General features: G+C 38.8%; 1 protein-coding gene across 4 annotated transcripts; it reads right to left on the minus strand.

Moving 5' to 3' along the window:
- Positions 1-7,532: 7,532 nt before the first annotated feature.
- LOC149244636 (uncharacterized) lies at positions 7,533-117,625 on the minus strand. Of its 4 annotated transcripts, none has more exons than XR_016246756.1 (8): positions 117,252-117,624; positions 116,778-117,148; positions 116,282-116,362; positions 103,163-103,283; positions 79,096-79,395; positions 61,287-61,355; positions 8,003-8,214; positions 7,533-7,873 (listed from the first exon to the last, which is right to left on the minus strand). XR_016246756.1 is itself a non-coding variant. In XM_089374940.1 (8 exons), the coding sequence occupies exons 2-8, from the start codon at positions 116,966-116,968 to the stop codon at positions 7,856-7,858; spliced, it is 867 nt and encodes a 288-aa protein (XP_089231066.1). In that variant the 5' UTR covers positions 116,969-117,081; positions 117,252-117,625; the 3' UTR covers positions 7,533-7,855. The 4 variants fall into 4 exon arrangements, 3 of the variants coding, with proteins under 3 accessions (XP_089231066.1, XP_089231067.1, XP_089231065.1); XM_089374940.1 differs by having other exon boundaries at positions 8,128-8,214; positions 116,778-117,081; positions 117,252-117,625; XM_089374941.1 differs by having other exon boundaries at positions 7,533-7,870; positions 8,128-8,214; positions 117,252-117,625.
- Positions 117,626-144,179: the final 26,554 nt, after the last annotated feature.

The following is a 144,179-nucleotide window of genomic DNA, read 5'->3' on the forward strand; positions in this document are numbered from 1 at the left end:
AGGCCAAGAGACCAAACCGAAAGATGAAGACAAGGCAGCTAAATGGGAAAATAGGCAAGACCAAGCACATGGGTTGATAGGGATGTCTATTTCTCCAGATCTTAGATTCCATATTCCAGAACTTGATACTCCTGATGAAGCAATGAAACAGATTACTAAAGTCTTTGAAATTAAAAATGAACTTAAAGCCCATCAACATGAAAATGAATTGCTTACATTGGACCCCAATCATTTTTCTTGCATTGAAGATTTTTTGTCCAAATTCAAGACCCTTAGACTTCTCTTGGAAGGTGTTAAAGTTAAGAAAGAAGATAGTAGCCTTATCTGCTCCATTCTTACTAAGTTGGGACCAGCCTATTCTGTGTTTGTTTCCACCTTTAATTCTACAAGACAAACCTTCATTTCTCAAGGACAAAACTACAAGTCCCCTTCCTTTGATTCCTTTTGTGATTATTTAATAAGATAACAAGAAAAACTCTTACACCTTGGTCTTCTTCATCTTGGAAACTCTTCTAAGAAAGCGTTAGCCGCCTAGCAACAAACAAATCCAAAAAATCCTAAGAAGTTGTATCCTAAAAAGAATGGTCCTAAACCAAAGAAGGGTCCTAAGCAATTTCAGCCTCAAAATGAAAAATCATTTCAACAAAATGATAAGACAAATAAAAACAAAGGGAAGAAGACTAATAGACATTGCAACTTTTGTAATCGAGATGGCCACTTAGAATCCAAATGCTTTAAGAAAATGGAAGCCTTGGAAGCAGCAATGAAGAAGCATAACATCCATTTGGAGCACTCTTCAACTTCAACTTCATCTTCAGGAATGGCACTTTCTGCATGTGGTTGTCAAGCATCTCGGTCTGGCTATGCACTAAATGTATCTTCTTCTTCTCATTCTCGTGAGTGGCTCATTGATTCTGGAGCTTCTTATCACATGGCCAAAAACACAGCCATGTTTTCTTCTTTAAATGATTGTAACACCAAAAATATATATGTTGGTGATGATAGATCTCTTAGTGTTGTAGGGACTGGAACTGTTCATCTAGACAATGGTCAGTTTAATGATGTATTATGTGTTCCAACCTTATCTTGAAACCTTCTATCTGTATATCAGATAACCCATTCAGGTGAAGGTAAAATCGTTGAATTTTCACCTCACGATGTTGTAATTAAAAACCTAAGAGATCCTAGATAGATTTTAGCTACTGGCATTGCTGATGATTCTACAAGGTTGTATAAGTTTCACAACTTTGGGTCATCAAATCTTCCCTCAGTATTTGTTGCTCATAATGATGAAGTGAGCAAACTTTGGCATAAGCGATTTGGTCACTTAAACTATCGCTCTCTTCAGAATCTATGTAAAGAAAATATGGTCACAGGTCTTCCAATGGTATCTTGCAGAGATGGTGTTTGTTCCGGATGTGTACTCAGAAAACATCATCGAGACAGTTTTGAAAAACGTGCCTCTTGGCACGCCTCAGCCCCTTTACAGCTCGTGCATAGTGATTTATGTGGTCCACTTCCAGTTGCTTCATTCTCTGGCTACAAGTATTTCTTAACTTTCATTGATGATTTCTCCAGACGCACTTGGGTATACTTCTTAAAACTCAAGAGTGAAGTATTTAACATGTTCTTGGCCTTTAAGGCCTTTGTTGAAAAACAATCTGGACATCAAATTCTTAAGCTAAAATTTGATAATGGCGGAGAATATGTTAAAAACAGATTCATCAACTTTTGCACTGAGAATGGGATTCAAATGCAACATATTGTTCCATATACTCCACAACAAAATGGTATAGTTGAAAGGAAAAATCGCACCTTAAAGGAAATGGCTAATTGTATGCTTCAATCTAAAGGACTTAGTCTTAATTATTGGACAGAAGCAATTAACTGTGCAAATTATATAATAAATCGCACTCCTACTAAGGTTTTAAAGAATATCACTCCAAAAGAAGCATGGAGCTCAATCAAACCAGATGTAAGTCACTTTCGTGTTTTTGGAAGTGAAGCATGGGCCCATATTCCAGATGAGAAACATAAAGCTTTAGAACCTAAGAGTGAAAAATGTATTTTTGCCCTGCGACTCTGTGCGATCTGGGCAAATCAGAAACAGAAAGGAAGGATTTTTCTCATGCGTATGCTCTTTTCCGCTGCGCCTTAGTGTGATCTCGGAAAATCAGAAACATTGAGGAAAATATTTAGTTTCCGGCTAAAGCTAACTTCGATCCGCAAAGTTCGTTTTTAAAAATATTTAGTTTCCGGCTAAAGCTAACTTCGAGCCGCAAGGTTCGTTTTTTTGTATGTCCGTGTTGGGTTTTCTGTTTTCTGTTTTGTAGGGAAAAAGAGGTTTCTCAAAGCAAGCACGCAACCCAAAGCATTAACCCCCTCTCTCTCAAACTTTTTGTATAGCTCACTTGGTGCAAAGCTAATTTATGAGAGTAGAGGTCTTGGGTTCAAGTCTCCATTTTGTGGGGGCGGATTTTTCATTTCCGCACATTCTCGCACTTCGTCGGTGACTTCATCAAATTTTCTTCAAAAAGCCATAACTTCTTCATCCGGAAGCCGTTTTCAGAACCGTTTTTTTTTAAACAGCCTAATTTTTCGAGATATTTCCATTGAAACACTTAGTTTCAGCATCTATAGCTTCAGTTTTTTTTAAAATGGAAAGTCCATGCCAAGTTATTCTTGACAGCACCAACTACTTCCAATGGTGGTCCTACATTGTGGATTTACTTAGAAGTAAAGGTCTTTACAGAATAGCCACAGGCCAAGAGACCAAACCGAAAGATGAAGACAAGGCAGCTAAATGGGAAAATAGGCAAGACCAAGCACGTGGGTTGATAGGGATGTCTATTTCTCCATATCTTAGATTCCATATTGCAGAACTTGATACTCCTGATGAAGCAATGAAACAGATTACTAAAGTCTTTGGAATTAAAAATGAACTTAAAGCCCATCAACTTGAAAATGAATTGCTTACATTGGACCCCAATCATTTTTCTTGCATTGAAGATTTTTTGTCCAAGTTCAAGACCCTTAGACTTCTCTTGGAAGGTGTTAAGGTTAAGAAAGAAGATAGTAGCCTTATCTGCTCCATCCTTACTAAGTTGGGACCAGCCTATTCTGTGTTTGTTTCCACCTTTAATTCTACAAGAGAAACCTTCATTTCTCAAGGACAAACCTACAAGTCCCCTTCCTTTCATTCATTTTGTGATTCTTTAATAAGATAACAAGAAAAACTCTTACACCTTGGTCTTCTTCATCTTGGAAACTCTTCTAAGAAAGCGTTAGCCGCTCAGCAACAACCAAATCCAAAGAATCCTAAGAAGTTGTATCCTAAAAAGAATGGTCCTAAACCAAAGAAGGGTCCTAAGCAATTTCAGCCTCAAAATGAAAAATCATTTCAACAAAATGATAAGACAAATAAAAACAAAGGGAAGAAGACTGATAGACATTGCAACTTTTGTAATCGAGATGGCCACTTAGAATCCAAATGCTTTATGAAGATGGAAGCCTTGGAAGCAGCAATGAAGAAGCATAACATCCATTTGGAGCACTCTTCAACTTCAACTTCATCTTCAGGATGGCACTTTCTGCATGTGGTTGTCAAGCATCTCGATCTGGCTATGCACTAAATGTATCTTCTTCTTCTCATTCTCGTTAGTGGCTCATTGATTCTGGAGCTTCTTATCACATGGCCAAAAACAAAGCCATGTTTTCTTCTTTAAATGATTGTAACACCAAAAATATATATGTTGGTGATGATAGATCTCTTAGTGTTGTAGGGACTGGAACTGTTCATCTAGACAATGGTCAGTTTAATGATGTATTATGTGTTCCAACCTTATCTTGAAGCCTTCTATCTGTATATCAAATAACCCATTCAGGTGAAGGTAAAATCTTTGAATTTTCACCTCACGATGTTGTAATTAAGGACCTAAGAGATCCTAGATAGATTTTAGCTACTGGCATTGCTGATGATTCTACAAGGTTGTATAAGTTTCACAACTTTGGGTCATCAAATCTTCCCTCAGTATTTGTTGCTCATAATGATGAAGTGAGCAAACTTTGGCATGAGCGATTTGGTCACTTAAACTATCGCTCTCTTCAGAATCTATGTAAAGAAAATATGGTGACAGGTCTTCCAATGGTATCTTGCAGAGATGGTGTTTGTTCCGGATGTGTACTCAGAAAACATCATCGGGACAGTTTTGAAAAACGTGCCTCTTGGCACGCCTCAGCCCCTTTACAGCTCGTGCATAGTGATTTATGTGGTCCACTTCCAGTTGCTTCATTCTCTGGCTACAAGTATTTCTTAACTTTCATTGATGATTTCTCCAGACGCACTTGGGTATACTTCTTAAAACTCAAGAGTGAAGTATTTAACATGTTCTTGGCCTTTAAGGTCTTTGTTGAAAAACAATCTGGACATCAAATTCTTAAGCTAAAATCTGATAATGGCGGAGAATATGTTAAAAACACATTCATCAACTTTTGCACTGAGAATGGGATTCAAATGCAACATATTGTTCCATATACTCCACAACAAAATGGTATAGCTGAAAGGAAAAATCGCACCTTAAAGGAAATGGCTAATTGTATGCTTCAATCTAAAGGACTTAGTCTTAATTATGGGGCAGAAGCAATTAACTGTGCAAATTACATAATAAATCGCACTCCTACTAAGGTTTTAAAGAATATCACTCCAAAAGAAGCATGGAGCTCAATCAAACCAGATGTAAGTCACTTTCGTGTTTTTGGAAGTGAAGCATGGGCCCATATTCCAGATGAGAAACATAAAGCTTTAGAACCTAAGAGTGAAAAATGTACTTTTGTTGGATATTCTGAAGATGTCAAAGGATATAGAGTTATTCCACTCAATTCCAAAAATGTTATCATTAGAAGAGATGTAAAGTTTGCTGAAAATATATCGGCCTGCGAGCCTAGTTCGGCGGATGTGCCACCTCTCCCTATCTCTTCTACTTCTGAAAATATTTCTTCTTCAGATGATGAAAGCGAGGATGAAAATCCTCCCCCACCTTCTCAGGATCCTCCTTCAACTCCTCAGCTTCCAAAATGGGTCTGTGCTACTCGGGATGCAGCAGGTGATCTTGCCGGTGATCCTACAGATCAACGACGTACACGTTCTCAGTTCGAGAGAGCCTCTTCTTTACTGGCTCAAGCTTCAGTGAATTATGAGCCTGACACCTTTGCAGAAGCTTCAGGCCATCCATATTAGTAAGCAGTTTTGAATGAAGAATATCATTCATTATTGGCAAATGATACATGGGATCTTGTTCCTCTACCAAAGGGACGAAAACTTGTTAGATGCAAATGGGTTTACAGAACCAAGTATGGACCAGATGGGAAAGTTGATAAACATAAAGCTCGTCTTGTTGCTAAGGGTTTTTCACAAGTTGAAGGGATTGACTACACTGAAACCTTCTCCCCTGTTGCCAAAATGAACTCTATCCGCCTTGTTCTTTCCCTTGCTGCTTCTTTCAAATGGGAAGTCCATCAGATGGATGTTAAATCTGCCTTCTTGCATGGGGACTTGCATGAAGAAATCTATATGGAACAACCTATTGGCTTTATACAAACAGACTCCAGCCTTGTATGTCGGCTTAAGAAATCCCTTTATGGTCTCAAGCAAGCTCCTCAAGCTTGGTATGCCAAAATGGATAACTTTCTTTTAGAATCTGGCTTCTCTAGGTGTCATTCTGACAATACTGTCTACACCAAGAAAGTGGGCAAGTCTCTTATCATTCTTTTTTTTTATGTTGATGATCTTATCCTGACTGGTAGTGATCCCAACCTTATAAACCATGTGAAGTGCCTTAAAAGGAAGTTTGAAATGACAGACTTAGGACACTTACATTATTTTCTCGATCTTCAAGTCTTGCAATCCAAGGAAGGTATTTCCCTTTCTCAGTCCAAGTATGCATGTGATATTCTACGCCATTTTCACATGGAAGACTGTAAGTCAGCCCCTTCTCCCTTTCAGTCTGGAGTCAAACTTTCAATGACTTGTACTTCTCCTGAAGTTGATGCTACCTTATACCATCAACTTGTAGGAAAACTTTTGTATCTAACCCATACTCGTCCTGACCTTTCCTTTGATGTTGGCCTTGTTGCTCGGTTTATGCAAAACCCATGTGAAAGTCATTGGAAAGCAGCTAAAAGAATACTTCGTTATGTTCGAGGTACAGTTTAGTTTGGGATTCATTACAGTGCCGAAGCATCTCCTCTATTGGTTGGTTTCACTGATTCCGATTGGGCTGGAGACCCTGATGATCGGAAGTCTACTGCAGGTTATGTGTTCACTCTTGGTTCAGGACCTATTACATGGGCTTGCAAGAAACAAGGTGCCATTTCTCTTTCTTCAGCAGAAGCATAGTATCGTGGTGTCGTAGAAGCTAGTAAGGAAGCCTTGTGGCTTCGTTAGATCCTGTCAGAGTTTGGCTTTCAGCAGCAGCATCTGACTACACTTTGGTGTGATAATCAAAGTGTCATTCAGCTATGCAAAGATACAGTCCAACATCAGCGCAGCAAACACATTGAACTGCACATGCACTTCATCAGAAAGCTCATTCACGACCATGTTCTTGAAGTGCAATATTGTTCAACAGATGATCAAGTTGCAGACATCTTTACAAACGCTCTCACAGAGGCGAAGTTCACTAAACTTCGATTTATGGTTGGAGTTCAGGAAATTGTCACTAAGGGGGGATAGGCTCTAGTGCCTCCTTCCTTCTCCTATTATATCATATTTGTAAATCTTTCAATCCCATCCCAAGTTGTTCTTAAGGGGGGATGTTAGGATATTCTGACACATAGGAAATAGTTAAGTACAACTTGGTCTAGTATAGAGTTAGGTATAGAGTTAGGTAAAGTGTGTTTCTTTACTATGTACATTTTGTAACTTACAATCTGACGGTCACGATATGTAGTGATCCGACGGTTCATTCTCTCATCGGTATTACCGACACTTGATCCATGGCCTAACACCCGATTGGTCCATGATCTCTATTTAAAGAGCATGGAGGGTCATTTGTAGGGTAATCCGTCTATGAGATAAGCATATGTAAATTTTCATTCTTTTATTAATAAATTGTCTGAAGTGGCCGTGTTGGCTCAAGCCGTGCACTGTTTCCCTCTTTGAGGGTTTTAACCACGTCAAAACACTGGTGTATTGATCTGTGATCTGTTTGTGAGCGGTGTCCTATGGTGTTCTGTCTGAGGAACTTACCCCTGTAAATTCCTACACCAGCATGGTTAAGTGAGAAGGAGCAGGGATATGCAATGAAATCTATATATAAAACCCCAAAAGTTATCACATTGCACTCAAAATCTAGATAAATATATGAAAACTCCAATTCCTAAGCATGCTTGAAACCTGGATTTGAACATGTTTTGTTGAGATAAATAGATGCCCTTTATTTGAAGGGATCTACTCTGCTGTTTTAAATCCCAATCAATCACACCAAAAAGAAAGAGATAGTTCATTTGCTTGCCTCTAACTCTGATCATACCTCTAGAATAAGAAGTCCATCATCATTAAATCAGACATTAATATTAAATCAATCTAAATTGCCCACAATAACAGCAATTTGTTAACGGAGATATTAAGCATCGACTTTGAAACAAGCATGCACAAAAACATTCAAGGCCCAAGCATTGAATCTAAAATTTGTGAGCACAAAATTATTTACGGTACTTTATACCAGCAGATTAATATTTCCTTCATCCCATTCAGAGATTCAATTATAAAATTTTCTTATGGTTATTTATCGATTTCAGTAAATATAGGAGTTGCAGTTCTTCACTTCGGTTTAAAATGAAGCAATCCTGTACAGACTCAGTTATGTACCTGCTGCTGTATACATATTCAAGGAGACAAAACAAGCGCAATCAGATTAATTAAAATAATTCGGGATGACCTTTCCAACAAACAGAATTCAACAATACGTGAATGTTTAATTATCCATGATCATCTAGTCATTACAAAATTATGGTGTACGATCGTTTGACTATATGTGTTACAAAACAAGGCCATGAACTTCAAGTTCATGGTATGTGGCCAAGTAATGCTATAGCACAAGGCGGAAGTTCAGTGTATCAGCAAGCCACCTCTCCAGATTGATCTACTTTGCGGTGCCTTCTCTTCCTCTGCCTAGACCTCTTTTTCTCACCTGTGGCTTTCTCACCTTGAGTTTCCTGAAGTGAACAGTATAGCACAAGATTAGAATCAGTCAAAAACATCATGGCTTCAAGAAACAACTGTTACTTTAATATGGACTATGAAAACCAATCAACAAAATCTCACAAATTTTAATACATAAAAGTCAAACATGAAAGATGGACGTTACACACGTCATACATTTTGAATCTTAAACCAAAAGCCCAATTGATATCAGTCTTCGAGGATGTGATTTTGGCAATGCTCGGTACAGAATATGGAAAAATAGAGAGCCATATGCAAATCACGTAAGATGTGCAATCTTTATTTGGGCTGTATGTATGTGTCTTCGCCTGTAATCTAAAGGGATTCCACGTATGTGTCTTTGTCTGTAATCTAAAGGGATTCCACTGCAGAAAGTAACTTCAATAGGCAATTCAAATCAGGGGCTTGAATCTACAATATATTGTACACTGCAACAAAAAGATAAATTATGCAACGTCTGTAATCTAAAGGGATTCCACTGCAGAAAGTAACTTCAATGGGCAATTCAAATCAGGGGCTTGAATCTACAATATATTGTACACTGCAACAAAAAGATAAATTATGCATACCTATGGTTGCCACCGGCCCTCAATATATTAAATAATTATTTTTCTTTGAATCTAGTGGTCATACATAGAATTTATGTCACCCAGCCACAGTACCCTAAAATAATGAATCTTTCATGAAAATAATAATTCACATAAAAAATTTAATGCCTGGGATTAAATAGCCACAATAAGAACAATTTTTTACAGAAAAGACTAGGTGTTGGTGCTGTTAAATCACCAAGTTCAAGGAGTTGAATGAGATTTGATTTGGTCAAACAAGCAGACGGATGAGTCAAATTCAATGGAGCTGTTCCACACTAAATGTTTGAATTCACATTTAACAATAAGTTGCAAAATTGATCGATGAAGTTCTAGTTTGAGTTCAATGATTGATCGCAAAACCAATCAATGGAGGTCAAGTTCAAATTCAAACATCGCAGTGTTTAGGGTGGCCGGGGACGAGGAGGGTGAGAATCAGTGTTTTGTTACTATTAACAATTTTTAGCTTTTAAAACATTTGATGCACATAAATCATGAAACACAGACTTCATAAGAAACACTTACATAATTTTTTTGGTCAATATTTTGTAAACTTTCTTGTACCAGGTTGTTGCAAATACCGAAATGGGGGTGAATCAGTGTTTCACTTACAATTATTTAATTATAAAATTTAGAGCATGAACAATAGAACAGTAATTAACAACAATTCACAAGAGCAATACACAACAAATTTTTAGGTGGAAAACCTTCCAGGAGAAAAACCACCAAACGCTTTTCAAATATTTTGTGAGTACAAAAATGTTTCAGTTCCAACTAAAAAGAAAGCCACAACTCCCTAGTACTCTGGAAAAGCATTCAACTTTAACAGGGAGCTTAAAACAGTGCGACACACGCATGTGGATTTCCAAATGAATTAATTGAATGATGAGCAAGCTGAAGCTCAATAATAATACAGAGATATTTACAATAATAGAAACATCAAGTTTCTATGTAGGACATGGAAACAATCAGTTTCATCTAAGAAACTGCTAAAAGAATAAATATAACAACAGCTAAAAGAATGAGCATTAACTACTAAATAGGAATATTCTAATACCCTCCCTTAATGCTCAATCTATTTATGACACCAATAGACCCTCTGAATTTTACAAACTTATCAGGGCCAAGAGGCTTGGTGAAGATGTCTGCAGGTTGCTCTGTTGTGGGAACATATTGCAGCTGAATGGATCCGTCTTCAACAAGCTGGCGAATGTAATGGCAATGAGTTTCCACATGCTTTGTTCGTTCATGAAAGACTGGATTCTTGGCAAGTTTGAGCACTCCCTGATTATCACAAAACAAGGAAGTAGGACCTGTCTGGGAAAAATGCATATCCGCAAGCATACGTCGAAGCCAAACTGCCTCACAGGATGCCTTAACTGCTCCCCGATACTCTGCTTCTGTTGAGGAGAGAGCCACTGCCTGCTGCTTCTTACTAGTCCAGGTAACAGCACCGGATCCTAGGCTAAACACATACCCAGCTGTAGATTTACGGTCATCAACCAAACCGGCCCAGTCAAAATCTATGTAACCACTGAGTATAGGATCGAAACTTTGAGTGTATAGGAGTCCATAATCAAAAGTGCCACGCACATATCGTAGCACACCTTTGCTGCTATCCAATGATCAGCTTTAGGAGCTGTCATGAAGCGGGAAATGTAGCTCACTGCAAAACTGATGTCAGGTCTGGTGGCAGTAAGGTAGATGAGACTGCCCACTAATTGCCTGAATAAAGTTTCATCCACAAGGGGAGAGGATGACTGAGCTGAAAGTTTGAGTCCTGGTTCCATAGGAGTCGTGGCCGGTTTGCAATCCTGCATTCTGAACCTGTCCACAAGATTTTTGGCATACTTGGACTAAGAGAGAAAGATGTGGTTTTCAGTCTGCCAAACTTCAACCCCCAGACAGTAATGAAGAAGTCCCAAGTCTGTCATATCAAAGGTTCTGCATAGGTCTTGTTTGATCCCATGGATCAAATGTGCAGAGCTGCCAGTGATGATAAGGTCACCCACATAGACAACCACAAATAAGATATCATCACCAGTATGTTTGATATACAGGTTTGCATCAGATGGGCTCCGCTAAAAGTCATGATATGTCAGGTACTGATCAATTTTCATGTACCAAGCCCGAGGAGCTTGTTTCAATCCATAGAGTGCTTTAGCTAATCTACACACTTTCTGTTCTTGACCAGAAACCTTGAATCCTGGAGGCTGCGTCATGTAGACTTCTTCTTGTAGGTCACCATTTAGGAAATCACTCTTTACATCCATTTGATGAACTTTCCAATTGAACTGAGCTGCTAGGGCAAGGACAAGCCGTATGGTACTCATCTTGGCTGTAGGAGCAAAAGTTTCTTCATAGTCGATGCCTTCCTTCTGTGAGAACCCTCGAGCCACAAGACGAGCTTTATACTTGTCTATGGTTCCGTCAGCTTTGTATTTCACTTTATACACCCATTTGCCGCTGATGGGCTTTTTCCCTGCAGGAAGATCAGAAAGGGTCCATGTGTGATTCTTCTGAAGACTCTGGAATTCAGCTTCCATAGCCTGTTCCCACTCAAATGTACCCTTAGCCTCTGAATAGGTTTGAGGCTCAAAAATACTGTGTAGGTTAGCCATAAGAGCAAAATTGACTGTAGACTGTTGTTTGTTCTTATGTCTAGAAGTTCTACCTTCAAGGAGCTCATCATCCCTGAGATCACCAATGGTTTTAGCCCACCATTTAGGCCGAAGAGTAGAGGAACCAATATCAGGAGGAGGTGGAGAAGGCTCAAGAACAATAGGAGCAGCAAGAGGAGGGTTATTTTCTGGAGGAAGCTCAGATAGAGTATTATTAAACACTAATGCTGCATCATCCCTCCCATCAGGTGGACCGACCGGAAGAAGAACACTGTGAGGCTGATCCTCAGAACACTGCTCAGAAGGAGAAGACTGAAAGAATCCTTTGTCTTCATCAAATACTACATCCTGACTGAAGCTAAGACGACCAGTGGCTATATCTATCAGCCTATAGGCCTTGTGATGATCGATGTACCCTGTCATCATGAGTTTCTGGCTTTTGGAATCCAACTTAGAGCGCTTAGCATCTGGAATCCAAACATATGCAACCGAGCCAAATACTTTGAGGTGACTGATCTTAGGCTTACGGCCAGACCAAACCTCTTCGGGAGTCTTCCCCTTAACAGCCTGAGTGGGTGATCGGTTAAGAAGATAAACAGCAGTAAATACTGCTTCAGCCCAGAATTTGTTCGGAACACTCCTGTGTTGTAACATGGAACGAGCCATTTCAACAACTGTGCGATTACGGCGTTCGACAACACTATTTTGCTGAGGAGTGTAGGGTGTAGTTAACTGGCGTTTGATGCCATGAGTATCACAGAAGTTGGAAAAAGCAGAAGAACAAAATTCCTCCCCGTTATCTGTCCCAAGAGTCATGATATTACAGCCAGACTCTTTTTCAACTAAGGTTTTATACTTCTGAAAGGTACTAAATGCATCAGATTTATATTTTAGAAAATACACCCACATTTTTCTACTAAAATCATCTACAATAAGCAAAAAATATTTGCAAGCAGTGATAGAAAATGTATTCATAGGACCACAAATATCAGCATGAATTAACTGGAGTACCTTAGAAGCGCGCCAAGATTCTCCATCCTTGAATGAAGACCGATGTTGCTTGCCAGCTTGACAGGCACCGCATACGCCCAACCGCTGAGTCTGAATATCAGGTAACCCTGACACAAGTCCCTCCCGAGAGAGCTGAGAGAGATACTGCATGTTTAGATGCCCATATCGTTGATGCCACAGAGTGCTGATGGGAGAAACACGCGCTGCTAGAGCCACTTCTGGAGAATCACCAGTGTCAAGAAGCCTGTATAGACCATGATCTTCTAGGCCAACAGCAACTGTAAGTCTAGTCTCTCTGTCGATAATGGAGCACTTGTGCGCACTGAACACTACATCAAGCTGAGGAGAGTTCCTCATAATCTCGCTGACAGACAGCAAATTAATTTCCATACCAGGAACATAGTACACATTCAAGAAGATGAGTGTGCGCCCACCAGACTGGATCTGAACGGTACCTCTGCCAACCACTGTGTACTTTTCACCTCCACCAAATACCACGGAATCACTGAAAGGTGAGAAGTCAATAAACCAGTCACGCCTGTGAGAGAAATGGCGTGATGCACCAGAGTCAATGTACCAAGCGGAAGACGAAACATGATCTGACGACCTTTTAGCCATAAAGGCGTAAAAGGCAGATTCTGTCTGCTCGGAATGTTCTGCCACATTCGCTGTCTGATGGGGCCCTCCCTGTTTCTTCTGTTCAGAAGCAATCCTCTGTCAGCAATCTTTCTTCATGTGACCGAACTTGTGACAGTAATTACACTGCACACTTTTCTTCCTAGCAGGATCAAAAAGCTGAGAAGAGCCTTTCTGCTGAAAGGACTGAGAGGACTGATATTTGGCAGCAAACACACTTTCCGAGGACACTGATGAAGCACCACTACCAAACTATTGTTTCCACCGATCCTGCTGCAGGAGTTTGGTGCATAACTCTGGAAACTTCAGATCAACATTTGTGGTGGTAATGTTGAGTGTTTCTATGAAGTGTTCATAAGATTTCGGTAGACTTTTCAGAGTAATGACTACCATATCTTCTTCCTCCATGGTCCGACCAATGGCTTCGAGCTGATCTCGAATGTCTTTAATCCTGTTAAGATGTTCTTGTAATGACATATGTTCGTCCATCATGATGGAGAACAGCTGATTCTTGAGAAAGAAGGCTCTGCTCTTGTCGGATGTCTCGTGCAATTCCTTAAGATGTTGCCAAATCTCAGCAGCAGTTTTGTCGGAAGGAATCTGCGGTAACTGATCATCAGTTACAGAAAGTTTGAGAAGCATAACAGCCTCTCGATTTCGATCATCAAACTTATCTTGATTGGTACCAGCTGTACCAAGACGGAACTCTTTGGCCAAAACAAGCTGGTCAAGACGCCTATATTCAAAAATGGTCAACATTCTTTGTTTCCAGATGTTATAATTTGTGCCATTAAAGCGCTGACTGCCTTCCAACATCAGATTGGTTAACGAAGCCATCTACACGTTTCCCAAGACACAGAAAATACAAAAAATCCTGCACGGATTTCAATGCGGATGCCGGCTGATCCAGACAAAATTTGACAGATGCTGATGTAAATATGAAGTGGTGCCCAAAGGAAACTGATTTACCGTAAGAAGCACAATTTTCTTAAACAAACACTAGATAGGAACAACTTTTTAGATACATCAACAAATTGGGCCCACAGGCAGGAAACGCAAGACAGATATGAAGAAACAGTGGCACGAAATTTCTGGAAAGGTAAAACTCTGTTTGATAGAAAATCAACGCATCTCCCTTTCCTGCTTGTAAAAATCACTGACAGATTACGTAGAAAATCAAGCACCCAAACTAAGTTCTGTGCATAAAATACCCTTGATTTTCTCTCTGCTGTACGAATTAAAGTATTCCTTGAAAAAATCGATCACTGTAAAACACAAAGAACTGTTGCGTACTTACGTGCCCTCGGCTCGGAGATTTTTGTTGCTACGCGGAGAAAGAAAACGCTCGTATAGGAAGCCGTCAATACCGGAAGCGGAGCTCGTATAGGAAGCCGTCAATAAGCTGAGTAGCCGTTGCAGTCGAAGCCCAAGCAATTTCTACGACGGTGTTATCGCTGTTATTGCTGACAAATTCTCAGCGCGCAAATGGAAGCAGGGAAATGCCGCCCGCGCCTTGTTTCTCAGGATGAGTCAAAAACGCAATACTTTTGAAGATACGTCGAGGGCCAAGGAAATGTGATTATGTCAAATAACACTCAGCTCCTGACGCTCGTGGGCTACCGTGTCTCCGTTGTGAACCTTGTGAAGTCGGAGTGGTGATGCTTCCCTGCGAGAAATGAGTTTCAAATGTCCTGAACAACGAGCCCAGTGCTACGCCTGCGTTGATTTATAAGAATCGATCATGCGATGTATTCTCTGGTGCGAGCGCGGGGCGGAGAAGGCGTGAAAAAAAATTAGTCGTTCTGTGGTAGATGTCGCAGCAGTCGGGAGCTTTGAAATGCGTTTGAGCGGCTATCTCCTTGGTTGATATATAGCAGGGACTGCGAATTGAGTCCAAATATGACTAAGGAACGAGCAGGGTAATGGTGAAACCCCAAGCAGAGCCCGTCGTTGACTCAAGTTCGAACAGCGTTAACCAACTTGAAAACAAAAAACTCAGATGCAGACCCTGAGAGCAATTTCGAAATGAAATACTGAATTTTTCAAACTATGAAAAATTATTTCGAAAAAAATTCTTGTGCTCTGATACCATAAAACAGTGCGAAACACGCATGTGGATTTCCAAATGAATTAATTGAATGATGAGCAAGCTGAAGCTCAATAATAATACAGAGATATTTACAATAATAGAAACATCAAGTTTCTATGTAGGACATGGAAACAATCAGTTTCATCTAAGAAACTGCTAAAAGAATAAACATAGCAACAGCTAAAAGAATGAGCATTAACTACTAAATAGGAATATTCTAATAGAGCTCCGACCCTTGAAAGGATGCTCCTGCAGCCTAGTTTTACCAACTCCAACTAAAAGGATGCTCCAACGCCCTGGTTTTATTAGCTACAACTAATAGGTTGTTCCAACACCATGCAAGCTCCAACTTGCCCTAGCACCACCCTACCACCCTGAAGTATTTTCAGGCTTAACGTAAAGGAGCCTTCACTCTCCTGCCTTGCACCACACAACCACCCTGAATATAAAGATAAAACAGAGAAATAACTTGTGGGCTCTATTACCAGGGACAATGACCCACTTACACAAATATTCAAATGAAAACCCTTTTGTTGATGTGTGCTTCAGATATACAATGAAAACCACACTTCTTCAAAAACTGCTGCTAAATGATGTAACAATGTAACTGAGCAATAAAATCCTTTACTGTCAATCTGAACAGTTCAAGTACCTCAAGTCTCTGATGCAATGGTGCCTTCAATCTTGCTGATGCAAAGTATGTCACAGTTGGACTTGAAGATCAAATGAGTCACTCATTGTCAAGATCATGCCTGAAGATGTCTCCACTACTGCTCTGACATGTACCTTCTCTGCTCATATATATCGATACTTCTGCCCTTAATTCTCACTGTTATAGATGAAGCCTCTTCTCCAAAGATAAAATGCTTGGAAACGGGAGTGAAAGCAGGAGCGGGGAGCAATAACTTTCATAAGCTTCTGGGTCAGGAGCGAATCGAGAGCAAATTTTATATAATATATATTTTGATGCATATATGTCAACAAAAGCATGTAGAATGATGAATTAGTTATAAAAAACATACAATAATGGATTAAACCATATAACATCAATCATCTAGTAGACACGGGATCCCAGTACATAGGATAATCAACGTGAGCTACATAAACATCATCTAACTCGAAGTCCAAGGACTCCTCTGCAACCTCTGTAGTAGTAATTGAAAAAGCTTAACATGTCTAACCAATGATTTTGGTTTGAATGAAGGGTTCATCTCTTCAACCTTATAATATGGTAGAAAAAGTTTAGCATGCCTAACCAATTATTTTCCTTTAAGTGAAGGGTACATTTTAGTTAAGGCCATGGTAGAGGAGTTCAACAAGCAAAACCACCAACATCAACGAAGTTCAACAATCAATGACACCAACATCAAGGTACTTAAAGGGCTTCAAGCTCCTGATCATGTTGAAAAATGTGTAACTAGGTTTGGTCTTCATAAATATGAAATGTACTTTTGATTCTTGTAAATTGTAAAATGAAAAAAAAATTATTATTATTATTTTTGGAGCATGGGTTTCATGCTCAAGGTCTTTTATTTTATAGGTCAGGCACTCATTGAGTGCTTCTAGGGTTTGTCCTACGTCAAGAAGTCAAAAGAGTCATTGTCTTAAGTTGAAGACCCCTTCGGGTACATTGTAACTTGTAAAGAAAATTATTTGTCCTTAGAAGGGTCAAAATACCCTCCAAGATCAAGTCGGCCTGGCAACTGGCAAGTCAACCTAATTTGAGAAGCCACATCCACCTTTGAGAAGCCTATATAAAGGAGGAATCTCGACCTCCTTGGAGCACATTCATCTCTCACTCATTCAATCGAAGGAAGAAGAGGAAAAAGGTAGCAAAGAAGGAAGAGGATGAAAATGACTTGGTTTTGGGCTATTTCTCTCTCATGCATGCGAAGGAAGGCTAGGGTTTTTGCAGCAGATCTAGGCTTTTCCTCTACGAGTTCGATCTTGAAGAAGAGAAGGCAAGAAGATCAAGCAAAGGTCATAAGAAGCTATTCTCAAGCTCCAAAAGTCAGAGAAAGCCAAGCAAAGCTCTAAGGAAGTCCTGGGAGGCTAAAAGAAGCTCACACGTGTGGCAGCAACAACTGCAGGAGGGCCAAAAATTTCATGTCTGCAGTGTAGGCCAAAATTCTACAGCTGGAGGTCAAAGTTGTGCTACTAGAAGAGATTTGACTAGGTTTGACTTGGACAAGGAAAGCACAACATCCAAAAAGGTTGGACTCAAAAATTTCAGGTCTGCAGTGGAGGCCGAAATTCTACACCTGGAGGTCGAAGTTGTGCTACTTGAAGAGATTTGATTGGGTTTGACTTGGAAAAGAAAAGCACAACATTCAAAAAGGTGGACTTGGTCTAGGAGGGTTGTTGGGATGGGGTACCCTAGGCCAGTTTTGGGGTTAAAATAACCCAAGTTTTGTTTTTTGTAAATAATGTAAAGTCTCCGCGATTTGTGGATGCGGAGCACGTAGATGAATAGGAGTCAAAGGGGTTTAGCCCATGGTTTTATGTAAAGTTTGAGTCGGTTTTGAGATTCACCCATGGTCCATGGACCATGGTATTGTATGAAAAAGGCTATAAATAGGTGTGTCTTAGAGAGTCGAAAGAAAAAAAATGGGAGAATAATGGATAAGTAATGGGTAGATAGAAGTGATAGTGAAGAGAGGTGGGTAAGAAAGAAGAAAGGCTCAATAGCTGAGTGCGCACAGCGCTGGGTAGAGTCCGCAGCTAAGTGCACAAACCTCTGTAGCTGAGTGCACGGGGCAGTTTTGAGTCTGTAACCTTGGATTGAAGATCAATAAAGACAGTTTCCGAAGAATTCTTGCGTATTTCTGATTATTTATATTAATGTTATATGTTGTCGATGGATGATGTGTTGTCTAGAATATTGATTGAATGTTGCGCGATTCTCTTGAATAAGTGTTAATGATGTACGCAATGCATGTTTATGTATTTTCATGAAGACTCTAATGAATTCTTTGGTGTTTATTAATCACTTAAGCAAATCTGCGCGAACACTAATTTATGACTATTCTCTTATGTGCGTACATAGGCGATTAGGCTGTTAGAGATCCACAAGGGCTGATCATAGACCTTCACGAAGGTTTGAAGGCTGTTTTGACAAAGTTGCAATAACATGCCCTAAGATTGTATCCATTTGCGCGAAGGCAGATCTGAGGCGCTACAAGACATCACACTAGTCTCTAGATGCAGAAAATTGGTTCTTGCATCCCCCCATACTGCTTCAGGTGAGACTGCAGCCTGCGCTACGCAGGTTGTTGCCGAAAGGGTCAGTAGTGTAGGGTTTTATTGGTTGGTGCAGCTAACTCTGAACCTGGGTCAAGACCCCCTAAGCCAACAAATGGTTTCGTTGTTGAGACCAGGATCTGCTTGAAAGAGATGTGCGATGTTGCATCATTGGAATCCGACCAAGAAGGAAATTGAAAAGCGGTTGGATCGGAAGATTCACGAGTTCACGGCGCAAGAAAACAGGTATTCACGCCTGTAGAAGGAAGAATGGTTGAACATGTATCTGTATACAGAGATACATGAGATCTTCTTCTGCACTTTTCCCATTGAACTGTATGAGTGGTTAGCTAAATTAACAGACAGTCAAGGAAGGTGGAAGCTCGATAGTCATATAGTGTGTACCCAAAAATTAGTGTGATGGCTAGAAACCTCTAAAAACAAAATCGCACGAGTTGTCAATCATTGGCTCGATCGGGTTCTGGGAGGATTTGTTACAGAATTTGCAGTTGATACCTCAGTCAGCTATAGTGAAGCGAAGCGACAATTTTTCAAAGGACTGCGAGGTAAGTATTTAAGATCACTGAATACTTGGATTAAAATGTTATTATGTGAAAAACAGGTGATGCCATTACCTTGATGTTCGGAGCTACGCGAAGTGGACGACTCTTTAGAAATCGTGAAGGATCAGGACCGGAGTATAGTCCATTGATTGGACCTCCTTTAAGTGACGACGAAGGGGTGGAACGGACTCCGCCACGAAGCGTTGTTCAGCTAATCACTCAGGGGATTCCTCGAGTAAATCATCCATCCACTCCACCTCTGCCTCCACCTCCACTGCATACACCTTTACCCACACCTCCACCTCCACCACCACCATTCAACATGGCGAACGCGATGAAGTTGTCGATCTTCAAAGGCATAGGGAGTGAAGATACAAAGCAGTTTTGGTTTGTTGTGAATGTTGTGTGGACAGCGCAACAAATTACTGATGACAATATAAAGAAGGCACAGTTGGTTACCGCTTTGCAGGATCGCGCGCTAACTTGGTATATTAAGTATTGTTCTGATAATCCTCTTGCATCGCTAGCAGATACTAAGGCGGCTTTAAACAAGGAGTTTAGTAAGCCTAAGTCTGACTCACAGTCAGTAATTGGATTCAAATAAATCATGATGAGGGTTGATGAGACGCCTTGGGAATTAGATCAAAGGTTGAAGTGTCAGATTCGAGAAGCTAACATGCAGCTCACTAATAGTCAGCATCGCGAATGGTTTATAGCTTCGCTTCTGCCCTACCTGAGAATTGCTCTGTCACAACAGAAGATAGGAACCCAAGCGGAAGCCTTAGAAATCGCAATGAGGTTGCATGCAACACCTATTTAGGACGCGACCTTGGGGGTACAGCAGATCCACTCTCAGTTACAGAGCCTACACCTAGAATTACAGAGTTTGAAGAAAGACAAGGAGACTAAACCAGTGCGTGCGGAAGTCTGGTGTTTGAAGTGCAAAGGCCAAGGGCAAGATAAAGACCATTGTCCAGTATACGCGAATTATATTACAGGAGGGGAGCCAATTCCCCTAAAGCTTGAAGCCCCAGTAGGGCCGAGCGTGGGGCCTGCGCTATGGTGCGCTATTTGTCAGGTTGCTGGACAACATGCGACGGATAATTGTCATTTACTTCAAAAGTTCATCTAGACACCCTAGCAGTTGTTCTGTAACTTTTGCAAATTTGTGGGCCACGATGAGCGCCACTGTCGAAGCTATGAACTGATGATGGAAAGAACACCTACATACCGAATGCAAGCAGAAACTCGGCCACCAGAGTAGGGCGTCAGAGGTGCGCGCGAAGGTTATCAGGGACATGGACGGGGTCGAGGAGGAGGAGGACCTGGTAGAGGTCGTGGTCATATTATCTGCTACAACCGTAGACAGCCAGGGCACTACACGTGGGAGTGTCAGAATCAGATACACCCGTCATGTCAATATTGCAGCTAGTTTGACCATACAATAGAAAAATGCCCAGTACTAATAGCTAAAATGCAAGAGAAGAAAGCACATCCTCAGCAGCGTACGCAGAACTTACAGATGATGAGAGTTGAGCTCCGCAAAGAAGATCAAAGCGTGAACATAGTGTTGAGAAGTGGAATAGCAACTAGCAATGATAAAGGTAAACAACCTAAAGAGGATGGATGGGTCCGCAAAGCACCAGAGAAAGACGTCGGATTTGATCTAGAGCGCGCTAAGGAAACATTTATGGAAGCCAAGAAGAGCTTCGTTGAGGCCTCCACCTCAGGAAGCCAGGAAAAGACACAAGAGATCAGTGCGCCTACAGAGGTTGATCTCTCTGTGCTCACTACGTTTTTGGAGACCTGCATAAAACTGTTGCACAATAGCAAAGCTATGGAAGGCCTGCAGGAGTTAATAAATAAATGCACCAGCAAAGAGAAAGCCCCTGACGGACACTGCGTAGTCAGAAAAATTGGCAAACATAAGGCATGAACAGGGCGCGAGATGAGGCTCACCGCGCAGATAGGTGATTATGAGATGGACCAAGTCATTTTGGATTTGGGATCCGATGCGAACGTATTACCAAAACAAACATGGGAAAGAATGGGGAGACCTGTGCTGCAGTGGTCTCCGATTCAGCTCAGAATGGTGAACCAGTAGAAAATCATCCCCATGGGACGATTATATGGAGTAACAGTTGATATAGAAGGTGTGAGCGCGATGGTCGATTTTGAGGTTATAGAAATCGTCGATGACAATAATCCATACCTCGCGCTCCTGGGAATTTACTGGGCCATTGATATGAATGGAGTCATTAATTTGAAGAAGAGGACAATGTCGTTTGAAAGGAAATCGCTACGAGTTATAGTGCCACTGGATCCTGCAGAAGGGGCACACTATATTGAATCAGTCCGCGACTATGATGAAAGTGATGATGAGCTGGATCAGATTTACAAAATAACAGCGCAAGACCAGGACTGGATCAATTCGATAGCAGAAGGACAGATTGCATGGGACCAGGAGAGTTCCTGCACCTATGAATTAGACGAAGAATTAGAGCATTGGCAGAACCGCCTGCATGAAGTGTCTACATTGTGATGCAATATGATGACAAAGTCATTGCACTGTGTTTTGTCGAAGGTAAGGAAATTACCCTATTATGATGGTTTAACAGACGTAGATCTGTTTTTGGATGAATTTGAGCGTGAAGTCCCTGAGGATCGCCGCTTCCAAGCATTAGAGTTGGCACTGTGCGCTACGCCTACACGGTGGTGGGGTACGCATAAGGATAGTTTTGTCGGATGGATAGAGTATTGAAGACTAATGAAGTTACGATTTGGGTGTGCTAATACCAGGATGACTGAGAAATATAATGGGAGGGACGATCCGCGTGATCACTTAGAAAAATGGACTAAAACATTGGGTACAGAACCGTAGCCAGAGTGGGTCCACATATTTTGCCATACTTTGGATACAATTCCCATGAATTGGTATCTGGAAATAGAGCTTCGCCATGGCACTGCGGAGTGGGATGTATTGAAGGAAGGGTTCTTATTGACCTTCAGCTTTGAAGATGGCTTCGCAAGCATCGATGAAGCACTACAAGAAATTAAGGCGGTTATCTTCAAAACGCTGAAAGAACCTATGGAATGGGTCCAAGCAGACTGGAACACCCAGCTGCGCCATGCGTTGTAATGCTATAATGTGACCACTGAAGAGGAGGATGAAGATTCGAGAAACATTAATATTCTAGAGGCAAAAGGGCATCGCAAAGTCGAAGGCCGGCAAATAGAAAACCCAGACATCTCCGTGTCGTTGAAGACCAAGCAAGTAAACATTGGTACAGAAGCAGAACCGAAGTTCGCTAAGATTGGAGATTATTCGGACGACTCTACAGTGGATAAGGTCGTTGAGTTACTCCACAAATAGTAGGATCTCTTCCCTACTAAGTTTTCGGATTTAAAGGGCATGGTTGGCAATTTGGGTGTTATGAAGATCACTCTGAAGCCGAACGCGAAGCCTATTAAACAGAGGTTGTATCGCCTTAACCCTAAATACAAAGAAAAGGTTCGCCTGGCGCTGGACACGATGTTGGAGGCAGGCATCATACAACCGGTTGAAGAACCTGATTGGGTGAGTCCGATGGTGGTTTAGGAAAATAACAAAAAGCTGAAATAAGGATTTGCGTAGATCTGCAGAAGCTTAATGATTTGTGTGTCCACGACCCATTCCCAACGTCCTTTACAAATGAAGTGTTAGACAATGTTGGAGGGCAGGAGGCCTATTCCTTTATGGATGGGTTTTCTAAGTATCATCAGACTAAGATCTTGCCCGAGGATAGGAGCAAAACAACCTTCACGACGGAGTAGGGTTGTTTTCAATACACTATGATGCTGTTTGGGCTAAAGAATGTGCCCCATATTTTCCCCCATAGTCATAGCAACGTTCAAGGAGTTCATTCATAAGTTCTTAAAAGTATACTTTGATGACTGGACGGTGTTTGGATTAGTAAAGCGCCATGTAGGGAGCCTGCGCCTAATGTTGGATACGTGTCCTAGATATCAGATCACACTGAATTTGAAGAAATGCATATTCTGTGCTCCCTTTGGGATCTTGCTGGGTCACATGGTCTGCAAGCAAGGATTGATGGTGGACCCTGCCAAAATTGTGGTAATAGTGAATTTGGAGGCCCCTAGGAACGTCAAGCAATTGCGTGCGACGCTGGGACATACGGGATATTATAGAAAATTTATCAAAGCTTATGCTAAAATTACTGCACCCATGGAGAAACTGTTGAAGAAGGATGCAACATTTTGTTGGGACGAAGAATGTCAGCGCAGCCTACATGTATTGAAAGAAAAGATAGTCATTGTGTCGATCTTGGTATTCCCTAATTGGAAAAAGGAGTTCCACGTACATGTGGATGTCTCTTGCATTGCGTTGAGTGCAGTGTTTGTTGGAAAAAATACTGAGAGGGGGGGCGGGGGTGAATCAGTGTTAGCAAGTCAATAATTTTTCATTTCCATAATCAGATTCATATACACTACTTCAGTTGATGGAACTCGCGGGTATACGCAATTGTGTTTAAGGCAACTAGCATATATCCTGCAGGTTTATGATTCAGTTAATTCATCATATGTTGATCTTTAATCAGTGCATCGGAACCATATAAACAATAACCAGGTACAGTAAAAACAGAACAGACAATCACACATAAGAACACAAGATATAAGGTGGAAACGCAATGTGGATGGAAACCACCTGCTGCAATCATCTCTATCTTCTTTTTAAAGTAGAGTCTTCTTTTTACAATTTTGGTACTGGTGCAGTCTTATACCAGTACGCAAGCTTCTACCTGCAGAAGGCTACAACCTTCTCTCGTTCTCCAGCTTCTCCTGGAAGGGAGTTACAACCCCCTAGCTCTTGTACTAGCTGATTTGTGTACTAGTACGTAGGTGCCGACCTACAGAAGGCTACAACCTTCTCTTTTCTTCCAGGGACCACGTTTCATTAAATTTTCAGACTGGATCCATCAATAACATGAATCAAACATCAAATATATCTGCATCAACCAATCTCCTTTGCACCAATCACAATTGGATCAATCAATCACTTTTCAGCAATGTTGCACTAATCGTTATCGGGATTAATTCGGCGCAGGGAAAAAATCGGAAAAAATCAGGAAAAAATCGTAACATACAAAAATATTCAAATTTTTTTAATATCTAAAGCATCTACAACATAAAATAAATACATTGACACATAAATATGATAAAAGAACTAATATATAAGATGTTTAATATCATTTCTAGTGTCACATCACACATAACAGTGGATCATGTCCTGAATAGTAAGTCCTGACTCATGACTCCCAACTCAGCGTCAAAATATCAACAAAAAAATATAATAATGTATCTCATATCATGAGTCATAATGTCATATACAATGAAATGAACTAAATAACTAAAGTCTAATACTACTGATTTCCTTTGCCCCTCTAGATGTAGATGTTGGTGGAGTTGGCTGTAGACTCTGTTGTGCTCTAGAAGCTGAAGAACTAGGAGCTACAGGAGGTAGACCACGTCCTCTATTGGTGACACGGGTAGCTGTGGTCACCTCCTCCTCATACAAAAAAAAAAATTCCCGCAATTTTTTCATAAAATTCGCCGAAAAAAAAATTGCAATTTAATCGGCCAATAATATCGTTGATTTGAAAAAATCACGATTAGTGCAACACTGCTTTTCAGAATGTTGTAACCAGAACATAGCGAACAGAAGCAACTAAAACATATTTTATGAGTTATACGCTACTTCAATGTGTCGAACATGCGTGCATACACTCTTTTCTCAAGGCGAACCTACATACAGATCTGCAAATCAAATTTAAGATGTATACACGTTTTTATATGCAAAACCAACGTGTATACGTGCCTTTTCTAAAGTGAACCTGCGTACAGATCTGTAAATGATGATTTAAACTTTACAACAATTTCAGACTTCAGTTATACCCAGATCATCATATTTACAAACTACAACATGCGCCAGTTATTCAAATAAATGATCAAAAACCACATAAAGATACTTCACTTCAAGCCTTAAGATCATGACCCATCATTAGATCTTATCCTTCATCAAGCGCTAAGGTTCATCCTTGGTTCAGATCCAACTATGCACCATAACCCAATAACATATATGCTAGATCTTGCTCTTCATCAGATATTCAATACTTGAGTGCCTTTGCCTAATGAACTTCTCCTCCTTTTATAGTCTTAGGCCTTACTCAATACCATGGACCAAAACCACTTAGGACCAATACCTTAGACCAAATACCTGGAGTCAACACTCCGAACCAGATACCTTGGACTAATACCATGGATCAAAATACCATGGACCAAATACCACAGACCAAAACTTAGTTTTCCATCATGTACGCACCTTTCCTTCTGTGAAAGTGCGTGTGTACATTATATGCTCCTTTTGGTCTGCTAACCCGCGTGTACACGCGGCTTGGTCAATGGGGAACCTACGTATACCTTTCTTTCTTCATTTTGTGAGTCTGAACTATGATCTGTCATCGGAGTGAGTTGCCATTAAATACAACACCTGTGTCATAGTGCCAAATCTATGTCATAATGCCAACAGTGTTAACGTAGGCCGGTGAGGAGAAATGGGCCATCCTATAGCCTTCACCAGTAGGAAATTATCAAAGGCCGAGAAGAATTATTCAACAACTGAGCGCGAGGGATTGGCCATGGTGTACGCTGCAAAAACTCAGGCATTATCTATTAGGAGGGCATTTCAAGATGTACACAGATCATTCTTACTTGAAATACTTGGACAACAAGCCTGTATTGGGGGGGAAGATCTGCAGATGGTTGCTATTATTTCACGAGTATGACTTGAAGTCATTGTGAAGCCAGGAAAGTTAAATGTAGGACCTGACCATCTGTCGCGGATCGAAACAAGCGAGGAGCCTAATAATCTGGAGGAAGGGTTGCCAGATGCGCAGCTCTTTGCGGTGCGCGTAGCGGATGATCATTTTGCCGACATTATTCACTTCTTGACTACGGGGACGGCACTAGAAGGGTATTCAAGTCAGCAGAAAAAGGAATTAGCAGTGCGTGCGGCTGACTTTTCAATGATTGCGAGACATTTATATAAGATGGGTACAGATGAAATATTGCGAAGATATGTGTCAGTGTTTGAGTGGGATAGCATCCTCGCTGAAGGTCATGGGGGAGTCGTGGGAGGTCATTATGCAGGTAAGGCAACTGCATAGAAGATTTTGCGCGCAAGTCTATGGTGGCCTACTTTGCACAAGGATTCCAAGGCATATTCTAAGGCAGGCAATGCATGTCAAAGAACTAGCAAACCATCGCGAAGGGATGAGTTGCCATTACATCCTCAAGTATCTTTGTAGCCATTTAAGAAATGGGTGATTGACTTCATTGAGCCAATTCAGCCCTGGGAAAGAAAGCAAGTGTGCGCTATATCATCACCGCGACGGAATATTTAACTAGATGGGCAGAAGCACAGTCGGTTAAGGACTGTATAGAGGCTACGGCAACAAAGTTTTTGTTTATGTCTTAACCAGATTTGACTGCCCGAAATTGTTGATGAGTGATAGAGGTACGCATTTTCTGAATGAAACGATCAACGCGTTCACTGAAGAATTCCAAGTCTACCACCAGAAGAGTACACCGTATCACCCGCAGGCCAATGGGACTGTGGAAAGCCTTCAATAAGATTTTGGAGAACGCGTTGATGAAGATCTAGAACGCACAGCGGAATGATTGGGATGTGCGTGTACCTGCAGTTCTATGGGCTTATAGGACTACTTGTAGGAAGCTGACAGGGCAAACGTCGTTCAGATTAGTATATGGTATCGAAGTTGTATATTAGTATATTGTGCCTAGTTTGCGCATAGCAGCCCTGACGGATATGGCAGATCGCAAGGCCTTGGAGGAACGGCTCGTGTAGGATGACGAAGATGTGGAGGATGACAAAGATGCAATCCAGGAAGCTACGCCATGAGGGGAGGTACCACACAACGTGGCAGGAAAATGACCGTTAGGGTTACCGTTCATGATTTGACGGCTAGAAGATGGTTAAGAGGAGCAGGGTAGCGACAATTAAGCCCAAAATATTTGAAGATCTGCTGCCAAAACAACATTTATTATCAAAATTTGGGGGGAACGGTCGGATTTGAATTCAAATCCCCCTATAAATTGCGCATACCGGCCCAACAGAGAACACTTTGCGCTTTAAGACTTGTTGGTGCATTTTGTTGTCTCTCGCATATGAGCCGAGCATTTTGGGAGAAATTTGTGACTCAACCCTCGTTTGTGGACTATTTTGCAGCAGAACGCGAATTATTCATAGAGAAAATGACTTCCCCTAACCCCGCCGAAGCCCTTAGTTCGGAAGCAACTTGTTCGACGCGCTAGGACCAGAAGTTGTAAGTATGGAAACTCCGGCTCCTGTGCCTACGGCACTGAGGTTGCCTAGGCCAAAGCCTACCCCTACCAGAGAAACCCAACCAGCCAAATCAAAGCAATCCACGAAGGATAAGCAAAAGAAGTCGGTGTCGTTGTGCGCATCCCCTAGGAAGCATACCAAAACATAGAAGCAAAAGAAAGATAAGCAGTCGGAGAAAGTAGTGGCCCTAGAGGCAGAAGAAGCCCAGAAAACAGAAGATATTGACGCTGAAGGAGTGGAACCTATAACAAGGCTCCTTGAGTATATCCCTTTGATCAAGAGCTTGATCAGGGCTTCAAGCTCTTAATCATGTTGAAAAATGTGTAACTAGGTTTGGTCTTTATAAATATGAAATGTATTTTTGATTCTTGTAAATTGTAAAATGAACAAAAATTATTATTATTATTTTTGGAGCATGGGTTTCATGCTCAAGGTCTTTCATTTTATAGGTTAGGCACTCATTGAGTGCTTCTAGGGTTTGTCCTACGTCAAGAAGTCAAAAGAGTCATTGTCTTAAGTTGAAGACCCCTTCGGTTACATTGTAACTTGTAAAGAAAATTATTTGTCCTTAAAAGTGTCAAAATACCCTCCAAGATCAAGTTGGCCTGGCAACAGGCAAGTCAGCCTAATTTGAGGAGCCACGCCCACCTTTGAGAAGCCTATATAAAGGAGGAATCTTGACCTCCTTGAAGCACATTCATCTCTCACTCACAATCGAAGGAAGAAGAGGAAAAATGTAGCAAAGAAGGAAGAGGATGAAAAAGACTTGGTTTTGGGCTATTTCTCTCTCACGCGTGCGAAGGAAGGCTAGGGTTTTTGCAGCAGATCTAGGCTTTTCCTCTACAAGTTCAATATTGAAGAAGAGAAGGCAAGAAGGTCAAGCAAAGGTCATAAGAAGCTACTCTCAAGCTCCAAAAGTTAGAGAAAGCCAAGCAAAGCTCTAAGGAAGTCCTGGGACGCTAAAGGAAGCTCACACGTGTGGCAGCAACAACTGCAAGAGGGCCAAAAATTTCATGTCTACAGTGCAGGCCAAAATTCTACAGCTGGAGGTCAAAGTTGTGCTACTAGAAGAGATTTTACTAGGTTTGACTTGGACAAGGAAAGCACAACATTCGAAAAGGTTGGACTCAAAAATTTCAGGTCTGTAGTGGAGGCCAAAATTCTACACCTGGAGGTCGAAGTTGTGCTACTTGAAGAGATTTGATTGGGTTTGACTTGGACAAGGAAAGCACAACATTCAAAAAGGTTGGACTTGGTCTTGGAGGGTTGTTGGGATGGGGTACCCTAGGCCAGTTTTGGGGTTAAAATAACCCAAGTTTTGGTTTTTGTAAATAATGTAAAGTCTCCGCGATTTGTGGATGCGGAGCGCGTAGATGAATAGGAGTCAAAGGGGTTTAGCCCCTGGTTTTATGTAAAGTTTGAGTCGGTTTTGAGATTCACCCATGGTCCGTGGACCATGGTATTGTATGAAAAAGGCTATAAATGGGTGTCTTAAAGAGTCGAAAGAAAAAAAAAATGGAGAATAATGGATAAGTAATGGGTAGATAGAAGTGATAGCAAAGAGAGGTGGGTACGAAAGAAGAAAGGCTCAGCAGCTGAGTGCGCACAGGCCTAGGTAGAGTCCACAACTAAGTGCACAGACCTCTGTAGCTGAGTACACAGGGCAGTTTTGAGTCTATAACCTTGGATTGAAGATCAATAAAGACAGTTTCCGAAGAATTCTTGCGTATTTCTGATTATCTCTATTAATGTTATATGTTGTCGATGGATGATGTGTTGTCTAGAATATTGATTGAATGTTGTGCGATTCTCTTGAATAAGTGTTAATGATGTACGCAATGCATGTTTATGTATTTTCGCAAAGACTCTGATGTTTATTAATCACTTAAGAAAATATGCACGAACACTAATTTAGGACTATTCTCTAATGCGCATACATTGGCGATTAGGCTATTAGAGATCCGCAAGGGCTGACCGTAGACCTTCACGAAGGTCTGAAGGTTGTTTTGACAGAGTTGCAGCAACGTGCCCTAAGATTGTATCCATCTGCGCAAAGGCAGATCTAAGGCGCTAAAAGACATCACACTAGTCTCTGGATGCAGAAACTTGGTTCTTGCATCTCCCCATACTACTTCGGGTAAGACTGCAGCTTGCGCTACGTAGATTGTTGCCGAAAGGGCCAGTAGTGTAGGATTTTGTTGGTTGGCGCAGCAAACTCTGAACCTGGGTCAGGGCCCCCTAAGCCAACAAGGGTATTGGTCTAAGTCTAAAGGTCTTGGAATTTGTCAATTGAAAAATCTACAAGAGAAGAGATTTGTGGGTTTTACTCTCAAGTGGAGAGGTTTTGGCCCTGGCTTGTAGCCTATATATTGTGTTCTTTTTCTTCTTGTTTTTGGTAGTTGTTTGATGATACACAAACATAATAATAATAAGTGAAGCTAATAAATAAGATAAGTAAAAGACATCACAACAAGTTATCAAAGAAAGAGAAATCACTCTAATCATTGCCCTTTAGATTTCTTAATAGATCAAATGCCAATCTCACACCCTCACGCATGATAGATTCAATTGGAAACATTGCAATCCCCTAAATCTTGAAATCTCGAAAACCATTAAGTCTACTAGATTTTGAGTGATATCTAAAAATCTAGTTTCTCCATATGAAATCCAATGAGGTTGAAACCACTCTCAAACATCCTAATTCATTTCATGGTAATGTTAAAAATTTAAGGATGAAAATGAAAGATAAAGGAAATGTCACTTGCACTTTAAGAATTTAACATTACAATTGATTGCCAACATTGATAGGGTTGAAAATCTTAACCATCTGTGAAAGCTAGAAAGCGAGCGAATTTTTTTGGCAGGAGTGTTGAAAATGTAACTTGTTTTGGTCTTCATAATTGTTGTATTTATTTCAATATGTATCATATGTAACAAACAAAAGAAGAAAAGAAGAAGTTATTTTAACGCATGGGTTTCATGCTCACTATTGATGGTCTTCTAGGTAAAAGCATGTTCTTCATGCTTCTAGGGTTTGTTAGGTCTTAGGATTTATTGTCATGAGTCAAATGAGTGAACATCATGTGTATAAGACCCTTTCGGGCAAAATGTAATTGGAAAAAGAATTTATTTTGACTCTAAAAAGTTCTGGAAACTCCAAAATTACAAGTCAGCCCTAGCAGTTACAAGTTAGCCTAAAGGAGGGAATTTGGCCCCTTGGAAATAATATATAAAGAAGCAATTCAACCTCATTTAGCACTCACTCATCCACAAGTTCGATCATAGAATAAGAAGTTCAATCTTTAGCTGGGATGCAAGAGAAAAGAAAAGTGAAGGTCTAAGAGACGAAGAATCCGAGAAGGAAGCAAAATCTTTGTTTTTGGGCACTATCTCTCTCACACGTGTGAGGTTCTATGGTTTCTAGTGCTACAAAAGGAGGTCGAAATTGCAGGTCCGAGTTGCAAAAATACGAAGTGCAACATTTTGAAGTTGGAAAGAAGACTACCCTATCTTGACCTTGTTGACCTTGACAGCAGTTGTCTTAGGAAGCTGAATTAGGGTTTTTGTAGCATCTACAGGGTTGAAGTTGTAGGACGAGTTGCAGGTATTGAAGTTGGCAGGTCGAAGTTGTAGTTTGAAGCTGGTTAGTGCAAAATTAGAGAAACACTTGTTGGAGGGTTGACTTGGCACTTGGAGAAGGATTTGGTCTAGGGTTTGGATCTTCGTGTCTCAAGTGAAGCAAATTCTATAACAGGAGAAGTTTCTAGGTTTTCCCATTGGAGGGGTTTTTCCCCGGTTGAGAGCAATCAACCTGAAACACCACAAAGAAACAACAGAGCACGTAATTGAGAAACAACAATGATCTATTTACTCATAAACTCAAGAAGTCATGAGCTATCAAGTAAATTACATACAAGACATAGGAAATCATCATTGATTGTATTAATAATAAAGCAAGAGTAAAGCTTACAACCAAGTGTTGACATCACAAGCCTAATCTCTATGTCCTCTATTGTTACTATTTCGTTCTTGATATTTGTTTGATGAAAAGATCTAACTAAGAACAAAAGAAGATTTACTAAGTTCACAAGCAAATATTAAGGTTAAAAGAAAATTGAAGTAATAAGTTGCCAACTTTTGAATTTTACAACATGGTATCAGAGCTAAGGTGAACAAGAAGGCAGCTAGAAGGAGTATCTTGTGGACACAAGGGTTTTCTTGTCAAGGGAAATCATTTGTGGAAAGCAGTGGAAGACCTATTGATCTAGAAGGAGGATTTCTACATTAAAGAAGATCAAGGTTAGATCAAGCTCTCACTAAAGGAAGGCTTGAGAAGGAGACTACAAAGAAGGTTGTTGATCTCTCTTGGAAGGAGATATATTTGGAAGGCATCTTTGAAGGAAGTATCAAAAGGATCTTGGTGTCATTCATCTCTCTTGGAAGTTGTTGTTGTTGTTGGAGGCATCCTAGGAAACATCTTTCAAGGATATTATTGAAGTTTCTTCAAAAGTCTTGAGGGCATCAAGAAAGGTTGAAAACATCATCAAGGAAGAGGAGAATCTCAGTTATCAAGTAAGTATCATATTACTGCTCTATCTCTGAATCTGCAAGTCATATGGGTTCTTTTTGCAAGGAGATCAATAAGCTCGTTGGAGCATCAAATTACCTAGCATGGAAGCAGAGGATTTACCTGGCACTCACAAAACATGAAGTAAAGGATTATGTTATTGGTGAAATCATTGAACCTAGGAAAGATCAGACTCAAGATCTAGCAAAGTACAAGAAAAGGGAAGTACGGGCTCAAAGGATCATAGTTGAATCCATCAAGGATCATCTTGTTCCATTTGATGCAAATTTGAAAACTTGCAAGGCCATGTATGACATGCTAGTGAACTTGTACTTTGTGAATACATTAGGACAAAATATGTCTTTGTGAAACAAGCTATATAGAATGAAGAAATCAAAGGATGAGGACATGGCACCCCTTTTTATCAAAACCTCTCAATTAAGAGATCACTTGTAGGGACTTGGAGAGACAATTTTTTATTCGGAAATGACCATCTATGTATTAAATGCATTGCCACCAAAATGGAGAAGCTTTGCAACAAGGATCTACTCCATGAAAGGTTCAACTCCCATTGATGAGTTTGTGGGCACAATGCATTTGGAAGAATCAAGAATCAAGGTAAAAGATGACATTGGATCAGATGAGCAGTCTCAAGCCTTTTTAGCTCGAGTCAAGATGTTGAAGAAGGGAAAGTTTGAAAAGTCCAAGAAGAAAGATATGTCCAAGGTTCAATGCTTCAAGTGCAATGACTATAGACATTATAAGAGGGATTATCCTAGTTTATAGAACAACAAGAGAAAGGAAAGAAGTGAGGCTCACATAGCTAAAGAAACAGGAGAACTAGAGAAGAAGCCGAAGAAGGAAGAAACAGAGGATCTTTATTATTGAAGAAAGCACATTGGTTGTCAGGTTCTCTATGAAAATGAATTTTTCCTTTAGATTAGTATGAAATATTGTTTACTTAAGTTTAAATATAGTAGTAGCATATGTAGAGTCTACTTGGTTAAGTTGCTTTGTAGAAATCATCTAGTCTTTAAAAGTAGATAGATAGACCATTTTGCATATTGCTCATCCATGCATTATCTAACATTATGTTAGAGGTAATCATCTTGCTTAGATGGATCATCATGATCCTAGAAGAACCATCATTGTGGAAAGTTCTTAGGAAAAGCACTATGACAAGGTTAGTATACATTCCATGTAATGTGGAAACAATACTAGTAAAGGGATGAAGAAATGCAATGGGTCAGGATGCAGGCTCATTATAAGACATATAGCTAGATGATGGAATAAGAGGCATAAGGATGCACATTGGAAGTGACTCTTGGTTAAGATTCATGTGTGTAGAATCTTGTAACATGCTTAGTATGATTGTATGATGTTTAAAAGGAAGAATTTGACTTACTTAAGGATGTATAAAAGATTAAGACTTTCTCTAGAATATGTAAATAATGATTAACATCCAGTATAATCTTTGGAAGAAAAAGTTGTAACTTGGTAATCAAGTTCGATCCTTGGGCACTCTGATGCATGAAGGAAGATTCATATGGAGATGGACCATGAGGATGTTGATGGAACAAGAAGGTCATCATGAGGTAAGTCTAATTTTAATTATTGTTGGTTATCTGGTTAACATGTTATTTTGTTACCTGAAAGAATGTTGCAGGAATACATGATGACAATTGAGGCAAGTTCAACTGCATGGATGGAAATGTAGGAAGAATATTGTGGGAAGCTTAATATATAGTACCTGGCAACTATGAAGTCAAGATGTACCCATCTTGGGATTGAAAGGTAGCAATGCGAGAAGATAACCTGAAGGTCAAAGGAGATCACTTTCATGAGAAAGCTATGATCAACTTGAAGTTTGGAAAGGCTCAATATAATGCCTTCATCGATAATGAAAAAACGAAAGTGATGTGCAAGAGAGATGACCTGGATCCTATCACAAGAATGAAGAGTGTAGATGGCTCCATGATACAAGAGATGAAAAGGAAAGAGGGAGCCAGGCAACTATGAAGAACTAGTAGTTGATACTCGAATAAAGACAAGCTATAAGGTTTGTGGTGTTGACTTCCCAAATAAAAAGGAAGTCTAGAATCTCCTCTAGATTTAAGAGGGAGCAAAGGACTCTCCTTGAATAGGAGCAAGGATCTATTCCCTGGACAAAGAGGGAATAAGGTTATCCTCTCTAATTGAGAGGGAGTGATGTTGGGCATCACATGTGCATTCTCTTCTTCAGGTGATGAAGAGAGAATGGTGGAGGAATGGATATGCATTTGTGGTTTACTTGAGGATACAGAATCCAAGAGAAGAGTGGTCGAAGAGGATCGATATTCTTTGAGGACTCGGGATTGGAGATCCAAGATAAGAATAGTCCTAAAAGGACATACCTTGTGAACATTCGGATGTGGTGTGTGCCTTGTAGAGGTAGTGAGGTATCACACGTAAAGCCTCTCAGCATAGTGCTTTCGAATGAAATAAGATCTTGGCTAGTTAGGCCTCAAAGACAATGTTGGTCATAATAATGATGCTTACAATATGGCTTATCAATCTGACTCTACTTGTGAGAACTCTTCAATTTGAGAATGATGTTGTACCGGTTGTACAATTATGAATACCTCCCTAGTTAAGAGGGAGTGTTGAAAATGTAACTAGTTTCGGTCTTCATAATTGTTGTACTCATTTCAATATGTATCCTATGTAACAAACAAAAGAAGAAAAGAAAAGTTATTTTAAGGCATGGGCTTCGTGCTCATTATAGATGGTCTTCTAGGTAAAAGTATGTTCTTCATGCTTCTACGGTTTGTTAGGTCTTGGGATTTATTGTCCTGAGTCAAAGGAGTCAACATCATGTTTATAAGACCCTTCTGAGCAAAATGTAATTGGAAAAAGAATTTATTTTGAGTCTAGAAAGTCTTGGAAACTCCAAAAGTACAAGTCGTCCCTGGCAGTTACAAGTCGGCCTAAAGGAGGGAATTCAACCCCTTGGAAAGGCTATATAAAGAAGTAGTTCAACCTCATTTAGCACTCACTCATCCACAAGTTCGACCACAGAAGAAGTTCAATCTTCGTTTTGGGCACTATCTCTCTCACACGTGTGAGGTTCTAGGGTTTCTAGTGCTGCAAAAGGAGGCTAAAATTGCAAGTCCAAGTTGCAGGAAGACGAAGCTTAGTATTTTGTAGCTAGAAGACTACCCTATCTTGACCTTGTTGACCTTGAGAGGAGTTTTCTTGCTCTAGGAAGGTCTCAGGAGGAAGTTGAATTAGGGTTTCTGTAGCAGCTACAAGGCCGAAATTACAGGGTCGAAGTTGCAAGACGAGTTGCAATATTCAAGTTGGCGGGTCGAAGATTTAGTTTGAAGCTAGTTGGTGCAAAACAAGGAAAGACTTGTTGGAGGGATGACTTGGTACTTGGAGAAGGACTTGGTCTAGGGTTTGGGTCTTTGTGTCTCAATTGAAGCAGATTCTATAAGAGAAGAGTTTTCTGGGTTTTCCCCTTGGAGGGGTTTTGCCCTGGTTGAGAGCCTAATCTTTGTGTCCTCTATTGTCATTGTTTTCTTCTTCATATTTGTTTGATGAAAAAATCTAACTAAGACAAAACAAGATTAACTAAGTTCACAAGCAAATATTAAGGTTAAAGAAAAATTGAAGTAATAAGCTGTCAACTTTTGAATTTTACAACAAGGAGTGTGCTCCCAAAATTCACTCCCATTTTTGCTTCCGAGTGGAGCACGCTTTGGGAGCAGATTCAGAGGTGGGTTTGCTCCCCACAACCTTGCTCCAACGGTCCAAGCCTAATCAAGGATCTTATTGCGACAAGATATCAATCTTGAAAAACACTCTGAATTACTCCACAACTAATAAGATTTGCTTATATGTAGAATAACCAAATAAAACCCTTATGCACTAAATAAAAATTCAGAAACTTCAATGGTAATTCATGTTAGTTAAATAATGTTGCAAGAGTTGGGATAGGGTTGGAAATTGATGCCAAACAAGAATATACTACAACTTGTCATAGATCAAGTGTAATCAATAGAATGTATGACTGTTGAAACCCTTGTAACACTATGAAAATGTTTTTTGTCATCACCCCCTTTGATCCTTAGTTTACAAGAAAAATATTATATCCATACTAGAAGTACCCTTGTACTGTGGTAGAGTTTGCAATGAATAGATAACCCAAGCCACAAACTAGTGACAATCAATCCGATAAAAAAAAAAAGGCCAAGCGTAATTTGGACTTACCTCCTAACACAGTGACTAACAGTGGTCCCAAACTGCAAAAGTCATCACAGAAAGATGAGGAAGATTAGACCACTAACGAGATTTTCCAGTTATTTGGCACTGACGAGCACCATCAGGGAATCTGAGCCTTCCACTTTTGAGGAGGCTATAGGGGAGCAAGTCTGGGGAGATGCCATGATAGAGAAGTATAGCTCCATCATAAGCAATGGTGTATGGGACACCGTGTCGAGACCGAAAGGAAAGTTTATGGTCACTTCTCAATGGATCTATAAGATCAAACATGCAGTTGATGGCAGTATTGAGATGTATAAAGCGAGGTTTGTGGCGAGAGGGTTCTCCCAGGAGGAGGGAGTGGACTACGAGGAGACATTCGCACCTATCACAAAATGTGCATCTATTAGGGCAATTATGTCCATTGCTTTGGAGATGGGGTGGAGGACACATCAAATGGATGTGAAGATTGCTTCCCTCAACAGAGTAATTGAGGAGTTGTATATTGAGCAGCCTCAAGGTATTTAGGTATATGGGAGAGATTCTCATGTATGCAGGTTGAAGAAGACCCTTTATGGGTTGAAGTATGTTCTACACGCATGGTATGCCAAGATCAATGGATATCTTCTTCGTTTGGGCTTCACCATGAGTAAGGCGGATCCTAATTTGTACTTTGTACTTGTTGAGGGTGCCGGTGAACTGCTCATCTTGGTATTATATATGGAGAATCTATTTTTAACAGGATCAGAGAAGCACATAGGGATGTGCAAGGAAGACCTTGCTTCGAAGTTCTACATGAAGAACATCTTGATGCACTACTTTTTGGGATTGGAGGTATGGCAACAACCAGGAAAGATATTCCTTGGGCAGGGTAAGTATGTGGTTGACATCTTAAGGAGGTTATGAATGGAGGACTGAATGCCTATGTCTACACCTATGATCACTAACCTGAAGAAATTAAGTGAGTTTAAAGGTGAATCAATGGATCCCACACTATACAGACAACTAATAGGTTCCTTAATGTATCAGGTCAACATTAGGCCAGATATATGTTTCGCTATGAACACACTCAGCCAGTTCATGATGAAGTCAAGACACATTCAGTGGGTGGCAGCGAAGTATGTGCTAAGATACCTATGTGGCACAATAGACTTTGTACTAAGATATGTCAGCGTTGGAGGAGTGACGCTGCAGGGGTACACAAATTCTAATTGGGTAGGGAGTGTTGTGGACAAAAATTCCACATTTGGATGTTGTTTTAATTTGCGATCAACCATGATCTCATGGTTCAGTAGGAAGCAACAGTCAGTGACACTTAGCTCAGTAGCGGCAGAGTACATGGCATACTACAATGAGTATGGCGAGTTGTGAGGCAGTGTGGCTTCGTAAGATGCTTGCAGAGTTATTTGATTTGCAGATGGGGTCAACCATGATACACTATGATAAACAAAGTTGCATTAACCTCTCTGAGAATCCTGTGTTTCATGACCGGTCCAAGCATATTGAGATCAGATATCACTTCATTAGAGACAAGGTCCAGAGGGGTGTTGTCAGATGACAGTACATTTCTACAAACGAACAGGTGGCAGTTGTTCTCACTAAGCCTCTAGTGAAAGGGAAGTTTGTAAAGTACATGTTACCGCTCAAATTAGCAGGGATCCTAGAAGCGGTTCCTAGAGAGAAACTACTAGGTCAAGTGGCAACAATGGAGCAATAGCAAACTGTCACCTTAGCCAATGCTCCTTGCTAGTTTGAGCAATAACATTTTTGGTGCCATTGTCGAGGAGGAAGCAGGTCTACCTCCCTAGTGAATCATTAAGGAGTTGATTCATAAACGACAATTCAAGTATTCCTCTAGAGACTCTATTCATTGTTGAATCCCCTAGTTTGCTTGAAGACGACAACATTCCTCCTTTGACTAGGGCTACTGCAAGAAAGGGAGGATGAACTCCGTCACCCGTTAGAACTAGCCTTCTCCATGAATTTGAAGAGGTTGGCGATCCCACCCCCAAGATGGCAACAAATTCTAGCACCAACCAAAATCAAGACAAGCCCCAAGGTCCCTCGAAGTGAAAGGCATTTGGCTAGTGTCTTTGGGCCTTTGAATTTGAGTGACAATCCTGAGCTTTTGCCCAAAAAAATACAATGATTGGTTACCCAAGTTTAAAGGTGATGCCACCAGGAGTGCTCATGATCATGTTGAAGACTTTTAATGGGCAATCTCTCCTAGGTTAGTATTCAATGAAGATAGGATCATGATGTTATTTGCCTTATCTTTTGAAGGACAAGCTAGGGAATGGTACCTTAGTCTCCCTCTGGGATGCATAGAAAACTCTGACCAATATGAGGATGCTTTCATGAAAAGATGGTACCAAATAAGTAGGGTGAGGGAAGATTTAAAGTGGTTGAATATTCAAGAAAGAAAGATAAAGACCCTTCCACAACCTCAAAGGAGCCCAAAAAAAAAAAAGAGTCTCCTTTTTTGTCAAAAAAGAAAAGATGAACACTATGGATTATCCGAATTCAATCTCTCAAAAACCACTCCACAGAAACCTGCAATCCAAAAGAGTCTCCTCCTAAGCAGTCCCTTCCTAAAGAACCTCCTCCTAAAGAACCTCCTAGGAAAGATCCCCCTAAGAAAGAAAATTCTAAAAGGAATCCTCCAAAGGGAGAGCCCAAAAACAAGCCCAAGGGTAAGGAGGTTTAACTTGAAGTTGACCTAGATGCTGCTATAGGAAAAATGATTGTACAAGTTCCCTTAAAAGAGATTGTTAAACTTCCACGACAACAATGGCAAGCCAAGAAAGTCTTTGGGTTTGAAGAAGAAAAGACACACCAATAACATTACAAAACATTCACCTTTCCAATTCAAACCTGGGACATGAGCCATTCTTGCTCACCTTAGCTATCAATAACCTCCTCTTGCATAATTGTATGCTAGATTCAGGGGATTCTGTGAATATCATGCCATTAAAAGTCATGAAGCAACTAAATCTTAGCATTACCTGAAAATATAAAGTGGTCTATGGTTTCAACTCCCAACTTGTTGAAGTAGAGGGCCTCATAAAAGATCTAAAGGTTTCCTTAGCTATGAACCCCGATATATCACTACTCATGGATGTCGTAGTCATAGATATTCCTGACGTATGAGGAATGTTATTGTCAAGGAAATGGGGTGCTACTGTGGGTGGTCAACTCCAAATGGACTTATCTTATGTCACCATTCCACAGTCTAATGGAGCTCCCTTTATCCTTTATAAAGAACCTATGTACCCCACTCGTGGTAAAATTGAGGCCCATTCCTTATTACAAGATCCCAAGACCAAGAAACCATCCCTTATCCTTCCTTCTCAAGAAGTTTGTATCCCTAAAAGGCCCAATCACAAGCAAAACAAGAAATGGAAGCCCAAAAAGGAATACAAGGTTAGGGATGTGGTGTTGGTTGATAAAAACCGTATACCTATCAAGATACACAGGAAGGTTGGTGAGGATTACTATTACATTGCCAAACTTGACGACAAACTTTGGCCACAATTGGTCAAATTGAGTCGTATCACCCCTTTTCTTGATACTTGACCTTGTATCATATGCATGTTAGGGTAGGATGCATTGCATGATGAATTTTCTCATTAGAACTAACATCATATGATATTATCATGCTAGAGTAGTTGCATCTAGATTAAAATTACATTTAGAGTAAATTTTATTTCTTGTTGATTTTATGGCCTAATATTAAGCATGGGTGATCATAAGACACCACGAAAACATGTTGCCCTATGTGCTTGGTCTTTGATATGTGCAGGTAACAGGTTTGTGATCCCAAGAGATTGTTGGTGTTCTCATGACCTCCCTGTTCGAGTACGTTTGTGCACTCTTCTGAGAGATCATGTCCCAGTTGGAGCCAGATGTTACCCACCACCCATGGGTAGTATCCATAGGATAAACAATTTCTCCTAGATGGTCCTTAGTCGATAACCAGTAGCCCTTTGCAGCCACCAGATAGCTCAATGTGTCATTATCTCTGCCACCTGAGCTAGCCATATGCTCCCTCGCCCATCTGATATGATCATATGTTTGAATGTGGGCCTTCCAACCCCGAAGGTATGGCTTTTCATTGTGTAGTTGGGTATTTTTGTTTACTTATCATGAACACTTTTGTGTATGGATTAGTGGTGGGATTCAGCGGAAAGAATGGACTTGGTTTCTACTCTTGTCTCCTCTGTCCAATTTGATGGTTAACCTCGTATCCTAGTCCTGTGGGATATCTTTTATTGGCTACTAGCTTTAGGGGTGGCAATACATGGGAAACAACGATTTCGATTGTATGGTCTCGCTTCCCAACACCATACACATCACTCCCCTCCACTCATTATAACCCCATTCACCATATTTCCCACCCAGGTCAACATTTGTCCATTGGATCCACAAGGAGTTAGCCTCCCCCCTATTGAGAAATCTAGGGCATCATGAATTAGGTGATTTCTCTTAATTAGTAACTGCTTGTGAGTGCCTTTAACTTCATTAGATTAGGATCTTCCTTTTGCTTAAGTTATTAGTGTTCTTCTTCATCAAATAGCTACCAATGCATGAACATAAATAGACAAGAGACACAGGATGTAGGCTATCTGCCAGGCCCAAAACCTCTAACTCTTTGAGAGGAAAACCCACACAAATTCTTCTTATAGAGATTCCAATTGACAAATACCAAGACCAAGACCCTTGACCTATTTGCCACTCTAAGGCCAAGACACAAGTCCTCTTACACCTTCTCGTTTACTCTCTCTCGATTCCTTCTACTTCAGATTTCGCTCCACATGCGATCATTGTGGTCATGTGATGACACCGAACTGAGGTCACTATAATGATAATGAATTTTGTGGTCACTGAGTTTATCAAGGATACTGAACCTCTCCTTCAGCAGTAGCACTAAATCCTAAAGTCACGCCACTTAACCATAGTCATTGTTCTTTAAAGTAGTACCAAGACCTTCTTCAGGTAATAGCACCGAGACCTTGACCTTCTTCCTCAGGTGGCACCAAATTCTCTTTGTTGTGGTGGCACTGAATTCTCCTTTTCTGTGAGACAAAGATTACATTGAGATCCTTAGTATGATATAGCACCGAGACAGTGAGGGGATGTCACTATGGTATCGAAACCGTGTCTAATTTCTCCGCTCCAATCCACACTGTGATCTCTGCAATTACACCCTTATCCGAGCTTCTTTCTTGAATTGATATCTGAACTTGTCACTGCATTTGTCCACCTGAATTTCAGAGAGTTATCTGAACTTGTTGATTGTGGAAATGCAAAGACCATTCACACATATATATAGTGGTTGTCCTCTACAAATAAGTTGACATGTGTATATGAATAGGTGTGTCTCCATAAGGTGAAGCCGACATGAGTTCTTCACTTCATCTAGAGGCCGACTTGAAGAGGAGTGACTTGTGCTTGTCTTGGAGGGTTTCTTGACAATTGTATAGACACATATATAATTGTAACATGCCTAGGAAGGGTTCTTCATACATGACATTGACTCTTTTTTACTTTTAAGACAAATCCTAAAGGCTCTTAATGGGAACCATCTAAAAATAAAACCTCTTGCTCATGAAACCCATGAAGCAAGCATTACAAAAATAATTTTATTTTTCTTCTTTACAAAAATCACAATTACATGTCATTATGAAGACCAAACCTAGTTACACTTTTCAACACTCCCACTTAACTAGGGAGGTATTCATAATGGTACTTAGTCATTCTCAATATGAATAATTTTTCATAAGAAGAATCAGAATGGTAACCCATCTGTATAGCATCATATCAACCAGCATTGTCACATAGCAAGGCCTTGACTAATAGCTCTATCTCTCCACAAGATTTGAGCTCAATGCTAGAGAGATCAATGATTTATATGTGAAAATTCGAGAATCCCACTCAAATCACCTACTGCGGCAACTGATTAAACTTCTCCTATTTGTTAAATACTGAAACAAATTATTCATTGTTTCCTACAGCAAATATCGAAGCTAAAACACTGCAACCTTCACTTAATTAATTTGCCCTAAACAAGAACAGAACAAATAGAGAAAGATGCACAAGTGACACAGTATTTTTTGGACAAATGTCCCCAGAAAAACCCAATGCAGGAAAATCGGTGCAGCAACTCTGAGGGTTTTATATTATTAAGCAGTAGTTTCTGAATACAACTTTGGATGCCCTTCTGGCAATCCAGTTACAGAGAAATAAACTGGCAAAAAAACTTAGTGAGATTACCTCACTCTACCTGGCTGATCCAGCAGCTAAACCAACTGTCCCCGGCTATCTATGCACTGGCCCTGCATCAGCCTGAAAAGGCTTTGTGTCAACTCAATTGGGAAAAGTTTTCCCTCTGGAGCAGTTTCCATCCCTCCCGGCTCATAAATGTCAACGCCCTTAGCAAACTTGGACTTCTGCGCTGAGGACTGCACAGCTTCTGCGTAAGCCCTTCTAGCTCTTCGTCAAGCACTGTGTGGGCCCTTCTGGCCCAGCATCAAGCCCTCCTGGGTCTGTGTTGCCTCCTCCTAGTGTCTCTCTGCTTCTCTGTTGTGTATCCTGGGCTCTGGAGAAGATACTCCAACCCAACTATCCCTGCCCCTCACTGCAACAGCTCACTATCGAAATTCTCCCGGCAGCTCCTCTGCTCTGCTTTAGAAAATTGAACTTCTGAACTCTCTGTGTGTGTCCTCCAAGTGCCCATTAAGCTTCTTATAATCCTCTCATTGATCAATCAACGGCCCAGATTAGATCCTCATCAATGGCTAGGATCATATTGACTTGATCTCCGCCTTCTTATAGAAGTTTCACCCACAGTTTATATTAATATCCTTTAATTATTTTAATTTCCTAAGTTTAGACTTAGGGTCCCATTAAAAATAATTAATTATTTTAATAAAACTGTCTCCGGGTAGAATTTACCAAAACGATTTCTAGGTATTAGAGAATGCATGTGTCTAAGCCTCCCTGCAAATTTTGAGACTTAGAGCACATTCGATGCTACCAGAAATCAACACTCCCTCTTAGCGAGGAATGTGCTCTAGCAATGCCCCCCACTGAAGCATCACCCTAACTTCATAACACCATCCTCTGTGTTGCTAATGTCTAACATGTTGTCCACCAACTACTACGCTGCTACTATACTGTACTGTTGTTGACACTGCCACTGTCAACATTGCATCCACACTACAACTTCCTCTCAACTGTTACATCTGTGCTGCTACTAGCATTGCACAGCAAATGATTGCTGCAACTCCATCAACAACGGAAAAACATCCCAAATTACTGAACTAATTGTGTTTAGTATGATACCACTTGAATATTGAAGCCTGACTGCTGCTAGTCTCTGTGTTGACCCTTTGAATTTATTGCGCTACTGCTGACCTCTGCTCTGTGCAATTTGCACTGCTGCCAACTCTGCTCTGTGCAATTTGCACTGCTGCCAACTCTGCTCTGCATTGTTCAGTCTCTGGCGCTCCTACCCACTACAAATATCTCCCCAACACTCCTCGGCACCATCTGACACTAGTCCATCTTGCTACTTCTGATCTGGGCTCTTGTAGCAAGGAACTGATCCACGAGGTGGGCTCCTCAAGGATCCTGCTCATCTGTAGCTCTTTCGAACTACAACTCCAAATCAGCCCACCTCCCTCCTGTAGGTATCTCGGCTGTCATGGCGAACTCCTCTTCCTCGATCTTCGCGGGCACAGCCTTCGGATCATGTTTCTCATCCTTGTCATTCTTCCTAAGAGGACACCGTGTAGTGTAGTGACCCATCTCACCGCACCTGAAACATTTGATCTTCGAGACATCCTTCTTACGTCTCTGTTGCTCCTGTTGTCCCTTCAATGCGAGGGTTGCATTCTCCTCCTCCTCCTTGGGCTTCGACCCATTGTTGTTGCTTCCGTCAAGTTTAACCTTGACTAAGTCTCTCCTCAACTCCTCTTGTTTTAAAGTTTCCCACATCTCATTCCAATTCAGCAAAGTTGCTCTGCCCAGGATACTTTGGACAGACTTTCCACTCATCTGAGACAGAATTGAGAGCCAATCTAACCAACTCTGAATCTTGAGGAGTAAGCCCCACAACAGACAATTCATCACGGGTCTCCTGAAGCTTCGTGAGGAATGGATCCACACACTCCCCTTTCTGCATCTGAGCAAATCTCAGCTTCTGTTCAAGGTACATCTTCCGCTACTCGAAAGATCCTTGATATAACGTAGACAAAGCGTCCCACATCTCCTTAGTAGTCCCTTTGCTAGCGATGTGACAGACCACATGATCCTTCACTCCATCGAGGATCATTCTTTTCGCCTTCGCCATCTCAACCTTGTATTTCTTCAACGGATTTGCATATGCAGGGACAACCACCACGTTGTCGACGTATGTCTTGAGGGCATGCTCATCTAGAAGGAACGACATTCTTGCTTTCTGATGACGTAATTGGATGCCCCATCCAACCTGTCCTGATCCCTCGAGCCACTAGTTGCCATTTCTCTCACAAATGTTGAAAATCTCCTCTCTCCTCTACGCTATTGTTGGTCTAGCCTACGCACTCCCTACTGGAGCTAGTAAAATTGTTGTTGTTCAACTCTAGAGAATTCGAATTCCTTGGCTAGGAATTCTTTGAGGAAGAAAATCCCTCAACCGTGCTCCTTCCTTCTCCTCTAACGTCTTTCTGCCCAGCAAAACAGCCTGCAGAAGAGACTGTGTCCCACCAACTCTCCTCACGCTGAGGCTTCTGCACTGCTCCCTCTACCCCGGCAAACTTTCGAACTGGGAGACCTTCCTCTTTGTCGACTCACCCGGAGAGAGAGTACCTCAAAAATCAACCCTCCAACTAGGACTACGCAAACCCTCTGGGGTTTTGAACCGCTGCCTCCTGCAGCTTTTTTGATCTCCCACTTCTGCTCAACATTGGATTCTCTGGCACTGTTCTTCTTGCTTCACTTGCAATGCTCTGATACCATGTGAAAATTCGAGAATCCCACCTGAATCACCTACTGCAGCAATTGATTAAACTTCTCCTATCTATTAAATACTGAAACAAATTATTTATTGTTTCCTACAGCAAATATCGAAGCTAACACATTGCAGCCTTCACTTAATTAATTAATTTGCCCAAAACAAGAACAAAACAAATAGAGAAAGATGCACAAGTGACACAGTATTTTTTGGACAAATGTCCCCGGAAAAACCCAATGCGGGAAAATCGGTGCAGCAGCTCTGAGGGTTTTATATTATTAAGCAATAGTTTATGAATACAACTCTGAATGCCCTTCTAGCAATCTAGTTACAGAGAAATAAACTGGCAAAAAAACTTAGTGAGATTACCTCACTTTACCTGGCAAGTCTCGGCTGATCCGGCAACTGAACCAACTGTCCTCGGCTATCTTTGCGATGGCATTGCGTCAGCCTCAAAAGGCTTTGAGTCAACTTAACTGGGAAAGGTTTGCCCTCTAGAACAATTTCCAACCCTTTTGGCTCAGAAATGTCAACTACCTCAACAAACTCGGACTTTTGCGCTGAAGACTGCACAGCTTTTGTATGAGCCCTTTTGGCTCTTCATCAAGCACTGTGTGGGCCCTTTTGGCCGAACGTCAACCCCTCCTGGGTCTGCGCTACATACATGGCATTGACTCTTTTTTACTTTAACAAATCCTAAAGGCTCTCAATGGGATCCATCTAAAAATAAAATCTCTTGCTCATGAAACTCATGAAGCAAGCATTACAAAAATAATTTTATTTTTCTTCTTTACAAAATTCACAATTACATGTCATTATGAAGACCGAACCTAGTTACGCTTTTCAACACTCCCTCTTAACTAGGGTGGTATTCATAATGGTACTTGGTCATTCTCAATTTGAAGAATTTCTCATAAGAAGAATCGGATTGGTAACCCATCCGCATAGCATCATATCAACCAGCATTGTCACATAGCAAGGCCTTGACTAACAGCTCTATCTCTCCACAAGCTCTGAGCTCAATGCTAGCGAGACCAATGATTTATAGACACTCTCATCATTGTCTCTCACAAAACAAACCCCACTCGGGTTCTCAGGGTGTGTTCCATTAGGACTACTCTTATCTTGGATTCCCATTCCTCAAAGAATATCGATCCTCTACGACTACTCTTATATTGGATTCCCTATCTCATCCTCAAACAGCATCGGATGCCAGATGATTACCCAATCCTCCATTTTGTCTTCCCAAGTGAAGACCAGAATGAAGTGTCTATCTCTCCCTCTAAATTAGGGACGACATATATATTCCACTAAAGGAATGTACTCAATCCTACCAAAGGAATGTACTTGAGATCCCTCTTGGCTTAGGAATTTCCAAGTTTCTTCCAAGTAAGAAACTTGTTTCCAAGATCCCTCTTAATTAGGGACCTACAACAGCTCCTCAAGTGGAGTTGAATAGACAACCAGCTACTTGAAGAGTTCCTTCCTTCGATGTCATGAATTTCTTCTTCGTTATGGAGTCTTCATCTTTTGGGACTTCTTCATAGGGCACAAACCATCCATCACTTTCATTCATGAGTCATTCATGTCATCATTCTTTTCATGAGAAAGTGATCCATCAGTCTACATCTGGCCTTGCTTCATGTCATGATGCCTTCTTCATGTTATCTTCTTCAGAGGGATCTTATATCCCCTTCTACATGGTCCTCTTGGAAGACATCCACAGTTCTTCCCTTAGCAGTCTTGCATAAGGCCGTCCAGATATTTGTTCAAGAATAAGAAATGAACACTTAAATCAAAATTACCTTTGTGATGGTCTTTCATCATGACATCTTCCTGTAGACATCAGCATCATGCATACATGTTGACACATCTCCCAAAGATATATATATATTTTCAAGGGTCTCTTTCTTTTTCCGACTCCATCAGAGTCTTCAATTCTTCCATGGAGATATCCTAGTCAAATCTTCTTGATCTCGGATGTTGAATGCCTTCTTCCATGGTTGCATAGTCTATGATCTCTTCCTTTCTCTCTTCACACATGACATTCCCAAGAACTTCCAATCAAAGTTCTTCCAATTACTATCAATCACCTCATATTTCATATGAGGACATATTATGTTGATTTCATCTAGTGTGACCCGTGCCTTCTAGCATCCTTTCATAGGAGGAGATTCCTTTCCTTAGATCACGCTTCTCAAGATAAAGCAATGATCCATGTTACTTGCAACCATACAACATGACTTTATAATATCAAAGACATGCATACATATCTCATTTACCTTTGTGTCATCTAGGCTTCTTTCAGCAGCGTCCTTGATTGAAAAGAGCTTCAACCCCTTGATCTGCTAAATCTCTTATGTCATCATACCATCATCTCATGAATTCCACAAGTTGGAGTTCCTAATGAAACACCTGCTTCCTCTCTAGATTGGTGAACCTTCCGAAAAAGATTCCATCAAAGAATCTTGAGGAACTTGCATATCCCCATCCAGCAGATATTACCTTTTGATGTATGATGAGCCTTGTCCTGGATGACTTCTTCCTTTCCTCAAGTTTCCAACGAGGTTCTCAAGAGCTATATCCTTCATATTTGACTACCATATATTTTGTTCCATTTGTCCTTCATGTTTCCCTATGGTGATGTCATGAGCTCTTGCTTCTAATGCTTCTATGATGCCATGATGCATCCCATCATTTAGTATAGTCATATCATATAACAAAAGACTTAGGAATTATGAAATGAACTTCGGTGAGGAAGACTATCTCAGTGACAATAGAGATCTCTTACTTCCTCTTTCTTGGATTTCTTCTCTTCAAAGTCCTCCACTTCTTCAGTGATATGGGCTTCTTCTCTTCTTCCTTTATTGTCCTTCTTGACCTTAGGTCAATCTCTTTTGTAGTGCCCATATTCCTGCTCCCACATCGGATTTGGCCTTTAGTCTAGATTCTTCAATCTTGCATAGTGACCATAAATCCTAGAATGGTAGTAGCGTCTTTCTTCCCATAGATGCTTGAAGTAAAGTTACCCCACTCTTCCGATAGTGGATTTAGTACAATTGTAGTCATTTCTCTATCAGACATGACTTCTCCTCGATCTTGAAGTTGATCCCTGATTTCAGATATCCTCATAAGGTATGAGGCTCTTTCATCTTCTCTTGACATCTTCGGCTTGTAGAGTTCCTGCCTTAATGAGATGACTTCTCCAGTAGTGCTTACAGAATACAACTCTACCAGTAGTCACAAATTTCTTTTGAAGTTTCGAATTTAGATACATATGAGATGAGGGGATCCTTGATGGATTCTATGAGAATCCTTTGAGCCCTCACTTCCCCTTTCATGAACCTAGCAAGTGCTTGAGCATTTTCTTTTGGAGGTATGGTGATTGAGCCCTTAACATGTTCCATGACCTCATTCTCAATAAGATTCAAATCTGTCCTTTTCTTCTACACAAGAAAGTTTGAAGCCCCAACCAACTGAGGTCACTGTAATGATACCAAATTCTGTTGTCACTGAGTTTATCAAGGATACCGAACCTCTCCTTCAGTAGTAGCACCAAATCCTGAAGTCACACCACTTAACCATAGTCACTATTCTTTAAAGTAGTATCGAGACCTTTGAAAATAGCAACAAGAAATGATAAAAATAGGATCCAAAATATTCCAATTTTAATTTTTCCTTGAATTAAAATTGTGAATTAAAATCGAATTTAGTCTCACCAACTGCTTGGAAATAATTAATTAATTCATTATGGATTAATTAGTTGGAGAAATTCAAGTTAGAAGTCTTTTTGTAGTCATGCAACAGTTATCCCTTAAATTAAGGAGATTATTCCTTAATTAAGGAGATAAGATTGAGTTATATTTGAGTTGTAATTAGTTAACTCAGTTTACTGAGTTAAGTCCAGTTAAATTAGTTCCAAATTGTTTGAGGAACTAATTGTGAGTTATCAGTCAGTTGATGCATGCATGCACTCAACCAGTGTACTCCAGATAACTAAAGATTCCCTCATCAGAAACTCATGCATGTCTATTCTGAGAAAGACCCAGTTGAGCTAAATGTCAAGGACAGTGTACTATTAGTTGCATGTGTTTTCCTATAAAGGAAACTCATGCATGCAGTCAAGGAAAGGTTCCTTGAGGATTGCGTAGTTTTACAGTGTAAAAGCAATGTTCCACTCGGTGAGGTGAGAATCATCCACTAGGAATATCACAAGGAAATAGGAGCTTGGAGGGCAGAGGAGAAGGCTTGTGAGAAGCTTTGATTGCCTGTAAGCATCTATGAGGATTGTACTGAGAGCCGGCTAGCTATGAGAGCTAAGACTTTGTATAATTCGATGTACTTCCACCTTGAATGATAATACAGATAGTGGGGTTTTTAGCTGAGGCTTTCCCCAAAGTATTTTCATGTGTATTGTGCATTGATTCTTCTTCTTCTGGTTATATATGTTCAGCTTTGATTCAGCTCGATCTTTAAGCTTCCGCAAAATGATAGTAGAAGTAGGTTATAGTATTTTTCTTTGGTTATATTGCATTATCGGGTTAATCTACAGTCAGATTTTCTACATAGTCTTAGAGCGAGATTTGTCGAGAATTTGCAGAATTTCTACATGGTATCAAAGCTAGCTAATCTATAGAGAAATTTCTACATGGTATCAGAGCCAAGTTTATCAGAGCAAGGTTTATCGGAGCTATGAACAGTATACGGAGAAGAGAATTCGAAGTTTGAAGTTTGGGGTTGCAGGTGCAAAATTGAATTCTTATCATACTTCAAGGTTGGCCAATGGTGTTCTATGGCTTGAGACTCGAGTATGCCTTGGAAGGCAGCTTGAATTACAAAGCATGGAAAGATCGCATGGACATTGTATTAGAAGACAACGGCTTGAAGGATTTCATTGATCAAGAATCCCAAAGCCAGGTTCAACTAATGCACAAGAATTCGCTGAGTGGAAGAAGTGTGTGGCGAGGGCAAAACGGATCATCCTTGAGGGAGTTCGAAACCATATTGTCTCGAGTCTCCATGGGAAGGATACTCCGTATTCAATGTGGAAGACCTCTACCAGAACAGTAGCGACCAGAGGAAATTGATGCTCAAGGATAAGCTTCGAAGAATCAAGATGGAGAATGGCGATAGTATTTCCACATATCTGAACAAGCTCACCACTTGCAGAGATGAGCTTAGAATGTGGGAATAACTACTGCCAACGATAATATGGTGAGCCTCGCTCTCCTTGGCCTTCCAAAGAGCTAGAATAGCTACCAGGACTCCGTGAATGGAAAGAAGAAACTGCCGGATTGGGAATGATTGTGGTCGGATCTCATGGAGGAGGAGATCAGGAGGAGCACACGAGATGGTTCTTGATCCAAGGATGATGATGAAGAAAATCTGGCCTTAGCGAGTAAGGCGAGGAAAGGGAAGGGGAAGGATTCCCATTCCAAATCGAATTCTTCTCATGGAGGGAAGAAGGGTGACAAGTCTAAAGTGAGATGCTTTAATTGTCACGAGATGGGACATTATGCGACTAATTGCCCATTGAAGAAGTCCAAGAAGGGATCCTCGGATAGATCGGAAGGTGAGGCATTCGCCTCTCAGTTCGAAATGGACTTTACCCTCATCGCATGCATGGTGTCATCAATGATGGGTTGTGTCTGGTATCTTGACAGTGGAGCCTCATTCCACATAACCAGTGATAAAATTTTGTTCAGTTCCTTAGAGGAGAAAGACCTCAAGATGCGCATCGAGATGTGTGACGACGAAAGGTATAGTGTTTCAGAAGTAGTCACAGTTGCTTTTTAGAGGGAGCATGGAGCTCCTATCACCTTGACAGATGTGAAGTATGTATGTGCCTGGACTGAAGAAGAACTTGGTGTCGGTCGCGATGTTCAAGGACAAAGGCTACGATGTTGTCTTCAATAAAGGAAAGGCGTTCCTTAGACACATCACCACGAGACAAGTGAAACAAATCGGTTCACGAGTTAAGAACCTGTATGCTCTTGAGGTTCAAGATGCATGCAAAGCCTTGAGGAGCAAGGAAAATGTTAGAGACTTGGTGGTTGAGAGGAAGAGTAAATTACCTCTCAACATGCAGCCCCAAAAGAAGTCTCAGACAATTGTGGAGGAGCCACAATTGGAGAAGTGGGCAGAGGGATCACATGCAACCATACCTCCAAGTGTGAGGTGGGGCGATGTGAAGTGATAGTCCCAAGAAGGCTGAAATTGGGCAAGGTCCATTGAGAGGTTTTATCTCATGGATCGTACCTTGCTACGGGAGCCCAAAGTACATAGTAGCGGGAGGAATCAGTGGGATTGATGCAGTCAAAGATCAAAGTGACAGAGGCTAGAGCAGTGAGATACTGAAGAGCGCAGAGAAGGATTAACAATAGTGCAGAAAGGCAGAGTCAGCAGAAGCGCAAATTTTTCAGTTGACAGAGGCAATAGCAGTCAGAGACTTTGATGACAGATGCATCATACTGATTCAGGTTGGATGTTTTTTTGTTTCTGGAGTTGCTGGAGCAACAACACTATAGAGAAGCGTTGCATGCATAACATTCCAAAGGTTCACGATCAGGATCGAATTGAATTCCTTTCTTGTTGAGAGGGAGTGTTGAAAATAGCAACAAGAAATGATAAAAATAGAATCCAAAATATTCCAATTTTAATTTGTCCTTGAATTAAAATTGTGAATTAAAATCGAATTTAGTCTCACCAGCGGCTTCGAAATAATTGATTAATTCATTATGGATTAATTAGTTGGAGAAATTCAAGTTATAAGTCTTTATGAAGTCATGCAACAGTTATCCCTTAAATTAAAGAGATTATCCCTTAATTAAGAAGATAAGATTGAGTTATATTGGCCCACAAGGCTTTGGATTGATGGTGAATGGGTGCGCTGTTAAGGCACTCCTTGCGATAGGTCACTGGTTCAAATCCCTTGTGGGTACTTAGGTTAGTCTTAACTAGAAAAAAAAAAGATTGAGTTATATTTGAGTTGTAATTGGTTAACTCAATTTACTGAGTTAAGTCCAGTTAAATTAGTTCCAAACTGTTTGAGGAACTAATTGTGAGTTATTAGTTAGTTGATGCATGCATGCACTCAACCAGTGTACTCCAGATAACTAAAGATTCCCTCATCAGAAACTCATGCATGTCTATTCTGAGAAAGACCCAGTTGAGCTAAATGTCAAGGACAGTGTACTATCAGTTGCATGTGTTTTCCTATAAAGGAAACTCATGCATGCAGTCAAGCAAAGGTTCCTTGAGGATTGCGTACTTTTATAGTGTAAGAGCAGTGTTCCACTTGGTGAGGTAAGAATCATCCACTAGGAACAACGCAAAGAAATAGGAGCTTGGAGGGCAGAGGAGAAGGCTTGTGAGAAGCTTTGATTGCATGTGAGCATCCAGGAGGATTGTACTGAGAGCTGGCTAGCGGTGAGAGCTAAGGCTTTGTATAATTCTGATGTATTTCCACCTTGTATGATAATACAGATAGTGGAGTTTTTAGCTGAGGCTTTCCCCAAAGTATTTTCATGTGTATTGTGCATTGATTCTTCTTCTTCTGGTTATATGTGTTCAACGCTAATTCAGCTCGATCTTTAAGCTTCCGCAAATTGATAGTAGAAGTAGGTTATAGTATTTTGCTTTAGTTATATTGCATTATCGGGTTAATCTACAGTCAGATTTTCTACAGTCTTAGAGAGAGATTTGTAGAGAATTTGCAGAATTTCTACATGGTATCAAAGCTAGCTGATCTATAGAGAAATTTCTACACTTCTTCATGTAATAGCATCGAGACCTTGACCTTCTTTCTGAGGTGGCACGGAATTCTCTTTGTTTTGGTGGCACCGAATTCTTCTTTTCTAAGAGACAGAGATTACACCGAGATCCTTACTGTGATATAGCACCGAGACATTGAGGGGATGTCACTATGGTATCACCAAAACCTTGTCTAATTTCTCTCCTCCAATCCGCACTGTGATCTCTACAATTACACCCTTATCTGATCTTTCCTGAATTGATATCTTAACTTGTCACTGCATTTGTCCGCCTGAATTTCAGAGAGTTATTCGAACTTGTTAACTGTGGAAAAGCGAAGACCCTTCACACATATATATAGTGGTTGTCCTCTATAAATAAGTTGACATGTGTATATGAATAGGTGTGTCTTCATAAGGTGAAGCCGACATGAGTTCTTCACTTCATCTAGAGGCCGACTTGAAGAGGAGTGACTTGTGCTTGTCTTGGAGGGATGCTTGACAATTCTATAGACACATATACATTTGTAACATGCCCAAGAAGGGTTCTTCATACATGACATTGACTCTTTTTACTTTTAAGACAAATCCTAAAGGCTCTCAATGGGAGCCATCTAAAAATAAAAACTCTTGCTCATGAAACACATGAAGCAAGCATTACAAAAATAATTTTATTTTTCTTCTTTACAAAAATCACAATTACATGTCACTCTGAAGACCGAACCTAGTTACACCTTTCAACACCCACTTCCCCTTGTCCACACCTTGGGTCGACCTTCGAATGATGCCCCGAAGGTTGATGTAGCTAAAAGAAAAGGAAAAACATAATTTGGCCACTCTCAATAGGAAATGTACCATAAAATGCAAAGGATGGTCAAGACATACAAAGTTAGCACATGGGCAAAAGCCAAACATGAGCTCTACCCCTATCATGGCCATCACCCTGGTTCCTCGGGCCCCTCATATTGGCCCCTTACATCATGAAGGAACCCATGATTGTCCCAACCCCTAGTGGGCAATGAATTGCTCCACCTTAAGGGAGTATTAACTACTATATCTTACATATCATGCTCTCATCCCTTAAAGGCCTGAGCAGTTACAAAAGAAAAATTTATAAAAGCCAAAAGGCATATGAAGAAGGGTGGAAAAACAATTGTCGGGGTAACTAAAATACCACGATTGCTCTCTCCTACATTCATATATCCAAGTGTGGGTTTCCCTTATTTTAGCTACCCTTGTATTGTGGCATGTGGCTTCGAGTCTTCCCCTAATGCCCCACTCCATTCCATCATTATTTCACATACCACTTGCCATTTGATGGATGTATCATGGACATTTCACCCCCTTCGAGGGTGAAAACACCTAATAGGGTCCTTGGTTAACCTTCTTCTTGAACTTGGAGACACTTGTATGTTCTGAAGCCCATTATGGAAGGGCATGCCACTATGAAGTGTCCACTTGTTTCCATGATTTGTAAGCTCATTTATTCAATTGCACTAATGTTTGGTTGCACTAGAAGGTGAGGGGATGCATTGGATCTTATACAGAATTGCAGGAGGGTCTTCATCTGGGGTTTGGTCTCCCGCTACAGGGTCCAAGCCCTCTAGAGGGTCATATTGGCATTTGTAGGGTGAGCGTTGAGAGCCACGAGTCTCCACCATAACAGAGAGCAGATTGCCACTTCATGGGATCCTTCAATTCCACTTATTGCTTGCTCGTGTTCCACCTATTGGGCGATGATGATGCACCTGGACCACCTTGCCCAGTCAACTCCACTCTTGCACCACACACTTGGAAGCTGATCCAGAGCCCAGATGAGGATATGTCTCGCCACGAGAGCCAATGGGAAGGCTTGCATCATTCTTTCAGCCCTTACAGATGGGATACAAGCTTGTTCAATCCATTTGGAGACCCGTGAGGATTTTTTGTGCCCCCATAACCACTTGCGGGCACCACAAGTCATTTGCTTGGATATCAAGGGGCCAACCCCCTTATCACTATGTTTGGAGCACATACATTCATCTTGGCACATATCAAACTCCACTAGGCCTCGTCAATGGCCCTTTGACCTATTGTATCTATTATTTTGCCCTCTTGGGAGGCTTATCTTTGTATTATGGAGCTATCTTGGTGGGCTTGTCAACAAGGAATGTTATTTTTCACATTATTTTATTAATTGGGGCATTATTAGGCTTTATTAGGCAATCGAACCCTTCAGGGAGGATATATATTGATGTGATAATCATTTAATTTGATCATCACTTGGAGTTGGAGTTGTATCTCTTCTTGAGAATTTCGCTAGCCTTATTGATGGACGAATTGGAATTTTGATGCATTTCAATGCTTGGAAGAGCTTGTCTTTAATCTTGGAGCTTTGATTTTTGTCTCTATTAATGATTGGAAGATTTCGCTATTCTTGTAAGTGTCTTTTCATGGTTTATTTCTCATGTCTTGCACTTGTATAATGTATGGAAAATTTTCGCTCATGAAGCTGGTGTAGCCGCCTTAAACGAAATGTGAATTTGTTTACCTTGTCTTTGTGAGGGATTTTTCATATGCCCATGCAAAGTATAGTCAATGATTGTTCATAATTGCCTTGATAAGTCATCAATTGTAGCATCAAAGAAGTATAAATTTCCCTAGTAACCTAGTTGTTGCTTCTAGGGCCATACAAAGTTGTTGGGGAACTCCTTGATTGGGCATAAGCATCTCTAAACATTGAATCTCCTTTACTCCATTCTCCCAATAGGCTAAACACTGGTCTAGTCCTAGACGGTCACCAAAACAAACATCTTTCTCGCCTTTTTTCTCTTTCTAAGCCCTAACCCTTGTAGGTTTCCTAGGGCATCACACAAAATCCATTGTAGCCATCCAAAGTTGATGAAACTTGGTCAAGAACTGCGTTGATGTGTCCTTGAGAAGTCCTCCAATTTTCAAGCCATTCTGACAGTGGAATCTCGAGTTATCCCAAGCCCTAGCTCAAGAACCGTTTCTCCTAAGCTTCCTTTGGTTAGTGGCTTCATTAAGGATCATTGCATTGAAAATCCAAATCAAATTCTATCTCTTTGATTCTTTTCTCCTCCCTCACTTGCTCAAGTCCATTTGTTTGAAGTTCAACCAAACCCTTGCTTCCAAAGTAAGCAATCCCTATCATTAGAGTCTCTCCTTTGAATAGGCCCTTGGAATCACTACCTTTACACCATTGATATATTTTCCCGTAGTGATTTCCCTAATACCGTGACTCCTCCCATTAATGAAAGTTTGTAAAGAGAAGTGAGCTTTAGCTGAGGTGACAGTGGGTTATTGCTCCATTGTTTCCTTTTAACCTAGTAGTTGCTCTATAGGAACCCCTCCTAGGACCCCTACTAGTTTGAGTGGTAACAATACCGAGATAAGTTGGGGGTGGTGGAGAATCCCTTCCCTGCATAGGGTTGTTGTCTTAGTATGTGGAAGACATTATTTGCCTCTTCTAGGTGCTTGCTTGGTGGAGTAAGTGATTTAAGTCTTCTTTCCTAAGTCTAACTTAGGAAAAGTACCATAATTAAAGTAAATAAATTATTGTGGACTATTGGGTTATTTTCTAAGGATAAATAATTTAATTATTTTAGTGACTTAGAAATAATCCAAGATGGTTCTATAAGGAAGATTGGGGTTAAGGATTTGGGCTAGATGAAGATTATAAAGGGAACCTAGCGAGGAGGTGAAGACACAAGTTGTGTGAGCGAGTCATCATTTAGAGAAACAATTTTCGGTAAGTGCAAGTGGCTCTGTGGACCATGTGCACAAAGAAGGAGAAGTGCAAGTGGATTGGAGCAAATCCAGGAGGGCCAAGTAAGAGGAGATTGCAGGGATGAGTTTCCAAAAGGAGATCAATTTTATCTAGAGGAGGTTGAGTTGTTGGACAGCCAAGTTTTCCCTAGTGTGCATGTGTGGCACACTACAAAATCAACATTTTGCACTCTCTAACTAATAGTAAAACGATAATAGTAGGCTCCAAGCCTCAAACACTTCTTGAAAATAACTTTTTCTACTTTTGTTCACAAACCTTCCTTCTTCAAAACCTTCTTGAAAATCCCTCCTACAAATGTTGTTCTCAAGTACTTCTCCAATTCCCAAGTTATTTTCATCTATTATTTAAAGTGATAAGTGATAATTGACTAAGTGGGGACTATTTTAGGCTCAAATGTAGTAGATGAAATTATTTTCTCCTTTCTTTAGAGTCTTTTATGTTTCTTTTTTTTCCTATTATCGTCTAGCCTAACTCAATCAATGAGGGCAACAAGTTCCCAATATACTAGAATCACAAACTCAGGGAACAATAGCTCTACAACAAAATGCCCCCCATGCAAGAGATGACAACACAACCTCAACATATTGCTCCTCACCTATGTGGTATAGGGACAGCTACCATTCCTTGTTCCCATTCCTTGTTCCCAACTCAAATCTCATGGATAGTTGCACATCACCACTTTTCTTTCTTCTTCTAGGCACTCACCAACTATAGATGTTAAGAGAGTCACAAAGAGGATTTCCTGACATCAAAAACAAGATAACATAGCAAAGGTATCTTAGTGTTGAGAATTCAATAGGGCAATGAATATGTTAATTCTCTTTAACTTGATAATTGTTTGTGTTACATTTTTCCTTATTAGCTTTGTTCCTTATTATTATAATGTGAGATACATCAAACAGCTACCAAAACAATAAGAACAGTGACACAATATATAGGCTGCAAGCTAGGGCCAAAACCCCTCCTCTTGAGGGGAAAACCCTTAAATATCTTCTCTTCTTATAGATCCTTCAATTGACGAATACCAAGACCTTGTGACTCAGACAAATACCCTCCAAGATCAAGATCAACCACCAACTCGGCCTCCCACTATAAGAACTTCAACCTCCTACCACAGATCCGAAATTTTGTCTGCCCAACATGTTGAGAAATCTAGGGCATCAATAGTTATGTGATTTCTCTACTAATGATAATTGCTTGTGATAGACTTTTCCTTCTTGATTATGATTTTCTCTTTCTTGTAATTATTATTGTGTTCTTTTCATCAAGACAATTACCATATCATGAACAAATAAAGAGACAAGAGACACAGTATATAGGCCTGCCAACCAGGGCCAAAACCTCTCACTCTTTGAGAGGAAAACCCAAATGAAATTCTTCTTATAGATCTTCAATTGACGGACACCAAGATCATGACAAAGACCCTTCACACTAGAGTTCTCCCAAGACCAAGTCACTAGCCTCTTTTCCAACACTGCTCTTCCTCTTCCCCTTCTCGGCTTCCTTGAGAATCTTGGTCTCTTATTGAAGGTATGCAACCCTACCACAGAAACCCTAGATTCTTTTCGCTTCCTTGAATAGTCTCCTTAAGAGAGAGAATTATTGTTCTTCTTCTTGGCTCCTTCTAGCGAGGTCTTCTACCTAAACAAGGTCACCTTAATATAGCTGTAAAGCTTCGACCTTCTTTTGGCACCTACGAATCATCTGCCTTTGCACGTGGGAGGATATACTACCCCACAACAGTCCACAACAAACTTCATCCTTGTTGCTTCGTTGAGATAGAGGCTCCTTTTAGTATGTTTCTCGCACTTCTTTTGTAGACTTACTTGACCGAATTGCTTGTGTCCAAATGAGGACGAGCACTAGTATACATAGGTGTTTGTTCATGGCAGTTAGGCCGACATGATCTCTTGAGGAAGGCCAACATCACCTCCTAGAATCATCTCTTCATTGTAGGTTGACTTGAAGAAGGCTAGTGACAAGGTCTTGGAGGATGGATTTACATAGACAAGTGTGACACTTTACAATGTGTAACATGTCTTCATTACATGACAATGACTCTTTAGACTTTTATGACTAGATGACAATATCCCTAAGGGCTCTCAATGGGAGCCTTAACTAAAATAAAAACTCTTGCTCATGAAACCCATGATGGAAGCAACACAATAATTTTTATTTTTCTTCTTTACATCTCTTACATAAAAATTACATGTCATTATGAAGACTGAACCTAGTTATACTTTTCAACACGGTAGCTGTTGTTGCCACACTTGAAGGCTTCGATCTTCTTCTTAGAGCCTCTTCTTCCCTTCGCTTGCCTTTCCTTGTGACTTAGGGCTAGAGAGATACCCTTAGTGACCTTCGCTTGCCTTCTTTCCTCTCTTCCTTCGAAGATTGAACTAGAAGCAACCCTTGCACAGAAACCCTAGCTTCATCTAGCACGTGGCAAAGAGAACTAACCCAAACACTTCGTCCTTCTTCTTCGACCTCTTCTTCATCCTTCTTCTTCGACCTCTTCTTCGTCCTCTTCTTTGCATAGAATGAGAGATGAGTGAGTGATCCTTTGGAGGACGAGTTCCTCTCTTTATATAGGCCTCTTCAAGGGGTAGACATGGCTCTTCAATTAGGCTGACTTGACAACTTCTAGGCCGACTTGATCTTGGAGGGCATTTCGACACTTTAAAGACAAAAAAAAATCTTTACAAGATACAATGTGCCCATTGGGGTCTTCAATATATGACAATGACTCTTAGACCTAGGACAAACCCTAGAAGCACTCAATGGGTGCTTGACCTATAAAATAAAAGAACTTGAGCATGAAACCCATGCTCCAATAATAATTTCTTTTCATTTTATAATTTACAAGAATACATTTCATACTTATGAAGACCGAACCTAGTTACACAGTTTTCAACCCTTAGCCCAAGTAACTCTTTCGAGGACATTATCAACCTTACAATTGGACCTTTCACAATGGTTTATAGAAATGTTCGCACCTACTCCAATTCATATATCAGCTAGCATCTTGCTACCCATGACTAAGCTAACTTCCTTTGTTCCTTCTACAACGTGTAGGGTTAAGCAGTTTGAGTACATCCTATGTCAGGTTTTGGGTTTTTATTTTCCTTTGTTTCTTCTCTTCATAAATGCACTAGGAAATCCACCATTGTTATTATTACTTATTGCACTTTCTAGGCCCCTAGGCCTACTCTAAGCAATCCTAGACATTAATAGAATCCATTTCCTTTCTAAAGAATCCTTTTTTGGAAGGTAAGAAACCACCAAGAAATGATCATTTATCAAGAGAAATAATTGATCTTGAATTGCATCTTGTGTCAAAAACACATTCCTCGATAAATGAGAAATAGCATAAAAATGACCCTGAAACAAACCAAGAAACATGTTTTGGCTGGTTGTGAAATGAAATGTCATCAAATCATACATTAAGGTTTCATGACCATATCATACACAATGTTGGACATTGGATAAACCAGCGCTCCCTGTGTGTTTTGTGAGATGTGCTTAAACGCCTCTTGTGGATCCATTAACTTTGTCGACGCATCTGTTTACTAACACCTGCAGCTTTTGGTGTAACAGAAATCGTGATTCCAACAAGTGGTATCAGAACCAAAGGTCTCAAGTTCGAATCACACTCGGTTGGCGTTGGGGGGAGATTGTTGGACATTGAATAAACCAACGCTCCCCACGTGTTTCATGACATGTGCTTAACCACCTCTCGTGGATCCATTAACTCTATTGATACGTCCATTTACTAACACCTGCAGGTTTTGGTGTAACGGCAATTGTGATTCCAACACACAAATGACAAAACTTTCATATCATTTTTGGTAACATTGGCGTAGCTGATTGGAAAATGTAAACCCTTCTCAAATCTAATTCCATCCTCCCGAAAGCACCGATAAGCTAAAACATTTTAGAAAACATACATCAAAATCATCATGGATAGGCTTGTAGTGAAATAACATGATTCAAATAAATTTTACACCCTTGGCAAAGGTGATGTAAGAGGGAGACTGGCATAAAGTAATACTACAAATATCAGCTAATAAAGTTTCACACTTTCCATTGTCTGAAACTTGGAACTTTCTTTCACAACTTCCAAATAAAAGTAGGAAAATATCTTCAGCCAAGACACCAATACAACGAAAATTATCAAAGGAATATATTCCAGCCAACAAAAAATTAAGACAAATTCCACTCTTAGTTGTTTGCAATCTCTACATGATCCAGGCATATTTTCTGATATTTTGAGCATTAAGCATAAGATAATACAATAATTATTGGCCATATAACACCCTGGAGACTTCAAAAATATTTAAAGAAGACTAACACAATTCTTGCTTGGAGGAACTGGATTTCAGTAATCTCCCAGGCTCACAATTTCCTATGTTTGACAGGCTTTGGGAAAGATTCAAATTTATCCAGCCCAGTTCTCAATAACATTTGGAACTGTTTTCCATTTGCCAGCATAAACAAATATGTTTTGTAAACATGAAAGACCAAGCACCAAAGTGGTGAAGAAAAACTTACTTGATTATTTGTACTTGGAGGATAAACTACTTTATTTTTCTTCTTCTTGCATGATAACGGATTTGGGCCCTGCGTAATCAAGTTGCACAAATCTTATTAGTAATCAAATGTATGAAAATGGTCAAAACACAGAATAAACCAGTCAACCATTCTTCTGTGAATATAGTATGAAATGCAAATTACCTGAGCACTAGCTAGTATATCAACTCACTAGTATTTACAAATTGCGAAATTCTAATCAAATGCACTCTAGTTTCTATACGCATAAAGATGTTTTTCTAGTAAACCCAATGTATCCATTCTACATAAACCTTTAGGAAATTACTATGCAAGATCAGCAAAGATTGTATAAAAATGATAGCTTGCAGTTTATAAAATTGTGCCTTTAACTTCAAGGGTTTTGACTACTCTTTACACAACTTTGGGAGCAAAACTCAGATTCGCTCAATATCTCATCTGCAAACAGACAGAACAAGCAAAGAGAATAACCTAAAATTTAGAAGATATTCTCAGAATGAATTTGAAAGATCAACCACACAGGTAGGAGGATTATCTCGCTTTGGTAGAGTTTGCATACAACAACAAATACAAGCCATAGTATGGTATGGGACATTATGAGGCCCGGTGCAGGAGGAAATGCAGAACACCTCTCAGTTGGGATAACATAGAGTATAGAGCTACCATTCAAACTATCATGGAAAAACAGGTAACAGATCAGATGGAAGTTAACGGAAGCTAGTGACAAACAAAAGAGTCATACAGATGATTGAGAATGGTGGTGTAATCTTCACTTTCAGCCATGGCCAACCTTAAATTGTATAATTATTATATTTGTATGCTTGGATAAGGCCAACCTTGTATACATAGGCCCCAAACTCTATTGAGAATAGCACATACTATTGAGATGTGTGTAAATACCCAACTTTCATTTGTATTTTATCATTCAAGCGATTCATTTTTTGTCCTAATAAAATGATTTTCCTAACAGCATCAAGTGTTGCACTCTCTCTTGTGCTTGGGTTCCTTACTTCCTCTCTCTCTCTAGCACATTTGTTCTTGGATTCTCTCTCTATAGGGTTTTGCAACTCTTGGAAGAATTCTCTCAAGTGTTGTACTACCCTACTCTTGGTTTCTTGTCTCTTTATTGCAGAAATAGGATTTGTGTTGGTTCCATTCAATTCTCCTTTCTCTTTTGAATCTAATCATGGTATCAAAGCAGGCGTGAATCTTCCTCAATTCAGCAATTGATCGAAAAAAATTCATCTAGTGACATTGCTTAACGATTCCTTGCAACTACAAAACTAGGGTTTTTGGATCATCCCTTTTTCCTAGGTTTCCTATGTTGAGAAATCGGGAGGCTTACGATTTAAATTAGAGTTGTCTTTCTTTGATAATTGCTTGTGAAGTTTGTTGGCCTTTTATTAATCTTTATTATGTTCTTTCATCAAACAATTACCAAAACGTAAACATGATCACAAGAAAACAATGAACACAAGATATAGGCTCCAAGCTAGGGGAAAACCCAGAAAAATTCTCTTTCTTATAGAATCAGATCAAAATGAGATATCCAAGACCCAAGACTCCAACCTTCTAGATGCCAAGTCAAACCCTCCTTTTGCACAGCAAATCCATCAATAGCAAGAGACCAGCAACAAATCTTCAACAAGAGATATGATAAGGAAAAACTTCCACAAACCCTTCTTCAATTTCAGACTTCAGCCCTCCTTCTGTGAAATTTCAAAACCAATCAAGCAAATTGTGTGTGTGTCCAAATGAGCTCATCTCACCCTCTATTTGTATTGTCCAGAGGGGTTCGAATAGACATGCCCTTTGGGGCAAGGCTGACTTGACATCTAGAGGCATTTTTTACCCAAAATTACATCTAGAAAATTATTTTCTCTTTTTCTTTACAAGAAGTCCAAATAGGAATTTGATTCAACAAATCCTAGAAGCATGAAGAACATGCTTAACTAATAAAAATAATTATTTTCCTTCTTTTTTCTTTTACATAAAATATACAATGACATAAGTACAAAGATCATTATGAAGACTAAACCTAGTTACATTTTCCAACACTCCCTCTTAACTAGGGAGGTATTCATAATTACATAACAAGTACAAGGATACTTCTCAAATTGAAATATTCTCATAAGAAGAGTTGGATTGATAAGCCATCTTTAAGCATCAACATCATAACCAACATTGTCAAATGGCAACATAGCAAGGCCTTGACTAACAAGCTCTAACTCTCCACAAGATTAGAGCACAATGTTGGGAGGCATACACATGGACACCATCATAGCCTCTCAAGGCACATACCCCATTCAGATGTTCACAAGGTATGTCCTTCTAGGACTATTCTTATCTTGGATTCCCAATCCTCAAAGAATATTGGTCCTCTTCGACCACTGTTATCTTGGATACACCTGTCAGATTCTCAAAGAGTGTCAGTCCAAGGGACTACTTCCTATCTTGGATTCCCAACCCTCAAAGAGCACCAGTCCCAAATGTTGAGAAATTAAGGGCAATATAATTACTCTATTTCTCTTTAATATGATAACTACTTGAGATATTATTTTCTTCAGATTTGATTGATATTATTAACATGTATTGTTATCATCAACTAGATATCAAAACAAGAAGATCAATCATGCACGAGTACACAAGATATTGGCACCAAGCCAGGGCAAAAACCTCTCCAAAACTTGAGAGGAAAAACCCTTGAACTCTTTCTTATAGAATCTTTATTGACGAATTCCAAGACCCTTACAAAAGACACAAGATAGCCTTCAACATCAAAATGACAAACCTTCTGAAATGTACCCAAACACTGAATCTCCTTCTGCAACTTCGCACTGTATAGTAGAGCTGCACCAAAGTGATGACAGTCAACAAATGATGTCGAGATCAGCTTCCTTTAGACTCCTTCCACCTTCGCTTTCCATGCAAATTAAACACCCATGAAGCAGCTCCTTGAATTGAGCTTGATTCACTTCATTATATGCCAAAATTTGTATTGTCCAAGAGCAGCGAAAATATTACAATCATCTGGAGGCACGTGCGAGGGTGATAGAGGCTCTTCTAGCCCTTCCAATACTTCGATCTTCAAGAGATTGGATCTGCCTCATAGATTGAGGCTAGATCTACCATGTAAACCCAAACAATACACCTTCGCAATGATGCCCTAGCACAAAACCAGACCTCTGCACGTGTGAACAGATCCAAAGATGATCTCGGGTGAGGGAACAAACTTCCTCTACTGCGGCTCTCCTCCTTCGTCTCGGCTTCCTTCGTCCTTGCTGCGAGAATGAGGGTGTATCACTTGTGTGTTTCAAAGTGAGATCAACGTTGCCTATTTATAGGCTTGTGAGAGATTTTTCGGCGAAAATCACATGGGATACCATTTGTCGACTGGTATCCCATGTGATTTTCGCCAAAAAATCTCTCACAAACTTGATACGGATCACAGAAGCCTGAACTCTATTATTTATAGGCTTGTATTCCCTTCTTCGTGCCAACGTGATCCTTTTTATTAGGCCGACATTCCAAGCGGATACCATTTCCTTTTATTTCGGTGGGCATGTATTCGGTGGGTACATTTCGGTGGTTTTTCATTTGATGATCTGGAAGGACTCTTTGACAAATATTGACTTTACAAGTGTAACAACTCATGGTTGTCTTTTTAAAATTAAAAATAAACATTTCTTGAGCATGAAACCCATGCTCAAGTAATAATACAAAAAATACAAAAATTACATTGTTACATTATTTAACATAATGAATACCAAACCTAGTTACACTATTTTCAACACCAAATGCTCATCCAATCTTCCATTCTCCCTGCCAGTGCCATACACTAGACATACGGTGGTTAGTCCTGGTCTACTGCATGATGCATATGGAGAATATGGTGTCCATCATCACTCCCTTTCAACCAGGGAGGAGATCCTTACTCCTCAAAAATGGAGGATATTTCTTGCTCCATCTCAATCAGGGAGACATCATCACAATCCTTAGATGGTCTCATACATCAACAATACATCATCTACTTGTTCTTACATGAAGATATAGTTGTAGTTGCAGGGCTCCTTTCTCATGTTACATCATTCCTAGGCTTCGACCTTCCGGGATGTCAAATATTTTACAGAGCTAAATTCTTTCACATTTCATCTTCATGACAGGGTTTCTCGACTCCTAACAACATCACATCATATCAAACTTCGACCTTTCTGGATCTTGTCAATTATTATTAAAAGGTTCATCTATCATCTTCAAGGAGTCGAGCTTCCTCACAGATGCTAGCACTTGTCTTCTTCCTTCATAACAAAGTTCTTCCTCATATTCTTCAAAAAGTCATATCACCTTTTCAATATCAATTCTACTCTCATGCTTATCCAAGCCATCTATAGTGCTATCCACACAATCCATGATCAAACCACGCAGCTTTAGGTCCAACAAATTATTTCAACTGCTAACTTTCCAGCCTCTGCATATACTACATCAATACGTTTTTCCAGGGAGCCAAATCAATAGTATCGGACTTGCCAAATCATAATGGCCTCAACTCAAGGTGTCAAATTCTGCTACTTGCTCCCTCTGAGGTCAACAATCCTTTGCACAGTCTATCTCATAATGCAACAAAGTTCATCTTTATGCTCTTTAGCTTTCAATCATCAATCTAAACCAATCAGCAGGCTTCAATATCATAATTATCAGTCTTTACAAGTCCCTCTTTCTTTCTTGTTGCTTGCCATCTGATAGCCTTCTTGATACATGCATCAAACTGCTCCTTCCTTCACAGTCTTCATGTTATGCCACATTCCTTCAAGTCTTTCATCTGCTTAGTCAAGCTTTAGATAGAACTTAGCCTTGACCTGTAACTTTGACTAGAAGACTTATGAAAGAACAAGGAGACAAAATATAAAGATAGTAGCATTAATAATAATCAAGAAGGTGTCAAATACTTATCTCTAGAGAAAGGTTGAATCCCTCTTACTCTTGGACCCCTTTTCATCAAGCGTGTCTTTCACATCATCATGATATAATACCTGCCAACATTAAGAACTAGGTTCCCTTTCCTTTCATAGCAGAAATCAGTTAGGGTTTCTTCTTTCATTCCATACTTTGCTAGGGTTTACAAACCTTAGATCCATCAAAGTCATTAAGACTTGTCATCTGCAAAATTCTATAAGCATGTTGCAAAACCCTAACAGTTGACATGCCTTTTTTCTCTAATTTATGCAGACCCTTTCTATGATCATTACCATGACCTAAAACATTTATAGATCATAGAAAATTATATATACCTCCTTTGATTTTACCTTTCCTCTTTTGCAGAGACTTGGTCTTATTCCTTGAATTGACATTTATCAACATCATTTCTTCAGGTCAGCTTCATTGATGAAGTAAGTCCTTCAAAACTATATACATCCTCTATAGACCAATCACTATGAGTCGGAATCATAGTAGTCCTCTATTGATTATTCACCACAGCCAAACATTACTATAGACAAAACTAAAATGTACTCTTCATGGTCTAGCCACTGTAGTAAGATATCACTACTGCCAAATGAAAACATTCCCTTCATGGACTAGCTACTATAGTCAAACAATTCAATGCCATGTACTAATGTGATGACACTGAGACGATGTCACTGTAATGTTGTGTGATCCACTGTATAATTATGTTACTATAAAATATATTGATGCCATCTCAAATCATGGTTACCCCACTGCAAAGATAACTCACTGTAGAGAATGATCCTGAACGATATCATTGTACTGAACATAGAAGATTCATGACCATTGTAATGATGAAGCCATTTCATAGCGATGCTTCTGTTATAATCAAGTGTGATGCCTTTATTGTATAGTCTATGAGTCTAATGAACCACTTTATAGTGCGAGTCTTGTGGAATGTGAACTGGAACATTTATAGATGTGAGTACTGACATCGAACCATTGTAATAACAAATGCAATGCTAAAGCGAGGGTCATATCACAATGTGAGTGAGGGAACTACATCACTATGCGAGCCATAGTATGCAGAGATTAGTGATGCCATATAGAACCATATGCGATGCTACACAACTCTATTGTAGAGACAACGATGTTACAGAACCACATATGCGAGCCATAGTCTTAATATTGAGCCCTAAATGAAGCAATGTGGATTAATAACAAGCCATTGAGCAAATGCGAGCCGCAAAGTCCTGTAATGATCTCAGAGTGAGCCACTAAATATATATGATCCTTGTCACTGTAAAATGTGAAGCTTCTGTATAATATATTGAGCTAGAGGGTATGTGATTGTCAATGTGAGTCACTATCAATTTCATATGTAAACATCAGAGCAATCGAGTCATTGTAGTGTCGTTGTTACAAGGGTATACTATTATTACAATTATACTACCATAAGGGTCAAACTTGAGGTCACTGCTATATCATCTTTACATATATAAAGTTGTTGTACTAAGGTATCTAGATCATTGTCGTACAACAGTTTACAAGATCACTATTATATTATTGAGGTCAAGATCCTTCGCATCACTCTCATATATTATACCTTCGTATCATTACTAGATCTTTGTATCCTTTGTATTAGTGTTGTATCTCATATCAACCAGTCAAGGGCTCTCATCCTTTTATATTACTTTGCATCATACTGAAAGGGGTATTTACTATGTATAAACTCAGGTTCGCAGTATAGTTATTGTACTACTTCAAATTGCATTAGAGTAGTGACTTGTATCATTAAATGAAGAACTTGGATCATATATTACAGTCATGTCTTGAAAAATGACTTGCATCCTTATCTTTGTATACCTTCATATCATTTTTCATTCTTATTACTTATATGCACCTATAATTCACTAATCTTTGCATCATGCCATATTCCAAGGTACCAAGGTATTGCCCATAAATTTGTATTACAATTTATCATACCTTTGTATACACTTCAAGCTGCAAGGATTTGCATCACGAAGATAATCTTGTTACTGCTTCAGAACTATAAGAGGAAACTTCATATCATACTTTCAGACTTAGTATCATTCTTACTGTCATCCTTCACTTACAGTCAAATAAATCACATTAACACAGAATTCTAGTCTTCGTAGAATAGGTCTCCACAGAGAAGAAGTATCTAGCCTTCTTTTTAAGCCAACAGAAGTGATCTCCATGCCTCCTTTTCCAAACCTTAGCTTTGACTCCATGTTGAGAAATCAGGAGGCTTACGATTTAGATTAGATTTCTCTTTCTTTGATAATTGCTTGTGAAGTTTGTTGGCCTTTTATTAATCTTTATTATGTTCTTTCATCAAACAATTACCAAAAAGTAAACATGAAGATCACAAGAAAACAATGAACACAAGATATAGGCTCCAAGTCAGGGCAAAACCCCTCCAGGGAGGAAACCCAAAAAAAATCTCTTCTTATAGAATCATATCAAAGTGAGATATCCAAGACCCAATACTCCAACCTTCAAGATTCCAAGTTAAACCCTCCTTTTGCACAGCGAATACATCAATAGCAAAAGACTAGCAACAAATCTTCAACAAGAGATATGATGACCAACAACAAATCTTCAACAAGAGATATGATAAGGCAGAACTTCCACAAACCCTTCTTCAATTTCAGACTTCGACCCTCCTTCTGCAGAATTTCATAACCAATCAAGCAAATCGTGTATCCAAATGAGCTCATCGCACCCTCTATATTGTCCAGAGGGGTTTGAATAGAAATGCCCGTTGGGGCAGGGCCGACTTGAAATCTAGAGGCATTTTGAACCAAAATTACATCTAGAAAATTCTTTTTTCTTTTTCTTTACAAGAATTCCAAATAGGACTTTGATTCAACAAATCCTAGAAGCATGAAGAACATGCTTAACTAATAAAAATAATAATAATAATTCATTTTCTTCATTTTGCTTTTCCGTAAAATATACAATGACATAAGTACAAAGATCATTATGAAGACTAAACCTAGTTACATTTTCCAACATCCTAGGGAGTTTAAACCACCCTTTAAGGCTAGTGCACAATTCCTTCAATCCTTCCAGCAAGAGGTAGCCCACTATAGTTTTTTTTTCAAAGAAATCCAATACATCTCTTTCCTCTTGGATCTAACCAAATCAACTTTTGAAGGCCTCTTTTTACTTCATATGAATGCTTTGTCTTTGAGTCACTGAACCTAAAGGACTCGAAGTGGATGTTTGACATGTGTCATTGAGTTCTGCAGAAGCTTTGTATATAGCAGGCTGCAGCAAGCATGGCGACATGCAAGGCCATTTGGCTTTGAATGCTATTAGTATCCTTATTTGGTCAAAAGATAGAAACGGCAGTGATATACTGTGAAAATCAGAGTTGCATTAGACTATCTGACAATCTGGTGTTTCATGACAGGTCTAAGCATATAAACATCATATATCATTTCATCAGGGATTGTGTACAACGTGAGACAATTCAGATACAATAGATATCTATAGATCTACAAATAGCAGACATCCTAACAAAGGCATTGTGGAAGGCGAGATCATCTTCTTTAGAGATAAGTTGGGTATTGTGCAGAACAACTTCCTCGCTAAGAGGGAGTGTTAGTTAATGTAACCCGAACAGGTGTTCTAGTTTCAAGTGGTGTTAATGAGGCTAAGGACGCAAGTGCAATAATTATCTCCAAGCCCAATTTATTTTATAAAGTGAAAATTGTTGATATTGTAACTAGTGTTGGTCTTCATAATGTAATGTAATGTAATGTAATTCTATCATTGACATATTTATTATATTCATTGTTATTATATTTTATTTTTGGTCAAAGCATGTTCTTCATGCTCAAAGAGCCAAAAAGAGTCAAAAGAATTTGTATTTGAGTCATGTCCCATTTGGACATTTGAGAGAAAAGAAATTGAATTTTATTTAAGTCAAAGAGTCAACACAAAGACCAAGTCGGCCTATGTGGCACCTATTTGACCCTCTTGGAAAGCTATATATAAGAGTCAACTCACCTTTTGGAAGACAATTTAGATCATCACATCAATCATAGATTTTTGTGCCTAATCAAAAATAAAAAGAGCCATAGTCAAAGGAGAGATAAAAATTCGAGTTTTTTGCCTTGTTTATGTTTGCTCATGCGAAAATTTTGTGGCATCCTCGAAGTAATTACAAGGCCAAAATTCGGCCTCTACTGCAAGCTCAAAATTCTGTGATTTTGACAGGTTTCAGGAAGTTTGACCAGCATTGACTTTCATTGACTTTGACTTGTTGGAGGAGACTTGGAAGAGGGTTGACTTGGAACCTTTGTGGCAGTTTGGTCTTGGTCTTTGGGTCTTGGATATCTCATTTTGATTTGATTCTATAAGAGAAGGATTGTTGGGTTTTCCCCCTTGTGGGGTTTTGCCCTAGCTTGGAGCCTAAATCTTGGTGTCTCTTGTTTTCTTGTGATCTTTATGTTTTGCACATTTGTATAATTGCTTGATGAAGAAGATAACATAAGTAATAAGAAGCCAACTAACATTCACAAGTAATTATCAAGTTAAGATAAATCAAGCATCATCTTCAATACACTTAGTTTCTCAACATGGTTTCAGAGCTAAGGTAAAAGGGAGACAACTTAAAGATCACAACTTGTTGGCATATTTGAAGACACTCTAACAGCAGTTATCTCTCTCTCTATCAAAGCAAAGAAAGAAGACTTGAAGATCATATTGTTGAAGACATCTTCATAGCAGCAATCAATCACCTAAGGACATTGTTGAAGGCTCTTGGAAATATCATCATAAAACAACTCTCACTCACTCATCAACATTCTTGAAGACATTCTTATAACAGTTTCTCCTTCTTTGACAAGTACTCTCCTATATGTCTAATCCTCCCAACCAGATGACATCCATTTGTAAGGAAGGCAACAAACTTGATGGAGCTTCTAACTTCAAGGCTTGGAAAAAGAGAATTGATTTAGTTCTCAAAGAAAATGAAGTCATGCAATTTGTTGAAGGCAATGTTCCAATACTAGACAAGAACAATGCTCAAGAAGTAGCCAAATACAATAAGGGAGAAATTAGAGCTCAAAGGATTCTCTTTGAGTCTATCAAAGATCATCTTATCTCTTTTGTTTCAGATTTGTCTACATCCAAAGAAGTCTATGATAAATTGGTCAAATTATATTTTGTCAATACTACCGGCCAGAAGATATCTCTAAGGAATCAACTTTATGGAACAAGAATGACAAAAGATGAAGATGTGGCTTCATACTTTATGAAAATATCAAAAATAAAAGATCAACTTCAAGGACTTGGAGAAACCATATCTGATTATGAATTAATCACTTATGTAATCAATTCTTTACCTCCAGCTTGGGATGGTTTTGCAAAAGGTATTTATGCGAGAAAAGATACTCCAACTTTTGAAAAACTTTGGGCCCTATTTGTCTAGAAGAAACAAGGTTCAAGGCTAAAGATGATACCAAACCCAATAATGAAAACTCTCAAGCATTCTCTGCTAGATCGAATAAGTAGTTTGGAAAAATTTGGAAGATTTGGATCTCATCACAAATAGAAAAACAGCAAGCCTCATGGTAACCCCTTATTGTTATTAGTACAACCCCCTTTTTATATCGTTGTGCCCATTTAGTCCCCATATTGTTATTATTGTGCCCCATAGAAGCCCACTATTGTTATTATTGTGCCCTTACATTATTATTGTTATGTCGGCTCTGATTATATTATGACCCCTTAGACTCCTATATATAGAAGGGAAGTCTTGTCATTTGTATCATCCAAGAATTGTTTATTTGTGTAATGTAAGGAGGTTGCCCCCTCGAAGAGGCTTATTTTTAAGGCGTTCATCTATCTTTTCTATCTTTTTGTGAGCTGGTTTCATAACATTTGATATTAGAGCTTTGGATTCTAGGGTTTCGCTGCTCCAAACAGGTCATTGTGACATTTTCATTATAACTTTTTTCTGCAACGTTTCAGAAGCGAAAAAAAAAACCCATTTGAGATGAAATTGTGCTAAACCTCGCAACCGAATTTTAGATCTTGTCTTGCTATATTTTCGGAGATATAATCTGAGGAAATTAGGATTTTTGCAAGCTCCAGAATTTCATCTAAAACAGGTCATTGTGGAATGTTTGCTATAACGCTTTCTCTACGAAATTTCAAAAGCTAACAAAAAAAACCCATTTGAGAATAAATCAGTCTGAACCTCGGCTCCGAATTTCAGATCCTATCTCGCTATATTTTCGGAGATATAATATGAGGAATTTAGGGTTTTTGCAGACCCCGGAATTACATACCAAACAAGTCACCTTGGGAAAATTGTCATAACTTTCTCTATAAGCATCAGATTGAATTTTCGTAAGAAGTTGCAAAAAGAGGACTTCCTGTAGTTTTCTGTATATCAGTTTCAGGTACTAAGGTCGAAACAGTGAGACGTGGCACATCGTACAATTTCACTCTACTGAACTAGTCTATAATCAGGTCACCGTGGGAGATTTGGCATAACGCTTTCTTGGATAATCAAATTCTGATCAGACTTGCGGGGTTAGAAAGAGAACTCAGAGAGCTACCACAGGAAGAAATTTCAAAACTTGGAGATCTGAAATTACAGAGTTACAGTCGTTTCAAGATCAAGCTCCTAAAATCAAGAAAAATCGAGATGAGGAAGTTTGATGGCAAGGATCCGGTAAATTGGATACTACAGATGGAGAAATATTTTGATCTACATGGTGTACCACTGTTACAAAATGTATGTATTACATCTTTGTATTTAGAACAAGATCAATTTTTATGGTATAAAAGGCTTTGTTCTCGCAAACCACTTGTTACGTGGTCAATTTTCACGGAGGAAATTATAGCACATTATGAGGATACAAAGAGCAACACCACAACAATTGGAAGAAAAAAAAGCAAAAGGGCTTTGTTACAAAGTGGAAGGAAAAATTATGGAAACAAGGAAGTCTACCCCTCACCAGTATAAAGATGGAAGTGTTGTTTCTCCTAGCCTTCCATAGACTACAAGGGTTACACCACAACAATTGGAAGAAAAAAAAAAGGGCTTTGTTACAATTGTGATAAAAAAATACATCAAAGGTCATAAGTGTGCTGAGAAGAAATATTTTACATTGATTGTGGAGAGGAGGAAGAAAAGAATCAAGAAATGTCAGAAGAAGAGTATATACACCAGGAACCAACCCTAGAGAAAGAAGAAATGAATCGGACCACATCTTGTAAAGCATTGGAAAGAATTACTACTCCTCAAACTCTTAAGATAGAAGGACATATCAAGAAAAAAAGGTTCAAGAAGTGAAAGACCACATCAAGAAAGAAGAAATGACTCCGACCATATCTTGTAATGCAATGGCCGGAATTACCACTCCTCAAACTAGCAAGATAGAAGGACATATCAAAAAGAAAAATGGTCAAGAAGTGAAAGATCACATAGAGCATCAAGAAATGAATCCGACCATATCTAATAATGCACTGGAAGAAATTACCACTCCTCAAACTCTCAATATAGAAGGGCATATCAAGAAGAAAAAGATTCAAGCAGTGAAAGATCACATCGAGCATCAACAACAAATTCTCCAACTTTTAAAGGATAACGCCACTTTGGTGCAGAATCGAATGAAACAACAGGCAAATCAACATCACAATGAAAGAAGTTTTGATGTAGGCAATTGGGTATTTTTATAGTTACATACATACAAACAAATGTCCCTCAAGAAAACTATTTATGAGAAGGAAATGCTGGCAATACTACACGCACTTAAGAAATGGCGACCTTACCTAATGGAAAGACACTTCAAGGTAAAAACGGATCATGATAGTATTAAATACTTTTTAGAACAAAGATTATCCTCTAAAGAGAAACAAAAATGGGTCACAAAGATGTTGGGTTATGACTTTGAAATCATCTACAAAAAAGGGAAGCAAAATGTTGTGGCAGATGCACTCTCAAGAAAGGATGAGGATGTGGAAGCACTGTTGTGCGCCATTTCTATTATCCAACCAGATTGGATAAACGAAACAAGGTACGAATGGAAGAAGGACGAAGAAGTATGACCACTCATTCAAAAGTTGCAGAAGATCCCAGTTCAAACAATATTGCCAGAACTTGATGGGGAAGGAAAAATCATATTGGAGCCTGGAGCAGTCACAGAAAATAAAACCCGACAGCTATGAAATCGATCAATTTCAAAGTATCTCATCAAGTGGAAGAACTTACCCGCTGAAGATTCCACATGGGAGGGCAAGAATTTTATACAGGAGCATCAAGAACTACTCAAGCATTGAGGTCAACACTTTTTGAAGGAAAGGGGCATGTTAGGTCCCTATATTACTAGTGTAACCCCTTATTGTTATTAGTACAACCCCCTTATTATATTGTTGTGCCCATGTAGTCCCCATATTGTTATTATTGTGCCCCATAAAAGCCCACTATTGCTATTATTGTGCCCTTACATTATTATTGTTATGTTGGCTCTAATTATATTATGACCCCTTAGACTCCTATATATAGAAGGGAAGTCTTGTCGTTTGTATCATCCAAGAATTGTTCATTTGTGTAATGTAAAGGAGGTTGCCCCCTCGAAGAGGCTTATTTCTAAGGCATTCATGTATCTTTTCTATCTTTTTGTGAGCTGGTTTCATAACAATGTCCAAAGTTCAATGCTTTGGTTGCAATGGAACTCTAAGAACAATAAAAGCAACAAAAGGAAGGAAAGAACTAAAGCACTTGCCACTGAAGATGAAGGAGCCAAAAAGAAACCCAAGGTCAAAGACAACAAGGACCTCTACTATTAAAGAATATAGCAAGTACCAGGATTGCAAGCAAGTTTGATTTTCATTTCCTAGTTAGAAGATGGCAGTTAGAGTAGCAGTTACAGTTATATTTGGAGGATAGAAAATTTGTGGGATTCGTTAATTGCAAAGTCATGGATACAGTATATAAGTGGTTGCAATCAGTTTCCAAGCATCAACTCAGATTTTTGTGAGGCTCCAACCTTGAGAGCTCCAACTCTGTTTCGCCAAGGCAACAATCTTGGACTTAGGAGCAACAACCCCCAAGAACTTCAATCCTTTCCAGTTCCTGAGACACCGTCCCAAAGACACCTATCCTTCTTACTTCTGAGGCACCAGCCCCAAGGACTCCAATCCTTCTTGCTTCTGAGGCACCAACCCCAAGGGTTCCGACCCAATCTTGTCAAGGCACGTTTGATAGTAATGTTCTGCTCTCAGAACTTTTCATCACTGAATTATGTCTGTTTACAGCTTCACTGTAGTCTCCATGCTACAGCATCAATGACAACCAATCTTCTCATGGAGGAGCCTTTACAACTCTTCATACTGCCCACACAGAGTCTCCAATAGCCTTCATGACCTCTGATAATGTCTCCACACAGCTTTAGTGAGTCCACTGTTAGTTGTACTAAGCTCTGCATAAGACCCAGCCTTTTGTTCAAGCATATGTTCTTATTGTCACAGTGAATGCTTCAGCATGACTGTTCCTCTGCTGACTATTTCTGCCCTTCGACTATCTCTTGTCCTATTGGTCCTTCGGCCCTTTTTTCTGTTCTGCTAGACCCTCTCGCTACCTCTGTTTCTTCCAACTGTATCAACAGCATTCAACCACCTTCTATTCTCTCTTTTTCCTGTTTTTATGCATTCCTCATGCCTCTGTCTTTCAGTTTCCTCTTTTTCGCTAGCTCTTTGGCTTCCTCAACGCTCGCTTCAGCTCCCTCTGCGCTGGCTTACCCTTCGGCTTCCTGGCTTCTCAATCGTTGTAGCTTCCTCTGTCTCTTTGTGCTCACAGGACACGTTCATTCATGAGAGAGGACCAAACACACAAAGCAAAATTGTTGCCTGTTCAAACTGTAACAGAGCCCCGTTTTTTTCAACGATAATAGGCATACACAGAGACAGTTTTGTTTAACGGACATGCCACGTCCCAATCGCAATCGCAATCAGCTTGATTCAGCCTACTGAACTATCGTTCAAGCCTCCTGAACTATCGGGAGCGTTATTATAGGCTTTTGGCCTAAAAAACCCCACGCAATACAAATGTTTAAATACACAGGAAATATATGAAAAACCACGAGCGAAGCGCTAAGGGCGAACTTCAAAAAATATTACTCTCGCATCTATAACTGCTTCAGGTCCGCCTTGTAATCACAATCGGCAGTCGCCAATGGACGTGATATGACATTAAGCCAAATTGCAATGTTGCATCGGGTCTGGTCTTGCAATCGCAATCGGTGCTTGCGGGAGGACAGCCCTTTGTGTATCATTGCGATGGGCGGATGCGATATATCATAAAATGTTTCATAATGTGCAACGGGTCCGTTACATAATATATATATATATATATATATATATATATATATATATATATATATATATATATATGTTGTAATTTGCAAGTGTTTAACGTGGCGAGGCTTAAGCCCCGCATACATAACGATATATATGGAATACTACCCGGACTTCACCTGTTTATATCTCCAGACATATATGTCGTCGGGTCCGCATATATGTATCACAATCGGGGGTTTGGGGTGATGGCACATAGCCGAACCGTCAATTTCACTGTCGTCGATATATATATATATGCCCGCTCCAATAGTGTATTCCAATGCAACTCAGTCTTCCGCCTCCGATAGTGTATTTGCAATATATATGTGAGTTTCGCCTCCGATAGTGTATTCTGCGCATACTTATATAAACTCTGCCTTTTCCGCTCCGATAGTGTATTTGCATATATGTATGGTTTTTTGTCGTCGATGGTGTATATAGCCTATATATATATGTTTATGCCGCCGATAGTGTAAATGCATATATATATATATATATATGAGTCTGCGCCTCCAATAGTGTAAATGCATGCATATACTCTATATAGCTCCCGATAGCTCTGTCTGCTTCCTCTGATGGCTCCGATAGCTCTGATTGCTTCCTCCAATGGCTCTGTCTGCTCTTTGCTCTGTTTGCTCCTCTGATGGCTCTGTTTGCTCCTCTTGGCTCCTCCGATAGCTCTATTTGCTCCTCTGTTTGCCCTGTTCTTCTTTGGCATATATATATGGCACCTCCTGTAGCTCTGTTTTGGCATATATATATATATATATATATATATATGGCTCCTCCTGTAGCTCCTCTTGGTTCTTCTTGAGCATGTATTACATAAAATGCTCTTCCAATATGGCTCATCTTGCTCCAATGTGGCTCCTCTGGCTTGGCAATGTCTTTCAAAGAGACCTCCTCTGTTTGCTCTGATATTCTGCAATATGCCTCTCTTGCTAACTCCTCCGTTAACAGACTATTGCTTATGGCTTGGCTATCCTGATGGCCTTGCTCCCGTCTCTTCATGGATCTGCTTTGCTTCCCCTTGGCTTCATATCGCCATCTAGTATCTAGAATATTGCAATATTGACATCAATGACAACCTAGGTCAACAATAGAGGGGGTGGGGGTGTGTAAATAGCTTTAGGGGGGGCTAGATTAGGTTAGAATTAGGATTAGTTATTAGAAAATAAAAAATAAAAAAAACGATTTTTTTTATTGCCCAGGTCGAGCGGTCATGGGCCCCGCAGACCAGCGGAACCGGTCCAAACCAGTTCGGTATCGAACCGGTCCAGACCGGTTCGGTATCCAACCGGTCTTTTCCAGTTCAGATCGGCTTTGCCTCCAAACCGATCGAACCGGCCAGTTTTGCCGGAACCAGTTTAGTTCTGATAACATTGCTTCTGAGAAGGCCGACAATGATAAAAATTGAATATATATAAAAAAAACATGTTCAACACGTTTTTTTAATGTATCTTCAATTTTTATCATTGTAGATCTCCTCAGAAGTATGCACAATGGGTGATCGTTGGATATGAAATTTAACACATTTTTTAATATATGTTCAATTTTTATCATTGTGAGTCTTCTCAGAAGTATGCACAATAGGTGTTCTTTGGATGTGGAATTTAATTCCGCATCCATCAAGTGTCTACATTTCAAATTTGAGTAAACCTATAAGGAGATAAGCCAAAAATACATTTAAAAAAATATTTTTCCCCTCCAAAATATTTATACCTCTTTTTAAATTTAAAGGATTTTGATTGGTTTACAACTTTACATATTATGTACAAAAAAATTTCATGAACACTTTTAGGCTGAAATTTCCTCTAATGAAAGTTTGACAGACCAGCTATTAAACTTATGAAAGTGACTCCAATTTTGAAAAAGACACTTCACTATTATTTCATGTCTGTTCTTTTGGTTTAAGTTGGGTGACAGTGGCATCAGAGCAACCATTTGTTCCCAAGACATCAAGGAAATGTTTGGCACAAAAGCCATACATTTGTGTATGCAAAGACATCAGTCAAATATAAGGAGGGCATGACATAATGCTTGCATACATGACAGGTAAGTTTATATTATATTTAATTCAAAAAAAAATTCAAATATTAAATGCAATGCTTTAAATACTAAAGAGAAAGATTACGAAAGGCAAATATAGACAATAGCGAGATGGAAGATTACAAACGGGAAAGATGTATGAATAAATTGGCGAAGGAAGCAGATTGACATGGCAACCAACAAATGGATAATTGACCAGCAGATGTAAGCATAAATCAAGGAGGCCTATTGCCTAAACTGTTACAATTTCAGAAACTTTTTCCATCTCCACGTTTCAAGTAACTTAGGACAATATATTCCAAAGTTCAAACAATCTCAAGAAAAATGGAAATTCCTCTAACTTACCTATGAAAGTTGTCAGTGTAAATAAAACCAATCAATAAATTGAAGCTAAAGTCATGTCAAGCGATGTCACCTTTGCTTTATTCCTTTTGAATCTGGGTCGATCTTTCACTGCTAACATATTCTTACTCTTGCTCCTATCTCTTGACTCTATTTTCTTTGGCATTTCATCCCCTAAAATTCCAGGTGCACTGGTGACATCTGCTTGGGTTGCAGTCTTCTTTGCTTCACGGGCTTCCAACAATTTGAATTCTCTTTCCATCATATGGATGCGTTCAGCTTCAGTCATCTTAGCAATTTGATGCTGATATTCAGAAGGAGGTTCAAGAAGCAAGTAATTTTTTTGAACAAATACAACAGGAACACCTTGAACCTGTAAACCGACAAAATATAATATCAATAGACAATAATCAGCAATGTCTCTGCAAAGCCGAAGAATCTACATCTAATGGATGGAAGTAATCAAGCTTTCTGGAATCAAGGGTCCAATTCCTAAGTGGATAAAAGTTATAAACACCTGGAAACCAATGAAAATAGAACTATAGCTCTTAATGACCACCTTTTGCACCAATATCAAATGAATTCATGCCAGAAAATATCAGGAAATCAAAGAACTCATAATACAGGTAAATATCACATCCTGCTATCAAGGTTCTATCGGAATTGATCAGTATATTGCAGGATAGAAAGGACAATGCAATTTACTTTACCAACCAGATTGATTTTGAATAAAACTTGAAAGTATCTTAAGAAAATGCATTTGTATAATCCTTCATTTGCTTCTTAATACTCATTTGAAAATCCATTTTGTAAATACATTTCCACAGTGCTGATTAAAGGCATCCATGTCTCCTAGTCAGGTATGAAAGCATCCTTGTTTGATCTTAACAGATTATGCAAACTGGTTTTTGGTTCCAAGAAGTCCATACATTGAGCATAAGAATAGTCATCTCTGAACGTATATGGATTAAAAAATTTAAATAGAGCAACTATAAAGGGAAAAAATCACTTTGAATAGACATAATTATCTTGCACAGATTGGCGTGAGGTCAGTTTACCACCATTTCTCAATTCCAGAAGATGATAAAGAGAAATTATGTTAATAACAGAAAGTTCAACTTCAATCGGTTAGCAAACCCAAACTCGACTACCATTTGTAGGCAGAAGTGGAAGAGTTTGGAAGATTTATTTATTATCTGTGGATTAGTCAAGTGAGGATTAATGATGAGGAGATTAAGTTATTATGGGCAAAATTATCTACCTGATGGGTGTTATACCCCAGAAGCTGGATATCAGGCATTAACTGTTTCCATGGAGGAGCAACAGGTAGTGCAGTGGTGGGAACTCATTCAGAAATTTAAATGCCCTTTTAAAAACCCACATATTTATGTGGCAGGCTCTCTGGAAGAAAGTTTTAACCTGGGATATACTACCGAAAAGAGGCACAATGATATAGGAGGTGTATTCCATGCAAAGTGTGATCTGAATCTATTGATCATCTGTGTGTGGACTGTCGTAATACTCTTCAGCTATGGAAGGAGCTGGAGAAGCTCAATGGCCTAATAGGTTAATAAACCAGTGTCTCTATCAAGGCATGCATGGGGATTATGGTTGGCCTGGAATGCTTTGGTTTTCAATCCATACAATTTAGTGTGCTGTTCAGACACCAGAGCATGGTTATCCTTGAAAATTTCTGTCAAACAAAATATGAGAAAATGACTAAAGAAATCAAGTAAGAACAGATTGACACAAGTGATTCTTGGGCTTTTTTTGATGGAGCAGGTCAAGAAATTCTCTCTTAGGAGCTGTTGGGGTACTCTATCTGAGGGACGAACATGTTTTCAAGTTCAGAGGCCTGGAAAGTGGCACAAATAATCTAACTGGACCAATGCCTTTAGTCATTTACACTAGCTGCTAGCAGCCGATAAAAGTGTAGACCACACTCAACTCTTTGCTGTCTCTTCTGTTGTTATTAGTTCGATAAATGGAACTTATAGGATGGATAACTATATTTTAAGACCAGTTTATGATGAGATAACACTGGCAAGCTCCTCATTTAACAGGATATCCTTTGTACATGTTTACAGGGAAAGGAACAAGGATGCTGATGCACTTCCAAGGGCTGGGCTTAGCATGGACATGGGTTTGTGGCACATTCAGGAATCTATCGATGGTCACATCTCTGAATATTTTCACACTACGTTTTGTTAGCAGTTTTGGGTCAGTTTGCTTCTGTCCTATGGGACGCAGACATGTATCTGTTCTCAAGTGGCTAATGTTTTTTGTACTTAAGATGGTATTATGGGATTGTGAGAGATTGCTATTGTATTTTGATTAAAGGAGAAAGGATGGGCTGGAAAATCAGTGAACGATGTTCTTGTGCCCTTTTTGAAGCTATGTTGGAATGCACAGGAATGCATATGCAGAATGAAATTTGGTATATTATTAATAAATTACGAAAAATACAGCTTGATAAACAAAATTGTAAAGACACTTCTCAGAGAGCTTATGGAAACTAAAAACTTGGATCCACTTCAAAACCTGTACAAAACATCCAAACACACATGCTGGTACTCGAAAGTTAAGAATAATAGAAAAGATAAAGCTTCAACATGGCAAATGGAAAATGCCATCGGCAATAGATTTTCAAGGATTGAATCCACATACTGTGTTTCATTCTTTTATTGTTTTCAGGTCATTAAATAAAGTTTCTCGATAACATCTCCACAAAAGCAACAGCTACATGCATACAGCTAGCAGCATATGCTCCTAGTCCACAATATACTTAGAATAGTCCTTGAACCCTCTCACAGAGAACAAAACGAATGCACATGCATAGAATCAAAGATACTGAATCACATACAAGCAAATGTGGGTAAATATCTTTTATATATCCATATTGAAAATTGTTAACAAACAGCTAAGCCACTCGTAGAAGATGATCACACACACTATACATCAATTAGTCTGACCTTCTAGAAGGGAGAGTTTTGTTTACATACTTGATATTGGTCAGCTGGTTGCTAAACAAACGGAGGTACTGACTATGCAAATTGAACTTATCCATCACTATGTTCATCCTTCATCGAACACCTGAACAGTTGAATTACAATATTTCTTGGGCTTTTAACACTTGGTAAAGCAATTGTTACCCACAAAATTCTTGTTCATCCAATATAATTCTTGTAAGTGGAGGTTTTGGCCTATTAGCCACTACTCTGAAATCAGTTTCTGCATTGTAATGCATAGAGATATCGGTCTGAAACCATTTGGCGACAGGGAAGTAGTCCCTTTTTAAATCAATAAAAAATAGTTGTGTTCAAGGCTCTCAGTAACTGTTGATGTTTGTAGCTCGGGAAGGTACTTCTGCATAGGCCTATGTGTCTAGGCATGCAGAAGTCACCCACAATCTCCTTAGGTACTTGCTCTAGTGTGAACAAGTTGCTAATGTAACTTAGGCTAAGTCTAACTTAGGAAAAAGCACGTATTATTATGTTAGCTAATTGAGCTAAAGAAACTTAAGGAAAAGTAAAGTAAATTACTTTAGTAATTATGTTTTAATCTCAGCCATTGATCTCAAGTGAGGTGAGATCTAAACTCGGTTGTCAATCATTTTGGAGATTAGGGTTAAGGATTTAGTTCAATGTAAAGTTATAAAAACAAAGGCTAGGGGAAGGGGAAAGACACACTACAGCAGTACAAGATTGAGAGAGCCTTCTAAGTGAATGTTTCGTCCGAGGAAGGGTGGCAAGGAGATTCGGATCAGCCAGAGAGAGTTGATCAGCCAGATCTAATCCAGGGTTATAAGCTATTCCTTAGTTGGGCCATCATCCTAGGATAGAAGCTCAAGTAAGTTTGGATTATAATGAAAAACTTTGATTGGGCAGAATTTGCATGTCATTTTTATGAGATTGGTTATTTTAATTTTGCTTCTGCTAACTAAGTTAAGAACCTAGCTATGTAAGTAATTCTGTAGATATGCAATCTGTTAGGTTAATATTTACCATGTGCTAGGTTTAATGGAATCTAACATGGTATCAGAGCTAGAACTCTAAGGGACCGATCTCAAAATTCTTTGTACAGGATCACCAAGGCCAGGTTTGGTCGTGATCGTACATGGCAGAAAAAATTATTTTGCGGAGTGCAGAAGATCGTACAAACCATTGTACAATAACTGAAGTGAAAACTATATAGTGCCACAAGTTAAAAATAAAAAAGGGGTTGACAGTTGTGGTGGTCGACAGACTAGCCCCCAGCCAACCAACCTGTGGAATCCGTTGCCATCCAACAATGGAGTTTGCAATAGATCTAGCCGTAATGAACTGCATGCAAAGGGGGGGTTGAAAATCCAAAGCCGTCCCTAGTCACATGCAAGGCCACTAGGGCAACCATCAGCCATCAACCAACTAGCTCAACGTATCGCGAGGGGAGCCGAATTTTGCTTTTTGAGTAAAAATAAAAAATAAGAAAAGAGTTGGCAGTTGTGGTGGCCAATAGGCTAGCCACCAACAAACCTGCAGTTGACCCACAGCCACCAAGAACCCGTTCTCATGGATTGCATACAGTCGTCAGAGGACTTGCCACAACACAGTGAGAACAAGCCAGGGTTAGTTGCAAAGGAGCATCGCATAGCGAGGAAGTAGCTGGCAACTGGTGGCCAAAAATTGTTGATTTTTTAAAGCATCGGGAGGTATTCCCGCATGCCAAGGAGCCTTCCAAATCAGCAAAAAGAAATTATGAATATTAAAAGAAATTCAAATTTTTATAATGGTTCATGTAGGCTCCAAGAAGCCTAAGTTGTCCCCACCATTAGAGGTGAGCCTTGGTCAAAAAGGGCACCTATTTGACCACTATAAATACACGAGAAAACATCCAATTCGATCATCCAATCAACAATTGACATATCATCTGAAGTAGTCACATGAATGAAAAAAGAAGGACAAATTTGACTGAAATTTGAAAGTTGACCAAGTTTGACCGAGTTGACATTTGACTGAATCTGAATGCAGCTTAGATCTGACTTCAAGACATTGACAACAGGCCGAATTGAGCTCATAATGTCGACCGCAAGACCGAAGATCTTTGTTGACTGAACTTTTGTCTGTTGACTAGCATTTGTTGGAAAATGTAACTAGGTTCGGTCTTCATTAATGTATTTGAGTCATCATGTAATGTACTTCTCAAAAGAATTAAGAAAAGATTTTTTGTTATTATTATTATGACTTATTAAAGCATGGGTTTCATGCTTGGGTCATCATGTTTTAAGTCAAAGTCCCCATTGAGGACTTCAAGGATTTATTATGAATCAATAGAATCATTGTACTTTTAAAGAGACCCTTCTTGGGCTTTTGAATCATGTAAAAAGGTTTAATATTGAGTAAAAAGGTTGAATCATGTAGCAGTCGTCAGGAAGTTTGGCTCCTTGAAGATGACAGATAAACCATTTGTTGACAATGATTGACAAAATCTAGGAATCGCGAAGTTTGATATGACAGGATGCTATTAGGAGTCGAGAACCCTATCACAAAGATAGTTCGAGGAAGAAGTTTTGCTACATAACATCCAAGAAGGTCGAAGCTCAAGAACAATATGATGATACAAGAAGAAGTCATGTAACTACTACTTGAAGATCTCCAGGACAAAACATGTACCTAATGAACGAGACAAAATAAGTTTATGATTGAAGCCTCCTTGTTTAAGAGGGAGTGATGAGGGACACCACATTCTCCATGTGTCAAGCACTAGACCAAGACTAATAGTCGTAAGTCTTAGTGAAGGCACTAGTAAGGAGAATGGAGGATTGGATAAGCATCTATAACCGACACTCTTTAAGGGTCTGACAGGGTATCCAAGATAAGAGTGGTCGAAGAGGACCGATATTCTTTGAGGATTAAAAATCCAAGATAAGAATAGTCCTTAGTGGTTAGAAAATCAAAAGGCAGAAATATTTTCTTATCTAGATTGTTACTTGTGATTATCTTTGAATTCTTATTATCTTCTTCTCATCAAGCAGCTACCAAAAACATAAGTACATGAAGATCAACAAAATAGAGACACAAGATTTAGGCTCTCAACCAGGGCTAAACCCCTCTTCTACAGGAAAACCCAAAAACTTTATCTTATCTTCTTTTAGAACCAAATCAAATGTGATAACCAAGACCTTTGACCAAACCAAAAGACCTCCTCCAATCCACCAAGTCAGCCTCCCAATATGATTAGGAACACTACAATAGTCAACTCTAGTCAAACTGCTTCAATCCTGCAACAACTCATATTTTTGGACCTACTGCATATCTAAAACTTCAGCCCTCCTGCAGCAACCCAAAAACTCACATGTGTGGCAAAAAGAGAGAGAAAAATAGTCTTCAAATCCTTCGTAGGGTTCCTCCTTCTTTGATTTAGGGTTTCCCCTTCTTTCCTTGGAATTTCGCACTTATTTCTTCCTCTTGCAATTACAGATCGAACTTGTTTGATTGGTCTCCAAATGAGGTCGAGTAGCACTACTTTTATGGTCATTCTGTGAGGTTGAATTCTCCTAATGAGTCCGACTTGGTGGAGGAGGCGTAAAATACAATTTTTGACTCAAAAATGTATTCCTTTCTTGACATACAAAGCCCAAGAAGGGTCTAGATAATAATTACAAGGACTATGGAAGACATAAACCCTAGAATCCCTCAATGGGTGCTTTGACCTAAAACAAAATAAACAAAACATGAAACCAATGCTTATAAATAATTTTTCTTTTATAATAAATTTTATTTTCTTTCTTTTTGATAAATACATTATATCATGACTCGAATACAATTATGAAGACCGATACTAGTTACATTTCTCAAAACTCCCTCTTAACTAGGGAGGTATTCATAATTGTTCAACCGGTACAAGGTTGACCTCAATTTGAAATGTTCTTAAGAAGAGTAGAACAACATACGCAATGCTTGGGATACCCTCACTGCCAAGGTATCCTCCCAACAGGGACTAAGCTGTCGCATAGGCATTTGCCACTATAGGTACCATCAAGCTACAACCTTGGTAGTAATCCAACAAGATATATATACCATCTAGGCCTCCATACCCTGACACCAACCCTTACAGGGATCCAAGTATCAACACTAAATCGAAGCTCCAACCGATACCCTCCCTCTGGGATCTAGACATCAACAAAGATCTCAATATTAACCAGGCCACGATGTCCTCCCACGTACCCATCATACAGGCAATTTTATGGTACTTATCTCTCCCTCTCAACCAAATCAGAAATATCCTCCAATTCAAGCATGCTCCTAAAACTAACTTCTTGTTGGGAAGAGATTTCGTCAACACATCAGCTATTTGTTCATCTGTTGGCACATATTGTCGCTTCACGACCCCAACCAATATTCAAATTTTCAATGTATATGTTCTTGTATGCTAGCATAATCTTCGGGGTCTTCAACTATTTTGATGCTACTTAGGCTATCATTAAATCCAAACCAGGGTTCCTTGGGAGCAGGAGCGAAAACGGGTGCGAGAGCGACATTTTCAAAAACTCCCGGTTTGGGAGCGACTCCCGGAGCGTTTTTTATATAATATATATATATATATATAATATTTTGATACATATATGTCAACAAAAACATGTAGAATAATGAATTAGATATAACAACAACAAAATAAAAAACAAAAACAAAACAAAATAAAAAACAAAAAACAAAACAAAACATAGATTGAACCATATAACAACAATCATCTAGAAGTTATAATCTTCATCACCCACTTCCACAAGTTAGTAACATACAATCATGATTCATCAATCGTAAAGTTCAACTTCAAGCTTTCAAAATTCAATATATAACATTTATCATCATTGATCACCAAAGTTGTACTTGTAAGCTAAGTTTAACCAGTACAACAAATAATAACTAACATGAAATGAAATGTTATAAAATGAAATGAAATGAAACAATTTTCACGAAGCATCATATACATAATTCATTACCAATGAGTTATAATTGCCAACTTCAAACTTCAAACCTAAATTGTCATATATTGTTTACAAAAATATCATAATAAATATGAAAGAGTCAACAGTTATAAAAACTACTAGAAACTAGAAAACACAAGTAAATCTATCATCTACATCTTCCTCTTGCCACCACGAATAATGTCTAATTTCTAATGAGGTCGTCGTGGTCTTCTAGGATTCTCCTCCCGCATAGACTCACGACCAGAACCAGAAGGCACATGCCCTCCACGTGAGGATGTACATGGAGGCGGCGACAACAAAGGAACAAGACTCGGAACTCAAGCACTGCTACTGGATGGTGGGGGTGGCATGGTTGTTGCTTCATCTTCCTCTCTCATAAGTTCTGCTTCTAGTTCTTCAAGATGTATAGTGCCATCCTCTAAATTATCATCCTCTGGGTGGTTGTCCCAAATTTTATATGTTGGATCCTCATAAGCCCGATCACAGTAATGACTCAACAACCTCAAGTTGTAGTGCACATAAACCAAGATTTCTGCCCGATTTTCATTGAGTCTGTTTCTTCTCACATTATGCATGAAGTTGTCGCTGCTCCAACACCTCTCTGCAGAAGAAGTATTTACAACCTGTGAGAGAACTTTTTTTGCCAATTTCGGCAAAAGTCCTTGGCCGCCATATGCTTCCCACCATGTGAGAGCATCAAATATGTCTCTATCTTCCATTGCATGGAAGGAACCAAACAAACCAGTGCAACTGAAGTATCTGCTTAATTCAAGACACAGATTAGCACATTCCTCCCTGTCACGTATCAACTTGTCTAATGCTTGCAAATATCTTGTAGACACCTCTTCATCTATATGGGGTTTGACCGTAAACCCACCCCCTGGTGCAAGTTGGCCCAACCAAGATGGAGAGTAGTATTTTGGCATAAGAATATACGCCAAGGCATGTAGTAGAACATTAAGTTTATTCCACCGTGAACACACACAATTGTGAATCAGTGTATACAAGTTGGGATCATCTTTTTGAACAATATACTTTATTTGCCCCAACACGGTATCCATTTGCTCATACACATCCCCAATCGTTGGTTTATCTGTATCTGCAAACCAAATCATGTGATAAATGGGCTTGGTGAATTCCAATACTTGCCTTACACGTGCCCAAAACTAACCATCAAGAGCGGTCTCCTCCACCTGTTCAAAACCTTACCTGTCAACTGCATTTGTAGCCCTTTCCTTTAATACCTGCCAGTGTGGACTTGATACCATGCTAGCCAATGACTCTCTTACCTTCAAAAGGCGCCTGAAGGTGAGGTAATAGCTAGCAAATCTAGTGTTCGCAATCTTCAACAACTCCAATCTTGAGTCACTGCGGAAAAGGCCATGGGTATTGCTATGATTTGTAATAAATTTTATCACTTCTTTGCCTCTCTTGTACAAATCAGCAATCCATTTGTTGGTTTTTATTCTTAATAATATCATGCATCAAAAGGTTCATTGTGTGAACCAAACACCCAGACCAAAATATGTTGAGGTATTTATCCTCAATAATTGCTCAAGCTGCCTTACAAATAGGAGCATTATCAGTGATGACTTGGATGACATTGTATGGCCCAATACGGTCAATTGTTTCAAGTAATGGTTCTGCAATGTTGATGTCAGTCTTGAACTTATCTGAGTAATCATAGCTGAAAAAAAGATGGCACCACTAACAGACACAGCAAGAACACTTATCAATGGCTTGCCTTTTACATTTGTCCATCCATCAAATACAATGGACACCCCATGCTCAGTCCAATAATTTGTCATTCTACTCAAAGAATGTGATATTTTTGCTTTTTCGTGATCAATTCCAACGGTTCTAGCCTTGTCACATCCAAGGCTCTTGTATCCTTTAGGGGCATCATTTATGGCAGAAACCATTTCATGCCAATAAGGTGAGCGAAGAACATTGAATGGTATCCCACATCCAAAGAGAAACCTGTAAACTTTTGAATCCACATCATTCCTACACCCTTCCATCAAGGAAATCTAATATGGTCCTATGCCTTAAAGAGATGTTTGGTGACCTTGTGCCTCCATATCCACTGCCATGGGAAGATGCTGAAAGAGTTCTTAGTGCATGTGATTGTGAGCTTGGTTCAAAGAAACCCTTTGATTTTTTAGATTTGTATTGAGCTTCCTCCTCTTCCCTTATGTATTTGGCTCCATCTGTTGTTGACACACCTGTACAAGTTTTGATTCCTATTTGTTTATCTCCATCCCATGGCCTTTTCCCGCAAACGTGCTCTATGGCACGGGTGTATGAACCTGTGTAATTATTGTTGCAATGGGGGTAGTGAAATTTAGTGGTTCCACCCCCTTTCCCTGCTTCAAGCCTATTAACATATTTCCACAATGGGGTTTGGTCTTGTTTAGTTTTTTGAGCTGACTCATGTTCACTCTGCTCCAGCTCCTCCTCACCAAGGTACTCCTCTATGGAGTTTTCATCAAATCCACTATAACCCACTTCTTCATCCCCTTCTTCATTTTCAACCCTCCTTTTTCTACTCTCCAACACCATAATAACCAAAAAAGGAGCCAAGAAGAAGAAAATGCCAAGCAATATAACCATGATGTTTGAAATTTAAAGTTTTGAATCTGCAAAAAAATGGAATGGGAATGGGAATGGGAAATAGAGAAAAAAAAAAATTATTTATTTAGGAATGAACATAAAAAAAAATTGATAGATTAGAGTGTAGATCCTACCTCTTCGGCCTCCAATCTCCCCTTGCAATCTCTTGCAAGCTCTTCAATCTCCCCAATGATGCCTCTCCTTGCTCCAAATTCTCTCTCTCTCTCACTCTCTCACACTTAGAAATTTAGAATGAAATGAATAATGAGAGGGAGAGGGTTTATTTATTCCCCCCCCTCTCCCTCCCTTTTTTTCCCTCCCCTCCCCATCCTTCTCTCTACGCCACCATCGCCTCTCCCTCCCGCGTGGGCGTCGCTCTCCGCCAAACAAGGCGATTTTTCCAACCCAGGAGCGGTCGGGAGCGATTGCTCCCCGACCGCTCCCTGGTTGGAAAAATCGCTCCTAGAGCGACGCTCCCTCCATCGCTCCCAAAAAAACCAGGGAGCAATTTTTTTAGGTCGGGAGCACGCTCCCGAGTCGCTCCCGCCCGAAGCGTGGATTGGGAGCGGGATCGAGGGGGGGCGCTCCCCCGCAACCCTGATCCAAACAAATTTTCACAAAAGCTTTCCTCTCCAACTTCTCCAGCACCAAATCCAGTCTCAACACTTTCCAAAACATCTTGTTCACAACTTCATTAATCATGAACAACCATTTGTAGTGCTTTAGCCATTCTCCAATCTTCATTCTTTCTTCCTGGTCTTTATTATGCCCTCCCTTTGAACTAGGGAGATATACACTTTCTTTTATCAAGCTTCTTCTCTACTAGAGAACAAATTCATCAGCAACTCAGCCATACTTCGCTTTTTTCTCTTATAACATTGGAGAAATTCATCCTCCCTTTTATCTTTACATGGCAACACAGTCATCTATTACAGTTGCCTTTCTCCATCATGCTCAACATCATCATTAAGTTATGAGGTTTGTAAACATCTTTAACATCCCTGCAAATCTTCAACAACAAGTACAACCAAGCATAAATATAGAGCATGAAGTCAACTTTATCAATATAGGGTTAGCATGTCATCACAATGGGAGCATAATAACTAAGACTTTAGATATCAAAATCTAAACCTAGTTAGGTACAAAATCAACAAGGGTTACACTTTTCATGTCCTAGACTTTCACAGCAATCTATGCTATGGTTTTGTCACAAACCCTAGATTCCTCTACCAAAACTAAACTTTCGATATTAGCAACTAAATTCAATCATAGGGAAAACATTTTACATCTAGGGTTTCCTTATCATGCCCTAGAACCTCATATCAATCTCTACTGGGGGTTTTGTTGCAAAACCTAGATACAAACATCAAAACTAAATTGATCACAATTATAACTGAAGCATCAAAACTTTAATATATACAACAACCAAATTAGGGTTTTAATCAAACAGAAGCATATACAGCTAGGGTATATTCCTAGGATCTTACATTAATTATTGCAAGGGTTTTGTCATAAACTCTAATTCATCAAACCCTAAAAATCTAGTGTCTCATCATTTAGCTTAGACATCAACAAACCCTTAAGATGTTAGGGTTTCATCATAACATCAATAAACCCTAAACATTAAAGGGCTAGGGCTTTATAGTGAACCCTAAAGGGTTACCGTTTTATCAAAGTGAACAAAAGATAGATTATGACAAGGGTTGATTCAATCTAAAGATTAATCACCCTAACAAGCAAGAATCTTTATGATTCAAAACCCTAGACATGAGAGAGTTAGTAATATAAAGCATATTTCAAAAAGATCGTACCTTCTTATATAAAGAAGACTAGCTACAAATCATGTGATCTTAAACATACCTTGAGTTGCTTCTTTTACAAATGTTGTAGGGTTTCTCTACAACAAAGTTTATTTCCTTTTTTGGAGTCTCCCTCTTGATTTTAGAGTATTCCTGCAAACTTTCCTTCCAAGGAAAACACAAGAGAGAGGATTATAAACAAGCACAAATAAAACTTAGAAAAATAGAGGGAATCAATAATGAAAAGAAATAAAGAACAGGATACTTATCTTTTGTGAAAAAGGTGGGGAAGCTCCCTCTTGATTTTACATCAACCTAGACTTGAGAGACTTGATAGAATAAGTCTTTGACTTCACGATCTTCGAATTTAGACTTTTTTAGAGGATTATCACTTGTAGCAATTGTAGCCCGGTCCCTTTCTCTCTTCTTGTTCTTAAGATTATCAGGGCATTGATTCTTATAATGACCCATCTTGTGACAAAGATAGCATTCTTTTTTAAGAGGTCAATCTTCCCTTGATTTTTCTTTGGTCCCTTAAACTTCTTATATCCTCCTTTCTTCTTGGCATGTGCAGAGTAGGCATTTGAAGTATTTTCTTCATTTTCTTGTTTGCCTTCAACCAAGGAAAGACAAGCTTCTTCTTGTATACATGCAGACCACATTTCTCTGAATGATGGAGAGTTCTTCCAACTACTAATTCCAGCTACAAAGGCTTTGGTAGTCCTAATAGAACAGCAATCACAAGTTCTTTTTTAGGTACTACTTCAGCAATTGCTTGCAGTTCATCTCTAATACGGGCAATTCTTACAAAATATGACATTGTATCGTCCTTTGTCATTTTAACTGTTCGAAGTTCATTCTTGAGACTTGCTACTTGCCCAATATTCTTGATTGTGAACAACTTTGAGAGAGCATCATACATTTTTATTGAAGAGTCTAGAGTGGATATGTAGGGAATCAAGTTGTCTTTGACTCCATCCACAATTAAGTTCATGGCAAAAATATCAATTTCTTTGTACTTCTCCTTTCCTATATCATCTGAGGGTTCCTCAACCTTTCCTAGTGCAAAATCCAATACCTTATTCTTTGCAAGGATGAGGTCCATCCTTGTTTTCCATGCTTTATAGTTAGAGGCTCCCTGAAGCTTGTTCTTAGACTTCATTGATGAGGCCATAGGTGTATTTTGATGAAAACTAGATATCTTTGCAACCTTCAATTACTTTTCAAAATGGACTTTCCTTAAGATAATGAGAGCTATTGTCCTTCAAGTTGTCTTTTTCCTTCTTCTTCACCTTAGCTCTGATACCATGTTAGAAAATCAAAAGGCAGAAAGATTTTCTTATCTTGATAGTTACTTGTGATTATCTTTGAATTCTTATTATCTTATTTTATCTTCTTATCATCAAGCAGCTACCAAAAACATAAGTACATGAAGATCAACACAATAGAGACACAAGATATAGGCTCTCAGCCAGGGTTAAAACCCCTCTTCTAGGGGAAAACCCAAAAACTTTATCTTCTCTTCTTTTGAAACCAAACCAAATCAGATAACCAAGACCTTTGACCAGACCAAAAGACCTCCAATCTACTAAGTCAGCCTCCCAATATGATTAGACAAACTTCAAAAGTCAACTCTAGTCAAACTGCTTCAATCCTGAAACAATTCAGATCTTCGGCCCTCCTGCTTTGGAATTTTGGCCCTACTGCAGATATACAACTTCAGCCCTCCTGCTTCAGAATTTTGGCCCTACTGCAGATCTACAACTTCAGCCCTCCTACAGCAACCCAGAAACTCGCACGTGGCAGAAAAGAGAGAAAAATAATCTTCAAATCCTAAGTAGGGTTCCTCCTCCTTTGGTTTAGGGTTTCTCCTTCTTTCCTTGGAATTTTGCACATCTTTCTTCCTCTTGTAATTGCATATCAAACTTGCTTGATTGGTCTCCAAATGAGGTCGAGTAGCACTGCTTTTATAATCATTCTAGGAGGTCGAATTCTCCTAATGAGGCCGACTTGGTGGAGGAGGCATAAAATACAATTTTGACTCAAAAATAAATTTCTTTCTTGACATACAAAGCCCAAGAAGGGTCTAGATAATAATGACAAGGACTATGACTCTTGACATAAACCCTAGAAGCACTCAATGGGTGCTTTGACCTAGAAACAAAATAAACAAAGCATGAAACCCATGCTTATAAATAATTTTTCTTTTATAATAAATTTTCTTTTCTTTCTTTTTGACAAATACATTATATCATGACTCAAATACAATTATGAAGAACGATACTAGTTACATTTCTCAACACTTAGGACATACCTGGTGAACATTTGAATGGGGTATGTGCCTTGAGAGACAATGATGATGGTGTCTATAGTCATTGTCTCCCCAACATTGTGCTCTAATCTAATGAAGAGATACAGCTTGTTAGTCAAGGCCTTGCTATGTTTACAATGTCGGTCATAATGATGAATATAGCTTATCAATCTGACTCTTCTTATGAGAATATTTCAATTTGAGAGTTTCCTTGTACCTTATTGTGTAATTATGAATACCTCCCTAGTTAAGAGGGAGTGTTGAAAATTGTAACTACGTTCGGTCTTCATAATTGTCATTGTACTTATGTAATTATATTTTTTATGAAAAAAGCAAAAAAAAGAAAATTATTTATTATTATTTTTCAAGCATGGGTTTCATGCTCAAAATCAAATTATTATTAGGTCAAGCATGTTCTCCATGCTTCTAGGGTTTGTCAAGTCAAAAGAAAGTGTCATGAGTCAAATCAAAGAACTTGAGTCAAAGTCCTACTTGGACTACTTGAAAAAGATGTAAAAGAACTTTTATTTGAGTAAAAAATAGTCAAATTGTCCTCCACAAGACCAAGTCGACGCAAAGAGGGCACCTATTCAACCTCCTGGAAGGGTATAAATACAGTGCAATTCGACCTCATTTGGAGCATCAGCACATACTTTAGTTTCTATACCAAGAAGAGCAAGAAAAGGAGCGAAAAAGTCAAGAGAAAGAGAAGTTGTCAAAGGAGAGAGAGTAAGAGTCTAAGAAGAGAGAATTTTATGTCACACATGAGAATTTTGCCCTAGTTTCTACCACACGTGCAAAGGTATAGGTCTGCTGAAGGGGCCGACAATTTTAGGAAGACTTGCAAGTCCGAAAATTACAGTTTGACCAGTTTTGTTGACTGTTGACCAACATTGACTTTGTTGAATTTGACTTGGTTAGAGAAGGTTGAAAAGAGGTTTGACTTGGTACTTGGGAAGGGCTTTGTCTTGGTGGTTGGGTCTTGGAATTCTCACTTTGATCTATTCCATAAGAAGAGATTTTTTGGGTTTCCCCCTTGGAGGGGTTTTGCCCTGCCATGGAGCATATTTCTTGTGTTCATTGTCTTTTTGTGATCTTCATAGTTTATGGTTTTGGTAATTGTTTGATGATCAGAACATAATACAAGTAATAAGAAGCCAACACATAATCACAAGCAACTATCAAGTAAAAGAGAAATCAACACTAATCACTGCCCCAAGGATTTCTCAACACCTCGAGGAATCTTCAGAGAAAGCACACCACCTCACAGGAACACAAGCTATATGGCCTTCATGTCACATTTCATTGATTCGGAACCATCAAATTATGAAGAAGCAGCAAGTAAACAGGTATGGAAGGATGCCATGATGGAAGAATATCCGTCTATTATGAATAATGATGTATGGGAAATAGTACCTAGACCAAAAGGGAAATTAGTAGTGACTTCCAAATGGATTTTCAAGATCAAGCATGCAACAGATGGTAGCATTGAAAAATACAAAGCAGATTCGTGGCTAGAAGATTTTCACAAAAGGAGGGAGTTGACTATGACAAAACATTTGCTCCAGTTGCCATGTACTCTATTAGAACTATTGTTTCTCTTGCTTCGGTTATGGGTTGGAAAATACATCAAATGGACATAAAGACTACATTCCTAAATGGAATGATTGAAGAAGAAGTATACATTGAGCAACCCAAGGTTTTGAAATACATGGGAAGGAATCCCATGTTTGCAGATTGAAAACGGCTTTGTATGGTTTAAGGCAAGCACCCCGAACTTAGTATTCCAAAATTAATGGATATCTGATGAGTTTAGGCTTCACTAGAAGTGATGTTGATCCTGATCTTTACTTTATGATTGTTGAAGGAAATCCTTTGATCTTGGTGTTATATGTTGATGATATGTTCCTCACCGAAACAAAGAAAACTCACATTGAATGTAAAAGGGAATTGGCCTCTAGATTTGAAATGAAGGATCTTGGTCTAATGCACTATTTCTTGGGATTGGAGGCATGGCAACAATTTGATGAAATCTTTCTTGGACAAGGAAAGTATGTTGTTCAACTTTTGAAGAAATTTGGCACAATGGACTGTAAGTCCATGGTCACACCCATGGTATCTAATCTAAAGAAGCTAAATGATTCTTTGGCAAATTTTGAGGACCCCACTTTGTATAGGAAACTAATTGGATCCTTGATGTTCCTAGTTAACACTAGGCCAGACATTTGTTTTGTAGTTAACGCCTTGATTCAGTATATGGTCAAGCCAAGACAATTACATTGGATTGTAGCAAAACATATTTTGAGATATTTGCGTAGCAACATTGAATATGGATTAAGATGTGTCTCCAATAATAAAATAGAACTACAAGGATTCTTTGATTTAGATTGGGCTGGAGATGCAGAAGACAAAAAGAGTACATCAAGGTGTTGTTTCACTTTGGGATCTGCTATGATACCTTGGTTTGGCAAAAAACAAACCTCAGTTGCACTTAGCATAGCAGAGGCTAAATACATCACAGCCAATGCAGCCAGTCAGGAAGTAGTATGGCTTTGAAAGCTATTTGTTGGATTATTTAACCAAGAACTTGAACCCACCGTGATATTTTGTGATAACCAAAGTTGTGTAAAGATTTCAGAAAATCCAATTTTTCATGACAAGTCTAGACTCTAAACATATTGAAATTAAATATCATTTTATTCAAGACCTGGTACATCAACGAGCAGTGGAACTCAAGTATATATCCATTGATGAACAAATTGTAGATATTCTTACTAAGCCTCTATCTAGAGTGAAGTTTGTATACTTCAAAGATAAGCTTGGTGTACTTCAAAATACCTCTCTTGTTGAGAGGGAGGATTAATGTCGTTATTAGATTAGATATACCATAGATATACCATCTCTTAGAACTAGAAGGACTTGGATGGATCATGAAGGATCAAGGGGAGATGGAACTCATTCACCAAATCCAGGAGAACTTGGTTTCCAAAAGGACTTGGCCAGTGTCGTAAAGGACTTTGACAAAAGGTGGATGATCATAGGGAAAAATTGGACATATCGATTCCTACAAGCCAAAAAGACTTGGCTACCAGAAGGAATTCACTAGATTATTGTTGAATGGTGTTGTTATTGATGCCAACGTAATTATTGAACACTCTTAATATTTGTCTAGATTGCATCCATTGGACACTCTAAAGGAAGAAGCTTTGGAAACCCTAGAAGCCTCACACTCGTTTGAAAATTTCGAGGACAAATATTGGTGAATTTGCTTCTTAAACCACTGTCAATGAATGTTCCTCATCGTGTTGATTCTAACGGTATGTGGCACATCACGAGACTCCTCGCGGTTGAGGAGAAATGCTCACACAAAGTTGATAACCCCATTCAGTGGTTAAAAACCCCAAAGGAGGTACTACAAAGAAATTTATTTAGTTGAGAAATCTAAATTAAAAAGGTATGGTCAAACTTCCCAAAAAGTGATGGTGGGGCATCATTATATTGGTCAAGTTAATGGCACATTTCATAAGAAAAAAGGAAGGGGTGAAAATTTAATTTATTATGGTCAAAACATCAAAAGAAATATTCAAAATTCTCTCCTAAGTCAGCTTCAACAAAGAGCAAATTTCTCCTATAAATATACATGAATTACATCCATCTCCAAGAGACAAGAATATACTTGCACATATCCTTAGAAGTTTGCGGCTCTATTGAACAGTGACATATCAAAAGAGGCTCGATTACTTTGGCTCTATGGAACAGTGATTGAAAGATTGAAGTATTTCTTTCTGTGCATCTCAACCTATGGAATAACATGTAGGGTTAGGCTCTTGAAGGGGTTTCAATGGGATTCGCTAGGCTTTTTCATTCATGTTTTACAGATCAATCTGGCTAGGGCACAAGCATCTTGTGATCCCTATCCTTTGCGGCTTTTATACTATGTCACACCTTGCATTTGAATTGTTGGGGTTTTGCACTCGTTTTACAAATCTATATCAATGTATTTTGAAACCTCAAATTCCCTACAGCCTTGAGTTCTTAAAACCAACAGTTCTGAGCAAGTCTCTGCGGCCTGTTGAAATTTCTAAGTCTGACACGTTAGAAATCCCTACTGCATTATATGGTTTGATTTCTCCTACTTTTTCATTCCATTAACAAGTTATTTATAAATATAAATACTGAAATAAACACAAATGCAGCCTTAACTCATATATCGATCAGCAACTGAAATATTGAAACAAACACACAAGGGACAATCGTCCCTAGAAAAACCCAATGCGGGAAATCGGTGCAATAGTTCTGAGGGTTTTATTATTATGCAAATTCTTGAGTACAACTAGGTGCCAGAAATGGCTCACCCAACAGAGATTGTTACACAGCAATAATACCTCTTCTCGGAGATAGATATTCAACCTCTCAACTCTAGTCTGCCCCACGAAAATCTTTCTGACGCTTCCTCTTGGCCCTACGTCAACCCTACTAGCTTCAGCGCAGCTCCTGAAGCCTCTATGTCAGCCTCCTAGCTTTCTGTGTCAGCTCTCTGACCCTCTCCGTCACCCACGTAGGGCCCTCAGCCTCTGCACAATCCCCAACTGCCCCTGTGTAGCTTTTGTTGCCTCTCCGTAGCTCTAGCTACCTCTGCATCAGCCTCTTTGGTCTCTGCGTTGACCCTCTAGCACTATCCCTACCTCTCTGCTATGTACTCACTGCCCCTCACTGCAATAGACCACTAGTTCGAATTTTCTCAGCAAGCCCCGCTCCAGAAAATCGAACTGACTGATCAACTTGGTGTATCTCCAACTGACCCTCAAGCCTCCTCTTATACTTTTCCTGTTGAGTCTTCAACGGCCGAGATTAAGTCCCTAATCAACAGCCAAGATTAGGTTTGACTTGATCCATGTCATTTAGAACATTCTCACCCAGTTTTATATTAATACCCATTAATATTTTAATTTTCCTAAGTTTAGACTTAGGAACCGCATTAAAAATATTAATTATTTTAATATCTCTCCAACCGGGTGGAATTTCCCTAAACGATTCTGGGTCTTGGAGATCTTATGCGCCTTAGCCTCTCCACCAATTTTCATGGCTAGAGCACATCCGATACTACCACAAATCAACATGTCCTATATGTTTTTGTGCATACTCGCTGAGGAATCTCGGCTTGCAAGACTAGTGGTTTTTGGCATTAATCCTCTCCGTCCTCTTAGGGAAACACAGCGACACAAACCAACACCTTAACAGAGATCACTTGGACAAATTTGTAAAAGGATTAGTGACAGTTCTATTATGCCTTGAGGCTAAGGAAGATCTAGAAGTTTGGCTTATGATTTAAAGGCTTGTGCTTGACATTCCTTAGGCGTTTTGTTGAACTGATCTAAAGATTGACCAAGTACATTTTGCCTGTTGTTATATTCTAAACTTGTTACATATACATTGGTAAAATGAACACACACTTCAAAGTCAAACTGTTGACCGAGTTTTGACCAGACTTTTGAAGGCTGTGTTGACTGCATTTTGGCTGCCTAGAGAGAGCGAATTTCTCTCACTTTTGACCTAATAGATTGGGTTGATTTGATTGGGTTGTAAACCGTTGACAGTTGACTGGTTAGGGCAGCTTTGACTGCTATTGACTACTACACTGACTGTTGTTGACTTTTGCAAATGTGACTTTGACTTTCGAACAGTGGATTGGGATCATCTATGGCAAGTCAATCTATTGACTTTGACTAATGTATCATTGTATTTATGGATTTCTCTCTCTCTGAACATTTAATATTATCAAGATGAAAAGATCTATGGGTTTTCCCCCTTTGTGGGGTTTTTCCCTAGCTTTAAGCCTAAGTCATGGTGTCCCCTTGCCTTGCCTTGTCTTCTGCATTTATGTTTAATGTTTTTTCATTAGTTACTGTAATATGATAATGGTTAATGGGATTGCTAATGGATTAATGGAATTAATAATGGGCTAATGGATTAATGAAGTTACTGACCTAAGAAAAGAACATGTCAACTCAAAAATTAACAACTTGTGCACATGCATCCAAATTGATGACTACATTGGATCACTTAAGCCGCTCTTTGGACAATGCACTTTGCATAGCTATGACTTGGATTGAGTCTCGGTCCTCAAAAGAACAATGAGGAGGCCATACACATACTTGATGGGGGTCGTTCCACCTCTTTGAGAGATCATTCTACTTCTTTTGGAGGACATTGGGATTCTTGAGGACATAACACACTTGTAGAGAGGGCATGGCACCCTTTTGATGGGGTGTTACACCTTTTGGACATGATTTAACATCTTTCAAATAAAACATTGCACCCTTTGGAGGGATCATTTCACTTTGGAACACCTACACATGACTTTTGAGTGAGATATCCACTCTTTGGAGATCGCACATGCCACACTTGTGACTTTGAACATGCATTTATAGATGACATTGTAGCATGCCAGCACTTTTACTTCATTTTGAGAGCATCGTTGCAGATATTTTGACTCATCCACTCTTGTATCATGGATATTTTATGTATTATATCCTTATCTCTAGGGCTTGTAAAGAGATAAAAGCATTTTTTAATTTTCATAGGGTTTAAAGCTAGGCAAATATGGTTATTTTAATGAGAAGGGTACTAGGTCTCTCATATAAATAAGAGAAGCACTTCTAATTTATATTCATTGCTAGAACTTATGGAAAACATTACTTGTATACTTCACTTCTATATTTGCAATGGATGGATGATTAGAGAAACTTCTTGACAATGATGTCAAGTGGATGCTTTTACAATATTTGGACGCTCTTAAATAGGGTTTTTTGGATGAAACAATTTTTTTAGTAAGTGGTCTCACTTAATCTTAATGGATGTTGTTTATGAATGATTACAAGCGTAGTTGTATTTCTCTAGTGGTGGTGGTGCACTCTGTTCATATTTTTCTGAACAAGTCCCTCTTTGTAGTGGACAACCCTAGATATCACCCTAGACCTACTTACAATCTCTCAAAGGAGTGCTTAGTCGACGCCATATGCCCCCCAAAAAAATATAGTTGGCACAAGTGTTCTCCCTATAGTCAATTATATTTCATAAATTCCAAATTTGTATTATTTTTTAGGATAAATATTATGTATTGCCCATCATTCTTCCATTGATTCCCTTGTGAGAATTCCCAAAATAAAGGCAGTGGTCTTTGTTATCACTAATACAAATTTATCCTAGTACATAATGTTAACTTTCCTTAAAACCCAGCAACTAATTTGTAATTTTCCAAGTTTGTAACCAGAAATAAAAATTCAAACTATTCTTTCGAACTTAAATCACAAATACACTGAGTTTTCTAACTATGTCATGCACAGCGGAAATAAATAAAGTTGAAGACAAACACACATTCAAGACATAAGACACTAGAAATACCCAGAAAACTGCACCTCAGGGCAAAACCTGCAAACTGTGTGTGTTTTCTAATATCTCCACAAAATGTTATCTTCAGAAAATTTACAGAAAGGGAGCACTTCCCTTTCACAACAGAAAACCTTTGATCAGCTCCCCCTAAGGAAACTCGAACAACCTCCTGTGCACTGGCTCTCTTGTACGGCCATGCAGTATGGCCTTCCTGTGCCCTTTAATAGAACATAAGTCTCATAGTGACATTGCTTCACGAAGAATGAAACACACGAGGCTGGATGCAAGCCTCACTGTCATTTGTGACCTCCTTGCCAAGATAGCTAGCTTGGTGGGAATGCACCAGAAGACCTGTTTGCAGGGAGGTCACCACGCCATGGAGAAAATGAAGACTCTCATGGGGAGAATGAAGCAAGCAGCCAGTTGGTCTCCATGGAGAAATAGGAAACTGAATAAAATTCTTAGTTTCATATTTTTTTATATACTAGTATATATATTGCAAGATTGTATTTTTGTCAGGTCAGTTTTTACTTTTTACAGCAGCGTACCTTCAAGTTTTTTAGCAGGAACACAAATATTTTTTTATTTTCATATGGTTTATGGAGACCTTTGTCTCCCTTCCCTTGCCTGTCAATCTCCGAAACAATTTGGATTTGTATCATGGTTGTACGGGCAGAGTAGCAGCCACTTTTTGGCCAAATATAAATTGAATGTTGTTGAAAAAATGTACCAAGGATGTGTTTCCTAGTGCTTTTGCCTTTTGACCAGGAAAACACATGAAAACACCTTTTTAGTAAGTGACTTAATGAGTTATTAAAGTCATGTGACTTAAAGTCACTTTATGAGGTACTTTAGTACTATGTACTTTATATTATTAAAGTCACTTTATGTGAAAAAAGGCACAAGGTACAAAAACAGCATTAAAGAGACTAGGAAGCTCATTAATGAGCGGGGAGACGTAAAAAGGTGGTGAATGAGAAATTAGATCTCCACCCTTGATCAAGAAGAGCTGAGATCTAATCTCAGCCCTTGATCTAAGGGTTAGGGCTCTCTCAACCTAATGGACTAAAAAGGAAGAAAAAGGCAAAGAGGCTCCTTATTCTTCATGAGCATTTGTTGGAGAAGAGGAGCAAGGAGGAGGAGAAGAGTTGAGGCTGTGAGAGCTATTTTGCAGGAGAAGATAACCTACAGCAAGACCATCAAACCTGAGTTTCCAGGCTTGAAGAGCAGCACGTAGGAGTGATTCCAGCACTGAGTTCAAGGCTGGCACTGTGCATACCAAGCAGAAAAGGCCAAGTTATCAGGCAGGGGATTAAGCACGCAGACCAAGGAGAGAAGCTGAGTTTCAGCACAAGTTACCAGGCCCAAAACTTTAGGAGCAGCGCAAATTTCAGGCCAATTACTGTCAGGTCTGTGGCACGCTTTTCCAGGAGAGGTTCCTGGTCTGTCTACATTAAATTCAAGGCTGAAATCTGAAAGTCAGTAGCACGAATTTTTGTGGGCATTAATACTGTATGTGGCACGAGATTCAAGATCTGGGAGTCTGACATTCTGAGCAGAGACGAGCAGACTGGCACAAACTTCAATGCTCCTAGAACCTATGCACATATTTCCAGATTTGTGGTCAAGCTTCTAGAAGCAACAGGGAGAGATAAGTACCCTGTATTTGTAATTAATGCTGTAACATTTCTCTGAGATTAGCAAAATAAAATCCTCCTTAAGACTGGTTTTCCCCTTGTGAGTTTTCCAGGGTCAGTGTTTGACCAAAAATAAGTGTCTTCAATTTATATGTGTGCTTGTTAAATGTTTCAACTTTCATATTAGCTGAAATGTGAAAGAAAAGTAGAGTTAGTCCTGTAGTGTTTCTATTTCAATTTGCATTTAAATTATATAAGCAATGAACTATGGGTTGAGCATTAAACTTCTAAAGCAAAGCAAACTGAAACCAGGGAGGGCTACAGCACAACCTAAAATTTGTACAAACGTTACTTTAAAAAACACTGGTTTTCTACATACAAGAACAAATTTATAAGTCAAACTCAGAAAAAGAAGTTTGGACCTGCCGGAACTTTTTGCGGAGACCACCATCCTGAGTTGCAACGAAGAAGTGCTCTGGGTTATCTGCACCAACCATAGCCTCAAGGCACTCTGCAGCACTTTTAAGTGACTCATGATTGCACCTGTATCATAAAAACACACTATTTCAAAATATGAAGTAAATAAGAATTCTTATCATGAGTGGTGATACCACCATGTGACGTCGTTTTTTACACAATATATAACTCTGCCAAAACTAAAAAATCTTATCTGCAATTGGTTGAGACAAATTGCTGCCTACTTCACTGTTAGCATTAAAAACATCTTTCTAAGCAATTGGAGTTCCAACTAAGCTCCAAACTTGTTAAACACACATGGACAGAACAAGAGTGTGAAAGATAAATCAGTGAGAGTATTTTTTATTAACAATAGATATACATTTATAGTACAAATATGTGACTCTTGGGTTTCAGATCCCAAGGTCTCTTGGACTCCTTTTGTCCATTCGACTTCCACACTAACCCTTTAGGATTAGGTGTCCAACATTCCCCTCCTTAATCCGAAGGGTTATGTATGAGTCCAAGAAGAGAGCTGTAATACAAAATGTGCAAAAAATGCATGGCAGCACTAGGCTGAATGTGCTCTATGAAATGTTGGTAAAAAGGGCGGTGGTTTAAGGATGACCACCAACACTGGAACACTTAGTGCAGTTCCCAGAACTCTTCCAAAACTGGCAAGAAACTGAAGTTTTCTGCTAGAGGAAGTGTTCTCAATCTGTGATGGTTTAAGGATAACCAACAACTCTGGAATGCTTAATGCAATTCCTAGAACTCTTCCAAAACTGGCAAGAAGCTGGTGTCTTCTGCTAGAGGAAGTGTTCTCAATCTGTTCAAGGGCATCTTTGTCTCTGGCTGCAACTCTGAAACTGGTGTGGCAGGTTGTGGCTCAGGCTCGCTTGATGTGACTTTGAAGCTTGTAGATGACCATCATTTCCCCCCCTGTCAGGTACAAGGTGAGAAGATGGAGAAAACTCAACTGCAAGACTGTTCAATACTCTGGAACAAGTTCTGACATGTGTTTGGAATATCTTCTTGGCTGTTGATGCCCATTGCCAAGAAGCGATCCATCCAAGATGAATCTTTGTTCTTGCAGGACGTTTGTTTTTGAAGCATCTGTTTGAAGAATGGCTGGTTTTATGACAGTGCTTACATGGATGAAGATCAAAACAGTGATCTTTCAGATGGCCAACTCGGTCACAGTGTTGGCATTTCACGATCTGTTGTTGTTGTTGTTGTTGTTGCTGAGGAAGAGGGGCAGAATCTGGAACAGCTGGAGCTGGACTGTCATAAGGAGCAGGTGAACTGTCATGAATAAATCCAGCACTCTGAAACTGAATGGGCTTGGCATAGTCTGGAATATGAAAGGACAAGTCCTTGTCATATCCAAGACCAGTTCTGTGCTTGTTGTGGACAAGCTGTTCCCAAGGTCTGATGATGGGCTTGGGAAGTGCAGATTGAGTTTCTGCATCTGCATGTACAACTGCTGCTTTATCTGTAACATTATTAACATGCTGCTGATGGGTGGTTGTCTCAATGTTCTGAACAAAAACAGGTTCAGAATGGTGTCTATTTTGATGTAGCTCTTCTTGCTGTAGCTGTGATTCAAGCTGCAAAAAATCGATCTTTTCTTGTGCATTTTGTAAACATGTCTGAATTTCTGAGAGAGATCCTTTGCTGATTTGTAATGTGTCATCAACAGTAGATAATATCAAAGTTTTAAGGAACTGTAATACTTCACTGGTTCTGGCCATTTTTCTTTCAATGTCTGATTTACACCTTAAAAAACTGATCACAACTACTACTCAATGCAGAAAAGTAATATCTACTCACAGTACACAGCAATATCCTTTATAAATGTCAGCGAATGATCAGTGTGCAATATAAAGGATTACAATCAGCTCACCAAAATCTTTATGCAGCAGTGGAATCAAGGAATCAATGCACTATAATGAGTTTTAAATACAACAACTGGGGCAACAGCAATTGCAAACTTGCTTGGAACCTTCAAGTACTCCTTCAGAAATGATGGTTATCAAAACTTCAATATCAGCAGTTCACTCATGATCAGCATCGAGCTCATGACCAGCATATAGAATGCAACATGTTATGACAATACAAATGACTAAACTTTCCTCCACAAAAGGCTACTTTTAATTGCCAGAACAATTACTGCCTTCATACAACCCACCAAACTCTTATGCAGCGCTTGAAATAAAGAAGATGATCAGAGGAAACAACTTCTTCAATCTGATTACACAGGCAAAAGGGCACCAGAACCTTCCCAAGGACTTCCTTCAGAAATTCCCACAACACTCTCCACTGGCTGTGTAAAAATAAACAATATCCACAACATAAGCAACTCCCTGATCAGTATTTCAATAAAATGAATGCTTTCGCTTTGGATGGATACTTCTGCAATTTCTGCGGTGTTTGTCAATCAATTACACCTTTAAGAGTGCATGCAAAACGATGGTTTCGAAGATCTTTCTTCCTTGCGCCCAGGCACCTTCCGACAGTCGAACCAGAAAAACGGAGTTGAAGTGACCAGCAATATTCTTCCCTTATTGCGAAAGAAGTTACACACAGCAAATAGTGACTATACTCATTCGAAAAACATAATAGTCTGATAATTGTTATAATAGTTGGATGGTTCAGAAAATATTGATGCCTTGAATTATTATAAACTCACAACGCTGCAATAGCGGGTAGTTTCCTGTTTGAAGAAGCGAACACTTCTGCTTTTCCACATGTTATGGATGTCACGTTTTGGGGGAACGTTTACCCGACATACTATGCGCTTCCCCATTTGAAGCGATCCTCTGGTAGAATAGTGGTGACTGCCTCTGCTGCGGGATGGTTGCCGATGCCTCGGATGAGCATCTACAATGCGGGAAAAGCTGCACTGATTAATTTCTATGATAGTCTGAGAGCAGAGGTGGGTTCTTCCGTGAGCATTACTATTGCAACACCAGGATGGATCAAGTCAGAAATGACGATAGGCAAGTTTGTCACCAAACGAGGAGAGGTGGAAGTCGACCAAGAAACTCGAGATGTGCAAGTTGGGCCTTCTTCCGTTGTCTTCACAGAAGACTGTGCGAAGGCTATCGTGGAAGGAGCGTGCAGAAAGGGGCTTTTTCTATGAAATTGGGCCTCAGAAAGCATTCCAATGAAATCAATTAAAGGAGGAAAATATATCGCGCTTTTTTTTGCAGAAGACACCGAAATAGTTTCATGGAATTTTGATGGGTATTAAACATATCTCGGGTATATATTCGTAATCTGCCCTCCTTCTAGCGCCATGGATCTCCGTATTCCTATCTTCGTCGTTTGAGTTGTATGAACGCAAACTGATCAAAACGCTGAATAATGTCTCAGCTGGGAAGATTTATGTCGAAATAGAAAGGGCCCGGTTGGTTAGGAAGCTCTCCAGAATGGGCTCACTCATAAGATATCAGTCCAGCGCTGGTTTTTGTTTAATGATTTCCCTCTGGAACCTGCGTACAAAGTTATGGGGGTACAATGACTGCACCCAACAACCATAGAAGCCACGACCTTCACAGTCTTTAATTCAACGTATTACCAAGAATTCAACGAACAAAGAAAGATAGATAAGATAAATCATGCAGTACTAATAAAAACGAATTCCTATGATTGCCGAAACTCAGCGAGTATAACTGAGATTGCCCCGCTGGAGCCCTGGCATCTTTTCAGAAAACCCCTTGCGCAGATGGATTTCAAGGTGGAGACGAGATTATCAGGCTGAGATGCGGGCACGTCCACCACGACAAGTGTCTAATCCAATGGCTTCAGATCAGAAATATATGTCCAGTCTGCCGATGGAACTTGCCTCCCCGTTCTCGTTTCTTCGCACAGTAATTCTAGACTCTCTTTCTTCCACGCATCCCACTCTCAACACCACCAGTTCGCCTTGTAGCATTGCACCAACTCATTCAAATGAGGCCACTGCTCTAGATTTTCTCTTAGTGGACATGAGTAGTCAGTGGAAGGGCCGCATATCCAACAATAACCGCCTTTGGAGCTTCAAGCTTTGTTTGAAGATCAATCTGATAAAATGTAAAGAGCAGATGATGCTGGGCAGATTCAGAATGGCAGAGACAGCGCAGGACAGAGCAGCGTAATCATGAAACGCTCATGGACAGTGCAGACAGCACGCAGGAAAGGAATATGCACAGCCCAGGGAGTGCAGAGGGCGCAGTCAAGGTGTAACCGAAACGCACATTCAGATTTCCAAAACGCATATTCAGATTTCCAAAACGCACATTCAACAGGGCAGAGGGCGCAGTGTCAGGACAGAGGCGTTATAAGGCAGCGGCAGCATGTCAGGAGCGCTGGAAAAGAATATGGCAGAGGGCCAGGACTGACATGCACATAACAGGCCACAGAAAAATAAGTGGCTCTGATACCATGTTAAACACACATGGACAGAACAAGAGTGTGAAAGATAAATCAGTGAGAGTATTTTTTATTAACAATAGATATACATTTATAGTACAAATATGTGACTCTTGGGTTTCAGATCCCAAGGTCTCTTGGACTCCTTTTGTCCATTCGACTTCCACACTAACCCTTTAGGATTAGGTGTCCAACAAAACTTAACACCATCTTCAGTTCTTAACCATTAAAACAGTGTCATGCACAGTGTTGAAAATATCGGTATCGACAAAATATCGGCGAGGGTCCAGAAAATATCTTATTGGCAATATCGGCGAAAATATCGGCAAGCATAAAAAATGCATAATATATTCATTTTTTCAGATTTCTAAACATATAAAGCAATAACAACATGAACTAAACACATTGGCACATAAATATGAGCAAGGCACTGATATATATGATGCCAAATGATACATCAAACTTCAAAGGCGATACCAAATCCTGTTGATCCCTGATAATTGTCCAATCAAGGACTCAAACAAAATAACATCACATATCCTGTTGATCCCTGATAATTGTCCAATCAAGGACTCAAACAAAATAACATCACATATATAAAACTTTAAAAGTATTTCATCATCATGAGTTATAAACTTATATGTAGCAAAAGTTGCAAAACAAATAAAACTAGCAGCTATCTATCTGAGACCATTGGCCTCTCCCTAGCAGCTTTCTTTCTGTCTTGTTCAGCAATTGCTTCAAGAGCTTTTTGTATAACCTCTGCACTAGAAACCATACAAGGCATTACATCTGCATCATGTGCAGAGAGTCTAGCCAGATGGTATTTCAATCGTGTAACCCCTCCTAACATCTTGGTCCCACACAATTTGCATGATATATGTGCCTAATTTGCCCCACCAACAGCCTCCCCGTACTCCCAAAATGGGTCCAAGGCTTTTAGCATATTTGACATTTGTAGTGAACTAATTCAAACCTAGGGCACAAAAAAAAACAAAAAATTGGCATTAAACCCCGCAACACAAAAAATAATAAGTAATAACCACCTCATTTAAAAAAAATTACTACATTATTTGCATTTTGCAATGTGAATGAAAAATGGCAATAAAAGGTTGCATAAGAAAGTTGAAAAAAAAAATGAAGCTTGCTGTCCAAATATGGAGAAAACCCTTGCATTGGCTCATGGGCATGAAAATCATAGCAAATGGAAAAAAAACAAAGAAACAAAATGTTGGTAGGCAAAGAGGCAAGCAAGCATAACCCTAAATCTATGAAAAAAATCATTAACATAGGGGTTTTTAAGAACATACCTGTTAATGGAAGAAATGAAGTTTGTCTCACTATTCTTCAATCTTTGATCCACAAAAAAATCTTAGTTGGTGGTGATAATCGTTGTTTGATCCTCAAACCCTCCTTGACAACCACCACAAAACTCTTCCCCTTCCTTCTCCAACACTCAGAAACAAAAATGAAGAAAAAAAAAACGATTTTTCCTTTTTCTAGCCGCGGCAAAACACGCCCGGCGATATTTTATATCGTCTCACGATATTTTGCCGAGATATCGCCGATATCTCGGAAATATCGCGATATTTTCGGGAGCCAAAAATATCGCAATATTTTCTCGGCGATATTTCGGCTCGCCGAAAATATCGCAATATTTCCGATATTCGGCGATATATCACCAATATTATCTTCACTGGTCATGCATACTGCCTTGGAGGTAATAGCAAATGCAAAGAGCAGTGTGACATTATTGCGTAGACAGAGGTCTTTTTGTGTGCTCCCCTGTTAACTTTTCCTATTACATTATGTTTTTCCCTCTTGCTTTCGTATAACTGCTTCCAACTTGTCAAAACTGATTCCGACACATGCAAAAGTTAGTTTTATACTGCTGATTCAAGCCAGTTAAAACTTAAAGCAAATTGAGTGGATGCTTTGAGATATGAAAACACCGCCCAAAAGTAATTGGCTTTTGAAGACTCTTGGGCTATGCTAGCTACCACTCTTGGGCATGTAAGTTTTATCAAATCAGAGTTTGTGAAATATGTTTCCTTGACAATAGAAGTGATCCCCAGATAGCAATATGGCAGGACACTTTACAGCAAAGGTGAGAATGGAAGGACCTGAGAACTCTTTTAATGCTAATACCAGAAAGATTGAATCCTGAGCACATGGGCAACTATTTCAATGAAGAAGTTCCATGTGTCAAGAGTTTCAACTTCTCAATCATTATTAATCAGGAAAGCTCAGCTGCTTTTATACATGAAAACATAATGACTTGCACACCAGGTTGTTTCAAGTAGTTTTAGCAGCAAGCTTCATTTAGATACAGTTTCAGGAGGCTTTTTTAAATTTTTATAGTGGACAGATACAACCTGTGGATAGTTTTCACATTGCCAAAAGTGCAGGTTTCAATGCAAAAGCAAAACTGAAAATTGAATACATACTGAACAAATAAAATCTTCTATGGAATGTAAACAAGATCCATATTAATCTGGTTCAGGCTACATGTGCAGAAAATTTGTGTAACAGAAATTGTAAAAGGCTTGTTTGAAAATGAGGAGTCCACTTCTTATATATTACAAGAATCTACTCATGCATTGTCACCACGACAAAGTTCTGAACATACAAATGATACTCAGAAAATAAACTGTGTGGAATGTGCAGAGAGAAAGAATAAGGCACAGCCACTAAAGAACCAGGTAACAAGCTTTTGGTTTTCAGCAAGCAATTTCAGGGGACATTATTTTAAGGAGGCTTCTTGATGATAAATATGAATTTGTTTCCCTTAGTTCACTGGAATTTATTCATGTCAGCCCACAACCATATGTTCCAGAGAAACTATATGGTTCTAATTCAGATGCAGAGAAAAATAACATGCATCCATCAAAAAGCATTTAGTTTTTTTTCCTAGTACTAGAGACTATGCAGAAATGGCATCCATGCAATCATCAACTATTCGGATTGAGGGGCATGTCCCAGGTATAGACTTTTATAACCATAATGAAAAAGGCAAAGCATGAAGTTGATGACAATAACGGATTAATAACTGGAGTTCCTTTTTCAATGTATCTCATAGCTAGTCCAAACAATGCATTCCATGCCGACGAAGAGATACTAATAAGCTATGGTGATAAAAGCAATGAAGAATTTATATACCTGCACGGCTTGTCATTGAGAATAATCCACATTATTATTTGATGGTGCATCACCAAAAGAAAGCTCTTCAAAGGTTTGGTTGTGCTGAACTCGAGTTACAACTTGAAGAACAAAAGCTCCAATTGAGTTGAGATCTAGCTACATCTTAAGGCATAACAGTCTTAAGATTTTCGAGTAAAATTTCACTAGCATTGGAGGGCTGCAAGAATGATTGGAGCCAAATGAGTGGATTCACAAATTACCTCCTTATATGGAAAGATCTTATGACAGCTTTGCATACCATAGCCATGCAAGAACATGATGCGCACGGTGTTATGTCTTTGATCAACAGGTTATCTTCATCTGGATACCGGAGGCAACCTTCTGAAGTAGGTGTCAGAGCAGCAGAGTAAAGAAGAAAATCACCTTATTCATCCATTACCGAATGTATTAATAATTATTACTTAACAAGAAGTCTTCAAATTGCAGAAGTCAAAACACCAGTATGTTGAAGATGTTAGTGGATGCCTCCAGTACATCAAAGATGGGGAAATCTACGAGTTATGCTTGGTAACTCAATCTTGGACACATAGTTATTGTGTTTAGACCACAAGCAAAGCATCAAGAGGACCCTGCAATAGTTCAGAGGAGATCTCTGCCATTGGTATACAAGCAGCAGAAGATTCGAAAGAAAAGTTAGCAGGTTACTAAGCATGAAGACAGCCAAGTGCTTAAAAGCTAGATGAAGATGAGTTGGGGCAGCTGCATTGGCAGATCACTGACTCCAGATAGTGCAAAAATATGGAGACGCATGATCACATCAGCATTTGCAAACTTTGGAACAAAACCAAAGGGAAAGAGCACTCTGGGCAGCTGCATCGGCAGATCACTGACTTCAGATAGTGTAAACAACGGAGACACATGATCACATCAGCAATTTCCAACTCTAGAACAAAACCAAGAGAAATGGCACTCTCTTTTGAATCACCTCTAATGGAAAAGCAGGGTGTTGCTTTGACACTAATCTGTTGTTGCTTTCCTTGGGAAAGCAACTGATTTTTAAGGTATGCCTGCTACTGTTTTTGAGTAGAGGGATGCTGATTTTGCTAAGAAATGACGGCCATTTATCAAAGGAAAGGTGCTGCCAATAATATCACTGCTAAAATTAGTGAGTGAATCAGTGAAGGAAGAAGCTTGTTCTATCCTTGGAACTGGTTCAGAACATAAGGGTGCCGGTCTTATCTGGGAGGAATGTTAAACTAGGCAAAAATTATATCTTTGAAGATCACACCAAATTCAACAAAAAGGCAACGCTTGCATACAAACTTTATCAGCTGATCTAGGTGGATATTGGTGGCCACCCTCCTATTCCACTTGGACCCCCAACACTATCTCTTTTAGTTTTTCGGTCTCCTTAATTGTAGTACAATTTATTATTTTTTGCAGTTTTTTGAGTCCTGAACTTCCGGAGCCGTTTTGAGGCCCTAAACGATGTTTTTAGGAAAAACAGAGAGACTGAAAACGTCCCCAACCGGCATCAATTTGAATTCGGCCTTCTCTTCGAGATCTTCAAAACGAATTATTATGATAGCCAAACAGAGATCATATGCCAAAGTTACGACCCCGGAAAGTTGATGTACCAATTTACCCAAACGAGGCCCACAGTTTTGGCGTTTCATCTCCTAGGGTTAGGTTTTTGGATGTTTAGGGTTTTCCATTGTTTCTCAATAATAAATAGGCCTTTGAGTCTCATTGTGACACAGTTCAGAGGCATGTAGCCACCACATCTCTTCTCAGAGATAAGCCACCATCGCCCGAGCTATTATTATTTCCATTCTGTTTGTAAGCATACTTCAGTGTTTTCCTATTAATGAAATGAAGTGTTAGCCACATCTCTTCTCAGAGATAAGCCACCACATCTCTTCTCAGAGATAAGCCACCATCGCCCGAGCTATTATTATTTCCATTCTGTTTGTAAGCATACTTCAGTGTTTTCCTATTAATGAAATGAAGTGTTATTTTGGTTGCATCTCTGTATTTATGGTTATATCTGTAATTTGTTGCATTCCTATTTAAATCTGGATCAGTGGTATTAGAGCGGTTTGCTCTTTCTCTGTTTTTCTTTGCATGTCCCCAACGAGGTCGAGATATGAGTTAGGGCTTGATCTGGTTGAACCTGTGCAACATCAGCCTCGCAAATCCCGACGAGCTCCCATGGCAGCTCAAAAGAAAGATGAGGGGGGCAGGAAATCCTATCAAAATCTTGCTCGAAGAAACCCTCGAGCGACAAAAGAACGCGATGATGGACAACTTTGCCCAGATCCTTCAGCGACTACCAAGGGGTGACGCATCTACTTCCAGTAGCTACTCTGGAAGCGCCACACCCTTCAAGGTACAAGTTAATTTTGACATTCCCATATTTGAGGGTCAGTTAGATGCGGATGCCGTAGATAAATGGTTAAATCTACTAGAAGAATATTTTTTTGTCATGATTTTTCCAGTCGGGAAAATATCATTTTTGCACTTCTCAAAGCTGCCCCCCACGTCAAGGACTGGTGGGAAACCTACTGAGAGCAAAAGGATGAAAGTACGGATTCACTATTTTAGCCACACCCACTTGGAATTCATTCCGGGATGCCATCAAGGAGCAGTACTACCCTGTCGGAAGCTATGAAGATAAATACATAAGGTGGACCATGCTGCAACAGGGAAGGGAGCAAGATGTGCCAAAGTTTACCAATATTTTTCATACCCTTCGCACAAAGTTGGGTATCAAGATTCAGAGCGGCATTTGGTACTCAAATACCGCGGTTGCCTACACAGGTACATCCAGGACGAGATGAAGTTCTTGGACATCTCCTCGCTTGGCACGGCATACCAATACGCTGTCAAGATCGAGCAGAAGTTTAAACAAAACAAGTGAGACTTTGGATCTACGAATCCGAAGAACAAAGAACAAAGCCAAGGTGGGGTGACCAAAGACAACCCATCGAAGCTGCAAGAAAAGAACACCACCACGAAGTCAAAGAATGACACAGGAAAGTGGTGTGAGTTCCATAAGAGCCCCACTCACAACACAAGTGAGTGTCGGACCAAGCAATTGTTGGTGGCCGAGTTGAAGGCTTTAGAATCATATGCATGTTCTGACCTTGAGTCAGAACCCAACAAGAGGAATGACAAAGGGAAGTAGATTATTGATGCAGAGCCCAGCGCCACTGTTGCCACCGCCAAGATCCAGAAGAATGAGCCCGACGATCCAGAGGAGGGGGAACATCTTTTCCACTCACAAATGTGGGTGAAGGGTTCGCCGCTGCAATTCATTGTCGACAGTGGCAGCCAAAAGAACCTCATTTCAGCAGAGGTCGTGAAGTGGCTGGGCCTACTGATCATACCACACCCGCAATCGTACAGCATCAAGTGGCTTCACCAAGGACGAGATCTCTAAGTCAGCCAACAGTGCCGCCTTCCCTACAGCATCAAGCCCTTCACAGATGAGGTATTGTGTGATGTTGCTCCTCTCGACATTTGTGATGTATTATTAGGACAACCATACTTGTGGAAGCGACATGTTGTATATGAGTCTAGACCTCGCTCTGTGATTATTTCTTTGGGTGATACGTTATACAGGATACTAGAGGTAGCCCCACCTACCGCCACCTCTTTGATCTCTGCCAAGAAATGCAGTAAGATCATCTCCCATACTAGGAAATTTATTTTCTTTCTAGTTCACTCTCAAAGTAAGGGGAAGATCGTAGCCACATCCATGGCCCTAAGAAGGGTTCCTCCATGCAACAAAAGCAGATGGATACAATCATGAAAAAATACAGGGACATCTTCTCCTCACCCATAGGGGTACCATTGCACTGTCAAGTCAAGCATTCATTCGATTTGACTCCCAAAGCACCTCTACCCAATGGGCCGATATATCGTCACTCCATTGTGGAAAATGCCAAGTACAAGTAGCGACATGATCAACATCAGGTGCCACACAAGTTTCAGGTGGGCGACAAAGTTTGGTTACATTTGCAGAAAGAACGCCTTACAAGAGCCCATCGAAACTCAAACCACTCTGATATGGTCCTTACACCATTACCAAGGTTGTGGGAAACAATGCTTTGGAGCATAGCATTCCTCCATTCCTTGGCTTGCACCGAGTGTTCAATGTAGACTGCCTTCGGCCATACTTTCCACCATTGTTGGACACATCCAACGTTGCAAAAGAGCACACACCAACAGAGCTAAACCCACACTGCATGGAACAGACCACCACTGATCGAATCATGGACACATAAATCAAAAGCACTCGCCAGCAGAAGATCCAACTATATCGGGTTGTCAAAGCTAGCCAACTCCTTCACCAAGGCAAGTGGCTCACCAGGAACCAAGTTCAGTGGAAGTTTCCCCATTTCATGGAGGCACTCAATGCAATGGGGACCATTGCTTCCTAAGGGGGGAGGAATGATCCAAGTGGATATTGGTGGCCACCCGCCTATTCCACTTGGACCCCAACACTGTCTCTTTCAATTTTTCAGTTTCCTTAATTGTAGCACAATTTACTATTTTTGGCAATTTTTCAGGTCTTGAACTTCCGGAGTCGTTTTGAGGCCTTAAACGACATTTTTAGGGAAAACGGAGAGACCATAAACGTTCCAATCAAGTTACCTGTTTGTTTTTGGTCTTCTCTTCGAGATCTTCAAAACAAGGTATTATGATAGCCAAACGGAAATTGTATGCCAAAGTTACAACCCCAGGAAGTTGATGTACCAATTAACCCAAACAGGGACCACAGTGTTGGTGCTTCATCTCCTAAGATTAAGTTTTTGGATGTTTAGGGTTTTCCATTGTTTCTAAATAATAAACAGGGCTTTGAACCTCATTGTAACATAGTTTAGAGGCATGTAGCCACCACATCTTTTCTCAGAGATAAGCTACCATCGCCTGAGCTAGTCTTATTTCCATTCTGTTTGTGAGCATAGTTCAGTATTTTCCTATTAATGAAATGAAGTGTTATTTTGGCTGCATCTCTGTATTTATGGTTATAGCTGTAATTTGTTGCGTTCCTGTTTAAATCTGGATCATCAGCACTATGAAGTTTAGAAGTTTAGATAAGTGGTAGACTTAAAGATTTTACGAACAAAGAGTGGGATCATTTTTGTGGGCAGTTCCAATTGTCTACACAACTGAAGAAAATTAACTAAACCAAACACTTCTTACAAGACTGAATCAGTATGTTTTCCTCAGGGTCAGCAAAATTACAAAATCCTCTAAAAGCAATGGGGTACCGTTTTATGTTCTGGATGATGGCTTGTTAAAACACCCACCCAGCTTCCAATCTAGGGGGATCCTCCCGTGCCTGGCAGTGTGGTTGAAACCAGGGAAAGTCCTGGTTGCCAAAAATAAGTTTAACCCTTTCGAATCTGTTGACACTTGACCCTACCTGATTCCTGCTATGAAAAGCTGAAGAATGACGCCAGAACAAAACAGAAAAAAACAAATGAAATTGCAGTAAATGCATTAAGAAAATAACAAACCTTGCTGTGGTGAGTCTACGAGTTGCCAACACGGTTCCTGAAAATGACTCTCCGAGCTTTTTCAGCTCCTCAATGACACATCTGAAACGAGAACCCACGATTATACAGTTGCTGTAAATGTTTTACTATAATAAATAAAATATCGATAACAGAAATCTTTCGAGACAATTCTGGAAACATCCACATGCAATATTAAACCCTGATGTATATAATGCGGGTGAAAAAGTAGTTCAATGTAGCAAAAATTTTCACATCACAGAGGCCATGGTCACCTATTCGATTCCCCAAGCCCCACAGCCCACTAGGACAAACATAGCAACCCTTCTAGAAATGGTATTTTCAAGCCTTATATCATGAGTACTTCTGGATTGATAAAATAACAACCCCCACTAATTTTTACAGGGTATATTTGATTAAAACGCCACGAAATCAGCGAACTCAACACCATTTTCTGTGGAGAAAATTGATGGGGACAGCATATAAGGGTAATGTTTACCTTGTAACAAAAACCTTGACATGTCCACCCAAAAGGCCAGAGAGAGCCTCATTGACTGTACCGAGACGAGATTCCAGCATATGGTGAATGAATGTGCCATCGCATAATGCTTTGTAGGGCTCCCTGAATGCAAAACAGGCTTTGTAAAACCTCACAGTTCTCCGGTTTTGCTTCTGCTTCTTTACCCTCATCTTTCATCAAAAGCTACCATGCAAACTAGCTTTCAAACTCGTTATGATAAGCTATATTTCCCAGTAAATCGCATTCAAACCGTGGTTACCAAACTGGGAGGTGTTGCCAGTTTCTGTACGAAAATACAGTTTTAGCACGAATACAATTGTGCTTTCAGTCCCGTAACAGTACTGTACGACCTGGTAAACGAAAAAAAAAAACCTCTTAAAGGAATGAATAATTCTTCAAAAAAATTGAGACTGAATGGAAGAAAAAAATAATGCCTTCTCTGAAAAATCGCACCTGAATCACGTCTGTTTTTAGTGGAATCGTGGAAAGATATGCCAAAAAAATCGTGGAACCAACGCCATCAATCTATCCATAAGGTGTGTAGCTTCATTCAGGGCATTGCAGGAAATTCTGCCATAGCCCTGCCTGCAAGTGCGATTATGACAAATTATCAAAAAATTTAGTCAGAATCTCTGAATCTCTCTGATACCCAATTGCATTGGCCAAAAGTCGATTCGAAAGTTCGAGCTTAGCTCATCCAATAAATTTTCCTGTGTGGGAAATCGCATGAGATCACACAAATTGGAGTCATATACCCCGTTTTATGTTTAAGGAACACTTGCATACTATTTAACGGCCTGACGTGGATGACAGAATGTAAAAGCAGTGCTTGGGGTAAGATGGAAAAAGCAAACCCTTGAAACCTGGACATAATAGGGACATGTATAACTGTTAAATGGGAAGATTAAGAATATATTTACCTTCTAACACGTTTTCATTCTTTTGCATGTTACAACTTTGTGACACCATGAATGATGAGATCACGGCCTCCATGAAATGGATATGCTTAAAAATCGTGCCTCTTTAGAGATATTATTAGTCAAGATAGCTTATGAAATAGCTAATTTTGTATTTTTAAAGAGGTGTTGTAAGTTTAATACGAGTTTTTGTATAAAGGCAAAATGTATATTTTTTTAATTTTAACTTTATATAATAAAATTTGAATATATATAATAAAATATATATATTTTTAAACTAAATAAAACATATATTTTTAATAGTTATAAGTTTAAGTTTGTATGTAGTTTAATTGGTAAGCATGGTGAGTTTCAAATCCTCCTAACTTACATTGCACGTGGAGGTTATAGTGGTAGTGCTTGGAATCGACTTTTTGTCATACATAGGCACCTAGAGGTTATAGTGGTAGTGATTGGAATCAACTATTTTTTGTCATGCAAGTATAACATTGGCCAGTTGTCGATTCTTATAGTCAAAAATAATAATAAGTTTATATTAAAAAATATGGCAGTTAAATTTAATAATAATGCAATACAAAAGTTTTAAATATTGACTATAGTTTGTGAACAAAAGAAACATAACAATGTTCAAAATTGTTTTGTAGTACCTACTCTAGTATATTCAACCGGCATTGGCAATGTGAGGTAATAGTAAAATTTCAAATTTCATGACAAATATTGCATACATATAAAAGAAAATATAGTAGAGTCTTTATTCGATGGGGCTTTAGTGTTCAAGTCAACCTAAATCTCTGATGCTTCATTTGTTATTTGCATATTTATGTCTACTTGGTTCATAAGGATAGTTGCCTCCATTGTTCCTCCACAACCAAAGCAAGGTTGCCTTATACATCCATGTGCACAATATTACCAGGAAAAATTTCATTGAATGGTGAATCCCCTATAGGTGCCAAGGACTAGGGGGGAGGGGACAAAAGTACCTTTTATGGGAGATTAAGGTGAGTAGTGATTCTTAATATAAGAGAATCTAATTCCATTTAATGAGTGACCTACATTAAGGCATTGAATCTTTTCTCTGATTCCTTGAGCTTTAATAGTTGTGATGTAGTTTCCATGCCACAATTATCCTTAATCTTATTTCAACCCTCAACTTCCCTTCACACTCCTTTTGCCATAGATTCCACTTAATAATGGAGTTCATAATGTCATAATGGACCTCTATAGTCACCCCTTAACACCTCTTATTGTCACAGTAGACATCTCTCAATTCACATAGACACAACATTTATGTCGACAGTGACAATATTCCATGGTATCTAGGGAGAGAAGAATGTTACAATCCCAAACTACCTAGTAGATCACCAGAAAATGTAGTCAAAACCTAGCCTAGTCTTTTATGTAGGTTGTACCTCCTATGTCAACCTCTACAACAAAATTACAAAGACCAAGAGAAGAGATGGGCATACTAACAATAGACCATTCCAAAACCAACCAACTTACAGTAATGTAGCCTTCATTTTTGTTCCTTGATTGGCTTGGAAGTCAACCCCTCCATTTTCGGCTCTTATAATATGATAGGAGGAGATTGATGAAGAGTGATGGTTTAAAGAAATAACCCTTTGAGTGAAGCAAGATAGTCTAAACTTTTGAAGACGGATTTAATGAAATTATGGTTAAAAAATGATCATGGAATCTATTATTGTTGTTAGACAACTTGACTAAGTGACGAGTCAAGGTTGTTAGGTTAATAGTGGTGGTTCCAAGCGCCTAGTATTGGTGGCTTATGGTATTACATGTTGTAAAGCCTTTAAAGGCTTTGGGATTCTCCATCGTAATGTGCTAGAATGGAGTGAAAGGCTCACTTGGGCGGGGTAAGGGTGTTGGCCGACTTGGCTCCATTTAGTTCAATGAATGACTACTTTTAAGCCATAAGATAATAATAGATCTATTGTTGGTTGGTTTTTCTTATTGTGTTTTTCCATGTTACCTTATGTGTGTTCTTGCTAAATGTATAATTATTTCTAATTATTTTCTTCTCGCATCAATTTTAATTATTAACAAGTAGTATTAGAGCCAAGGGATCGTGGCCTAAAGAAGGAGGTGATGGTTGCAAATCCTGACACATTGCATGTTGAGGTCAAAGATGAGAGGGAAGCCCTAAGAAATAGGTCAATGCAGAGTTGAGCACATAGTGCACAAAAATTACTTGCATGCATGGATCCATTATGGGTTTCCCATGGATGAGAGAGTATGCATGGATATTACAACCACAAAAACTAGATTTGGAAAGGAGAGCACTGAGTGTACTAAAGCGAGAGAATAGTGGCATAAGTATTGAGACAATAATAACAAGTGGTATTAGAGCCAAGGGATCATGGCTTAAAGAAGGAGGTGATTGTTGCAAATGTCGATACATTGTATTTTGAGTTCGAACCTAAGAGGGAAGCCCTAAGAAATAGTTAAATGTGGAGTTGAGAATGAAGTACACAAAAATGAATGGCATGTATGGATCCATTGTAATTTTCCCGTGGATGAGAGAGTATGCATGGAGATTGCAACCATGAAAACCGTATTTGTAAAGGAGAGCACTGAGTCTACCAAAGCGAGAGAATAGTGGCATAAGTGTCGAAACAACAATAACAAAAAAAAAAAAAACTTTGGAGATGATTACATGTGTATGGGCATATGACTGTACAACTTGGTTAGGCATGCATAAAGTCTAGATATATATTGAGGTGATATGGGAGGAGAGCATGCAGGTTTGGATCTAAAGAATTTCCCATCAAGTTTAAATGGGGCTTGTTAAATAAACTTTGTTATGTGATGAGTCAAGGTTGTTAGGTCAATAATAATGGTTTCGAGCACCTGGTATTGGTGGCCCATTGTATTGAGCTCGTAGTGTTACATGTTGTAAAGCATTTGAAAGGCTTTGGGATTCTCCATTGTAATGTGCTAGAATGGAGTGGAAGGCTTACTTGGACAAGGCCAAGGTGTTGGCTAGCTTGGTTGCATTTAAGTCGAGGAATGATTGCTTTCAAACCATAAGTTAAGAATAGATCTATTGTTGATTGGTTTTTCCTAGTTGGGATTTTCATGGTAAATTGTGTGTGTTGTTGCTATGTGTATAATGTTTTTTAATTATTTTCTTCTTGTGTCAATTTTAATTATTAACAATTATCCCCTACTACCGATACATGTGTCATGCCTTTCTCCCTGGCATAATTAAGCGTTGATATACTACAAGAGCCTTCTCTTGATTGTTGGATGCATTTTGCAATCCTTACGTGTGTTATGATTCTTACTGTCCATTAGGGTCATAAATAAGCCCCCTAACATCTTCCACCCTTAATAGAACACACATATAATAAACTTTAAAAGTTATTATTTTTATTACACACATGCATTTATAAATTATCCTATAACTTACATAATATTATTGAATTATATAAGCATTGTTATTTAAATTAACCAACATGTGTAAAAGGTTAAATTGCAAATGAGTGTAGTATCTAGTTCATGTACGGGACTAAGCCTAGGTGTTACTAGAAAGCACCTAAAGCCACTTGAGGTAGCCTCAATAATGACCACAAAGGAAAATAGTTTTCTTATGGATATTATCTAGGTCAAAATTAACTTTTTAGTCCCTAGAGTAAGACCTCTAAAACTGATTATGATTAGCTAGGAGTTCATCTTCCTCAAACATAAAGAAACAAGTTAGTGGCCTAAGACCTAGAGGCATCGCATAGGAGAGAATTTCTACTCCCTTGCAAACCATCAATTATGGTTTTCATTAAATAATGGTGACGAGTCTCAAAACTAGGAGGGAATATAAAATCTATGTGATGCAAACTATTAAAGGTTTTGTTAGTGTGTGCCATAATCCAAATTTATCACATGTCAAGAGGGTTTGAATTTCCTGAGGTGCAAATATATTTTAGAGTGTAAAAAATGAATAACGGTTTTCATCTTAAGGGATCTGATCCCTTTCAACACTTGATAGATCCAAATTAAGATGAAACTTTGTTGTTCCTTCATATGTGTGTGTGTATTAAACATGAAAGAAATTACACATCTCCTTCATTTTGAGCAACAAACCAATGAAATGTTATAGCGATACAATTCTTCGCGAGATTGTAATTTTTCATTATTTAAATTGCACTTTTAAATGTATAAATAGATTCAATGCCTTGAAAATCTTCTCTCTGGTTTTTAGATTATGCAAACTACACATTTTAAACTAGCAAATTCGTCAAATATTTCAAACAAAATTGACTAAAAAGTATCCCTAAAATATTGTCAAAATGTAGAATAGTTAGACTACACGAAATGTTTTAACAATAAGAGTTATTTATCTTTTCGTTGTTGCTATATATTTATTTTTTTCCATAGAAGAAAAGCATATATTTTATTTTAGTCAAAATAAAATACAATTAAGTCCCAGGGGGTAGGTCTTGGAAATTGTCGTGATATGAAATTGTGTAAACTAATAGATCCAAGGTTCAAATCCTCCCGAAGTAACCCAGTCTATGAAGAGGAAGACTTCGTAGGCCCCAAAGATATAGTGGTAGTACCAAAATTGATTGCATGTCATGTGAGTAGGTCTTGGAAATTGTCGTGATATGAAATTGTGTAAACTAATAGATCCAAGGTTCAAATCCTCCCGAAGTAACCCAGTCTATGAAGAGGAAGACTTCGTAGGCCCCAAAGATATAGTGGTAGTACCAAAATTGATTGCATGTCATGTGAGTATGATATATATATATGTATATATATATATATATGTATATATATATATATATATATATATATATATGTATATATATATATATATATATATGTATATATATATATATATATATATATATGTATATATATATATATATATATATAGAGAGAGAGAGAGAGAGAGAGAGAGAGAGAGAAGCATTCATTTTGGCACTCGACCCATGAAGTTTCAGATTGTATATATATATATATATATATATATAGATATATATATATATATATATAGATATATATATATATATATAGAGAGAGAGAGAGAGAGAGAGAAGCATTCATTTTGGCACTCGACCCATGAAGTTTCAGATTGTACAATTTCATTGCGTTTTTAAACAAGGCTTTCCAAAAATAAACTGATTAGCGTGCCAAAGCACAATTATCCCTATGATAAAACACCACTATAGAGAGGGTCTTATAAAACTACTCTACTTCATCATAGATTGTCTCTAAAACTCATAAATTTGTAGCAAATTTTAATTTTTCATAATCCAACCTCTGAAGTGGATTAAAAAATCAAAAAAAAAAATTATCACAATTTGCAAAGTTCTTGTCATGTACGTGGTGTGTATTCGTAAACTCTGATGTTAGATTATTGATAACATGTTTCCTTCAACAAAATTGCACCAACTGTGAATGCTTTTTAGCCACATATGTTGCCAAAAACATTTTTGATATGGTAAATAGTTCTTATATTATGGTCGATGTAGTATTTATTATGTGTGTGTGTGCGTGTGTGCACACACAGTAAGATGTATCATGTGATGACTACTTATTCCCAAGGGGACAACTAATGTAAAATGACATGGCCTTTGCCAATTTCTTTGATTTTGCATTGTGCCAGATCTAATGCCAATCCTCCTTTTGAAAGTTGATTAACTTCTTGATTTTGATTCCTGTAGATGTGTGTAAAAGGATGTGAGAGAAGTTTCTCATTACGTGAATAACATTTTGACATGGAGGGAGAAGAGTGATTTTTTATCCTAGTTGTTCCCTGCGTCCAATTTATCACTATCATAGAGTCTCCATGTATATTGATGTTAGTTAACTAAAGGAATTCAACCAATTGTAGAAGTAATTTCAAAGCAAATAATTCAACATAGTTGTTGGTTGCCATTCCAATATTGCAAGAAAAGGAAGAATAATGTGAATCAGTTAAATAGGTCAGGCCTCTAGATCCACCAATGGTCGAAATCTATTGAGTTGCTCCATCAAAAAAAGCCATGGCTTATCTTTTTGCAGCTCTACTTCATAATTGTTTTGTTTCAGTTGAGTGGTCAGACTTATGGGGAGAGAATCATGTAATGCAAGGTTGTTGTAAACTACCCTGATGAAGGATTGTCCTTGATTTTCAAATATTATGCTATTTCTCTCCAACAAAATCCCCCAACATACAACAAGTGAGGGAGATTTTAGGTTTTCTTTTGACTTTTGGTCAAGCCATGAACTATTTCTTTATATAATATAAATGACATTGGAATATTTTACTCAATGTAGGCATTGAAATATTTCATTTAATGACCCACATTGACCACATTAAAATGGTTTTTATTATTATTATATTTTTAGATACACGTCTTCCTCACATTGGGAAGTATCTCTATCTATATATACATATTAATATATAGTTTTTGTGAAATAAAGTTTTTTGTTCCTGGAATCAAAGATTTTTAATCATATCTTCTAAAGCATGTTCTAGTATGCCATTAAACAAACCAAACTAGATATGTTAAGCCCCATGTGAAACCAAAAACCCATTATCAAGCCCTATATCTTAAATGATTACATTTCTATTGCTATATTGTTATGTAGACTATAACCCATGGTCCCATTTTATTAGAATTGTACCCTTTGTCTCCTTTAAATACACTAAGGAGACATAGCCTTAAGATCATCAAATATTGTCTTGTGCATTTATTCTTGTAAAAGGAGGTTTTCCCATTGAAGAGGACTATCATTATTGGTTTCTTATCATTTTAAGGCGCAAGGACCATAACATTTGGTATTAGAGCTCATGATCCTAGGGTTTTGTTGCTTCAAATAAGTCGTTGTGACATTTTCACTATAAAAAATTTTCTGGGAGGTTTAAGATGCTGAAACTTGGAGAAGATTGCGAAGACATCATGATAAATCTTTAGTTCAATTTTTAAATATTTATTCACTATATTTTATAAGATATGTTCCAAGGAATTTAGGGTTTCTCAATGCTCCTAAAATTTGTCTCAAATAGGTTAGTGTTGCATATTCATTATAAGTTTTTTCTTCATGGCTTTAGGCCATGAAAGTTGGACCACGTTAAGGAGAAAGAGTGGTGAACATCTAGTTCAAGTTACAGATCTTGGTTTGCTATATTTTTAGAGATGTGATCCAAGGGAATCAAGGTTTTTGTATGCTCCAAAAATTAATCTCAAACAAGTTAGTTTGGAATTTTTGCTATAATTTTTTTTGTAAGGCTTCATAAAGTGAAGCTTTAACCATATTAAGGAGAAATCTCAAGGAACAATTGGCTCAAGTTCCAGAATTTGGTTCACTATGCTTTCTAGGTTATACCCTATGGAAGTTAGGGTTTGTGAACAACGATGAAATAAATTTTAAACAAGCCAGTCTAGTATTTTTGTTATTTATTCTCGTTTGGAAATTTTCATATTGTGAATTCTTCAAGGATTTCAAGAGACATACAAAAGTACTTCATGTACATGTTTCAAAATTATATTTGAAGAATTTGACACATGGCACGCTATACAAGTTTGCTTGTAGGAAGAGGCCTTCAAATCAACAAGTTGTGGGAAAGTTATAGTAACTTTCACTTGACACATCAAATTCAATTCGCACCTGTGGAATTGCAGAAAAGACATATTAGACTATTAAAAATAAAATAAATAACGAAAAAAGAAAAAGAAAAAAATCAGATCTATAAGGGGTCAAATCTTAAAGATATATCAATAAAACTTCAACCATTATGACATTCTCCAAATTAAGGTATATAACCTGTGAGTGACCTAACTATTGATTAGAATGTCCTTTTTTTTTATGACTGAAAGTTGTAATAAAGAGGAGTGTTATTTTTATTTTCCAACACACCTCCAAAGAAAGCTACTGCACCAATTAAATCTACTGAAGGCTCATCCTTAACTCATGAAGAAATACAAGTTAATATTCAACCATAATCATGAACCTTCTATCCAAGGTCCACATCATCAAGGCTCCAAATCAACACCAATGAACTACTACATTCTGAAGATCGATGTGAGGAAATTTTATGGTAATTATCCTATAACATGGATATTTCAGATGGAGGAATACTTTGATCCACACTAAGTGGCATCATTGCAAAATGTAAATATTGTATCCAAGTTTTTAGAACAAGACCAACATGTATGATATCAATGGTTTTGTGAAAGAAAAAGTATTATGTTATAGCTTGGTGCATTTCTACAAAGGAATTGATAGCACATTGTGGGGATATTAAGAGCATCACATTTTCTAGTCAATTGGTAAATCTTCGACAAAAAGGTCTAGTTATAGAGCACACTCAACAATTCCGAAATTTGAGTCTCAGAGAAATAATATTTTAGAGGATAATTTGTTAGACTTATTTATGGTAAATTTAAAGAAAAGAATCCAACATGAGGTGTGCCTTTTTGAACCTAAATATCTAAATCATGTTTTTAGTTTGGAAAGGAAAGTTGAAAGTAAAAATATGACCACTAGAAAATTGATCACTAATAACTATAGATAAACTCATGCTTCCTTTCCTAAACCAACAAGGTTGACTCCTCAGCAAATGGACGAAAGAAAAGCAAAGGGATTGTGTCTCAACTATGACAACAAGTATAGTAAAGGGCATAAATGTAGTGAGAAGAAATTATTTTACATAGATTGTGAAGATCAAGAAGTGGAAACTTCATAATATCTATAGCTAGAAGAGACTACTCCAATAATATCTTAGCATGCATTAGCTAGCATCAATACTCCACAAACCCTCAAGATAGAAGGATATATAAAAAAGAAGAAGATAATGACATTGATTAATTTAGGCAGTACCCATAACTTCATCGATTACAATTTGGAAAAACTTCTTAATTGCTTTGTATTTTCAACACTGAAATTTCAAGTGATGATTGTAGATGGAGCTACCATAAATTGTTCAGGGAAATGCCATAATATTAAGCTAAATATGGGGGATTATTTATTGTTTAGTCCCATGATTGCAATATAAATGGGTGGTGCTTGCATTGTATTAGGGGTCCAATGGGTACAATGATTGGGAATAATGGCCCTTCATTTTCAAGATCTTTTCATAAGATTTTTCTTTAAAATAAAGGAAATTGAGCTTAGAGGTATCCAAGGGAAACCCAGTAAAGTGATAAGCTCTAATAGCATAACAAAATTTATGAAAAAGGGACACTAAGGTGTAGTTGTACAATTGTGTTCATAATATGTTCAAACATATATATCCTCTGCTCCAATGGATCTCCAAAATGTTATCAATAATCATGTTAAGGTATTTGGAGGAATGCCAAAGGGTAGTCCATCTGTCTGAGATCGTGACCATGTTATTCATTTGCAATCTGGAAGTGTACCACCTAACATTACGCTTTACAGATATCCACATGCACAAAAGAATGAGATTGAGCATATGGTTCAAGAAATGTTAGATGCAGACATCATTCAACCTAGCTAGAGAACTTTCTCTTCACTAGTGGTGATGGTTATCAAAAAGGATGATTCATGGCGTATGTGTCCAGATTATAGAGAACTCAATAAAATGATAATCAAAGATCAGTTTCATATTCATGTCACTGATGAATTATTAGATGGATTGCATGGAGCGATTTTCTTTACTAAGTTGAATCTATGTTCTAGATATCATCAAATCAAAATAAGGAAAGAAGGCATTCACAAAACAACATTTAGAACACATGAATGTCATTATGAGTTTTGGTTATGCCATTTAGACTTACAAATTCACCTTCAAAATTTCAAAGCTTGACGGATTCTATTTTCAAACCCTTCCTAGAAAAATTGTGCTAGTATTTTTTTATGACATACTAATCTACAACAAATCTTGGGAAGAGCATGTACAACATGTTGACATAGTATTAACATTGCTGGAAGAGCAACAACTATATGCAAATCCTTCCAAGTGTGCCTTTGGGGTTCAAGAAGTAGAATATTAGGTCATATTGTATGACATGATGGTGTCAATGCGAATCCTAATAAAATCAAAGTTATGAGGATACCTAGTCTTAGGATCATCAAATATTGTCTTGTACATTGTATTCTTGTAAAAGGATGTTTCCCACTCTAAGAGGACTGTAATTATTGGTTTCTTATCATTTTAAGACACAAGGACCATAACAAGATACAAAAACTTCAATTTCTTCAAAATTGCAAAAGATAGAGTGATGTTCAGACTTTTAGAAAGCAAAATGCAAACATTAGCTACAGGGCCTCTAGGGCATTTCATATATAGAAAACTGCAACATGGAACCATAAAAGTGTTAAAAACAAAGTAATTGAAAAACATTCAGGCAGATTTATGAGTCGGTGGCTTCAACGATAATGGGTTCCTTATTGTTTCCTTCAAATAAATTGAGATCAAGAGGAATGCCCATATGCTTCTTGAGCGACTCAAGCCCATGATCCATTAAAACCATGTCCTTTGTTATTTCATTTTTTTCACAAGTACTCTACCCAGTAGAAATTTTGAATGTCAATAGATGTCATTCACATAACTATATTTGTTGTAACAAACTCTAATATGCCCGACATCTAGAACCTAGTTTGCGACATCTGCTAGCACTTATGTGTCCATGAGGTTGCATCTCTCGTTTACTAATTATCTCTTTGCCTGGGTAATTTCGTCCTCAACTGGTTGGGGATAAGCTCCCTAAATCTGGTAGTCAAGCTTTTAGCTCTCACCCGAGCTATTGAGTGCCACCATTCTTGATGATAAGACATGCCCCTATGCGGCCTAACTCTCTAATGGGGCATGGTATATATTTGTGAATTTTTTTTGGCATAAAAGTGTTTGTTTGACCTTCTTAAACTATGTCAAACTAATGAATTTGCACTAGAGGGTGGAGCAGGACGAGAGTAGTTCCGAGCGTAAGGCTCTAATATGAGATTGGAGCCTTGTCTCTTATTTGAAAACCTACTCACCATAAATAAATAGTGGACCTCATAGTTTCCTAATAAAACGAGAACAACAAAAATTGCTACAAGAAGAACATTAGAATTACTAACCAAAGAAAAGAGAACAAGAACTAACCTTTGCCAACATGTGCTACCATCTAATGGAGGCACCTTTTATGGAAGGCCTTGGATGACCAAAGACATTTGAATATTTAACGAAGATGGAAGCTTCTTCCTCAACCTCGTGCGTGCAAACAGAATCATCTGGAAAAGCTTGGAGTGGACAAGAACCATGGTGAGGGAAAGGAAAACAACTTGGCTTAGCCAACTCTTCCTACTTATGCTCTCGTAAGGAGCTCCAATTTTTTTGTATAGTTCTTTGTCAAACCATACCATGAAAAAAACGAGGACATAGCTTCCTTCTCTAATAGGAAAGAATAAGGAATTACCAAGCTCCGGAGTATCTATATCCTCCCATGCCAAATATAATAATTCTAACTTAAGTTGTGTGTTAGGTCCAATGATGGGGTTTCCTCCTTAAGGTTGAGATTTGAATTCATTTTCCCATCATTTTTCACCTATTCAATGTTGAATGGGTGAAGGGACACAAATCAATTGGCTCATCCATGAAAATGGTAGAACCTACAATAATTCTCCTTGATATTCTTGTAATATTCTTCGTTCACTATGTTGATTTAATGCTACAATGAATTTTAGACCAATTCACTAAATCTATCTCGTGCATTCTGCATGCCTTGCAATGAAATGTTATGAGGGTGTGCTACCACGTCCCACTCACATGTGGGCTGGTGGTATGGCGATAACATGCTCCCCACTTTCTCGCATTATATGCACCCCAACTAGGGATACAATATTGAAATATTACTTAGTTGTGTATATTGACATATTTTATTTATGGCTCATACAGATTTTTTTTTGTTATTATTAATTTTTAAATGCTTGTTATGTAACAAGATCACAAAAACAGAAGAAGGTATAGATCAACAACTTGAAAATAAGCCTCTTTGAGGGGGAAACCTCCTTTTACATCACATAAATGAACAATTCTTGAAGGATTCAAATGACAAGAACTCCATGGTATATATAGGAGTTTAAGGGGTCAAAATATAATTAGGGCCTACATAACAATAATAATGTAAGCGCACATTAATAACAATAGTAGGCTTCTATGGGGCACAACAATAACAATATGAGGGTTGCACTAGTATTATAGTGGCCTACCATGCCATTCTCCTTCAAAAAAGTGTTGTCCTCAATGTTTGAGTAGTTTTGGAAACTTCTAAATAAAATACTCACCCTCTCATGTGGAGTCTTCAATAGGTAAGTTCTTCCACTTAATGAGATACATTGAAATTGATCTATTCCGTAGATGTTGAATTATTGTTTATGTGATTGTTTCAGATTCCAATATGAATTTTCCTCCCTTGCAAAGTTTTGGCCATATAGTTTGAACTAGAAGCTTGTCACCTATAACCTTCTTTAAGCATGAAACATAGAAAACTACGGGTATTCGTGAAGATGCAGGCAATTCCAATTCGTATGCCATAGTACCAATATTTTGCAACACCTTATAAGGGCCATAGTACTTGGGTGATAATTTAGTATCCTTCTTAGCTTGCTTGAAGGACATTTGTTTGTATGGTTGTAGTTGTAAAAATATCAATCATCCACATCAAAACTTCTTTCACTACGATGCTAATATGCCTGTTATTTCATTTGATTTTGCAACATAGTCAAGTTATCCTTTAAGAGTTGGAGAACTTGTTGTTGATACTCAATGTGATGTTCCACTACTTGAAACTTAGAATTGTCTTTTAAAAACGATGTGATGGGCGGTGGATGATGTCCATAAAGTACCATAAAGGGGGTCATTTATGTTGCGGTATGGAGGGAAGTGTTATTCCACCATTCTTCCCAAGGTAACCACTCAATCCATTGTGTTTGTTTATGAGATACAAAGCAACAAATATATCCTTCCAAACATTTGTTCACTATATCAGTTTGCCCATTAGATTGAGGACGATAAGATAAGCTATGAGCTAATTGAGTTCCAAGACAAGAAAATAATTTTGCCCAAAAATTTCCGGTGAAAATGGGATCTCTAACACTTACAATAATCTTTGGTTTTCCATGTAGCTTTTGAATTGTTTCCATAAATGCAATAGCGACTGTAGTGGCTTTGAAAGGATGAGATAGTGCACAAAAGCATGCATACTTCGTAAGTCTATCAACTACCACCATGATGACACTCTTTCCTTTAGACTTGGGTAAACTTGTGATAAAATCCCTTAAGACATCTTCCCAACACTGACTTGGAATGGCTAATGGTTGTAAAAGACCCAGGGCCTTAATTGTATCAACTTTATTTCACAAATTTATGAATATGAGATTTAAGTCTATCCCAAAAAAAATCCTTCTTGACCCTATGGTAAGTTTTAAAAATCCTAAGTGCCCTCCTACAGGAGAGGTGTGCAATTCCAAAATAACCTTTGATTTATGTTGGGATTTGTTACATAGATATAAGCGATATTTGTACCATAGTAAATCATTTTTTCCAAATAAATGAATCAGATGCACTGGGATCTTGCTGCGACTTTTGAATGAGTGTCCATACCTCTTCATCATTCTTCCATTCATCCCTTGCTTTAGTTATCCAATTAGGTTGGATAATAGAAATGGCATAATGCAATGTTTCCACATCCTCATCCCTTCTTGAGAGTGCATTTGCAACAACATTTTGCTTCCCTTTTTTGTAGATGATTTCAAAGTCATAACCCAACATCTTTGTGACCCATTTTTGTTGCTCTTCTAGAGACAATCTTTGTTCCAAGAAATATTTAAGAATATCATGATTTGTTTTTACATTGAAGTGTCTTCCCATTAGGCAAGGGCACCACTTCTTTAATGCATATAGTAGTGCCAACATTTCCTTCTCATAAAGGTTCATGTAAATACTTTCCCTTGATTGGATGACTTTCAAAATCAATGGATCTTCCTTCATGCTTTAAAACATAACCAATGCCATTTCTTGAGGCATCACATTCCACAATAAAGGTTTTTGTGAAGTCCAGTGTAGCTAGTATTGGAGCTCGATAAATTGCCTCTTTAAGATGTTCAAAGGCCTTAATTGATTTTGGAGTCCAAAAAATGCATCTTTCTTTAGTGATGTTGTTAGAGGTGCTGATATCTTCCCATAATTCTTAATAAACTTGCGAGAATACCTTGTCAACCCGAGAAATCCTCGAAGATGCCTTAAGGTTGTGGGGATTTTCCCTTCCTTGATGGCTTAATTTTTTATAAGGTCTACCTTAATACCCTGATGGGATACATTATGACCCAAATATTCCACTTCTTGTACCCCAAAGAAACATTTGGAGGATTTTGCATATAATTGTTTCTCCTCCACTAGTTTGAGCACCCTGTCAACATGTTGAACATGATATTCCAAGACTTTCTATAGATTAGTATATCATCAAAAAATATTAACACAAAATTTTTAAGGAAGGGTTTGAAAGTGGAATTCATCAATCCTTGGAATTTGGAAGGTGCATTAGTAAGGCCAAAAGGAATGACCAAAAATTCATAATGACCTTCATGAGTTCTAAATGTTGTTTTTAGAATGTTTTATGTCTTCATTCTAATTTTATGATATCTTGAATGAAGATCTAGCTTCATGAAGTAAATTGCTCCATGTAGTTCATCCAACAATTCATCAATGACACGGATCATAAACTTATCTTTAATAGTGAGCTTGTTGTGCTCTTTATAATTTGGACACATACACCCTAATCCATCCTTCTTGTGCACCAATACTACTGGAGAAGAGAAATAAATTTGTCTAGGTTGAATTACACCGACCTCTAGCATTTATGCAACCATATGTTGAATTTCACTCTTTTAGGAATAAGGATATCTGTAAGGTTTAATGTTTGGAGGAACTCTTCCTAGAATAAAGTGAATAACATGATCATGATTAGGAATAGGTGGGATACCTTTGGGAGTCTCAAATACCTTGGAATGGTTATCAAGGACTCTTTGGAGATATGGAGACATGTATAACTTAGATGTTTGAACATCTAGTGAACATAATTGTGCAATTACACCACATTGTTCCTTATTCAAAAACTTTCTCATGCCATTAGAGTTGATTATCTTCCCAGGTTTCTCTGTGATACTACTTAATTCAAAGTCCTTTCTTTTTGAGAAAAAATTCAAGAAAAGTTACTGAAAAAAGCTATCATCCCCAAAGATTGTAACCATTAGACTCCTAATACAACATCCATACCACCCATTGGAATGGCAAGCACTAGACTATTCAATACATATTCCCCCATCGTTAGATTGATATTATGGCACTTCCTTGAGCAATTTATAGTTCCTCCATTTGCAACCATTACTTGACACTCTGGTGATGAATATAGAAAGCAATTCAAATCCGTGCTATCTTACAATGAATAAAATTATGAGTACTTGTTGAAAATTGTAGCGAGAATGGGTTCCTTGTATTGTGCCTTAATTCGAGGAGCCTCAACGAGTTTCTCCTTGAGCATGCAGGAGTTCCTATTAGTAGAGAGTGAATTCCTAAAAGGTAGGAAAAGTTCCTAAAATTTAGGGCAAATTCCTAAAATTTAGGAAGTGTTCATGAAGTAGTTCACTGATTTGTCAAAGTGGAAGGTCGAGTTATTAGTCTTCTAGTGCGAGTTAATTGAGGAAAAGAAATTGTGGTTGAGTCTCGAGAGATAGGATGAGTAGTTAACTCATGCTAACTCAAACAATCACAAAATCAGACTCCTTAATTAGAAACTCATCAAATTTAGTGATTCAAATTGCTTTAAAAGGAGGAGTGAAGAGACATTGTTACTCATTGTTTTGCGAGCATGGGTTGGTGAGACAAAGTAATACGAGTACACACAAGGTTGTGTGTGAGCTTGTGAGGAAGAGTGTGCGAGAGAAACTTATGCACAAAATTATTGTGAGGAAGAGTTCCCTTGGGTAGTGCGCATAGAAATAGGAGGAAATTCTGGATTTATGGAGCATATCAGGCTACAACAAGTGTTTTTTTCAAGCCTAGGCAAGGCAGGGAAAAGAGTGTATTCTCTATTAAAAACGAAGTTGTATTGTAAGAGATCATTCCTAAATTTATATCAATAATATTCTCAACAAGCAAAGGGTTTTCCCAGTTGGGTTCCCTAGAAATTCTGTGTCTTAAATCATGTGAATTGTGTTTATTTTCGTTCCTATTCCGTTACAAATTTTAGTAGATAAATGATGTGTTTCTATGAGAAGAAAATATACTTTATATCACTCATATCAACATATCACAATTTCATGGATTTTCTACATGGTATCAGAGCAGTGAACAGAATCAACCAACACACAAATTTCAGATCTGAAGCATCCTAAGAACAGTGAGTGTATGGACTGTTAGTGGTTGATTTGTAATCCCTAGACCAGTCAAAGAGTTGACTGTGTGTGGGAAATTTTGGAGGCCCCGAGGAGAGTGACAATAGGGATAATGTGTCTCAATGACAAGGCATATTTCGGTGCCCTAGGATAAACATTCTGAAGTGAATAGAAGGTGGACTAGCGGGTAGATCAGTGAACCAAAGTTTAGTGACACAAAAGGAGCTGTGATCATTGATATTGATAGATTGTGGACTCGCAAAGCATGGTGGGAAAGGGAAAGAATAGGTCTTCAAAGCAGGTTTTGTAGAAGAAAGTAGGGAAGCCTTCTAGTTCAGAGGGAGTAGTTGTAGCAACGACGAACTTGGTAGAGTTTTGTTGAGAAATATTAGGGCAGAATTATCAGGGCTTTAATTAAATTGATTTCTCTTACTATTTGACAATTTCTTGTGAAATTCAATTAGATCTTTTAACGTTACTTTTTAGTTATATTCATCAAGACAATTGGCAAAGTAAAACATCTCAATGCAAACACAAAAGACACCGGAAGTAGGCTCCAAGCCAGGGCAAAACCCCAAGAGGGGAAAAACCACAAATAATCTCGTCTTATAGAATTTGTCCAATGAAGACTTCCAAGACCAACACCAAGACAAAACCCAAGTGATGAGCCAGCCAACAACCCAAACAATATCCCTGCAAAAATGTCACTTATGGAAACCCTAGTTTCTCCAAGGAACTCACACATGTGAGCCAAATAAACACAGATTTGTCTTCCTTCCTCTCCACATAAAATTTGCTCTCCTTCTTGTCCTTGCACTGGATCAAATTGCCTCTTTCTTTCTTGTTGGATTAGAGAAGATGAATGAATTTTGTGTATCTCCAAATGATGTGAGTAAGCCTCTTTATATAGCCTTCACATGTGAACGAATTAGCCTCTCTAGGCCGACTAGGTGTTGGTTGGTCGATCCATCACTTGGAAGCTTGTAGACTCCACAAAATACATTAATAATTATTATTTCTTGTTACACGAGCCCTCCAAGGGCTAGTACATCATGACCTTGACCCTTTGACTTATCAACAAGACCCTTAGAGCACTCAATGGGTGCTTTGACCTAGGACCACAACAATATGGGTAAGAAACCCATTTACAATAATAATAATTTTATTTTACAAATAATTTCTTTTCTTTTTCCTTTTGACAAGTACATCAATAATTACATTTTATTTTGACAAGTACATCATCAAGTCATGACCCAGTACAATAAATGAAGACCAAACCTAGTTACATTTTCAACACTCCCTCTTAACTAGGGAGGTATTCATCATTGATAACAAGTACAAGGACAATACTTCAATTGGAACATTCTCATAAGAAGATTTGGATTGGTAAGCCATATTTAGCATCAACATTTTGATCAATGTATCAACATTATCAACATAGCAAGTCCTTGACTAACAAGATCTATCTCTCAATCGGTTAGAGCACAATGTTGAGAGGCTTTACGTGGGACACAGACAACCTCTTAGGTCACATACCCCACTCGGATGTTCACCAGGTATGTCCCTTTAGGACTATTTTATCTTGGATTCACAATCCTCAAAGAATATCGTGTCTCAAACCAAACATCATCAAGCTAGAACATAACTCCTTTTGAACATCAGGAAAGTGATTGACGGGAGCATGATCATCGAACCATCTGCAACCTACTATCACATCAGTCATCGTGGTATATAATATCTCCTTCAAACCAAGTGCCAAGCCGACAACCCAACATAATCACATCATGATTGTTACACACTCTTCAAATAGCATGATCCTGCAAATAGTATCATGTCATCATCAACATCATAGTCTTCCTTCACTCATCATCAGGGTCTTCAGTAGAATATCATGCTTCATCTAGTCATCGAATCCCACATTTCATCTCATTATGCTGCAACTGAACCAACAAGCTCCTAAGAGACTTGCTCCAAAAACATATAGACAATAACAATGATATCATCATGGTCATTCTTCCTAGAATAAATCACTCCATGACATCACAAGGGAGGATTCATACATGATCCTTTCACAACATTGCAACATAATCTTTCAATACCAACTAGATGACTGCCAGAACATACATTCGAAAATATTCAAATGCTACATGCTACAAACCATGATGTCATGTGTTCTACCAATGCAACTATATTCCCTACTTTAATTTAACAATATGGAGTGTCATTAGTTGAATTCTTCTCTTCTAGGTATCCACAGTTGCATTATTATACTATGAATATATCATTAGAGTGCCAATGGGTCTTTACAGTTACCTCCTTCCATCATGCTTGTCAAAACTGAGTATCTACACATCCTTCTTCCTTTATTTCCTATGCCTGCAGAACTAATTGACAAGTACACCCAAGAAAAGTATACAGTAGAAGAAGTATGATGTTGATTTGTCAATCTAGGGTTGGCGGATGGAATCCTAGGGTTTTCAAGTACTAAACCTAGACCAAAGGATCCATATTTGACTCAGCAACTTCAACCTTTAATGCTTGCCATGAACCCTAGATTGCACATACACCTTATAAGACTGAGGATTAGGGTTCCTTCAAGGGAACAATGTAGGGTTTCCACATGACTAGTGTTTTATCAACAAATTTTTAACAGCAAGCCCTAAAGTCACACACTTGAATAATCCTACAACAATTCATGTTGGACCCTTAACAAAATATGCCATATATACATTAGGGTTACTACCTGCTATTCTAGATGCCATGGTCTCTTCATGCAAGAACTCAAATATTCTTCCCAATGATCTTGCCTTTGGACTATTACCTTTCCAAAATTAACAAGCAATTGTTCGTCAATATTCACCTTGCAGTGCACAAGTCTTACACAAGATCTATAGATACCAATGCTTCTTATACCAAAAATATCCTCACAAAGATTATCAACAAGAAATTGTGATATTATTGTCACAAGCATGTGACCTCACCTTATGCCTGTAGTTTACTTTCCTTGCCATAGTGTGACCAAACCAATATATAACTTGTCCAATTTGGAATGTACGGGTCCCACAAAAACAATATTCAAAAATTTCTTAGCCTTGCCAAATGCAGAGACTATCAAGAATTAACTTGCACCAAAATGTTGTTGCTATGGCTTTCCCTTTTCTAAATATGACCAAATAAATCACTATACCTTAGAATTAGGGCTTTCAATATGGTGCCTTCGAAGCAGACCCTTAATAGAGATAAACTTAAAGAATGACTCCCATTACACTATTGTAGATTCAACAACAGACTTACCTCTTTAGTGTTACCACAGGTCGCCTTACTGTCTTTAGGTAGAATCAAACTGTGTATATATATGTTATTATTACAAGTCATAGACTTGTAAGGATCTCATAGACTTATACAAGTTAGCGAATAATCTTATGGTCAATGGTAAATGATGCTAGACAATTACACCATCTCTTATGCCTAGGATTGCTATCAATTCTACAAGAGATCTCGACTCCTATCTATGCAATGACAATGTCCAGAATGTAATTCGACCTTCATACACATGTATGGATACTAATGTTTAATCTTATAATGATACTCTTCTTCATAGTTTTGAAGCAAATATATGCACAAGACTTTCTTCAATTCAGATATGCTCTATAATCATATGCTTTAGAACTATGACATATGCTCAGAAATGATTCTTCAACAAACTCGATCTCGAATCCTCTTTTAGAATGTGGATCTTCACATAATACTATTTCGGATCCCTTTTGATATACCCAAGCAAATATGACTCTAGGTTTAACCCTTGTAATGACACCTTCATTTACAACTTTGGTGACCATACAATGACTTCATTATGGGTCTTTGTCTAGGGTTTTAATTATCACTTATACACAGAGAACACAAAAGATATAAAATTCGATAAATTTCAAATGTCAATGTCTTGAAAAACTAGGGCACTTCTTCTACAAAAATTTGTATGAATATCCTATAGTGACTATAATACACATACCAGAGATGTGAAATCGCTTAGAAGGAGATAACATACCTTGTAGTTGAGCTTCGCTCCTCTAACAGAGAATGTGGCTTCCTTAGGACTGTTTGTCAAGGCTTTCGACCTTCACAATTGACCTTCATATGACCTCTCTCTGATAAAGATGGATCTGCAACTTATATGCAGAGATTAGGGCTAGAATGCAAGCCCATAAAAACTTCTATCTACTTGCAAAAGGATGTAGCCTCAACAACTTTGCTTGATTTCCTACTTCGCTTCACAAAAGAAACCTTTAGATGCCCTCACTCTTGAAGAATAAGGTGTGTACTAGTTATAGGAATTTGGCCTAGAAGGTGAGCACAAAAAACTTCGATCTACCTTTAGGAGGATGCAGATAGGAGAGGACTAATATATTAGCCCTTGAAATTTCTTGAATATAGCTAGTAGGTCTTCCTCGCTTCAATATTGTGTATGAAAACTTTGTCTATGCAAATAAGGCTTGAGAGAATGCCCAGAAAAATGATCTTGATACCTTCACAAACTCGGTCTAATGAAAAAGAACTTTTAGAAGTGAATTTGAGCCAATATGATCTTCCTCTCTACCCACTGTTCAAAGCCCTAGCTCTGATACCATGTTGAGAAATCTGAGGGAAAAATTATTAGGGCTTTAATTAAATTGATTTCTCTTATTGTTTGACAATTTCTTGTGAAATTCAATTAGACATTTTAGCATTCTTTATTAATTATGTTCATCAAGACAATTTCCGAAATAAAAGATCTCAATGTAAAAACAAAAGACACCAGAAGTAGGATCTAAGCCAAGGCAAAACCCCAAGAGGGGAAACCCATAAATAATATCTTCTTATAGAATCTGTCCAATGAAGATTTCCGTGACCAACACCAATCCAAAACCCAAGTGATGAGCCATCCAACAACCCAAACAATACCTCAGTAAAAATGTCACCTGTGGAAACCCTAGTTCCTATAAGGAACTTGCACGTGTGAGCCTAATAAACACAGATTTTCCTTCTTTCCTCTCCATGAGAAATTCGCTCTTCTTCTTGTCCTTGCATTGAATCAGATTGCCTCTTTCTTTCTCGCTGGATTAGAGAAGATGAATGACTTTCATGTATCTCCAAATGATGTGAGTGTGCCTCTTTATATAACCTTCACATGTCAGTGAATTAGCCTCTGTAGGCCAATTAGGTGCTGGTTGGCTGACCCATCACTTGGAGGCTTTTATACTCCACAAAATACATTAATAATTTTTATTTCTAGTTACATGATCCCTCCAAGGGCTAGCACATCATGACCTTGACCCTTTGACTTTTCAACAAGGCCCCTAAAGCACTCAATTGGCGCTTTGACCTAGGACCACAACAATATGGGCAAGAAACCCATTTACAATAACAATAATTTTCTTTTTCCTTTTGACAAGTACATCATGAAGGCATGACCCAGTAAAATAAATCAAAACCGAACCTAGTTACATTTTCAACAAGTTGGAGACAAATAGAGGTGGATGAGGTTCTTCCACAAACACCTTCCTTGCTAAGAGAGAGTATTGAAAATTGTAGCAAGAATGGGTTCCTTATTTTGTGCCTTAATTTAAGGAGCCTCAACAAGTTTCTCCTTGAGCATGCACACGTTCCCATGAGTTGGGAGCTAATTCCTAAAAGGTAGGATGGGTTCCTAAAATTTAGGGCAAATTCCTAAAATATAGGAAGTGTTCATGAAGCAGTTCAATGATTTGTATGGGTGGAAGGTCGAGTTATTAGTCTTCTAGTGCGAGTTAATTGAGAAAAATAACTTGTGGTTGAGTCTCGAGAGATAGGACAAGTTGCATGAGTAGTTAAATCATGCTAACTCAAACAATCACAAAAGCAGACTCCTTAATTAGAAACTCACCAAATTTAGCAATTCAAATTGCTTTAAAAGGAGGAGTGAAGAGACATTGTTACTCATTGTTTTACGAGCATGGGCTGGTGAGACAAAGTAATATGAGCACACACAAGGTTGTGTGTGAGCTTGTGAGGAAGAGTGTGCGAGAGAAATTTGTGCACAAAATTATTGTGAGGAAGAGTTCCCTTGGGTAGTGCGCATAGAAATAAGAGGAAATTCCTATTTGATAGGAGCACCCATTGCACAAGAATTTAGGGAGCATATAAGGACACAAAAAGCGTGTTTTTTAAGCCTAGGAAAGGCAGAGAGAAGGGTGTATTCTCTATTGAAAATAGAGTTTTATTGCAAGAGATCATTCCTCGGTTTCTATCAATAATATTTTCAACAAGAAGATAGTTTCCCCAGTTGGGTTCCATATAATTTTTGTGTCTTGAATTGTGTGAATTGTATTTATTTTTGTTCCTATTCCATTGCAAAGTTTAGTAAATAAATTATGTGTCTATATGAGAAGAAATTATATTTCAGATCCCTAATATTAGCAGATCAGAATTTCATGGATTTTGTAGAGTACTACTTGAATCAATCAACACTATTACATTTTTCTTCCTGATATATCCTCCTATCTTGAGAGTTTGAGGAGCGATAATTCCACCAATGCATTACAAGATATGGTTGGAGTCATTTCTTCTTTTTCATCCCTTGGGGTTGGTTCTTGGTGTATATGTTCTTCAATTGACATTGCTTGTTCCTTTTCTTTCTCCTCTTCACAACCTATGTAAAACATTTTTTCTCAGCACACTTGTCACCTTTAGTGTATTTGCTACACAACTGTAACAAAATCCTTTTGCTCTTTTTTTCCTCCAATTGTTTTGGTGTCAACCTTGTAGGTTGTGGGAAGCTAAGAGCGACAACACTTCTATCTTTATAGTTGTGAGTGGTAGACCTCCTTTTTTTTTTTTTTTTTTTTTTTTTTTTTTTACAGAAACGATTATGGGATTTCATTAGATTTTTGGCTTAAAGCCACAACTCAGTTTACAAAAAATGGAGTTGGTTTCCGAGCATCTTTCCAGTAAGAGGATCAAAGCACATATGCTTATGAACCGTCTCTTCTTACATTTTACATTGAGTTCTATTTCTATTATTTGCCTGAGCTTGTGGATGCATACAAATTGCTTCAAGAAAATGCAGTAAAACATGGAAGATTAAGGAATTGGGTCCCATGAAGTTTCTTTGTCTCTGAGAATAGTCCCAGCAAGTAACTGGACTACCTTTTTTGCTTCAATGTCTACCTCTTTGTTATTTATTCTCAACACATGAAAGAATTCCAATTTCAGGGGCTTTGCCATTTCTTTGACTCTTGTGATCTTCCTTGCAAGACAAAAATCTGCTAGGGTAGAGTTTGTCGCCATTGTTTTGTTGATGACCTGCGAATCACCAAAAACCTTAGCCTCCTTAAGTCCCAACTCTTTAAGTAGCTTGATCCCTTGGAGAAGGGCCAATGCTTCAGCTTGCATGCAAGAGGAGTGACCCAATCCCCAAGCATATATGTGAGTAGGAGTTTCTTCTGTATTTATTACGAGCCCTCCTGCACCAGCAATTCTTGGATTTCCCTTGGCTGCCCCATCAAAGGAGAGAGAGGGAATTGTTTGCTTGGAAATCCAGGACTGGAAGTCCTCTTCATTTTTTTATGATTTGCCATTCTTTGGGAGAAACGGGGATGGTGGATGATTTTTGGAATTTGAGACTGAGTGCGGCACCCAACTCAATGTCTTGCTGGCATAGGTTTGAATCATCCATTCTTTCTTTTCAGGCATTCATTTAGCTGACATTTTACTGTGTTTGTAACAATTCTGAAATCCTGCTCTTTGTTTCTGAATATCCTTCTATTCCTCTCTAACCAAATCTGCCAACTGATTAATTTGGGAAGAGCAATCCAAGCTTCTATGATTATTTTGTTTCTTGGGATTAGACCTGGGTATCTGGCTAGCCATCCAGAAAATAGATCCGGAATGGAGTAGGGGAGGGTGAATTTATAATTCCAAGATCCAAGGAGCTCTTGCTAGATAAGGGATGCAAATCTACACTCTAGCATGAGATGGAGGGTAGTTTCAGTCTTGTCATTACATAACATGCATCTTGAAGGACCAAAAAAACCCCTCTTCTGGAACCTGTCATCCGTAAGAATTTTTTTGTGGCAGAGCAGCCAACAAAAATGGTCAATTTTCGGGATGGAGGGGAATTTCCATATCCCAATCCAAGGACTAAGATCTAGCTGAACGTAAGGCCTTTCTAAGCATTTAAAGTACCCTTGAGCCATTGAGTATCCATCACGATGTAGACCCCAACCTCGAGCATCTTTTCTCCGAGCATGGATGGGAGCCAGCCCGTGCAGGAGGTTATAGAGGACTGCGCATTCGCTTTGGAGAGCAGGAGGGACTAGGAGCTGCTTCCAGCCTGTCCAATGATCACTGCTCCAACACGATACATCCCACATCGTATTGATATGGGCGTCTGTCATCCACTTCTATAGCGCATGCATGGGATTCAATTAAGCCAGCGGGAGCTTGTTCATGATGCAATCTTCCCAAAGATTAATATATTTGCCGTTCCCAGGGATCCAGAAGGCCCGCGAATTCACCAAAGGAACTGCTTTGTTGCTAAGGTTGTTGAAGGGGGATTTGAGGTGTGATTTGGGCTTATCCAAGCAGCAAAGTCGCCTTCCTCTGAAGTATTGTTTCCATAATGCTAAATGCACCCAACCTGTATTGGGAGCTATAATTCTCCTAATTAGTTTCGCTCCCATGGCTAAGTTTTGAGCACAGAGGTTTTTGAAATTCAATCCTCCCTCCTGCAGTGGCTTGGAAACAATTTCCCAATTGACAAGAGGGATTTTCTTTTCATTTTGCTTACCTCCCTTCCAGAAATCTTTTGTAATAAGATCTTCCATTTTCTTGAGGATACCCACAGGTGCTAGGAGGACAGAAAATTTGAATAGAGGAAGACTACTAAGCACTGCTTTAATGAAAACTGCTTTACCTGCAATATTGAGCTAGGAGGATCCCCAAGCCTACATTTTTGCTTTGAATTTCTCTAGCTGAGGGTTCAATCTTTGCTCAAGGCCCTCTTGAGGAAGATAGGAAAGCCAAGGTATTTGAAAGAGGTCCAACTTAAAGAGGCTGCAAAACCTAGACATCTGGCAATGGAGTTTAAGGAAGAGGGAGAGATATTCCAACAATAAATATGGCAGTTGCCATTATTTAATTTGTTACCCGAGAATTCAGAAATCGTCCAATACTTCTTTAAATATGGCAGCTGAAAGAGTAGTTGCAGCCCCCAACAGCAAGGTGTCATCAGCGAAGAGGGTGTGATTGATGTTTTTAACTCGTCTTTCTATGCTAAGCCCAACTATCTCTTGATCTTGATGTTTCTTGTCTAGATAAAAGCTGAGAACAGAAGCCTGCAGCACAAAGAGGAGGGGTGAGAGGGGGCACCCCTGCCTCAGCCCTCTAGTGGCTTTGAAGAAGTCAACAGCCCTACCATTTACCAGGGGAGCTATCCAGGGCTCCGAAATACAAGCCCGAATCCAGTTTATAATTTTTTGTCCAAACCCCATCTTGTGCAGGACATCTATCAAAAAACTATGCCTAACTCGATCAAATGCATTTGCTAGGTAGAGTTTGATGACCATACCTTTTTCTTTTCGATGCAGGCTGGAGTGGATCAACTCTTGTACCAAAATGAAGTTGTCCATTATCTGTCTGCCATGAATGAATCCTCCTTGCTTCTCCGGGATGATTTTGGGTAGAATATTCCTCAATCTGTTCGTTATAACTTTGGTTATCACTTTGTATCCAATGTTGCATAAGGAGATCGGGGGAAATCTGTTGAAGGAGTTTGCTCCTTTTTCCTTGGGGATAAGAGCGAGGAATGCTAAGTTTGTGCAACCTCCAATTTTCTGGCAATCTTGGGATTTTAGAATAATTTTAAGGAACTCCTTATCCACAATCTACCAATAGGTCTGAAGGAATCTGGCTGTGAAATCGTCCGGTCCCGGTGCTTTGTCGGGGTCCATATTAAAGAGGGCATCCTTGACTTCATTTTTGTTGATTTTAGCTTCTAAAAGCTGATTCATTTTAGCAGTGATAAGGTGGGGAATTGCATCCAGGAGTTTAGAGCTTTGACCAGCCTCCATTCCCTCACTATACAGATTCTTAAAATGTTCGGTAGCTG

Source organism: Pinus tabuliformis, chromosome 8 (genome assembly GCF_031772625.1).
Source record: "Pinus tabuliformis cultivar Carrire ecotype Pingquan chromosome 8, CPIR1, whole genome shotgun sequence".
Lineage (NCBI taxonomy): Eukaryota > Viridiplantae > Streptophyta > Pinopsida > Pinales > Pinaceae > Pinus > Pinus tabuliformis.

Excerpts from the sequence above, each read along its gene's own strand:
- LOC149244636 (XM_089374940.1), bottom strand. The coding sequence starts at position 116,968 with ATGAGGGTAAAGAAGCAGAAGCAAAACCGGAGAACTGTGAGGTTTTAC. Across the intron at positions 79,396-103,162 it reads TCCGCAAAAAGTTCCGGCAG|GTTCAAGGTGTTCCTGTTGT; the intron begins GTCCAAACTTCT and ends GTCGGTTTACAG. Across the intron at positions 8,215-61,286 it reads CTCCAAGTACAAATAATCAA|GAAACTCAAGGTGAGAAAGC; the intron begins GTAAGTTTTTCT and ends TGTTCACTTCAG.